Here is a 144,179-nt window from a genome sequence, read left to right as displayed (position 1 = left end):
ACAAGGTGCGTTTGATTCGTTTTATCTGGAAAATGTTGCTGCTTTCGTTCCCTGGAAATCTTACGAAGGCCCAAAGAGCCTTAAATTTGACGAAAATTGACACGATCCAGCCAAATAAGCTTTGATTTGGTTATTTGCAAGTCAAAAGTCCTACAAGTTAAAACTGAGCTAAATGTGTTTGAAAAGTAAAAGTTTTTTAGGTTATAAGTTACAGTAAAGTATATTTAGCCAAATCCTGTTTTAGGCTACTTTATACTTCTACTCAACAACATTTCATTGACAAATATTCTACTCTTCACTCCACTACATGTATCTGAAAACTGTAGTTACTCTGCAGATTAAAGATTTTAAGTATAAAACATGTGATCATTTTATGAAATATGTAGCATCGTTATAGATTAAACTACCCAACAGTTGTAAAAGTAGGTAAAAATAACTCCCAACTTACCAACTAACACTACTGTAAAAATGCTGTTTAAATATTAATGCATCAAATAATGTAATATATAATGATATAACATTGACATTTTCCATTCTTCATGAGTACTTTTGATACTGATAGTGTTATAATAATACTTTTACTTAAGTACATTTTTGAATGTAGGGCTTTTACTTGGTAATAAAGTATTTTTTACATGATGGTATTAGCACTTTTAGTTAAGTGAAAGGTCTCAGTACTTCTTCCCCCGCTGCTCTCAACATCATTTAAATATTTCAACATATATTAAGACCTGCTTCACATTAAAATATATTAATTGAAATGCTGCTAAAGGAGTGAATATGTGTAACATAGACGTATAAAAAACCCTTTTCAACCTCTTGACCAAATCAGTGCTTACTGGGCACATGACACCCACATGGAAACCTGCCAAAATATTTCTTGTGCAGTTGCATGTGAGCTTATACTAAACTAGAAAAGACCGATTAATTCACATCTCACATGTCCTAAATGTAAGCTTTATAGGAAAATGTTAATCCTGCTTTTTTTTTTTTTTTTTTACCATGACAGCCCTGCACTTTCCAGTTTATCTACTGGATTTGATAACCAAAACGTCTGTGCTGCATAATGTAAGTCAAAACCTGAGACAGACGACGAAGGGTTCACCTGACAACTATGATATTTCAAACTCAATTTTCGTCACTTGCGCAGGTAGTTTCAGTAACAGCACTCTAACACCCTGAAGTAATTTCTTGCAGCTTATGTATTTATATAACGAAGGAGAAATACTCGAGCAGGAGAGGTTAGCAAAACTTGCAGCTCAGGCCCTGATGAGTTAGACGTCCGGATCACTGAGGATGCTTTTCTTGAAGGAGAGGAGAGCTCTGTTGTGGAATGTCAAGTAGTTTGGCCGGGGCGGGTGACTGAAGCGGGAAGTGATTTGACTAATGTTTTCCCTTTCATAGCACTCCTCTCCCTCCGTCCTCCCCAACCGCCAAAAACCTCCCCAAGAAAACTTTACGGTGATGTCATTCATATGCAAAACAGGCGTGCTTTCAGTGGCTGAATGTGTGTGCATGCGTCTGTGAGCGAGTGTGTGTGCATGTGTTGCTTGACTGGCTGATTCCATTACTTGAAGGACCATTACACTTGCCTGTCAACAGCCAAAAGACCTGAGAAAAATTAGCAGATTAAATCACTCGGATCCTATCCTCCTCCTCCTCCTCTTCCTCCTCTCCCCCTGCAAGCATCCGAGGCTGTTGTTCACGCCGCGGAGGTGTTTTGACAAAATCAAAAATGTAATGCATCTCCTTTGAAAGTCACATCAGTATTTGATCAGTGACAGGTCCTAATTTTGGCGACAAATCTCTCAAAAAAAATGACAAAAAAATAAAAATAATGATAATGGTGCAAGACACAATCAGGGCAGAGCTCCTGGGAAAGTGAGTCGCTACGAGGCAAAATCCTATAAACAGGGGCAACCGTGGAGACTGAAGCTAAATGTGGTTTTACAGTCTTGTAAAATCAAATAACACTGCGACATTTGGGGTTCCAGTACACGTTTATTGATGCAGTTGGGTGAGAGTTCAAATGTCGGGGAGGGTGAAACACATTCATGATCGGTTTGTGCTTTTTCAGTGGATTCCTAAGAAAAAAAAACATCAATTCTGCGACTGTTTTTAATCATCAAAGTCACTCCACGAACATAAATCCTCGTCATAATCTTGCAACGGACTCCAGAGGTTGCACCTAGTTTTACTTATCATGGGATGACAGGAATCCAGCAGAGCTTCTCCGCTCAAAAACAAAGGAATAAATCCAAGATCCCAGAATGTGGGAATGAAGCCCCCTCGGGTCAGATTAACATTCTGGGAAAAACAAAATTCCCCACTGGGGCGTTTGCCACAGACCAGATGGGTGTACCCCAGAAATCAGCCACACAGGGGGAAGTGGCTGAAGAAGAAGAAGAGGAGGCTTGGCCCCTGGGGGAAGATGGAGGAGAGAGAGAGTGTTGGAAGAGGAGGAGGTTTGTGAGAGAGAGAGAGGGGGCGCGAAGAGTTAATGCCGACAGCTCAACAAAGGCCGCCACCGCCGCCGAGGGCAGAGAGGAGCACGGGAAAAGAGCTAAGGTCAAGGGGACCTCTGGGGGGTTCAAGTTCAAGGCGACTGTCAGTGTCTGCGTTTTAACTGCCGCGCCACACCCTCCAAGTACTTATACTTCCATTTGCAACAACAACAACCGCCGCACCCCCCCCCCCCCCCCCACATCTCCGTTTACTCCCCAACATTAAATCTGAGGCTTACACACAAAACTGGCCGTTGTCTCACTGTTTGGTATCAAGGCCACATAGAGGCAAAAAGGTAAAAGCAACACAGAGGAGGGTTGGGATTCGTCTGGGCGGCTCCTCATGGTAATGTGTGAGATTTTGAACTTGTGACGGCCTCCGCAAGAGAGAGAGAGAGAGAGAGAGAGAGAGCCTGTTGTGTGGGGGGGTTTATGTGTGTGTTCGGTGGCTGTGGGTGGTATTGTGGTTGAAGGACAGGAAATGTTCAGTGACTTGCATGAAATGTGTTTTTATTCAGTGGTTTCAGACTCTTCAGAGATCTGGGTCTGTCTGGAGTTTCGAAGGTTTGTGGCGTTTCAGACATCAAATCGAGACAGGCTGAGAAAAGAGATGTGAAAAAAAAAAAGTCCTTTTCTGACTCAGAAGAGAGTTTTTTTCTGATAAAATACTGCTCAGTGTGCGTTTGAACCCTGTATCATACAGTTTTTCCCCTAAGTAGCAAGTCTGACAGCATCTCATATGTATAGACGACGAAGCCAAAGTGAAACCAGAAGTAAGAAAACCTTTAAATTCCTGTTGACATCTGTAGAATCCAGCCATGAGACATAACATTTCTCACCAGTATGTCGTCTTGTTCACTCCATATGTTCAGACAAGGACATTAAATTTAAAAAAAAAAAGACCCAATATCAGTATTTATTCAATATTTCTGTTTTTTTTGTTGCAGCATTTGACAAACAGCATTTCCCACAAGCCCACAGAACATCATCATAGTTCATTTAAATTTCTCTCGTCACATCTTAATGAGCTTCTTTTGACTCAAACATGTGAATGATGAAAGATTCAGTCATGATTGATTACAGTGTCACCACCAGACTCATATTGGGCTTTTATTAGTTATCGGTTGGTCATTAGTCATCTAAATCTGATATGATGGAGGTTGCTCCTTTTTCCTCCGACAGAAAAAAAAACACTTCTCTTTATTTTCTTTGTGTATTTTCTTTTCATTTAAGTGTCCTGCAGTGTTTTTATAAGTTAATTTTAAGTTGACAAGACGATCTCCACTCAAGGTCCGCTTGTTCTGGAGTTCAAACTTTCAACAGTTCTGGAAATTTTCTGGCATAAAAATGTTTTTGTGAATTAATTTGTCATTTAAAGGGCATTACGTATTTTAGTTTCTCTACACTTTGAGTGCTTATATTTCATTTTAAAGGCTCTATAGTTATATCTAGCCATCTTGAATACAGTCAGAATGTGTGAGCTCTGAAAAGAGGATTCTTCTGGATGTGCAGAACGACGGCCTAATGAGATTTTTAAAGTCAATTATATCGATTATTTCTGCTTCTCTCTCATGTTAAAAAGGTCACATCAGGACGCCAAAACAATTCGGCGTAGAAAGAAGAGTTTGAATCTGCTGCTGCAACCTTGAAAAAACGTTGTGTGTCATCACGTACTGTACGAATCACGGCGGCCAGCAGGAAGTAATGTCGTAGTGCAACTTTGCAAATGGAAATTTTCAGAGAGCTCGATGACAAGATAGTGAGTTGTGAGGTTATGATTTAATGTTTAATGTTGACACCCATGGAAGTTATTTACCTTTAAAATAACTTTCTACCCTTATCTTATCCTTATCATGGCACAGAAATGGAGAAACCACAGTAAAATATAAAATCTTTGAAAATTTTTGAAAAAAGAACAAGCTGATGTCTGTTGTTAGTCACCTGGCAGCAGTAACATGCTTGAACACGGTGAATACTGTGCACTCGACTTCCCAGTATGACCTGGCAGATGACCCTTCTTCCATCTCCTTCCAATACACACCAACAAACAGAAAATACCAGAAAGCAAGTAGAAAAACATCAGGTGTGCTGTACGATGGCGACATACAGTACCGCTGTAATGGGAAATTGCTGATCATTCAATAAACACACAAAGAGAGCATCGTTAGGTTATGAAATAATGTAATCAAATAATACAATCAGAAGTATAATGCATCATAGTTCTGGAGACAAAGATACCGCCTAGCTATCTTTTCCTTGTCTGAAAAGTTGGGTTAGAGTTAAATACTTAAATACTACTTTAGAATTTAAGACATCTGTTTACTAACCTTACAGGTCAGCAACCAACCTTCAACTAACCTAGGAACAGTCTTTCTTCATGACCATATATGACAGAACATAAGCATGCACCAAGTAGCATCACAAAATAACATTACTACTATATTAAATTAAGGGACAAACCACACTATCCTCTAAAAGCTTATCAGATTTACACATAAACATCTACATAACTATAGTTTATCTTATCACTGGCTCAGATAAAAGTATAACAGAATAAACTTAACTGGTAAACACTCAACTGCCTCATCTTACACAGCAAAGACCTACGTTTAGAAAAGACACAGCACACACAAACTAACACTAAACTGAACTTAAACACCGTCTGAAACATGTATGATATATTCTTTCAAACCGCCACTGTGGAAGTTTTAACAGCAGCAGACCTTTTCGTTTGGCTAAATTTGATGACTTTTTCTGATGTTTAGGTTAAATATAGATGTTGTTTAACTGACTATATTTCAGCTGGTCTTTATAACATGTTGAAATATAGTCACTGAAATGCAGATAAAATAACAGATATACATACTTTAGATATCTTTTCAAGCCTATTTAGCTCAGTTTTAATCTTGATGTCTTGATATTTTTTGACCTGCAAAGCATCAAATCAGTGCTGACTGTGTGCAGATGATTTTTTATAACTCTATAAAATTTTTGGGGCTGAATTTATATGAAAAGTTGCTGCAAGAGATTAAACTCCACTGAAAGTTGCAGTTAACATCTATATTAGAGTCTGATCCATTCAACCCAGGTGTTTGGGAGCAGGGTCAGATGACCTGTGTTAACCTGTTCACACTGATATCAGACGTGGGGTTTTTCCATGCTTGTTGCTTCAGTCTGGGGAGGGGGTGTGACATTACATCACTGCTAACTAATCTTGACCATAGAGCAAAAGTTCAAATCCATTTAATGAACTGGAACACCATAAGTTGTCCCTCGTGATTTAGAGCCCATTGAAAAAGAGCATATGTTTGTTTTCTTTTCTGTGACCAGGCAGAGGTCAGAGGTCGGGCAGACCACCACCGTCACCCCATAAAAACACAACACATCACCGCTGACCCCCTCGTCACCTCTCCGACCTCTCCACAATGGAAGGTCAATGGAGTAGAAATCTGTGTCCCTGCGTCTTTTTGTTGCCCTCAAACGAACTAGACAAACCACAACATGTCCACAAGCCGACCTATGACCCCTCAGCCTGCCGGCCACACACCCAGAGGTCTGTGGGATGTCGCGGTGAAGAGATAAATATCTGAACTGTCGACTTTCGATGCCTCGCTGGCGACCAGGGGAAGGTGGTGAAAGTTTTTTTTTAAAGATAATTTCCCCATTTCAAAAGCGTAACACTTGTGCTGCCAAACGTGCTGTAAATCAGTGGTTTCAGCTCACAAAGGGACACTAAGAAGCTTTCTGCTGATGGTTATTAAAAATCTTGTACCTACAAAATGTCAAAATGTGGAAAACCAGCCATTTTTTTTTACCCTTATTACTCTGATTTTCTTATTGTTAACAAATCTCATAAAAATAGGGCTGAAACTAACAATTATTTCCCTTATGATTAATCTGTCCATTATTGTTTGGTCCATTAAATGTCAGAAAATGGTGAAAAATGTCAATCACTATTCCCCAAAGCTTCAGCTGACAGTCCAAAACCCCAAAATATTCAGTTTACTGTCATAGAGGATTAAAGAAACCAGAAAATATTCACATTTGAGAAGCTGGAACCAGAGAATTTTGAAATTTTCTTTTAAAAAAAATGACTTGAAATGATTAAAAATACTCACAAGAACACCAGCTGTGTATTCATGTGTATTAATCAGCAGCTGAAAATAGTAACGTTTGTGAAAAACTACGGTTCCCATTTTTATATTTGTGAGCTGTTTTTATTTTAATGTCTACAGACAGGAGAGGGAGGTCAGAAAGTATTAAGAGACGCCGTTGATTTTGTTCTTTTAATGGGATTTTTTTTTGACAATAACAAAAAAATATCCTTGAACATTATCCAACAGCGACTAACAGCCTGTAGAGGAGCAAAAATGATCCTTCAGTTGATGTTTAAACATTAAAATAACTTGAACCAGAGCTTCAAAAAAGGTTTTCACATAATCTTACTTATACTTAGAGAGGTGGTAATGTTAAATCTTTTAATTGTTCTTTAAACTTAACACAAGAAAAATGGAAGTAACTAAGAGTGAATGAATTCAAGGTTTAAACAGTCTGTTCTTTGATTATTTTTTTTGCTGACTGTTCAGGAGTTTCACCTTTCCACCTGTCTGCAGGTGATTATTAGATTATGTTATCTTGCAATTAACAAAAACGCAGGTTGACGCTGCATTTTCTCACTAAACAACTGACTATGAGAGGAAGTAAACTCACTGTAAACACTTGAACACAACATCTGTTCATTGTTTTTTTTTTTACAGGATAACAAGTTTTGCATCTAAATGTCTTTCATATTATTTGTAGCTGGGTTAACAGACTGCATTTCTATAGTGCTTTGATACCAAAGTGCTTTACATTGTGCCTCTCATTCACCCACACACAGACGCTGATGGAGGCAGAGCTGCCGTGTGAGGAGCTCAGGAGCAATTTGAGGTTCAGTGTTCTGCTCGAGGTTAAGACTGAAACTGAAGAAAACAAAAAGGCTGAAACAAATCAGTTGTTTTCGTACATTTATGTGGAGCAATCCAGGCATAGTGACTTCTTTATACATGGTAGGTTACTGGAGTTTTGATATCATATCTTTTCTTGCCTCCTTAAACTGAAACATCCTTCAGGCCTTTTGACAAGAATGCTGTCAAAATTTGGACTTTTGCTGCTTCTACAGTACATGAATTCAACCAAACTGGACCAAATATCTTTGATAAAAATCTACTGAGGCTGTGACTGTTATGGAGTCTTCAAATCTGCATTGAAATCATCTGGTGTGGCCTCCACTTTAAAATGTGACGACTCCGACAATAAAGCTTTTTGTACATACAGTTTTAACATGTACACACACTCTATAGGTTTTTATGTAAACTCATGAGTCGAGTGAAAATGTTTTTCCAGCCATAAAGCGACATCTAATTATTCAATTTAAACAGCGAACTGTAAGTGGAAAGCAGACGACGGTTAATGGACACAGCATCTTTTGTTATTTACTCTTTCTGGCTGTTAATGTCGCTGTCGTCCCCCCCACCCCCCCGCCTCCCCTGTCTCATTATGGGTCAACACCGGAAAATGCACAAAAACACACTGCATAACTGCATCACTTTTGCACACACACACACACACACACACAACACACAGACACACACACACACACAAGGTGGCAGTTGCTTGTCAGACTGGTGCCATGCTCCACCTCTCCTCACAGCTTTCATGCTAGCTCCTGGTTGCCTTGGCAACTGGCTCTGTGTGTGTGTGTGAGTGTTGGCACTGTGTCGAGTACAACGTGAAGAGAGAGAGAGAGAGAGAGGGAGAGCAGCAAATGCAGATACACACGCAAAAACATGTGCAGGAAACACACACACACACACACAAATTAATTTATGGAGATGTGAGAAGTGCAGGATTAGCATTATGCCTGGTGTTACTACACATCCACTTTAGTGGCCTGACGGCGAAACAGACCACAAAACCACATCGTCCAAACCAAGACATGTTGGATCTCTCTCTCTCTCTCTCTCTCTCTCCCTCCCTCTCTCTCCCTCTCTCTCTCGTTTTGGAGAATGCATTAAAGAAACAAAATAAAAAAACAATAAAAGCTACTACAAATAACTGAATGACAGGAAATCTGTGATAAATCAGCTGTAATTTAAAAGGTGGTAATAAAGTGTAATTGACTGCTGCTGTCTGATAAGTGCCTCCTGTAATTTATGGAGACTGATTCTGTTGTGTAATGTGTGCATATTGTTACGTGAAAATTAGATGCATGGATTACATTCTACCTATATTGCTGGTGTGTGTGTGTGTGTGTGTAGACTATTGTAACTGCAACCACAAAAGGTGATAAATGACTTGTGCATTAACAGCTGCAGATATTTACTGTATATGGTGGGAAAAAAACAAAACAAAATCATGTTTTAACTGTAAAAAAAAAATGTTGTTAAGGATCTGTTTTAGCTTTAGTACGTCCTTAAATTAACAGTGTGACATCACAGCTATATATGGTCTTAACCAACAGCCTCCACTCTTCTCCCGGTTTCAGAATTCCCAGCAGATGTTCAGCCACAAGAGGATCAGTGAGGTCCGACACTGATGTTGGGTGATCAGGTGTTGATGGCGCTGAGGTCAGGACCAGTCAAGTTCTTCCACACCAAACTGGGAAAACCTTTAATCTTCATGGATCTAACTTAGGGGAATTGCGTGTTGAAATAGATAAACTGTTGCCATAAAGTTGGAAGTATACTATTGTCTAAAATATAATTGTAGACATATGTTGCAGCAATAATTTGCTTTCCTTTGAACTGAACAGGCCTGTATTTAATTACTGTGTATTTTGGAAATATTACAACATTTAAATAGTTAAAAAATATCATTTTAAATCCATAACTCCGTTCAGTTGTCTTGTTTGCTTTTGTATAGTAAATTAATCACAACCAGATGTTTCCAACAGTTAAATTCAAGTTTGAAGAGCCAGATAATTATGAATATACTTCACAAAGAATAAGACAGATATCTGACATGTATGAGATACTGAATCCGGCACCAACGGCAACGTTTTACAAAAGACGAGCCGGTTTGTGACCCGTCAGGTTCTGAGCCACTTGAGATTCAGTTATAATAAAAAAAAAAGAAAGTATTTTGAGTATGCACTTATGTCCTTTTCATTTTGACTGTGCAGCACTCGCAATTCAGGTTTTGAAAAAGATTTTACTTACCATCGTTGAAGTTTGTGACCAAATCAATTGATGAGGTCAGAAATGTTAACAGCTGTCCACATATTTGAGAGTATCAGAGTACCAGGTAACACAGGATATAGTGGAACACCGGTACTGAGTCACAACTTGAAGCAACAGTTTTAATCAGGAAATTCTGCTCCTGCACATCTACAGGAGATGGCATTTTTTTATTCTTATTATGCTGATTATTATTGAAATTAAAAAGACACCATGTACATGCAGCTGGTGTTCCAGTAATCTAAGATGTCAGCTGTAAATGTCAAGATTGCGGGCCAGCGTTTCTTCCAACAACATTCAAAAATCATACAGAGAGAAACCTGCTTCTACACCCAAAATGAAAAAAAAAACAGATCACAATGCAATGCAGCCACAATTTGTGTCTTTTCTGCTTTGGCATCAGTAACATAGTTTGTCTATCGCCTTTTGTGGCTTTGTTTTGTACCCAAACTGACTTCTTTTCTCTCTCTCTTTTTTTTTTTTTTCTTACGAGAAACACACCATGCTATCACTATCACTGTCACTTTCTCCACAGACACCAGCAGCTATGCAGCCTGCAGCCACACTGCTGCTGTTTTTCTGTCTGACCAGCTAATTGCAGTTAATTGCATTCACCTGCTGGCCCTGGTGTGAATCAGCGCCTAATTAGAGGGTTAGAATGAAAACCAGCAGGGCTCTGCAAACTAATGACCAGGATGGAGAACCACTGACCTGCATGTTTTGAGCATTTTCACACTTTATCCAAAGCTGACCTTTGCTGCATGAATACTGTCTTTTTGTGTGTGTGTGTGTGTGAAAGCTGTTGTTCAATCCCGACATTGTGTAGAAAAGAGAACCCAGGTTGACCTTAAAATGGCTTAAAATGGCGGTTCAGGGCTTAAGCTGCATTCATGTAGCGATGGGAAAGATTGTAGTGTTGGTTGTGTGATGGTTTTATGGTCAATATAGCACAATATCCATTACTAGTGGGTTTAATTTCCTTGAACAACATACTTTAGCTGATGTGAGGCATCCATGTGTATTATTAAGCACCAAGTCAGATATATGAGAGTTTTCAGAAAAATACCCAGTTCTGATATTGATGTTATTTATGCGTCAGAAACTGGTAATTACGGTAACTCCCACATAATGTGAATGTAGCATTACTTCCCCTCATGGCACGACTCTTGTGTGGCCGTTTGACATCTACACGTAATGTGAAAGCCAGTTGATGACACGATTGGTGGAATATTTTCCATTAACATCATGTGTCTTTACTTAGGATCCAGTGGAAATCATGATGATGTCGTCTGACAGGTGACATTAAAAATTCATGTAAAATTGAAAGGGACATCTTACAATAAAAAAAAAAGCCTTTGTTGTTCATGTTTACAAAAATAGTGTGTTGAATGTTTGTATTTTATCAGTATTTCTAGAACTTAAATTCATATCGGACAGTTCCACATCTCACAAATTACGTTCCTTCATGTAGTGAGGCAGGTGGAATTATGGTTCTCCAGCCATTCATTTCACTTATTTGCATGTTCTGTCGCATGTTCACACTTGTTTTTGTCTCCATTTCAGACCCACCTCACCCCAGCAGCAGGTCCGGACTATGCGCTCTTGAGATTTAAAGGGTGTGTATGTTGGCTCCTCTGCTAATTTCTGCGAGCTGCGGTTACCCATAAGACCCTTCTCTGTGTAGGTTTGCAGAGAAGTTTACGTGCATCTTCGGAGAAGCGTAATTCCAGCTCAAGGTTGCGGAGGTCAGGGTGGAGGATGGATGAGTGTCACACTTTCATGCAGGAGATTAGACTGTTTAAAAAAAAGAAAAACATAATCATGATCCTTCCCTGATCTGCTTCATAACCATAGTTGCCATATAAAGTAAAAAATAAAGAATTTGAAAAACATTGTCACTGAATGTAATCAGGAGTTTTGCAGAAGCGTCTAATATTAATGTTCTTGTCTGGAATAATGCTTGTGTGTGAAAACATCTACATTATAAGCAATAACTGAGTATGCAGAAGGAGAATTAGACTGTAAAAACTAGTTATTTGAATACTTGCTCGGACAAAAACTCCTGGGATCAAACTAAAATACGTTATAATGATTTTTCTTTAATACTACAGTTGTTCGGTCTCTAAATAACAGCTGAAATGTAGTTAATAGAAGTACTTTTTAAGTAGCCTGGGGCCACAGTGGGGCCCTGTGGGGCCTCCTCAGTGAGGCCCTGTTCCTGGGAGCGACGGTGTCCATTTATGTGATCCCATAAGGTTAGTTGTTGTACACCTTAATCCACATGCACGCCTCCTCCCTCTTTTATTCAGGAGCTCTGATTGGATTACACCACAGCTCAGCCCATATGTGTGTATGTGTGTGTGTGTGTGTGTGTGTTTGTGCATGTGTGTGTGTGTGTGAACAGCAGAGAGAGATTTCAAAGAAGGGCATATGGAAGGGAGGAGGGAGGGTGTAAAGAAGCATGTGTGTATGTGGAAATGAAGGATGTCTACAGCTAGTTTCTCTCCGGCTGTATGGTTCGATAGCTTCAGATGTAGCGATTGATATCACATTCACTTCAGAAAAAATATTGAATATCTATCTTATCCATTTATTTCATTTTTTAGCAAAAGCAAAATGCAGTTTTTTTTCATTCATGAGTATTTTGTTTGATTTTTCTTTTAAAGTTAATTAATCTCCCACTGACAAACACCTGGAGACGGTTAAAAATCTTATTTTACAGCGTCTTTAAACATACAGAGATGATTCATTCTTCATACAAAAGAGTAAACATTTATTACAGCACATTTATTCATTCCTAAAACAATCTATGCCTTATTTGTCCACAGCTGCACTCTAGCTCCTCCTTCTGTGTGTGTGTGTGTGTCTGTTTGTATTTCCATTGCACACTGAAGAAGGCGTTGCTGAAACGTCCGCATTTTTTCCCCATGTGCTCAAGCTTGACGGAGAAAACTAAACTGAATTGTTCTGAGTGTGCAAACCCTTTTTCTTTTTTGCTTTAAACTTTGGTGAATCACTGACTTTGGTTGCACCTCCGTCCCCCTTTCTGTTTCTGGTTGAGCGTGATGTTCTTTACTTCCACTTATATTTCATTCCCAGAGACACCTGGATTCCAGTTAAAATTCCTTTCAGTTTTATGGTTTTTCAGTGTGTTCAAAGTGGCAAAATTAAGCAAATAAAAACCCTAACCCTTCATTTCCTGAACACTATCTGGAAAAAGTGGTATACCTTGAAAAAAGTTTTTGTATATTCTGTATATTAAATTGGGACACAGCTTTTGTTTTTGCTCCAAACACATTTTTATCATCCATCCAATCCAAGTCTGAACCGCAGAAAATTTATTCTTTTGAAAATGAGTCAGCGGAGGACTAATTAAGTGACAAACAGACAACAGAATGAATGAAGAACTTGATTATTAAAGGTATACTATGCAGGATTTGTCATTTGGTGTTTGTAAACACAGCATTCAAAGTTGGTCCCTCCTCCCTGGCTCGACACCAGAGCAACAGAGAGAGAGAGAGACACAGAGCAGTTGTGGTCGAGCGAGCTAGAGAGTGAATGAAGAGAGCGAGCATATGAGAACGAAGCTGTGAATCAGATAAATAAAACGTTATTTTCTTAGTCTTTCAAGGTGATTATATTCTAAAGCACAAATAAACACACCCACAACCCCCGCAAACCTCTGCACAATCCTATGGGAAGGTGCAGCATCGTCGGATTTTGCGTGATTTTGCAGAGCTTCATCTTGTCCGCTGTGGCCTCTCTGCTCTGCGTCTGTGTAGCTCAGCCCCGCCCTCGGTCAACAGACACACAGACCTGCAGCTCTTTATACATCCATGACACAGAGACAGAGAGCAGAGCAGAGCAGAGGAGAGAGACGGAGACAGCGATGTAACCTGGTCGCTACGCTACGAGTCCCGACCTCACACCCTGCATGCTGTTATTGGCTGGGGGCTACACAGCCACTGCCCAAAGGTTGACGCCCAGAAGCATCCCTAACACAGCAAAAATAATAAGAAAATACAGGCAGAGGGCAGAGTCAAGCTGCCACACACTTCTAGTGGGACATAAGTGATGATTGACAGGAATTATTTTTGTATGAGTCGAAATATTGTTTTTTTTTTTTTTAAGGAAAACCCTTCATAGTGTACCTTTAAAGGCATGAATTTTTGGAATGATATGCAAAATTTCCCACATAAAAAACATAATCATAAAAATATGAAGCAACAATATCTGTTGTAGCTCCACTTTTAAATCATTCTCTCTGTATTAGCTTTTATACCATGGCAAAGGGGAATCGTCACTGGTTAGGGGTTATGCATTACTTTAATCGCTAACCAAACATCTCCTCTTAGCAGTGTAAATCATGTGGAGTGTGGATGTTGGATTTAAATCCACATATTTAGAAAGCAAGCTGAAATTTGAATAATGGCATTTTAAAACCCCTTTTGAAGGTGGCAGTAAAACCTTTTTTAAATAGTGCCGCTAAATATCAAATGGCTCCATCCTAATGCTACAGTGTCAGCACACATCCTCCAAAATCACCCAAACCTGCTTTATTTGCCTGTTGGCATGGAATAACAAGCGTCAGTTTCTAGATCAACTCACAGGAACTTCTCAAACTGACAGTAAGGAGGTGGAAGGCAAGAAATGAACAAGATGCAACAAACTCTGTGTCCAGTGATCACATACAATAGAATAAGTCCAAATAAACAATACAGTGGGTGAACATAGTCTGAAAAGTTGTTTTTATACAAGTTGAACTCATCTACATTTGTAATTGCAGCTCATTACGGTTAAATGACAGTTTTGCAACATCTATTGCATACTTGTCTGTCCTGGAAGATGGATCTTTTTAGTCTTTTTTCCCATCTTAAAGGGTTTTTTTAGGGAGTAATCTGTAAATTGGGATTTTAGGCTGTATACAATTCACTTTTTTCAGAGTTGTGCTGTTTTTCCAGTTTGGGAGAGTTGATAAAGTATTTTCTTATTTTCTCTCTCTGGTATGGCTCATACAGCTGAATCGTTGCATGTGGTTGCCTAGCAATAAGATAACACCGAAGAAAAAGAACAACTGTGGAGCCCATACTGCAGCTTGTCTCTATAAAAACATAAGTGAATAGGTTGTCAAATGCATTGTTCTTTACAAAGCAATAAAGTACAAAGGGCTCTACTGTCTATGATTTCATTTGAATCAAATGTTAAGTTTTTGCTGCGTATACACGACCCAGATGATGCTGAGAGGCAGCATGTTAAAAGCACAATAACACTTAAATCTTATTTTCTGTCAACTTTAATTTATTTTTCTAAATAAAATAAATACAATTCCCTCTAATTTCAACAAATTAAGAGAAAAAAAAAGTTTTCTTATCTGTTGCTTCTATCAGCAGGACATCATGTGTCAGTGCCTTCCAAAACAAACCACTGTAGAAAGTACAAAACTGTTCTCTGAGCTGACTGGTTTGAGTTTAGGCACAAACAAGTTAGGGAATGATCGCGGTCATGATTAAAAGAAATCAACCTTGACTGTCAAAAGGAAACAGGACGACAACTTCAGTCTCCTGTGTCAAAGTCAGACATTGTGTTGATCCATTTGACCACCAACCACCTCTCTTCTTCTGACTGACAAGAGTCATTCATCACTTGAATGTAAACAGAATTACATTTTGGGGCATTTATGGAAACTAGTGCAGTGCCTGTTCAAAAATGTGCTTGTTCAGAACGGGCTGATTGCTTTGCCTCCAGCTGCTACTTTAATGTAGAAAAAAATTAATACAGTTGCCGTTCGGTGTGAATGAGTATAAACACCAATAACATGAGAGAAACTAAAATTCTATTATACACAGATATTATAAATAATAAATACTCCAATAGTAAATAAATGTTCTTTTCTCATTTCAAGTAGCCTTATATAAGGGCTGCATTTGTGCATCCTAAAATAAAGTAGGTCGATCATACTGGGCTCTTAGATTGTTCCTATTTTCTGTGCCTTCAGTTCAGAGTTCAGTGGGCATGTTTGTTCCAAAGATTTGGGCTTTGTCTGTAGTGGTGCACCACTGTCTCGGAGTATATGAGACAAACAGGTTTTGAACTGCCTGTGGAAAGTATTTCCATCTTTTTCTCTGATTTGTGTCATGTCTTTGGTCTCTCCCTGACATGCTGGAGTCAGTCAGTAGGGCCATGAAGCTCCGCCCTGCCCCTGCACAGAGCGGAGCGGCTCACTGATTTCTGGTTTACTCAAAGTTTATTAATGTTAATCCAAATTGCACCAAAGTTAATACTGCACTCCCTTGGGTCCTCAGCCATACACCTACCAAGAATGGAGTCAATCAGATGAATGATTCAAGAGATACGTGAAGGACATACATACAGACAGAGATTCTTATGTCTAATGTTTCTGTTACAGTCTAACAACAGATTTGGGCTTTGTCTGTAGTGGTGCCTCACAACAGTCAACACCACAGTCTTGGAGCATATGAGACAAACAGGTTTTGAACTGCCTGTGGAAAGTATTTCCATCTTTTTCACTGATTTGTGACATGCCTCGTCTTTGATCTCTCCCTGACATGCTGGAGTCAGTCAGTAGGGCCCTGAAGCTCTGCCCTGCCCCTGCACAGAGTGGAGCGGCTCACTGATTGCTGGTTTATTCAAAGTTTATTAATATTAATCCAAATTGCACCAAAGTTAATACTGCACTCCCTTGGGTCCCCAGCCATACACCTACCAAGAGTGGAGTCAATCAGATAAATGGTTCAAGAGACACGTGAAGGACATACATACAGACATACAGACAGAGATTCCTATGTCTAATGTTTCTGTTACAGTCTAACAACAGATTTGGGCTTTGTCTGTAGTGGTGCCTCACAACAGTCAACGCCACTGTCTCGGAGCATATGAGACAAACAGGTTTTGAACTGCCTGTGGAAAGTATTTCCATCTTTTTCTCTGATTCGCATCACGCCTTGTCTCTGGTCTCTCCCTGACATGCTGGAGTCAGTCAGTAGGGCCATGAAGCTCCGCCCTGCCCCTGCACAGAGCGTGGCGGCTCACTGATTGCTGGTTTATTCAAAGTATACTAATATTAATCCAAATTGCACCAAAGTTGATACTGCACTCCCTTGGGTCTCCAGCCATACACCTACCAAGAGTGGAGTCAATCAGATAAATGATTCAAGAGATACGTGAAGGACATACATACAGACAGAGATTCTTATGTCTAATGTTTCTGTTACAGTATAACAACATCCACAGCGAAATGTATCACACTATGAGATGAGATACTCTTCTCACTGCAACGTATATCCAACACAGGCTTTGTATTATGGTGGTGTGTTTAAGCTGTCAGTCTTCTGCTTATTATTTTGCTGCTATGCCTCCTGATGCTGTTCATAAAGCATTTCAATGCTCTCCCTCCACCTCAGCTTCCACCTGTAGGCTCAGAGTCTATGCTTCTCTCAGGTGGAGGTTATTATTGTCACTCCTCGCTCCCTCCTGTGCCTAGCTTGGTGTTTTGTTGTGGGGAGTGACAAGGTCAGAGTTCATGTGGCAAATATCATCACTGTCCATATTCTACATTCACATAATAGTCTAATTATGATTAGAACATTGACAGAAAGTTTTGATAATTGTTTAATATTTAGTCATTCATCGAGCAAACATGTTAAACATTTGCTGGTTCCAGCTTTTCAAATTTTTCTTTTCAGTTTTTTATGAGTCTTAATTAAAAATCTTTTTTTTCCTATTAAGATTTTATTTACAATTAATTTTATTCACAAACAGACAAATAAACAAATAAATACACAATAAGGAAGTTGCTCTCTCTCTCCATATTTAACAGGTCAAGCTAGGCCTCCAACCAATGACTTATTGCAAAGCAGGATGGTTTGCACACTTTCCAGTTCATTACAATTGTTATTTTTGCTGAGAGACATCTCAGTAAGAAAATAGAAAAAACAGACTGTTTTTGTCTGTTGGTTGAATACAACAACAACCAATTTGAAGACATCACCTTGGACTCTTGAAGCTTGTTATGGGCAAGTTTCACGATTTGTAACATTTCAGAAATGTGAGATTAAACAATTATTAGATTTATCACTAAAATCAAGAAATTAATCAAACATAAAATTTGATTTTGAAAGGAACAAACATGAAAAAAGACCATCAAAAGTGAAAATGATCTGCACAATATTCTGGACAATCAGTGGTTTGTGGATGTTCCAACGAGCCCTGAAGTTTGATTTCCTGTCATGTATGTATATGTGTACATGTATGTACTGTATGTAACAGACGTAACTGAGGAGTTTAGGCCTGCACTGCTGCTGTGTGCACTATGAACTGTTCTAGATAAAAATGTGCACCCAAAATACACAAACATAACCAGAGCCTGAGGTCAAACCACAAGGTCACTCCTTTCATTATTTTCTGCCCTTACTCTCCTGATTCCCTTCAAATCAGCACACACACACACACACATAGGAAGGTCTTAAGTGACATTTCACTCTGGGAGTCATGGCAACCATTTTACTCTAAACCCCACCATTACCACCTGAACATATCAGGGCTGCGACACACAAAGGGAAGAGGACTTCCGAGTATGTGTTATGTGCATTGTTCCTCCATGGGACCTCACTGAAAACACAAGGACAGGTCAAGGCTGGCACAAATACTCTCTGACCTCCAAGAGCTAATGGCTGAGCAGAGCCTGGCTGCTGTGAATCAGACCCTCTAGATTAGACCTCTGGGGGCAGGAAGAAGAAGGAGGGAAGGGAAGTCGCATGCAGCTCGTCACTTGACCTCTACATGTGTGACTGACTGTGCCCCTGGGAAAGGCAAGACGGAGCATCTTGATGGCCTCCTACAGCCAGCTCCGGTCTTGTACAGGACAATGAGCAATCAGGAGTAAGTGTTGGTGATTAGGGAGACACTCAGAGCAGACCTGAACCTACTGAACCTCCACGACAACATCAGCCTCCAGCAGGCTTCTCAGACCATGTTCAGACTAAGCTGGCTGAATCTGAAAATGCTTCCTTTTCTCTCAGTTTTGGCCTTCTGTCCACACAAAGCTGGCATCACCACCCAAGAATAGAGCTTTTTAAAAGTGCTCTCCAGAGTTGATAAATCTGAAAAATGCTGGCCTTGCATATTAGCGTGGATGGGGAAAACTGACCTCTTTCAAAACAATCTCCCAAACTTGCTTTGACACGACTGAGTGCTGCAGAAAACTGGCAAGTCAACATTTCCTTGGGCATCCTTGTGGCCTCATGGTATAAGACATGTAATCATCGTGCGTCCCTGCTGCGACTCCGGCTGGTGACATATGTTTCATATCATCCCCCTTGCTCTTTCTTCCTGTCACTGCTGTCAGCCTTCTGTCTTTTTCTTTACTTTGTCAGAAAGGTCTGTAGTTTTTAAATAGTAATTTGATCAATGTCTCAGAAAGAATGACTGTTCACTTTTTTTTACAGGCACTGCAGCAAATGAGCTGTGATCAAATCTCTACATTATACAGTGCTTGTTCAGTCTTCCCACAACAGAAATAGAAAAACATTTAAATGAGAACTACATTGTGAGTTCAGCATTATCAAAACACATTAAGGTGACAATGGTGGACAGGAAGCAACAGAATTACAAAGGTTTAACTGGCTAGGATTCAGCTGAATTGTGTCTGTCCTATTTCTAGTCAAATGATGGCTGTTATACATAATTTTGTTTTCTGCCAAGCAAAAGAGGGAAAAAAAAGACATTTAGTCAATTCAAGGTAAGACATGTTTCATCTGTATCTCTAGAAATTAGTTCATATTGGACAATTCTGCAGGTCATGATTTATGTCCAGTGTCAATGTTCATTTGCAATGCATTGTAGCAAAGAAGGTTGGCATTGGACGTAAACTGCAGAATCAACCACTATCTGCTGTACCTGACTTTGCAAGGACTTTTCAGAGGCGACCTGCTACTTTGGCTGCATAATGTTTTATACACATAAACAACATTCTCAGCTTCACCCGGCTGAGTGTTGACATTGTGACGTCCTCTTCTCTCAATGAAGATGCTTCAACTAGTAAAATGAATTCTGATTGATTTTATGATCACACAGTGTGATCATAAAAAGCGTCATTCCTGACATAGTGTGTACAATAAAAGTCAGTGGATCAATACAGCTTTTTTTTAAGGCCAGTGCTGATAATTTTGGAGTGAAGTAGCTGATAATTAAATTAATTCTTCTTGACGTTGTATTCTAACCAGGGTGGGAAAGCTTCTGAAACATCATTTAGACCATCATGGGATGATAAAACTTTCCATTGAAATCTAGACTAATGAAATTCTTTCTGGGTTAGCAGCTCTTTAAGGCTGCATGACCCCCCAAACACGCACATGGATTCAATGGCTGGGATCTGGAAAACTGGGATATATTACTGCATTTAAATGAAGAAATAATTCTCAAAGCTGGACAATTGAAATACAGAAAAAACCTGCAAGGAAGATGCATCAAATCAGTGATGGATGTCTGGAATTTGTCAGTATTTTACCAAGGTAATATACTACATTTATCGTGTGTATAAGACCAAAATAGCACAAAAACTGGCTGTCAGTACATTTTCAAAGCAAAATAGGAAATTATTAGCAAAACAAACATGCTGCTTAAATTTGTCCTTACAACTTCTGCAAAATCAAAACCCCATGATTGATAAAATTTCTGTTTTTTTCCTGCTATAAAGCATCAGTTAAAAAGAGACACATATCTGCAGTGCTACAAAAATCTGAAAACAGCGGGATTGTAATCAAAACTGCTTCAGTGTTGAAAGCAGACGCGGCGATTACCATATGGTAACAGCAGCAAGCACAAAGACTTTCCCAGGCTTTGATAGTAAAACAGAAGACACCATTGATGGTGCTGTGAATGCGATGCACCCGTAATATGCTGCATATGTTTCTCATCCCGTTGCAACTCTATGGGATTAAGCCTCCAAAACCAGACACACACACACACTGACGCACACATGCAAAGTCTACGGACTCGCGATCTCAGGGTCTCCCTAATCATGCTCCTTCCATGGGTCCCCCTCTCTTCATTAAAACTCAGACAAGAAAAGGGGGTGCAGACAGGAGCAGGGCGGCAAAGAAAGGCTGCTGAGACAGAGTCCTCCAGCCTGTCTGGTTAAGAGTGTGGGAGCGTGTGTGACGGTGTGTGTTTTTGGAGAGAGGGGGGTGTATGGGAATTGACTTTGGTATTAAACGACTTGATTGAGAGACACCCACCCGACCTCCTCCCCCGGTGAGAGGACGGCAGTGGCTGTCGAGCAGCGAGAGACCCGCCACTACCACTGCAGCAATTTGCTGTCTGGGAAGCACAAAGGGGAGGTCAGAGGTCAAATAAGTGCACTGAGATGGAGGTGCTTTCTCATGTTAATGCCGTCACAAACAACTCTGCATCATTCCAGAGCTGTTAGAGAAGCACGCCAGTGCACCGGATGGAGATATTTATGGATATGATGCTTGGTATAATGAATGACACCTTCAAGGACTCCATGAAAAGTAACACTGGTTAAGTGAATAGCAAACAACGGTGAATCACAGCTACACATGTAACATGAATCCACCAATCCAGCAGTTTTGGTGGAGATATTTAAAATATGACACTTTGAAAAATTAGACAAATCTGTTTCTGTGAATCAGAAAAAAACTGTTTCAATCCCACAGTTAGATCTGTCAGTGTATTCTGATGTTGGCGTGTTTCAATTGAATTTGATTCCTTCATTAAGGTGAGATTTACCAAACCCTGCCTGTATAGTCAACAGGAGTAATAACTAGCAAGCAGCATAAATTAAATGCACAATTCACATAAAAACGTAAAGAGAATCATAGTTTGTTGGAATTGTTCAACTGGCCCTTTGTCGACCAGGGGAACTTTTTAGTAACTGAGGAGCTTTCTTTCCCTGAAGCAGGACTTTCTAATGGCCCAGGAACTATCAGGGTGGAGTCTTCAGCCTCCATAATACTACAGATTCTGTATAGCATTTGTCAGACTGTAAGAAAGCACTAGCTGTCGCTAGTATGTATCTTAAAACTTCAGTCTACTAATAGAGTAGACTGTTAACTGTTTCAGTGCTGTTCAAGTGGCAACTACCACAGCTTGAGGCTGAAGCCAATGTGGAAGTACCACCGGCTTCCAACTGACTCCCATTCAAAAGCCTCGACATTTCTCTAGAAATACTAAAAATATTTTCATTATGTCATTATGGTCTCAATTGCTAAATTCAAGCCTTCTAATAAGTTTGGTGGTGGTCATTTCAGAAATTATTGCTCTGTTAATAAGACTGGAAGACTTATAGTAGCTTTGATGTCTGCTGTGTGGGTGTTGATTGCCAGCTGATTGACAGCTGGTTCATCTGTTGCTCTCCCCGGCTCCAGGACACAATTGTCGCAATATGTCACTAAGTTTAATGTTACTTGATTACAATACCTGCCCTGTTAGTACAATTTAGCTAAAGCAGCTAACACTAGCCAAAGTGCACACCGTTGAGTGTTTCCAGTAAACTGGCACTTGCTTTGGTCCAAGTTGGAGGGGTGTGTGCAAGGATCCAACAACGCATTTTGTTGTTTAATTTGGAGGACTAAAATGTATAGATGTCACCAAGTTTTTGAGTTTACTTCTTGGAACTATTTAGTCAAAAATGAACCTAAAGTGAACCAAACACAAAGCTACAATAAAGTCAATTTTGAACAACAGGAGGTGATGGATTGTACCCTTTCACTCACTTACATCCACCCTTTTGTCGCTGACTGGCTGCCTCGCAGGAGGAGGCTGTGGGATCAGGCTTGTCTAAGAAGCAACGAGTCTGCAGCACCTCCTTCCACCTTCTACTGAGAGAGGCCCCTGCACATGCAGACATGAAGCATTATGTTTGCAGGCTGCCTGTCTTGTTGTCTGGGTGGAGAGGCTGTTCAGACGGAGGGGAGGAGGCAGCTCAGGCCTCAGTACTGGAATGTTCATTAAGAACGTCTGAGATGTCGACGGAGGCTGGAAGGAGATACTCCAAATACCTAAATACTCACTGTGACTCCTGTGTACAGGAACAGGCATGACTCAGATCTCTGAAAACAAGAGCTACATGAAAATAAAGCCAAAATATGCAGCCCCAAAACAATCACATGACATTGTTCGTTCTTCATGAAAATTTCAACAGGTTCTGCTGCCAGTCTGTGCACACAGCAGCAAACTAATGTGGTGGTAACGAACAGTCCAAAAGTCTAGAAGCTAAGATAGCCAACTGGACAACATGATTTCTTGTTGTTCGTTGCCGTCCACATCTTGAAATTTGACTTTGGAGTTCATGAATTTTCTTTATCTTGCAATTGTGTTTGAGTAAGAACTGTTGTTTCGCCCCACCATCCAAACACAACAATAAAAATAACACCAATAACAAGTGCTCAGGTGAATTATATTGCGCCATAGTCACAGACTGTATATAAAGATGGACGGAGCGAGGTGTTACATCACCTGTTGGTTTGCATTGGAGCCGGTTTGAAACCAAGAGTTGCAGCTTATTGTCAGCACCATCTTTTCTGTTTGGAGCCAGGACCTTCCAAATAAGTAGAGCAGGGTGTTGCCTTTCATGCTCTGGAAACACGCCCCGCTACCTCAGACTGAAATTAATGCTAGCTTGCTGGGAACATTGAGTGTTGAACACTCAGGCTAATGTTAGCTACTTTAGCTAAATTGTGCTAACAGGGCAGGTATCATAATCAAGTCACATTAAACTTAGTGAATCCTGGAGCCGAGGAGAGCAGCAGGTGAGCCGACTGTCAATCAACACGCACATGGCAGACATCAAAGCTACTTTAAGTCTTCAAATCTTATTAACAGAGCAAAAATTTCCAAAATGACCGCTAGCGCACTTATTAGAGAGTCTGAATTTTTGAAGATTGAGACAAATAGTGACTCGTTGAAAACAATGATTGACTTAGTATTTCTTGAGAGAAGTTGAGGCTTTTTGAATGGGAGTCATCTAACGGCTGTCGGAGGCACTTGAAGTACTTCAGCCTCAAGCTGTGGTAGTTACTGCTTGGTCATAGTCAGGGCCACCTCCATAACTGTTATTGCCCCCTACTGGCTTGGAGTGCAAATAGCCAAAACTGGCATAAACCTTGTATGAAATAAACAAATTAGATTTCGTTTTGTCGTACTGCCGGCTCCAGCGGTGCGTCTTTTTCCCTCTCTGTCTCACTCTTTTCTGTTTGTATCGGTGTCATTTAACTGATGTGAATAAAAGACAAATACAGGATTAAACAAAATCTGCTAATAACTTCTCTTCATGTACTTATACCTCCGGGTAATACTCTGTGACATTTCCACCTGCTTCTCTTCATCACGACTGACAAAACACATTAGAGCTTCAGCCACAGGATTTTTATTTGCTCTTCTACACACTCTATATGAAGAAAATCGCTCCCACAAGTCCTCTCTCCAGCACAGGGACTGATTTTATTTAACTTTCCTGTTCAGATGTTTGATTGATCTCCTTGGTTTGGACTCTTTGATTGATGGATGGTATGTGGTGGTAAAGAAAAAATAAAAAAAATGGGTTCTTGCAAATTGCATCAGAGCAACATTGAGAATATTACTCAAATTGCATGATAAGGGCATCTTTTAGCTTAGTGGTTCAATACCAGACTGATATCTCAACTGTTAAATGTCACCGCTTAACATTACAAAACTGTGGTCTTATCCTGAATTAGCAGCAAAATATCACCCAACTACTATAAAATATGCATATATAGAGTATATTTTAGTTTACTTCTATCACCCGACAACCTTACTGTAGGCTCCCTACCTGCTGCTAGGCATTTGAGCAAAATCCCTGCAAATGAACAGATTAGTCAGAAAATGTTTCTCCTGTCAAATATTAGTTTAAAATTGAGTTGCCACTTCATGTATGCCATAGGCTACTCCCCTCACTGTTACATTTATCTAACACACCCTTATAATCTTGGCAGTGTACTTAAGTCATTGGTGCCCTGCTCACACTTTGCTGCATGCCTGCAGCCACATTGCTCACACAAGCTATGCCTGCCATTCATACAACATTTCAAAAGCCCAGCATCCATCTGTAGGCTCTGGCCCTGTTCATTAACATGCATCTTGGGTGATCTGATCACAAGTGGACAGTTTTTAACACTTATGGTGTGGCGGAATACAAATATGTTGTTCGACAAAGTACAAATAGTGGGGTTTTTTTTTTACGAATATTCGTTTCATACAAATATTTTAAAAATTATTTGTTTTCGGGAAGAAAAAAAAAACATGTCAAATACCAACACGCAGGTCAGTTACATCACTATCTCAGTCTCTCTCCTCTGCTCTGCTGTTATGTCTATCAGCAGATCTCAACGAGGGGAGTCACATCCACCTGTTGCATGCGCACATCTTAGCAGGTCGTGACTCTACTTAACTCCCAGCCAATCCAAAATGGGCAAAGAGGCGGGTCAAATGGCTGAAACAAGCCACCTAGTGGCAGGTGGACCTGTCACTCAAGGCAGCCATGTCCTTCATGATGCATAACTTTATGGCTTAATAAATTTTAAGTGGGTGAGTTATAAAAAATTCGACCCCCCTACACTTGTCATGAAAGGGGAAATTAGCTACAGAGACCAAAACCGCTTTTTGTACCAGGCTGTAAACATGTTTATTTCTGCTGTAAACATGGGGGTCTATGGGGATTGACTTGCTTATGGAGCCAGCCTCAAGTGGCCTTTCAAGGAACTGCAGTTTTTGGCACCTCCGAACTGGCTTCATTTTTCAGCCCCGGAGGTTGCCACGTGGTTTACATCAGCGGTAACTTAACACAACTCTGATACAGCTGCCCCTCAGGGCGCTTCTGGAAAGCTGGCCAATCAGAACATGGGCCCATTGGGAGGGGGGCCTTAAAGAGACAGGAGCTGAAACTGCCTGTTAGAGTCAGAGGCTGAAGTGAGTGAACTGTGAATCATGCAAATCTACTCTAGTGGAGTCCCAGAATAAAAACATAGCCCTGGAAATGAGCATAATAAGTCCCCTTTAACTGTTCCACAGACACACACTCAAAGAAGTCAAAGAAGTAAGAATAGAGCCACCAAAATCTCGTGTATGAGTGAGATTGTATTTCTGCTGCTAATTGGGGGGGGGGGGGGGGGGGCTGTGATGATGCCTGCTCACCTAGTCTGGATTTGCAGTTTTGAGATAAGATGTAAAGAAACTCTAGTCAAGTAAAATTTTTATTTTTAATTTAATGAAGTAAATTGCACTTCACTGTGTACATTCATACTTTAGAAGACTTTTTAAATCTTATTTTTCATTTTACTGGTATATTTATTTGAACATTGAAACATAAAGTGCATCACTCCCTGTTCACCAGGATTCACCAGGAAGATTTTTTGTCAGCAATCAGCTTGTTTTAAGTACACATAAAACTACAATAATAACATATTGTATAAATCTGTGTTTTCTTCTGCTCTGTATGTCTTCATGTATTTGTCTTAAAATCCCCACAGTTAGTAATCTGAAGTGCAGACATCATCCATGTGCATGCTGCTGCTCTCATCCTCCTCAGTCAATTAAGCTGCAGGGTGAGAGAAAATAGTGCATTAGTCTGTGTGCAGTCAGACATAAACAGTAGTCAGTTAGTTACAATCAGTTTCCTCATTTTATTTTAGGGCCTGAATTTATCTCATGGTAGGACAAAATGCAGAAAAAAATATTTTCACTCAACAAAGGTTTTTCAAATGTTGACTATGTGTCCACGTGTTTAGTTATACAGAAAAAACATACTTCATAGAAAATAATAAAATGATTATTACTATTATTATTATTACAACAGGACCATGAGAGCATATAAGAGACATTTTCCAGGTCTAACACAACTCCACTGCCACAGATTCAAATTCGTATTATTGCTGTTTTAGCGGGTAGGATTCATATGTGGTGAGTCATTGAGTCTAATTGCAATTTAAACCGTGAATTAATCTAATAATAACCAGAAACACATATCCGTTGTGCTGGAGGACTGTTCAACAGCACAAACCGCTGAAGCTGGGAGTCAAACCTGCTTTCTGGTTAAAGGACAAACAGGACAAACGGCCTCAGACTCGAGTCAAATGAGTAAAAACGCGGAGAGTCGTGGTGCGTTCAAGTTCTCCACTCCGAGAAGTCATTAGTTTGATTGTAATTGAAAAACAGGTCAAATGAACAGCAGAGTGAAGAGTGTTATATTTCATATTCCTCATCAGGTGTCGCTGAGTTTCTGCTTCCTGTGTCTTGAGTGCTGACTCGGATCTACAGGTAGCCTGGAAGATATTAGGAGCAAATACAGCACATTATTGATTAGCTATTAATTCGACAGCAATTCGTTGATTTCACAGAGAGCTCTTCTCAAAGAAGAAACTCCTCACATTGCCAGTTAATCCAGCTTCTCAGAAACAGATTTTTACTTCAGCTCACTGGCAGTGTAACAACCTCAACTTCAGTTGATAAATTAATTCGTAATTTAAATGATCAACTCGTCAGTTTTATATTTTCAGAATTAGATTTTAAGTCAACCACAGGACTGAACATTATTAGTTTGAATCATTAGAAAATCAAAACATTTCAGGTCAAGAATTGTAGTTTTGGAAAAAGGTTTTACCTTTAAAAATATTTTTGTTTTAGTTTTTTTCACGTATAATTATAGTCTTCAACGTTTCCATAAAGGATTCATGATTTCTCTCTCACTTAAACACTGAAGCAGCCAGAGATGATATGCTGTTAAATAAATAAATAAATAAATAAATAAATACCAGAATTCTTACAGCTCTTACAGATTTGGAAAAAAAGTTTTTTTTCCATTCATTTTTCCCAAAAATGGTTTCAAGGAAACACTGAATTGGTTTTAAAAAAACGAAACTATTATTTACTTGGTTTGCAACGGACCTTGTTAGTGATGTTTCTATACTTTATACCTTATTTTATATGATATAATAAATCAAACGTAGTACTAAATGGTGTTTTAGTTTGGTCAGTGTTATAGTGGATTGATCTAAATCATATCATCATCATGAAAACATGAACCCAACCTATAAATTACAATAGAAACAGTTTTTTCCTTTATGTTATCAGAGAGAAATGTCTATAATATTTGCAGACTACAGAATAAGCGTCCAAAATCTCCCAGTGTGTTACATAGATGTGATCTAAATCATCCTGTATATCATATGTGATGTTAGAGGTCGAAATGATGCTAGAAGTAGATTAAAATAGTAACAAATTGAGAAGCGGCCTTTTTCTGCTGCGGTGTCCGTGCAGGAGCTCTCCTCTCCGGGCCTGTTCTTTCCCCGGGCCCCTTTCTCCCTCTCTCTCTCTCTGTCTCCCTCTCTCTCTCTCTCCCTCTCTCTCGTCTTGTCTGCTGAAGGGTGTCTAATCAGGGAAGACAAGCGGCTGACGGAATGACGATGCTTAATTGGCATGGAGTCGTGGGAACGCGTAAACAAACAGCTGCCATTTTCATTTTGCTTGTTTCCCCCTCGTCCCTCTTCCTCATGAATAAAAGCCGCCGCGGAGAAGAAGTGGAACAGCAACCTGGCAGCTGCAGGGAGGGCGAAGGAACGAAGAAGAGAAGAGGAGGAGGAGGAGGAGGAGGAGGAGGAGGAGAAGGAGGCCCGGACTGGAGATTAGCCTCACTTTAATCCGCCCTCTACCTCCTCCAGTGATGGGAGGAAAAACACAGACATACCTTCTGAACAACAGAAAAAAATCTCCTCTTCACATAAAGGAGAACACATTTCCAAGATAAGCTGTGCATGTGATTATCCCTCTTTTATACAAGCATGGATCTGCCCTGCAAGATCCTCCAGAGTCCTGTGCTCTTCAGTGTGTAGTGAATCAATGGAAATCTTATTGTTTTTGTCTCATATGGTACAATATTCTTATAATATTCCTACAATACAAGGCCTGGGGGGGGCGCAAATCTGACCCTTCTTCCTTGTCAGTTAAGAATTTCTATTTGGCTTCAAACTGCTTTAATACAAAGAAAATTACTGCAATAAATATGTAAAGAGTAGATCAAATAGATGTATGAAAGAAGTACAGAGCCAATAAAACTCATACTGAAAAGTTAAAATATGGATGTGTAATCATTTTTCTTATTTCTAATCTTTCCTCAAAAAGAATATTCTTTAAAATCTCCTGGTCATCACTAAATATATTTTTATTATTATATTATTTTATTTACTTATTTTTTTATTGGAGTGATTGATTGATTTCAGTTCTGTACTACATGGAGTGTACAATACATACAACAAGTAATATTACAAATCATAATGAACAGATCCGCAAATTCAAAATTTAAAAAATAATTTCAAAAGACACAGTTTATAACAGAAATATTCTGTTATGAGGGAAAGTAAAAAGTAAGTAAATATTTATTTATATAAAACTCAATCATCAAAAGTTACAAAATGCTTCACAATAAGGTGGGAAAGTAAAACACACAAAAGGAGCAAAACGGATTTGACAAAAAAAAAGCAAAAACATCAGTAAAGAAAATCAAGGGAATATAAGTGAGCGCTGAGATTTATTTTTTTAAGTCTAATAGTGACAAAGAAAGACAGTAAATGCATCATCCCCCCCTTATTTTAAGCCGAGCTTTGGGATCATCCAGTAACTGATGTGAGAGACTTTAACTTTCTATTATATGGACAAAGCAACTCAGATAACACTGTGTAAAGCCTGATAGTTAAAAACTGAAATGTGTGTATTGGATTCTTAACTCCACACTGGCAGCCAACGGAGTTATTCTCTCCCTGAGCTTTACCTTGACGCTGAAATAAAACTCTCTTCATTAAACTGAACGTATCACCTCCAAACACACACAAAACAAGTCAGGGTTCTTTTATGAATCAGGAAGTTGCTGCACAATATCTTTAACAACACCTGAATGATAATAAAAAAAAAAACACATAAAGGAATTGACTCTATTGCCAGTCATAAAGATCGTACAGTGGCCTTATGAAGTTCTTGTATATTTATTTTCTCTCACTGCATCAACATTCAGTGACTTTCTCAGAATATTCCTGTATAGCTCTGCTCGAAATGCTGCGTTTCCACTGACATGATCATAATTTATGGTATTTTGAACCTCATATTTGGATCCACTAATGATTATTTTACTTCTCAAGTTTGTCCACATTGTCTTTTGATTTGAACTGAATAGCTGCCTTTATTCTATATGTTTCTTCTTGTCAACAAATCAGGTAAAAAGATCAAAATCAACACAGTGTTAGTCCGTTTCTCAATACTCTGACTTCCCTACCCAGTCTGGTGCTCTCAGATCCAAGGATTTAAATCTTTGAAAATGCCTCTAAAATACAGTTTATTTATTTAGACTCAGTAATTTTCCAAAAATCAGCTGGACACTGTAGTTTCTAATGACTGTTAGTCAAACGGGTAGAAATACATGCAGTGCATTTGTTGGGGACTATTTTCAGCGGCGGATGAATCCACATTTGATGCTCTAGTGAGTATTACTGGCAGCAGGACGGTGTGTGTGTGTGGGGGGGTTGAGTGAAAGTAAACTACAGTGTGTGTGTGCGTTCATGGTAATGAATGAAACATGTCGACCAGTGCAGCGGTCGACGTGTTTTAACAATGGAGCTCTAACGGCACAGATGAATAAGATATATAAAGATACAAGATTCGACAGCTTTTTTGACACATGCACAGCAACACAGCGGATGGAAACTCTGAAGGCAGAAAAATTTGGCTTCTTTTAGTTCCGATTAAAGTACTGAGGAAAATATTAACAACAGTGGAAAAAGGAGGAAGATGAGAGAGAGGAGTAAGTCAAAAGAGTGTTGAGAATGATGAAAATCATGCAGGCTTTGGGTCATTACACAAGTAATGCTTTTGGATTTTTGGTCTTTTTATGGGATTTGTTGACAACAAGAAAATATAAAATATCACCATCACATTTTTCTTTATTTTAGCTGTAGTCTTCCTCACTTAGGAGTCTTCCTCATTTATTGGTCCAGTGGACTTTAACTATGAGGATGAACAGACTGACATGTTCACATTTACAAATGAATGGTTGTTATCCTGCAGAACTGGCCTTTTAGTATCAAGGTGAATGCGATGGACCTATAGAAGAGCCTGACCTTCTTTACGTGTCTCTTTTATACTGCTGAAGGTTTGAATCAGCCTTGTCAGTTAAAGGAGAAACATGCATTATTCATCAAAATCTGTTAACATGTTCTGCTTACTTCAATCTATAAACCAGCTATTGCAACACATCCTCATAGCAAAACAACACGTCTATTTCCAATGATTCCCTAAACGACATATATGAGTGTTTTCAGCGCCCTCTAGAGGATGGATGGGGACCAGAAGAGCAACCCATGGGACTGTTTTATAATAAAATGATGTTTTATGGTGTTACAACACTGTGGTTAAGGTCTGGTTAGGTTTAGGCACAAAAACAACTTGGTTAGGGAAAGATCACGGTTCAGACATGCGGTGACTCGCAGTGAAAAACACCAGTGAAATACACTCCTTCCTGCAGGGAAAAGCACACCCAAGCTGCGGTTGGAAGCAGGAGTTCAACAGTGGTCTCCTGCAGCGAAGGCCACTTTTTGCCTTTTTTCCATCTTGCTAACTATCTAGTAGGGATGTGCAGAGTATTTGTATTTGTATCTGTATTTGTTGAGGCAGCTAAATTATTTGTATTTGTATTCGAATAAAAGTGGAAAGAGGCTTAAAAATCCTGTTTTAGTTTTTATTACGCTTTTAATTTTAGAAAATTAAAGTGTTACAATAAGTGTTCATGAAGCGTGTGTCAGTAGCTCAGCTTTATCTCTGGGGAACATCCCCAAATCTGGGAGTGATGTCCAAATTAGGAAATATGCGTCATGTAGCAGGTGGATGTGACTCCCCTCACTGAGACCCACTGATAGACGCCACAGCGGAGCAGAGGAGAGACACTGAGATAGTGATGTAGCCGACTTGCACTTTGGTATTGAATCTGGTTTATTTTTCTTCCTGAAAACAAATAATTTTTGAAATATTTGTATGAAACAAATATTCGTAAAAAAAAACAAACCCCCCGCCCCCACTATTTGTGCTTTGCCGAATAATGTATTTGTATTCCACTACCCACCTCCTCCTGATAAGGAAGTCACCTTAGTCACTTCCCATGATCATAATTACAACGGCCACTAGATGGTGTAAAGTTAACTGTAGTTGTTTTTGCTGGACTGAATTTTATACATATACACATTAATTTAATGACATTTTATTGAAAAGTTGAAAAAGAAAGTGTATATCTTGGTGAATAATAATATTTTTTAAATACTTTTAATGTTTTCTTTAGGCAACACTGGCAACTGTACAGTTTTGACGCTTTAATTTGATTCTGCAATATGTTATTCAACAGTTCGGATGAATCTCAGTCTTCTTCTTGATTACGTTCTTAGCATTTCATTTTTCAGCATTTTAATCCCCGCATATCTTATGTTAGACATCCATATAGTGCTGAGCAGACATTAAGATTAAGCCCTGATTAAAAAAAATTTGAATTAATTAATTCTTTTGAAGTTACACATCCCACTGATTGGCTCTTGTAGCAAAGCAAAACATAATTCTGAAAGCAGTTGATCGTCTTCATCAGGTGAGATCTGCTTCGATGGGGTTTCTATAGCACTGGACAAACAGGGAAGCAGAGCAAAAATTCACACGTTCACATAACTGTATTTACAGAGCAAATCAGTAAGGAAGAGAGATATTCTGAGGTTTTGTTTGGTAGCTACATTTCAAACAGCTTTGACACTGCCAACTAATTAGCCCCCTAGAAGAGCCAAAAAGGAGCTGAGAGGATGGTAAATTTCACTGTATTTTCTAGCTGAGTGGCAACCTACAGTCTAAAAACTCTTGATACTATTGTTCAGCCTTGTCCAGGCTTACTTACACGTAAAATTTGTATTTGTGCTTATGTATGTGCTATGCATGCACCAATTGCCTCCTTGACCTTCTGCAGAAATTATGTTTGTATAAAAAAAAGTCAGCAAACATACAGTAGGTGCTAGAAAAATTACGTCTGAGATCATTTTGCATGTTCTACTTTTACAATTGTACAATTATACCTACAAATTATATTTATATTTTAAAATACAAAATGTGTAATAACACGTATACTGTACATGTCACACTTTACTATTAAATATATATTTAAGCAGGCTGTATATACTGTACATAACCACTGACTGTATCTATAAAAAATAACTTACTACACACCTTTGCACTACTTTTATCCCTTATAAAATTCACAAAAACGTTTGTACCTGTATATAGCAGCCCGTCCTCAAATGAAAAAATGACAGTATAGGTCGAAAATTCAGCCGTCAAAAATGACCTATAGTTACATTTGAATGACAGACGCCATCTAGTGGCCGTAGTGATTATGACACTGAGAAGTGAGACAGTTCAGATGACGTCAACATAAGGTGACAAATCCATAATCGGAGGTGGCGGGTTGGGTGGATGATAGATAGTTAGATGGCAAAAAGAGGACTAAGCTGCAGGAGACCGCTGTTTACTTTCTGTTTCCAACCGCGAGTTGGGACAGTTTTTTAAAAACTGTAACTACGACTGATGCCATGATGACAAAGGTCAGCTAACTTTAAGGAAGTAGTACCTTTAACTCGCACCATGTTTCAAGTGATCATTTTAACCCAAACCATGATCTTTTCCAAACCCTAACCAAGTATTTTTGTACCTAAACCTAACCAGACCTTGAACCACAGCGTTGTCACACCATAAAACATCACATTATTGTTTAACAGTGATTTGTAACAGTTTTGGAAAGCATAGATAGAGGCAGCATATTAGAAAACGCTCCTATAGGTCGATGTGGAGTGCATGATACAATCGACCTACTGTATGTGATCGTTTAATTAAGAGGATGTGTTGGTATATAGACATTGTATGTTGTCGTCCAATTTGTTGTTTCTATATGTGTATATATCTATTTTTTCATTTACTTACTTGTGCATACATGTGATATGTTTATATTTGTGTATCTTTGTTCAGTCAAATTCCTTGTATGTGTAAACGTATTTGGCTGATAAATCTGATTCTGATTCTAAATTTATTTACTTGTTCTTCTCCAAAACAATCTCACCACAAGTTCCACTCAGTAGCTGTTGTGGAGCTTTCAGTCGATCTTCCTCAGCAGATGAAGTTGCCAAGTTTTCGCAGCGTTGTAGATGTAAAATTTCCCATGTAATTTGAGCACTTCCATTGAGATGTTTCTACCATTTTATTTGGCTGTTTTAAAGTTATAATGTGTGCGTTGAGTTGGCTAGATATGTGAATTACCATCATGTGACACTACACCTGTCTGTGATGGTGCAAAAATGATGATTGATAAACATCTGAAATCACAATTAAAGGACGGGTTCACAATTTTTTAAGCCTGTCTTAAAACAACAGTCAGGAGCCCAAATGAACATTGAAACAGGCTTTGCTCACTGTAATCAGGACAAAATCTACAGCCTTTGTTTTGAGAAAAATGAAAAAAAGGTAATTTAAAGTTTAGCTGAAGCTTACAAACCATCTGAGTTGATATCTTCCACAGTTACAGTCTTTATAGTAAAAATTCCCTCTTTGTGTCTTGACAGTGTTTTCCAGTTTAGCTGCAGAGAAAGGATCAGAACAAAAAGAGGGACTTTGGCAATAAAGAATTAATCATTGAAAGATATCTACTTGGTTTGAATCATTCCAACAGCTGAAGCTTCATATTAGCTTCAGATAAACTTTTAAATACATATTGCACAGAAGGAGGACTGTGGATTTCATCCCCAATCATTTGCATTGTAAGTGCATTATGAAGGGATCTTTCAAAGGTCAGTATGAACAGAAGGAATAATTATGGCTAAGAGAAACATATCACTAGATACTTGTTTTAGAACGGACTTGAAAAATTGTGAGCCTCTCCTTTAAGTAATCACTGGATTAAAGTATTGAGGGTGTAACTGAGGAGTGAACACAGCTCCACTTCTAGAAAAGTTATAATTGAAGTAATTATAACCTTCAGTCGATCCTGTAGCGATGTGATTGGACAGTGGGTAGAAATGCTGCTCAGTGTGTTTTGCGGTTCACTGATTGTCCTTGAAGAAGCTCATTGGTGGACATGAGAAATGTGTTTGAAATGGAGCCCAATCAACAAGCGGACCCCTCCTCTCTGAAGACAATGATAGGTGGGATGAACGGGGAGGGGCAGTGAGTGGCGCTCTGCTCAGCTGGAAGGATTTAAGGATTTGAGGTACCTTTGATATATTTCTTTGAATGGAGGAGTGTATTTTTTTTTTGTTTCCCAGAGTAGTATAATTGAGTAAGGCAGTAGAGAGAGGACTTGTACTCCTCTGCAGAGCCACAAATTACATCATTTACAGAGTCGCGTTGCTGCTCATAAGAAGAAATGGTGGTGGTGTTGAGGGGGAGTGGGAGAAGAAAGCAATACGTCCACAATTGGGCCAATGAAGCATAGCACGCGCATTCACTTTGCATTTGCCACTTCCGTCAAGATTCTTTGATTTCTTTGAGGCACTGCGGCACTCCTCACATGCTAATAATAGACTTGTCCATCAACTGTCCCCACCCTTGGAGTTAATTGGCGCTGTGCAAAGGGAGCCAGCGTCGCTCTGAAGTCGGCCCGTCATTAGATCAGTGGATGCTGACCGTCCCCGGCTCCCTAACACCCCTCTGTTCTGCACACACTCCCCATCTCTTTTTCACCTCCCCACCTGCTCTCACAGCACGCCTCCTTTCCCTACAGAGCGGACCCTCCCTTTCAGCGTCCCGTGGCGTCTTCTTCAGAATGTCTCGAGAAGGCCGACCTGCCTCCTTTCACATGTACGCCTCAGATGCCGCTGTGATCTCACTCTGACTAGATATCTCTCTAACTCGCCCACAAGAAGAGCCCGGGTGACCGTCCTCGTGCTGCAACTGTGTTTTGTTTTTACCGCCACACAAACATCTAATCACTGCTTGTAACTTTCAAGCTTGTAGTGGTTAGATCTCTGTGTATTCTCCCTTCAAAAGTCTTATCAAATCATTTTTGTCTCTTGTTGTGTCCTTTAAAGCCTTAATTCTCTCTTTAAAGTAATAAAAACATCTGTCTGTGTGGTGAGATAATTTCACTTCACCACACAAATCAACTTGTTTCAACAATTTGCTGGAATCAAGTATAGTTTCTTTTGATTCTGGCGGAGCGATCTGCCTTATCCTACAGACGTGCTTCTCTGGAAAATTCTTGTCGATTTGGATCGGAAGCAAATTTAAATGATTTTACTGCAGTGGGAGAAAAAAAAGGTTTCAAAAAAGATTTTTTTGCAGTTCTGATTGTCTTCTCTATTTTTCCATTTTGCATTTTGCTGCATTAGAAAAGAGGTTATTTGTGCACAGCTCAGCAACACTTATAGTGTCTCAAAGCGCTTTGTAGGCCCACAGCAGCATTAGTTCTCAAACGAGCCCAAAAACACAAAAAAATCAGAAGAGGAAATTCAAATTTAAGGCTCCCTTCTTGGATTAGCCAGGGTTGCAACAGGAGCCGTTGCACATTGACACTGAATGCCAAGAAGCTTGTCATGAGTGTGTGTACATGCAAGCTTTTGATGCATGCAAACACATGTACTGTATATGCATGCAAGTAAGTGTATTCCCAGTTTTTTGGGGTTTGTATTCTAGTTTTCGTGTATATTTATGGGTAAACAAAATACTTTTGCATCTCCACAAAGGTTTGACTGATCTATCATTACCAATATTGGATGTGTTTTCCACAGCAGAGTGAGAAATGAAGCACTTTCAGGCTGTAAATCCTGACAAAAAAAAAAAGAATTTAATGTAATGTAGAATTTTGGTGCCCCATGTAGTGTATCTCATACATCTTTTTAATTATCAACAAATCCCATGAAAATACCAAAACCATCAATGAGTTGATCTACTATGAAGTATTTTGTGTTTCCAAAGGCTGATATATTTTATTGCTCTGTGTCATAGAGCTCCATTGTTGTCCCAAATCTATTAAAAACATGTCAATAAGCCACATCGCTCCACTGGGTGACATGTTTCTTCATTTACATGAACACACACACACTCTGTAGTTTATTCTGACTCAATCCCACACACACCGTCCTGCTGCCAAAAATACTCACATGCGCACCAAATGTGGATTAGACCATTGCTGAAAATAGTCCCAAACAATTTCATTAATGTTTGCCAAACACAAAACAGTGCCCAGCTGAATATTATTTAGCTTTTTAGTAGACATATAAATATTTGTGACCCATTTTTAAAGATCTACGTCTTTAGTGAAGCACGGTAGGGAATTCAGAAAGTGTTGAGAGATGGACTTATGTATTATTGGTTTTTGGCCTTTGGGCTCATCCTATGTATGTGTGATTGTGCTTGTATTTGGATAGGAGTTGTATTACATAATGTATATACAGTATATATATACTGTAGAGTGTGAAAATGTGTGTATTCCTGTTTGATTCTCAGATTTACCATTAGACAATGACTCTGATATTTTCAGTAAGTCAACTCTAAGGACACCTACACTAGCTGGTGATGAACTAATTGTTGGTAACAGGTTATAAAGACAAATTTTGTGCTGAACAATTGAAAAAATAGAATCAAAAGAGCCTTTAAATCATTTTTTCTACTCACAGAACAACATCTCAACAATTATCAGTCAAAAATATAAAAAAGCTTAATCGAAAAATACTGTTGTCAGCCTTCAAAAGCCTGCAGCAACTGAACCCTGGCGTGCTCACACACTTGCATGCATGCATCAGTTTGTGTGTGTGTGAGAGAATAAATGTGTCCTTTTAGGAGTGTATGTGTAAGTCTGTATATGGTTGGGTTCAGAACACAAAACGCCGCCTCATGCCCTCTTTGTCCCCCCTCGTCTGCCCTGGCAGCTCTCCCATGATGCCCCTGCCGCCGGCTTCCTGCCTCTAATGGCCGTCTCTGTGTGCCATCTCGGGAAGCCTGACATCCCCTCCTGAGGCAGAGGGCCCAGCGTTAATGGAAGCCATTGATGGGCAAAGAAAGGCTCCTTTGTGGCGCCGGGGGCAGGCGTGGGCACCCGTTTGCTCACGCACAGCTTCCCCTCCGCACACACTGGGCCGGCCGCTCAGAACTGAGTGCCAACAGCGGAGATCGAAAGACAGGAGCAGCAAAGTGCCCCCTTACCGGGGAAATGGCAGAGAGGGATGGGTAGAGCCGAGGAAAGGAGGGAGGGGGAGGGTTGGTGAGAATGAGAAAGGGAGGGTGGAAACGACAGAGGGGTGAGTTGGCAAAGAGAGGGAAAGCAAAGAGGAAGGGATAGGCCACAGCGAAAAGAAAGGCCAAGAAAGAGCAGGAGAGATTAACCGAATAAGACAAATTCAATTGGCACATAGGAGGAACGAATAAAAAAAGGACCTGAAGGAAATGGGGTACAAACCTTGCAACCAAACACAGAGCGCTGGAGAAAAGAAACCCTGGAGAAAAGGGAAACTGAGCAGGAAAAACAAAGAAACGGAGGTTGGGATCGCCCACGTCAATGAAGCTGGGTGGCCCTGGAGGATAAAAAAACGGTGGCAGGGTGCTGGAGGTCTCCCTCTGCCACTGTACAGCCTGTCAGCCTCTCGCTGGCTCGCTCCCCTTTTAGTGATTTATAACACCTGAATTGTTCTCCTTTAACAGAGTTGTGAATGGGGAAAAAAGAGGGGAGCTGCTGGCATGCCAAACAGTCCCATCGTTATTGATAACCAAACAGATGTGTCCAGTTTGGAATGAACATCTGACGCTAAATCTGGGCTAACGGTTTTTGTTGTCAGGGAAATACTGTACGCTGGCAGCCGGGCGCTCAATAGAGACGTGGGTTTTTTGTGTGAGATATTGTTTTCATTCATCCTAAATAAAAAGCCTGTTTCCTGGCGCCATGCTTTCCAGGTGACGTCTCTTCTTCTGGTCATTGTTGGCTGTGAAAAGGCTTCATCAGAAATCCAAAACATACTTTTCCGATTACATTCATTTAATTACACCTCAGGTTTGAATGCACATTCTGAGGCTTATGAGAAAAAACAAAAGGAGCTGTTGTGCAGGTCTGAGCTTGCTTGACTCAACGTCGCCACCTACTGGTTTGACATCCACGCCATCAGCCACCTCTTGTCTCCCTGCTGCGTAGCACACAGCCTCCTGCATTGTTCAGGTCGCTAATTCATCCCAACAGCTCCTGCTGCTAATTTCCAACAACTGGCAGCATGCCATGGCCGGAAGTTGCATCGTGCACCGCCTGTATCCATGCGCCACCGTGGGAGAGCAGCAAGAAAGTAGTGCCATATTTGTACCAGTATGTCATCTGTTTAACACGCCTGATTGGCTTTCACACCATAGCCTCCTAATTAATATGCAGCGGCCCCTCGCCCCGCCTCTCCCTGCCATGCCCTAAGACAAAAGCGTATTGTGCGAGCACCTCCTGTTTTAATTACGCTCAAAAGGGAGCCGTGTGAGGGTTTTCTGTGTGTGTGTGTTTGTGTGTGTGTGTGTGTGTATGTGTGCTGCATTTATGAATGCATGAGCAATGACTGTGTGTGGGTGTATGCGGCATATGTGTGTATTTGTGAGAGCACTGTACACAAACGTACAGTATTTGCACCGAGGGAATCATAAAACAAGCACATTCATCGTCATGTCATCCTGCACGTATGCTCCTGTGAGTGTGTGTGTGTGTGTGTGTATGTGTGAGTGTGTGTGTGTGTGTGTTTGTGTGTGTGTGTCCTAAAACAAGAAGAATTGTGATGCCATTGCTAGGGGAGGAGCTGACGCTGTCCTATCCCACAGGAGAGGGGAAAAAAAGTGTTGTTGCTTGTTGCCTTTATGCAAATTGGCATCCGATAAAGGTTTTTTTGGGAAAGCCACAAAGAGGGTTTGTGATCCGAGCGCTGGGGAGAATGGGAGAGGTTAGGAGGGGTTATGGGGAAAAGACAGCGACTAAATTCCCATCGGTGTACCCAGAGCCATCATGTTACATTCCGCTTTTCTCCTTTTTCCCCCTTTCCTCTCCCTTCTTTTCATCCCTCTCTTCCTCACATCCATGCCCCGGTTATTAATTTGGTTGAGATTAGTCGCTCGTTAATTAACGCATGCCCCCCATCTTTTTCCTCTCGCCGTCTCTTTCTCTTTCGATTGTATCGGATTCTGGGTTTTTTTTTTTCTCTCTCTTCTGTCTTTTATCAGTAGCCTTCTTTTCTGTCTTTTTCGCTGATGAGAATGAGGTAATGTGCAGTGTGAGGGGAGTAAGACAAGAGGATTGGGTGGGTCCCCCCTCGATTCCCTCAGGGACCGTTTCAAATGCAGATAGCGAGAGTTTAATGACTGAATATGACGGTCTGAACAGTTAAATGAATTCATAATTTTATACCATATGCGCAGTCGAGATCTGGATTCAGCACTTGTGCTCTTTAGATCTCCTCTAAACAACCTCAAACTGATTCCAGGGCAGTTTAGTCCTTATAGATTCAAATTGTTTCACATGATCTCATTAATTTTCTTTTGCAGGACTGAAGACGATTACTGCCTTTACAGAAGTCTGTTATTTCGCAGCTGTATGGTTTAGTGAAATGGAGTCAAGGGAGGACTCATCTGATATGAAGACATACGATGCAGTAAGGTTGAATAACTCGAGTCTAAGGACTTTGCTATAAGTGGATTCGACTTGAAAAGTTTTATATTACAGCCCAGATAGTCTGACATAATTCAGGCTCTCCATATGCTTCTCTGCAAAGCTGCTGTCTTCTTTAAGTGTAAAAAATGGTAAAATGAGCATGAAGTCTAACATCCCTACTCAATTGGCTCACATTAGCTACTCAGTAAGCTTCCATTCAGGTTTACGCACACAAAAGATCTTAGGTCTAAGGTTAAGGTTGAATTAAAGGTTTGAAAAAGGAAGTTTCTCCTGGCACAAATGTTACTGAGTTACATGAGTAGGAATCAAATCCCATGTGCCTGGAAATGAAGGTAAATCCATACCCCTAGCCCCAACCCCTAACCCTTAACCCTAACCCTAACCCTAAAAATCAAACCACTTCCTGTTTCTAATCATGTCTTCTCCAGCTACATTCATCCTTTCATGGGAAACTTACAGTGTTGCTTTTGCTTTTCATGCATGCATTATTTGGATTGGCTGTGACATCACTGAGCAAGGAACCAAAACATCACCATCCTACCGGCTGATAAAGGAAGATGCATGGAGGTCCTAAACACAGCGGACTACTACGCCAGGGTCATCACACTACTCAGTGACGCTTATACATATGAAGCACTAGGCGAGATCCCACCAGTGGATGCAAGAAAAAGGTCATAGAAAATTTACCACAGCTACAGAAGGAGAAAACCATCAATCTTGAACAATATCATAAATTACACCTTGGAGAACCCATCCCATGCATTTATGGGCTCCCCAAGATTCACAAAGAAGGAGTCCCCCTCAGGCCCATTATCAACGTCAACTCAGTTACTTACAACATTGCCAAACACAAATCTACCATCTTAGCCGCATTGGCTGATAATACATCTCATCATATTCAAAACTCCATGGACTTTGTGAACAAGGTTCGAGGATTGAATCTGGACTCAGATGAAACCATAGTGTCCTATGATGTGTCCTCATTGTTTACATGCATCTCAACTATGGAGGCAGTGGAAACCGTAAGGAAATGACTGCTGTATGACAACACCCTTAACAATAGAACCAACCTCAGCCCAGACCAGATTTTCAAACCACTGGACCTCTGTCTGAACATCAGCTATTTCCAGTACAACAGGGAGTTTTACGGACAAAAGCATGGCCGTGCCAGGGGCTCACCAGTATCTCCCTTTGTGGCCAACCACTACATGGAAGAAGTAGAAAGCAGAGGGCTGAACTCCTTCAGAGGAGCAGCACCAAGCCTCTGGTTTAGATATGTGGAGGACTCATGGGTCATAATTAAAACCCAGTAAGTGCAAGCCTTCAGAGAACACATTAAATCAGTGGACAGTAACATCAAGTTCACATGAGAGGATGTCAGGAATAACAGCTTGGCCTTTTTGGACTGTGCTGTTCATACTGAAGAGGACAGGAGCCTCCACATTGTAGTATACAGGAAACTCACACACAGACCAATACTTACTCTTTGACTCTCACTACCCACTAAGCTAGGAGTTATCAAAACACCATTGAGCTGATGATGTACCAGCAAGTAGCCAGGCCCAAGAGAAGGAGCACAAACACCTGAAGGATGCACTTAAAGCTTGTGCATACCTTAACTGGACCTTTGTGAAAACAGACACAAGACCCAGGAAGAACACCAACACTGTGGGTGAAGAAAAGAAGAATAAACGCAGCAACAGAAACTGGTCCACCCGAAAGACCGCACACCCAAACACAAGAAAAGCAATCTAGTGTATGCAGTCCAATGCAGTAAAGAATGCACAGACTTGTATATCAGGGAAATTAAACAAACCATTACACAAACACATGGCTCAACACAGGAGGGTCAACTTCGCAGGTCAAGACACAGCAGTTTACCTACACCTGAAAGATAAGGAACGCTCTTTTGAGGACAACAACTTACATATTTTGGATAGGGAGGACAGGTGATTTGAAACAAGGGTAAAGGAGGCTATCTACGTCAAAGTAGAGAAACCATCTCTTAACAGGGGAGGAGGTCTACGACACCACTTATCCCCCACCCACAACGCTGTCCTTTCATCCCTTCCCAGGAGACTTTACAACCATTCACATTTGGCCTGATGTGACAACTCTGACTGTCATTTACACTTGGCCTCAGGTGACTCCAACGACCCTAACGATTTTTGTTATAATGGTATCAATGATGGAAAAGAAAAGAAATTTCTTTTGCAGATTTTGTACTTATTTAGATAAATGAATGACTATTGTTTTGTTTGGACTCTGGTAATGGAAAGCAGACAGCTACCAGATGACTTGAGAAGCTGATCAGGGATGTATTATGGTCCTTAACCATTGAAGGACTTACAGATGAGCTGACATCATTTAAACTCTTTTCTATGACACACTGGAATCCAGAACAGACACTTTAGAATTGGTGTGATGCATTCAGTTTTTTCTTTGTATGGATCTTTGGAGTGGCACGTCATCTCTTTTCCATACATGTGTGTGAGGGAGACAATCATCTTGTCATCTCTTTCTCTGAGCTGTCCCTGCATTCTCACAGCTAGCCTAGCGTGACTTCCTAGCTGCTCCCCTTCGTTCGCAGCGCTGCCTCGGCCCCCGGCGAGGCCCTGCTGAGCCACATGCTCCCTCAATGGGCTCACTCAATTAACAGGCCATGAAGCCCCCGACCTCTCCCGACCTCCACCGACCCCCTCGAGTCACGCACCTCCACAATGCCTGGAGCTCAGAGGCATGCGTGCGGTGGAAGTGGCTGATTTGGGGGAGCAGGCGGGTGGGTTGGGAGTGGGGGCGGGAGGGGGGGGATTCGGTATGGAGGTGAGAGCGTGAGGGGACGGGTGGTGGTGGTAGGGGGGGTCAGTCAGTAGTCTTTTGTTCTGGTGGTGTCCAGCTTGCCCCCCTTCACCCCTGGTGTCTTTCATAAGGAGTGTGTAATAACTGCCTTTGTTGGTTTTTCCTCTTGTAATGGGTCCAGTGGGAGGCCTTGTTAGTGCGCGGGGTGCTAAGCCAGGGGACCTCGCAGGAACTCTGGGATTAGAGGCTGCCCAATTCTGCCCTAAATGTGATCCTTCCCTGTCACAATGGTCATTCAGCCACCGGATGAATAGGATTTCTTTAGATCATCCTAATTGCAAATGCTTTTTTGTTCTATCTAAGGGTCTTAAATTTTGGGTTTGCTTAGTCATCTAAGGTAGAATTAAAGGCCCAGTATGCGGTTTGAGGGAAGTTAAAGAGAAGTGTGAATTACAGAGTGGCACATCAATGATATAATGACCTCAAGGAATTAAAGTAATGGAGACCCTTAAAATGAGGAAAGCTGCTTATTAAAGTAGAAAGTGGCAGGACAGGATTTAATGTATTTTTAGATTTGTGATGAGACACTGAATGTGTTCCTACTTTTAATTTTTAAGGCTTTAATTTAGGCAAAACACGTTTCTTAGTGTTCAAAGTATCTACAACTTTCAATACATTTTTGTGCCTAATTTGGTAACAAATTAGGGACTGTACAAAAATTATTGTGTTGAAGGCGATGGCTGACCCTTATGGTTCAATTTTTAAAAAATCAGGGCCTTTCCCAGCTTTATTAAAATCTTCAATAGACCCTCCCCTTAACTTAGAAAGAGACTTTAACACCTTCCCACCTAATATCTAAAATAAATATAACAGTGTTGATTTGACAGAACTCATTCGATCTTAAAAACTTAAAGTGCATAAAGATTTTTGAGCTTAATATGTAAATTGAATTGTAATTTTAACACTATCCACCAAATTTCTCGTGAAAAATATGGCAAATGAAGAGCTGAACAGTTATCACCACTGTCAGTGACTAAATGAACCGGGCACAGTTAGCAGCTCTTTGCAGCTCAAAAAAAGGCTGAAATGAAATAAGTCCAGGTCTGAATTTCTTTCCCAGTACACCCTTGCCTCATAATACATAACCCTCCCCCTTGTGTAACATGTCCTTCCTTCCAAATAATTTCCATACAGTCCCTAAAGATAATTTGGTAAAAGCATCACAACAATGTATATGCAGTACACAAATTATGTAAAAAATTCAAAACCTCCTAAAACGTATAATTTTAAACACATCTCTGTATATAATTTGGGGCAATGTCTGCTTAAAAAGGTCAAAAGATGTGTTTAGGAGAGAGTATCTTTTACCATGTGTTTCTATAACTGTAATCATAAGGGGAGGTCCAGGCGTGGCAGGTCGCACTCTGCTTTCACACGCGGGATTTGTCGACCACAGGCCAGCTATGAAAGAGGCGAACATTTGAGGGCCCCGAAATGAACACTGCCACTACTTTTGTTGATTTGGCATTCACAAGGCTAGCCATTTTTCAGGGAGGAAATTCAAGTGAAGCACTCCCAAGTACTCGTAGAGCACTGAAGGCAATTTCCCCTCAGTCAAGTGGCTGAAACCCTCTCCAGCTGAACAACTTCCTGCATTTACTCAGCACCCCCCACCGACACCCCTGCTCCATCATCACCCTGCTTAGCTGGCATCAGTCACAACCTCTCAGCGGGTCACTGCTCCTTCCAGAATGGTGACGAGGGGGCTACGACCACGGCTTTGTTCCGGGATATAATCTGGAACTAAACTAAAAACATAGCACTGAAAATCACAGCCGGAGCCCCAAAATGTAGCTTTAAGTTTTGTGTTTTCTTTACGTAACATCTCATGGACTGTTTTCTGTTCATAGCTGGCACCTATGCAACTCGAACAACACAGCAGCGTTCCCAGATTTCCATATTTTTCAGTGATGATCATCAACATGTTGACAAGTGTTGATTGGAGAGTTGATGGGATGACTGTTCAAAACTATAATAAGTGCTAAATTAACTCTGATGAGTGTGCACTTCCAGATGCACCGCAGACGTTTTGATATTTATATTCTGAGTGCAATTTACACAATTTTGCTGTGAAGGATCTCAGCAAAAACATAAGCACATGGAATAATTATGCAATCAAAAGATTATCCCTGCATCTTATGCAAAGAAGATGCAGAGATATGAAGTTATGAAGTACATTTACTGGAAAGTATATACAGTTATGAGACTTAATACTTTTATTCAATTATAAAAAGGGGGAAATTTTACTTAATTTCTGCTTCAAATAAAAAAAAAAATCATATCATATCCTTCAAAAAGTTAAAGCCATATTTTTTAGCAAGAATATTATGAATTTTATGAATGTCACCACACCTACTTTTTGACATTTTGGTTCTGATTCTGGGGCATTTTGTGGTCAAAGATAAGGTTTTCTTTAGGGTTAAGGGTAATAATAAAAGACGTTGACACACTCAATGATAAAATGATGCATTTTTGTACAAATGACTATGAATCAGTATCTGATGTCCTGTCAGTGTGTCAGATCCACACAGTGGTTTTACCCTCTGCCCTATTACGGCCTCCACAGGGCTGAGAGTGGGCTGAGCACTCCCACAGGGGACCAGGAGGTCCTGAGGGAGCCTATTAACCCATTATGTTCACCTCCAGAGCAGTGTTAAGGACAACAATCACATACGAGCTGGAGGCTGAGCCACAGGAGGCTACAGCTGCTTTGAACAATCCTGTGTAGCCTGAGGCGCTGATCAGCACCATTCCCATGCCATGCCTTGCTCAAGGGCCACATGTGGAGAAGTAAGGTGATGGCTCAAGAGTGTAATATGACTTCTTGGACTTAAGTGTGTCATTCCATCAAAGGAAAGTCAGAAATAATGTATAATTTATGTATAATCAGGCAGGGTCATAGCAGGATTTTACAAATACTAGGGTCTTTTTCAGGGTTTTTAAGAGTTTGCTTGCTGGTTTGAACAAAAAAATGAAACAGTCGGCTTGCTATAAGACTACTATTTAACTATTATCATTTCCAGACACATGCTTAACAAGTGAAAGGGTTTTATTCTTTTAAAATGTTACAAAAATGTGTGCATTTAAGTGAGGAGAGCAGGCCCCATGAACCAAAGCAGATGTTGAAATACTGCATATAAGACATTTTTTTATTATTATTAATCACATTTGGCATCTGTGACCATTTCCTTTCAGCCACACCAAAAAAAAAAATGAAAAAAGAAAACGTGCTTATGACATGGTTATATGAATTATATAAACCCATGTACACCACATCATACGTAATTCTGCAGAAATCAGCAAAAATTGATTTTCCAAACCTGATTTCCACGACAGGATGAAAAAACATCCATACTCCCCAAAATACAGAGGATATGACTTCATTGTCATAGCTTTGATGGTGTAATCAATTGATATGATGTTAATAATTCCTATTTATTTTAAGATTGTATTTAGAAGTTGTGCGGGTGCAACTCACACACATGAGTGGGGTTATATAAACTTATTTTAATAGCTCTACCCCAAATCATAATTTAGGTCAAACTCAGACAACAATTTGTTCTGCAGCCTTTAATTACTTGTAATTATGCAGTTATTATAATTATACAAGCACACTACAGAATATATCTTAAGCAACAGAAATTAAAACAATTAACATGAAGATTTCACCCAATATAATGATAGCTGTTGTACAAGCAATAAATACAGTAGACCACAAAAAGATTTCTATTTATATATATCAAGGCCCTCAACATTTTGCAAACAAGCCCATCTCTGGAAGACATATTAGACAATAGAATAATTACCATAATCATGATTATTTTTCTCTGCATTTTAATTAGCCCTATGAAGCTCAATTAAGCTCTTCAGTACGGGCGCCTATTCAGTAAACAGCTGTCCACCTGTCTTCTCGTTCCTGGGAAAAGACTGCGGCGCCTGTTCACGCCGAGGTACCATCATCAAATCGGGTGGGGGGGTCAGACGAGGCCCCTGCAGCCTGCAAGGGGCCCTCGATATGAGAGGCGCTTAATGCCTTACAGAGGCAGCTAAACAGGAAGGACATCATTAAGGTATGCTGAAAGCTTGCTTACAAACTAACTTGAATATATGAATATAAAAATGATTAAAATAAATAGTTCATGATGTGAAATTGTAATTGTAAGATAATGAATATGTGGTGTAGAAAAAGACGGTTGTTGGCAAATAATGTCATTTACTGTAGGTGTCGAAGTTACACTGATACACTCTCATTCAAAAATAGTAATAGTATAATAGTCCTCAAATATAAGACAACTCCCCACTTTTTCAAATGTAATTTCCAGATTAAAATATTGTTTTATACTTGGGCCAATATGGTTATGTGTTTTCTGGTTTTGGTACTACAGTTCCCATCATGCTTTGGGTGATTCAAACACAGTAGTAATGTCATGTTGCCATGGAGTCGGCGAAAGAACGGTGACTCCAAATTTGTTTACATTTTACATCAGATGTCATGCTGCATTAGCTGCTAGCATTTCCTGTTTGCACTGTAACCCTGGAAACAGACAATAATCAAATTAAGTTCTTTTAATACTGAAGAAAAAGTGTGAATTTGATGATTGTGAGACAACATTTGAGGTTTTTACATGATTTTATGATAAGTAGATTTACAGAGGATTGTTGGATAAGTTGTGGCGATTCCAGCAGAATATCTGTGTCATTGGTCAAACATTCGATAAAGTATAAGTTAGTGAGGGAATAACTTAGTAGTAGTTACTCAAACCAGTTTTTACAATACTTTTGAGTATTTGCATGTTTCTATTATTTGCTGTGTCAAGCTCAGAATCAATCCTGTGAAGTCTGACTATCTGACAACATAAGACAAAGTGACCATATAGTAGTATAGGTGTATTTTAAAAGAATGGTTTGTTGATGATGAGTCGTCCTCTTCTTACTCCCTCCACCCCACCTCAGTGGCATTAATCAGCCCTCATACTCAGGCCTCGAGGAGACCATATCTAACAAGGACACCCGCTTTCTTCGGCTGTTTGATCCCCGAAAGTGAAACTGTGTTAATTACGCAGTGAGAGACAAACCCCATCTGGATTGGAGGCATTAACCCTTTCCGCTGTGATTGCAATACAGTCATTAAGCTTTTAAGAAAAAAAAAGGACTAATGATGACCAGCCTTCATCATAACAAGTAGAGACTTGATTGCACTGCCACTTGCCTCTCGCCCACCTTTTTAAAAATGACTAAATCATTATAATATAATTTTTCATTGATTATTTCACTTTTCATTCAGCCCTCATTATAACACATTATTATACAGTTTAATATTAAATACTAAATGAGACACAACACACTTAAACAATTTATTTTTTTGCCAAAAAATAATCCAATATTGTGATTAAAAATACTTTCAATTCACAGGAATGTTTTTTCAAACAGTGACTGCAGCTATTATCTGCAACCAAATACACTTAAGCCAATCTCAAAATATTTTGATGGTTGTCTAAAAGATCCGACTTACAAATAATGTAAAGGTACATAATTGAACCAACAGTGACATTTCTATCTAACTAATCATATACAGTTTAATAAGAAAAAATGAAATAACAGAAAATCCCAAACCTAGGAGGTAATACATACATAAAAACATCATTATGCCTCTGCATTGTTTTGCATGAAAAATCCTTTATAATCCTTTAAAATTTAAAAAAAAAAAAGTTGTAACCTATTTTCCAATTTCTGTTTCCCAACAGTGACTCAGTTAGTATTGAATGCAGGTTTCTGGCTCCAGGAGAGTCTGTTTGTCTTTGGTTTGAACTGGCTGCTGAAATTAAATTCTGTAACCATGTCTTGGCCTGGTTTAGGGGACAATTAGACACCATCTTTCATCAAATAGACACATCATTTCCCACTGCACCCTTTTCACAGGCCCGTAGCACAGAGTAACGTAGCTCTAGATCTACCTCTAGTGGTCAATGCTGTCAATAACCTATGAAAAGGGTTTTTTTTTAAATTAAAAAAATGTGAAATTTGACTTGTAAAAACTGACATTTGACAGCTGATTGTCAACACAAGGGAAGATATGAGTACATTTTTTTTTTTACAACCTACAGGGTGAAGTCTCAAGTGCTAGGATGTTAAAACCTCAGAGTGTGTGTGTGTGCTGTGCGTGATTGTGCCTCTATTTGTCTGTGTGTGTGTTTAACTGTTGAGCTTCTCAGACTCCTCCGTCCTCACTGTGGTCAACTGGTCCTCGTGACACTCCTCCTCTCCGGGCACCTGAGAGACAGACGGAGAGTAGCGAATGAGATAATTGAGTTTCTAGACTTTCATGACCTCATCTGGTCTCAGACATTCCTCCATTTAACCAGACTAAACACAGTCTAAATTGTCGCTTTTCAAGGTGCTCACTAATACCTCTTCCCTGGTTTTATATCATTAATTTTCTCATGGTGAAATGTCTCTAAATGCCAACATCCTCCACGTCTCACTGAAGCGCTGCATGTACTGTACATTCATCCTTTTTTCCCCATTTTCACATGTTTATTAAAAAGATACGACTGATAAAGATTAAATTGAAGTTAAGGGTGGAAAACAGCAGCACTCAGTTCATTGTTGACATCAAATAATGTATTGTTAGATGTCATTCTTGCAAGCAGAGGACACACAATCAATCAAATATTAATAGAAAAACAAATAATAAAAAAAAAAGAACAAAACAAAGCCATTTTAAGGGGTTGTGAAAATATTTGCTCAGTACACTTAGACATACATTTGACCTTCATTTATCTTTAATTTCCTAAAATGAGGCATTTATGAATACACAACTTAAAGATTGGACTGATTCCACCTCTGTTCATTTTCTTTCTAACAAAAATGAGAAAGTGTCTCATTAGTATTAGTAAAATTATCTAATAAAATAATAAAAAGAGGCATTAATATAGTACATGTAATTCTACAATGTGCATCTATATATTTACACACATATGTACCTGTGTGTCCAGACATTTGACTGGTACTATATATATATTTAAAAAAAAAAACTGACACGTTTTATATTGCATTGTGAGATTGAATGGGCGATTTAAATGACGTCATCCCCAAAGTTATAAAGGTCTGACGTCATCCAGGAGGGTTTCTGTTCCTATAATCCACCTGGTTGATCACATCATGAGATGGTAAATTGCTCCACCTGGTGGTCAGACGGCGCTACTGTCTCATCTGACAGCGTTCAGCAACATCAAGGTCACTGACATCCAACTGTTGGTGCGACGCTGCCATCTTGTGGCTGTTAGACTAAATGCTCTTCCTAGAAAGTCCAGGTGATAAATACTTCATCTTTTTACTCTTCAGTTTGACAGGTTTAGCAGAAGTCCATGTAAAGCACAAGTTTGTTTTTTCTTTTTATAATAAAGCCCTAGTAAGTTTCCTGGAAAGAATTATGTAATTTGGTACTAATTATAGGAAGCATAGGGATTGATTTATTATCAAATACCTTATACTTCATATGCCCGTAGACAGATTTAACAGTTTTGCATGTTCATCTGACCTGACTTTTATATGAAATAGTTAATTGAAAGTGCACTAACTGAGCACTGACTTCATTTTCCGGGCAACTTCTTGCAAATTAGTAGGAAATAAATCAGAATTACATCAACATAAGGTGAACTGACCTCCCAGTAGATGCTGTCCTCAAAGCAGATGGTGTCAGGAGGAGCACCGAAGACGGGCAGCTTCAGAATGAACCCTAACAAAAGAAAAGAGGTGTTGTTATTTGTAATGTGCACATTAAAAGAGAGCAGGACCAGTAAAAATACAGTATCAGCAAGTATCTTTATTTCTTGTTTCTTGATTTGTTTATTATTATTTAGTCTTTTTAAACCTGGTTACTGATCTGCTGCATGTATGCACAGATTTACAGTAACCCAGTTCCCTGATTACCCACATAAGCTGGTTTCTCTGAGTAACCTGGTTACTTATCTACATGTAAACACACTGATGTGTCCCCTTTTAGCAGCTGCTAACATACTTAACATGAAAATGTCTTTAGTTCTTTCTCACTACCTTCTACCTTCTCCTACAGCCTGACAAAAACAGCGGAAATCTTGTTTTTCTCTCAGTTATATTAGAGGAATTTATAACATTAGCACAGAGAAATATAGTACTGCATAAGGCATTTTAGACTACATAAAAGAAAGAGTTGATTTTACTGTATGTAGCTTGTCTGTGTGTCTGTGGGATGGGCGTTTCTGCATTTTTAAGTAAAGCAAATTGAGTTTACTAGTAATTAAATGAGCTATATATATATATATATATAAAACCACCTTGCCCATTTAGAAAACCTAACCCACATACCACAGGTATATGGTTCGTTTTATGAGCTCTGTTTTTATGATTTACATTAATGAGTTAGCTGATGAGAGCATTTTCTGCTCAAAAACAGAAATCCTACCAGCAGAGACAGTTAATTATTGAGCCAGTCATTGGTGTTTATTATTAACCCAGTCAACACTTGCCTGGTCGTTATGTATAAAGGGCATTAAAAATTTTTACTTTTTTACATTTTAATCAAATACTGATTTGGTGAGTTACAGGTAAAAAGAAATGTCTAGGCATCTAAGTTAGTTTTGGGTAAAAATTAGTTTGCAAATTACATTTTTAAGTTGTTTTAACAGCATTTCATGGACTGTATTTCAACATGGTTTCATGACCTCCTTTGCATTGAAATGCATTAACTTAGATGCCTTTGAAACAGTCAGATGTGTCAAATCTTCTAGAAAAACCTACAACCAACTTTTGCTGTTTTAACATTTTTTAACTTGGAAATCACCAATATCAGTGCTTAGATAGGTAACCCTACTGTGCGTTCAGTTTAAGAGTGTTGTGAGTTATCGGAATAACTGAGGAAGACGTGAGACCTACCGACAATAAGTCCTCCCAGCAGGGCCATGCCCAGGGTCACAGCCAGGGAAATGGCCTGTCGAACACCCTGGAAAGATGCTTCTACCTCTCCGCTTGCCACGTCAGGGAACACGTCTTCCATACTGAAACACAGCGAACACAGACAACAGAGAGTCACTCTTTACTGAACAACTCAAATAAAAATGAAGCACAGGCATGACAAGATTCACCTGGATGCCACATACAGTACACAAAACAACAGACTTTATATTTCACTAAAACCACAGATTTACTGTCTGTAGCAGGTGCTTGCATGCTGTTTTTGCGTTAAATAAGGAATGTCAGAAAAGCCTGAGGAAAGCTGAGATCTGTCAGTGGAGTCAAAAGTGATGTTATCGCCTCTGAACACACTCCTGCAGTCAAACCCTCACTGAGACGATCTCATTCAAAGTGGCATAAGGGAAAAATGTGGAAATTCAGGACAAACCACTGCCATTGTTTTTGCTCTCTCGCCTGAAAACAGTCGAGTTACGGCTTGTTGAAGTTAACTTGCACACTGCATACAGACTAGCTGTTATCACTGCTATCACTACTAATCCTTACTAGCATATACAGTACTTACAGTGTGTAGTTTACAAAGCAGAATCCTTAGGCGACTCTGAGTCAACTAAGGAATTATTTATTGAACACGTATGCTCCAATTTAAACAGTGCTTTGCTTTTGCAATTATATACATACACAAATTCAAACTTTGCTGTCACAATCTTATGATCTTAACTACTGAGAAGCACTACTAAGAAGATAAGTGCAATGTTTTATTTGGAGCATGTTATAAAAATTAGAATTATACTGTGATTAGATGTCTTAAAACCTTACTATGTGCGTGTTCTTGTTTTTGCATGTCATGATGAATGTTCCTGTTTTGCTCTGCAAAATTGTAGAAACAGCAAACGCAGCAGCTAAGATTAACAACGGGAGGCCAGTGCATAGGTTAGAGGGAGTCAGGAGGGAATAAAGGTCAGAGACAGGTCAGAAGGGAGTCATCTTGATTTAAGGACCTTCAGCTGGCTACCAATTAGAGAACTGAGAAAATGTCACGCCGTTATCTGTGGAATATGTCTGTAGACATTAGGAGAAAGCTGAGACGCCCATTTGTAAGGTATATAAACCAACTGTGAATGCTCTATGACGAGCCTGTAACCCTGTTTGTGTATTGCACTGTGAAACGCTCCTTCTTGTACAAGAAAATAAATTCAACTTAAACTTCGATACTTCGGATCCAGTTTCCATTATTTAAAATTCATTAGGAAGAAATTCTTTTAACAGAGCAAAGATTTTTTTCTCAGCCAGTCTTACTAAGGCTGTCTGTGGTGTACTGTTGCAGACATCAGGTGTTTTTTGGCAATGACAGCATAAATGAAATGTTTACCCTTTCCCATAAACGTCCTTGGTTGCGACGGCAGCAGTGACCGCTCCCACGATAGCACCCAGGACGCCAGGCATGCCGTGCAGGTTGTGAACCCCGCAGGTGTCTTGGATCTTCAGCTTTTCCTCCAGAATGGGCTGAAAGGAAGAAAAGAAGGAGCGAAATGCAACATTAAAAGGGCTATAATTCATTTTTACTTTATTTTATACCATTTGGTGAACACTTTTATCAACAGCACTTTACAGTTTCATGAACACCAATATTTTTAATAACAGTGACTCTCAGTGGAAATCCCACATCAGCCCCCCTTATCTGTATTCTCTTTGATATTTAAATGTGATATCAGGGCACTGAGTGGTAGATTGTGTCAGGTTTGATTACGGTGGTAATAAAATGTATGACTATGTCTGCACTCTAAAATATCCCAAATCCATTAATACAAACAGGCTTTCCAGGTGCACTGCTGACATTTTCTTTTGATTTTTTCCCTGTTACCATTACAATGTTATTAGATTTGACCATTTCAGAGCTATTTGACCGCAGTCAACATGGAAACCCTGTCAACACTAATAGACATCTACACTCTAGATATTTTTTTACAGCTTAGCTGAAAATTCATGGTTTAGTCAGGAGTCTTTTTTGTCTTTTCCCCCTCTAATGTGTACAGCATCTTCAATCACTCAACCATAAACCATCTAAAATGGTGAATCATCCTTACTGAGAGGAACTTGTAGCCCAGAACAGAGATGATGCCAGCCAAGAAACCAACAATCATGGAGCCAAAAGGTGTCAGCATCATTTCACCAGCTGTTCCCGCTGCGACGCCACCGGCCAGGGCAGCATTTTGGATGTGGACCTAAGGAGGAGAAAAGGGTATCAAGACTTAACGTACTACATTTTTACTTAATTTTATTTATGCATTTTGCAGAATCAGAGGGCATGTTAAACAATAAGATGCACCAAAAATATAAATGAAAAGTTAACTGAATAAATAGTGTATTTTTCTTGCAATAGCTACATATAGCTGCATTAAATCATGCATGCTGCACATGTTGCACATGAATGTTGCACTTCTGATCTCATCCAAAATCACAGATGGGCTCAGTCACAAGTATGACAGACCACAACCACTTGTGTTGTAAAGTAGCTTTGCACAATAGTACATACAATAGTGAACAGCTACACTGCACAATATAGGGACAGAGCATGCAGTGACCACTAGAGGGCAGTGCAAGCAGAACTTTAAGCCTGGATGGAGTCACACCTTAAAGTGGCTATAATTAATGACATGACTACTTGCATGTGAAAGGGGTTACTTGTAGAGAATTAGCACCCAAATCTGCAGTTTTCCACAACTTTATAAATAAACAACTGTTATCTAAGTTAGCCATATCAACTTAAAAAGTGGTGATTTGTTAGCTTGTTTCTTCTGCCCCCAAGTGGACAAAACATTAGTTATTGCAGGTTTGAACCTCAGTGCACTGAGCCAAAGACCCACATCACGAAGCTTTGAGCTCTTGCTAAAAGCTGCTGAAATGTCAGCTAAGTTTTAGCAGCTATTTAGCCTAGCTGACCATCAGTGGAATAATATTTGTGCACCATTTCTGAGTGTGCAATGCTGTATGAGTACATATTTTTTCATATTTTGAACACATAAATTCTACTCTAAGACAGACTTAGAGTACATTTTTTAAAAACTCATCCCATGCTTTGAAGTTTAATATTGTATGTTTCTGATGGGGTTTTTTGTCTTCAATTTGATTGCTAATTTATTGCGCAGAGAGCCAATTCTTGTGTGGTCAAACTACACAATTTAGTCGGGATGATCATTTCTCTAAAAAGTATAATTTATATCTGCACATGAAATTCTCCATCATGCACTTAAAAAAGAGATGCACATATATTTCCATGACCTTTCAATCCAAATAGCCAACAAGTTTGTGGAAGGATAATCAGGAAAGATAAACAGAATTGCTATAACATTTAAAACTTTTTTCTTCTGGTGTCTCAAAAAAACTGGAAAATGGAAGCATAAATGGATCTGACCAGCTGTAGAGGAGAGCAACAGAAAAATGTACATAACAGGTAATTAGATGAGACTTTCTGTGAGCATGAGTAACTTTCCAAACAATAACTCTGTTTATAACATGTTGCACTCTCTTTCACACCGTGTGGAGTTGATTAACTTGTCTTTACTATCAACATGCTAAATGGTATGTCCACTCCTTTGTCAGGTTACTGCGTTGCATCTCTGTTTGGTTTGATTACAATCAGCGCAGGAATGCCTCATCTTGATTTTAGTTTGATTTACTGTTGACAGCTGAGCTTGACAGGGCTGATACAATGTTTAACTCACATGAGCCTCCATGTGACATGGCCGCAACTTAAATATTTTGTGGGGTGTGTATCTTCAGGTGAAACATTGGCATCACATTTTATCTTAGTGACTATATCATGAGTTTCAATCTCTGAAAAGCTCAGATTCAGCAGGAAGTCAGCAGAGTGAATCATTTCTAGCCTGTTCCCCTGGGTTTCTGTCTTTACTCAAGCCATTCTGTGTCAATGAGTATTTATCACACAGTCTGCTGTCAGGGTGCAATGATTTGACCTCTTCACCTTTCTGAATACTTAGTGTGTTTATGTTGATGGTGAACTAGGAGCTCAGTTATCTTCTATTTTCTAGATAAATCTATAAAACTGAATGCTTACTGGATATTGTAAATGAATTAACTTTAGTTGAAAGTTTTCGCTCTGATAGTTTTGCAGATAGTTTAGTTTAGTACACATTTTGACTTAATCACATTCTTAAAGTTAGAGATTTAATTCTTGATTTGATTTTGAAAAGTGCAATTTAACTCAGCAATGATTATCCAAAATGACCCTGTGTCCTCACCATATCCAGTTTGCCGTCATGGGCTGTGAGCGCAGACATGCCGTAGGTGGCCAGAGTACAAGCTGCCAGGGAGTAGTAGGTGTTCATGGCGGTGCGGTGCTGGTCGTCTCCGTGAGCCGTGATGGCAGAGTTGAAACTGGGCCAGAACATCCACAGGTAGATGGTACCTAAGTGGAGACACAACAGTTTAATACTACAATTGTGATTCAAACTGCATTGGGAAATTCCACATATATAAGGCCCAAACAGCAGTGAGGTGCAACTGTAAACTGCATCATTTTTACCAACCAGTCTGTGAGGTTTCATACCGGGAAGAAAACCAAAGAAGTGAAAAAAGACCAAGACCAAAATTTTATCCTCTCTTTAAAGTCACAGCCATCACCAGCACTAATTTTTTTTAATGTGCATTCACCAGGCAGCTCATGTCAACAGAGCATGTAGCAATCACTAGAATGCAATGCAAGTAAGAATTTTTAGCCTGGGTGTAGTTACTCTTTGAAAAAATAATGTACTCTGGACAGTAAAAGGTCTTTTGTTTGACAGGAAAAGCTCCTGCATTGGGAGATGTTTACCGATCATGGCGAACAGGTCAGAGTGGTAGACTGAGCAGTTCCTGTGTTTGCTCTTGTCCAGGTTAGGCCGGTACAGGACCCGGGTCACCATCAGGCCGAAGTAGGCTCCAAATGTGTGGATGGTCATGGAGCCACCAGCATCCTTAGCCTAAAACAGGTAGTTCACAACGTGTTTTAAGACTTTATGTCTAGTAGTAGAGTTGATGAATACAGATGTAAGTAAATATACGGAGCATGAAGAATTTTAGACCACAATCAGATGCACACATTTGATGAAGTGCTTATCAACTTTGGCACTGATTGGTCTTTGCTTTGCTGTTTTGCACTGCATGTGTTGCTGCTGTTTTCAAAATCGATACATCGAATCTTCTTACAGTCAGTAACTCACCCCCAGAGCAGACAGCAGAATGAACTCATTAACAGCAAACAGTGTGACCTCGAATATCGCCATGACCAGCAGCTGGACTGGGCTGGTTTTACCCAAAACAGCTCCGAATGAGATCAGTACAGAACCGGTGCAGAAATCAGCGTTGATCATACTGAAACAGACAGAGTTTGAGAAGAGACGTTATTGCATTTACTTGTGAAGGGCATGGACAAAATAACAAAAACACTTTATGATACAATGCAGAGTCGATAAAGATGTTCTGTCAGAGGTGCTGCTTCGACTTGATGGTTAGTTTTGAAGTTGTACTTTGTACTTCAGTGTCTTGGTATCTTGTTTTTAGTGTATATCATTTTTGTGACATTTCATCTTGCCACACAACTTCGTTTTGGTTTTGGGACATATTCAGCAGCTATTCAGGCAGCAAATACTGTGAATCACAATGACACCAACACAGGTGAAAATATAAATATATATAAATAAATACAGTTTATTATCTAATGGCAGTTCGTGCAAGATTGAGTTGATCTGAAAATTTAAAGGTATGGTAAACAACTTAAAGGCAATCAAAGATGCCACATTTTCATTGGTTGAATTGTGGATACATAAGCCATTATCACGGCAAAATTACATTTAGGTAATCACAAAACTCAAAAATTGATCACCAAATTGAGTATACACCTCTGATTGTCTCTCAAACTTGCTGTATACTGTAAGTCAACTGTTTCTACATTTACTTCAACCTTTTTTAAATTTCTGTTTTCAAAATGTAAGCACGTTGACCTGCATTTCTTGTAAGAAAACACTATAAGTACAAGCTTGGTTGACTGATTGATGTAGTAACACTCTGGACTTCACCTAATTGCCATTCGGTTTGTGTTCATAAGGCATATGATAACAGTCAAATTGTCATGTATGTTGACTTTCCAACACACTTCAGGATGTGTGCAGGCATGATTTGAAGTGTAACAAAAAGAACTGATGGATAGGAACATGTAGGAGTGGTTTAAATATTTTGCATATTCACTATATTTTTTATGTGTGTGTCTGTATGTGTGGCAATTCATACACGCATGTTTAGCACATACCTTTCCACCCCAATGTGGATCTTGCCTCCATGCATGCCGTGGAAGAAGCCCTGCATGAGTGTGGCCCACTGCAGGGCAAAGGCAGCAATCAGGAAGTTGAAGCCCACACTGCTGAAGCCATAACGCTGCAGGAAGGTCATAAGGAAGCCGAAACCAATGAAGATCATCACATGCACATCCTGGAAACCTGCACGAGGTAGAAAACACCGGCTAAGATTATGGGGATCCTAAACCTGGAGGGCCAGTGTTTAGTGTTAATTGTGGCCTTCTTTTAACGTTGTGGAGAGCCTATATCGACAAAGATTGCTGGGGGGGTTCAAAGGACATTGACAAAAACATAAAAGATTAACTAGACTGACATACTAATGACACAAAAACAGTATATTTAAGAAGTTTCTGGGCAAGGTATAATACTGAAACCACACTAGTTTTTAGACTTTTGTTCAAATCAAAATCACACAGTGAACATACAGTGTGGAGTTCCACAAGGTTCAATTCTGGGTCCACTACCTTAAATTTATACTTTTACCACAGCTTTATTGTGTTGCCATTAGGGAACATCTGTAAGCACAGTAATAATTTTCACTTCTATGCAGATGACACTCAACTCTCTATAAATGTTGCATTTTATTATCTATGAGCCCCATTTACTGCCCTGAAAACGGTATCTCTAACATCAATCTGTGGGTGACCCACAATTAAAAATGTAGACTATCTCAGTGTGTTACACCTCAAGTCATTGACTCTGAGGCTATTACTATTGTAATTATCAATTAATCTGTAGATAATCGATAATCAACTTTTTGATTAATTTAAAAATTGTTTATTCTATGACATTGCAGAGCCCATAGTGACATCTTCAGATTGCTAATTTTGGTCCAAAACTCAGAGATATTTAATGTACAATGATATAAAACAGATAAAAGCAGTAAAAAGCAATACATCCTCAAATTTCAGAAGATTTTTGTTTGTAACTTTGTATTCTGAGCCCTGTTTGTTTAGTGCTGTTCGCTCAGTGTGCATATGTTTTAATTCTGCCAGGGGACTGCACATGAAAATTTGCTCTAAGGTAACTGGTACAATATATCAAACGGTAAGATTTATGTTAATTATAGTACGTGATTCCCTTACAAATAAAATAAATAATGAAAATGATGATTAATCAATTATGAAAATTGTTGGCAATTCATTTTTTGGCAGTCAGTGAATCAATTAACTGACTAATCATTTCAGCTGTAATTGACTTTGATGTAATGTTCCAGTTCATTATAAGAATTGTATTGTAAAATTCTATCAAAGCATATTTATAATTGTAAACTGTTATTATTAAAAGTACTAGTACTCTTACTTTTTGAATGTCCTTCTCCCTCTGTTTTGATTTTAAACTTACACTTTTAATATATTTGTATATTTATTATATAAGAGTGATTATATGTGAAAAGCAATGCTCCCCAACATGGTCATTGCACTTTGTCAGTAAAAATCCTAGTAGAAGGTGCCAACAGCACTTCATTGAGGATTCCAGTCATTTAGATCAATCTCATATCTGCTCTTCAAAAGCCTCTATCAACAAAAACACCCAGTCACTGCAGATAACTGTGTCACTTGAGGGCTTTGTCATTGAAAACAGGCATTCTCTGTGAATGAGCACAGTTACATAAGCTTTGGTTAATGGGGACTTCAGGTTCAGTTGTTACTCAGGCCTCTATAGTATGACTGTGAAACTTTAAAGTTATCACACAACTCTATATTTCATATTTATAGAGTATATAATTATGCAAAATGGTTACCAATTCTTTTAGATTTGAACTCTCTCAACTTGCACCCTGTTTCCTCCCACCCTTATTGACTTGCTTCACACAGTTAGTGAGCACTGCTTTCTAACTCTCCCTATTTTTCCCAAAGCGCCACACACAATATTGCACTGTGCCGTGGCTGCTGTCGCCATGGTGACTGTTAATTGGCATGGCCATACGGAGGTGTTGCCAGTGTCCCCGTTAGCCTTTTGGCCCAGATACACGCAGTGACATCCAGGAGGACACAATACAAATCAAAGTAATGAAAGGCTCTGCTGGGAAGTAATAGTGTCTTACTGTCATCGGATTTCTGTTGAAGCTATAATAACATTTTTGTCTTTGGTTTTCTTCAAATGTAACCATTTTAAGGCCCGGAAATTCCACAAAAGTGTCTTAGCCTTTTCTCTTTAAAGAGTTAGTTCACCTAAATCAAAAAAACAGAGGTGAAGACTTTAAAACGTTAGAAAATAAATCTGAAAATATATAGCTGGATAACACTTGGAGTAAGCGGTAATTTTTTTTATGATTTGAGGTAAACACCGTCTAACACAGGATTTGAAACTGCACCTGAAATTAACTTGGTTGACCAATATATTTATTGTATTTTATACAATATTCAGTAATTAATCATTATAATTATGAAATATATATCTTGCTAATTTCAGATATGACATAAAATAAAATAATTATCTCTAAAATGTCCATTTCACCCCATATGCTGTTCCACTCACCTGATTTGCCACTTAGTGAGTCATACAGAAAATTAACAATAATCTATATACAAATAGTCACAGTGTCTACTACAATACACTGCAAGACCAGTCTTTACTGAATTGTAAGCCGCTGTTTCTTCCTTTTTAAAGCCATTTTTAACAATTCTAAAACTAAGAAATCCAAGAGTCATATTTTGAAGTTTAAGACACTTCAACAGGAAAGTTTTTCTGCTGTAAGGATCAAACCTCTGACCTCTCAGACAACCACAGCCTGCTTTGTTCACCTTCAGGTGATCTGTTGCACAAGAAGGAGATCTGTAGGTATATTTTCAGTAGACATACCATTCTTATCTCACAGGAACGTATACAACAGACAATACATTGCCCTATAAGACCACCAACACGCAATGGATTTACAAGCTGCACATGATCCTGCTTTAGACAAAAAGGAAGAAAAAAGGTCAGGTGTATGCATGCCCTGTGGAGTGTGAATGTTTCTGTTTATTGTAGTTTTTTTCAGGTGTGCAATAAGGACGTTGGAGGTGGGTTGTGTATGCACACACAGCACTGAAGGTGATCTTCTGTTTCAGCTCCTGTGACAGTGAAGGTGTCAAGTTAAAGATTATCTGAAACCATTAAATCAAATGGACCTTTACTCTCTGCTCTTATTTTGCTAACCTTAGACAGTCACCTTCTGTGGTTTGTAATACAGCAGTGCTGCACAGACTGCTGGGTGTTTGTTCAAACACTGAAAACACCCTACAGTATGATTTTCATCTTGTGGCTGGGCAATTAATGCAACCCATTATCACAGCAGTTTGTGAAATAGTCACGAAATTTAAACTATTGATTTGTGTACATGCATTGCCTGTAGTAACGCCCTAGATTGTCAGCAGTACTGCATATCTAAAGGTGACTCATTTTGGTCACTATTTTCACTAAAAAAGAAAAAAAAAACAAAAAAAAACAAAAAGCTTCATTTTATATATTGGGCCTTCAAAGTGCTCTCTGAAACTAAGCTTGGGATGGCTTGTGTCCATGAAATGAGAAAATTAAAAATTTGTCGTAGAGCTAAACCAAATACAATGTTGGAAAAGTCTCGGCATGGAGAGTAACATATGTCAGTATAAAATACTACCTGGCTCCTGCTTTGAAATACTGACCTTTGAACCTTAACATCAGTCCATGTGTGAAGGCTTATAATTCAGCAACAAAAGGGGCCACAGACATGGGACCAACTGTTCTCTGAGCTGTTAAACTATAATGTGAGTGTAGTCAACAACTGGGGGTTGCATTTTCACCGTCACCATCTTGGATTTTTGGAGCCAGAAGTGACCATATTTGGACGAAGGGGTGGAACTGACGCTAACACTAGCAGCTAGCTTGGTTAGCATGATGCATTTACAGTCTATAGTTAATTGTGATAATGCTAATGCTATTTTTTGCTAGCAAAAAAGTCTTCAAACCATTAAAACAAAATGTACTTACCAGAAAAAAACTGAACTTCCGACACCTTAGAGGGTCTTTTAGTACAACCAAACGCTGAACAAGACTTTTTTAGGCGACCAAAATGTTACAATTAACTTTCATGAACTGAGAACATGCTGAAATAGCGATGGCTACCGCTATGCCTACACTCTGTGAATCTGAGGTTATGCCATGGTTACGTTACCTAACCAATGTTGTTGCCGTGGTAGCACCTGTCACTCAAAGCAGCCACACCCTTTATTTTGTATAACTTTAAGCCTTAATAAAATTTAAACGAGTGAATTATATAAAAATTCACCCCCCGTACAGTTGTCATGAATGGGGAAGTTAGCTATAGGGATCAAAACCATTTTTTGCCAGCCTCAAGTGGCCACCTGCAGTTTTTGGCACCTCCACGTTGGCTTCATTTCTCAGCCCTGGAGGTTGCCTATTGTTAATGCTTCGTGTCTGTCAGGGGTAAAGGTGGAAGTAGTGTGATATTGTTACTGTATATCAATACATCTCAGGGAACGGGCTGGGGAGAAAACTGTTAGACACCAGTGACTGAAAGTAACATCCTGTCTCCCACCAACCGTCAACGTTGGTTTTTATTAACCATGACACTCTTTGTCTAACCTTGACAAAGTTGCCTTAGCTGCCTAAGCAAACCAAACACAGTCATTTGTAATGGTTTTGTGGAGCACTGACAAACCATAAAGTCATTTTGGGAAGGCAAAGGACTTTGTCATTTAGACTGGATGATGTGTTTGGTTAAATGTAATGAATGAACTCTTCACATCTACAGTAAATGATTAAATATGACTTCCAAAAAGAACTCATGAGCCTTTTCTGATCTGCCACCTATAGTATAGGTAAAATAAAAAAAATTATAACATTTCCTGTGTCCCTGTGTTAATTGTGCTGTTACCTTTTGATACAGTTTATTCCAAATATGTCAAATTCTAATGACCCATCCTGTAATACCCGTTTACAAAACTTAATCCAGTCAAAAGTTGAGTTGGAGCCATCAGCTAACCTTGCTCATTATATAAAACTGCAGCTGTTAGTTTGTGATTTGTAGTAGATAGCAGAACAATATCATCATCAGGAGGTGTGTGTTCGCTGGTTTGCTGGTCCCTCACTTTTGAAAAAGCCAATCAAATCAGATCAGATTTGAACAACTCCCTCTCGTAACTGTAGCTACTTCGCCCAAATACTCTGTTTCATTCGGAAATATGTCACATTTACAAAGTTAAAGATGCTCTAACTGTCATTTGACTGCAACTTTAAAATCTTTAATGGAAATTACTTGCTCGTCATGCTTAGCATGAAGAAATATTTTAAGAAAAGTTGTACCACTTCCTTCTTTGGCATTTAACAGAAACAAACACTTTAAACTGTTGGATTTAATGACCAAAAGGAGAAAAAAGTGATAAGTTTGATAATCCAAAGACGGTGTGGTGTGAAAAGTAAAACCTGTGCTAAAATACTGAAAAATATTAACTGACAAAAGCCATCACATTTCAGGTAACCAACAGGTATGTGACAAATCAGGTCATGTTTGAGGCTTTGATGGGAACCTGAATTTCATGTTTCAGGGCTCCTCCTACCTTCTAAATCATTTATAGCTATCATATCAAAAGCTGAATGCACAACACCAGCTCCTGTCCTGAAACCTTGTGGGTCAATATGTCTCTCTGGTGTCAGGAATCCGACTGTCTTTTTTGGCTTTTATTAAAATAGTTATACACGTAAATCATTGCTAGTTACAAAAACAGCAAACATGTAGGCACCTTTTATTTATTCACTTGTTTTTCAGTTATTTATTTCTAAATTTAATGCATTTAATAAGTTCCTTAGTCTGAGTTTGGATGCTGTTTTAGAGGCTTTTTCAACCTGAGAAGAGAATGTATGAGTGAAAATGGTCAAATACTGAAAATGGTCAAATTCAAACAAAAGTTGGCACAAAATATTTGCTATTAGCAGCTTCAGTCTAACAATGCTGGTATGTGTGTTTGTCTGCAAAGCCCAGCAGGTTAGTTCAGTGTCAGTGTCAAGGTAAAGAGTTCAGTGACTGATAGGAAGATGGTTGGGATAACAGCGTGGTTAGCTGCCTGCAGGAGGACAGTTGGAGATTTAAAATGGTGTAAAGTAAGATGAGAGCATTTATCTCTTTACATTCCCATCATTCTTTGCTTTGCCTCAGGACACCACATCATACACCTGAGAGACAGAGCGAGAGACATGAAGAGAGCGAGACAGACACCCAGGTAACCTCTGACAGTGTCAGACTTGTTAAGACACGCCCACCAGCCGTCTGCCATGTTAATGAAGGTGCATTTGTTAAGGTGGAACTGTGAGGAAATGAGTGGCTCAATAAATAAACAAAATAGTGAATAAAGAAATTGCAAAGTTTAAAAAAGACAAGGAAATATAAGAGTACAGTAGTTCCAACTGTCATATTCACTGTAAATATATACACAGTGTTATAGAAATTACATTTGATTAAGTATTAAATGGTTTTGGCAAATACGTTTTTTGGAGTCAGTGAAAATGTTCCAGTCTAGAAAGTGTTACATTCTTGTATCGCACAGTAGTCGCATAGATGTTATCAGGGTGGATAGTGGGTATATAAGGCATAGGACTTTGTATAAGTTTGCTTTGTGCATTGTTGCCTTTAAGTTTAGGCTACAATAACACGTCACTTATGGTTCAGAAAAGATCTCTGTTTTGGTTAAATATTGAAAAAGTAAACACACCCTGTCTCATGTCAAATTTCTGAGTAATTAACCAAGTGTTCTTTCTCTTGCCTTAACCAAGTACCACAAGTTGCCTAAACAAAACCATTAAAAATGTTATTCATGCAAGCAAATATGGTCTGAAAAGAAATTTAAGACATTGTAAGTGAACATATCATTCAATACATCAATTTCAAATCAATAAATGATTTATTCTATTTTACTCTATTGAATAAAACAATGTTGTAGTTCGGAGTCAGTGTGCAGGCGTCACTCTTACTTTCATTGATGATGATTTCCAATATCCTTGTACCTACAGTACCTGTGATGTGCTTTTTCTAATGATAAAAATGAAATCCCAGATGCATCCTGTTTCTCTCCAAACATATTTGCTGCAAATTATAAGATTATAAACATATATTTTTATATGAGACTGCCTTTTTAAGTAATAATATATTACCCTAAACATTTCATTTGAAAAAACAGCATATTTACACTGCATTTTGGATGGAACATGTAACCTTATACTGAGAGGCTCAAAAACAACTCAGAGTTTTGTGTGTAGTAAGTGTCAATGGATAGAAAATTAGTTTTATGAAACCAGTAATGAGCATCTCACAAACTATAAACAGTGGCCTGTATTTCCCCTCTGGCCTGTGAAGGAAAAAAGGCTTTTTTGTCTACACCATCAATCCATCTAAATCAGGGAATTAACGATCTGTCTCTATGGGACAGCAGCGGACTGGAAGACATCTCTGTGAAATGTTCACTCAGAGAGAACAGTACTTGTCCAATTAGGGAAACCAGAGTGCTGCTCATCCTTTTACACACAAAACAACATTTTACCAACTAGCTAACAGTGTGACCAGTTTGACAAAAACCTAAATGTTTTTAATATGTTAATATGTTGGATTAGCATGCAATGGAGGCATACTTACAGGTCTGTAAAAATCACTGGGGGAGCATGTAAAGTAGGGTAACATTTCAGTGTTAGTGAGTTATGTTAAGCATCATTAGACAGAAAGATTTCGGAAATTATGGTCATATTTTTATTCACTGATTTCTTCAGTGCTAAAAAGGGTCCACGCCCCAAAAACAAACATCAAAAATGACAAAATTACTCCAATATTTCTGTTAATCTTCAGGTTACCAACTCCCTCCTTTTAATGTACCTCATAAACTACAGTCGGAATTTCTTCAGGTTTGCTCATAACTTACTCCCACATGAGATTTTCAACATTATCTTCTCAATCTTGGGCTAATACTTGATAAGTAGCGTCTTTATGGCTGTTTATGAGGCACTACAAACACAGCGGACAACGGCTCAAACAAAGCGTGTTGTTGACTTAAGAGTGTTCAAACAAATAAATCATCGTCGGTGCACTGTGACTGTGTGTAAAAAATGGGGTTCAAAGTTCAGCTGTTCATTTTTACTTTGGAAGTCACTTGAGAAATCTGACAGGAGAGAGATGTCTCATTACTTTTTGCACTTCAGAATGAAAGCATTTTAACTCAGGGAAATTCTGACTTTTCAAGTTGTATTTATATATTTGTTGGCGTGATTATGTTCTGATATTCCCTGCATGTCCTGAAGAGGAAGGTAGAGTTGCATCAAGGGGATTGTAGTTCACATCTTTTATCCAATAAAAATGAAATTGATCTTCGTATAGTGACAAAATGTAAGATCTGTAGTCATGTGATCAATGAAATACCTCAATTACGTCTGTTACTAGATGATGCAATGTGATCAAAACATCACATATTCAGCAACACATGTTTGTACAATGTTAATATACAAAATCTGCAGCTGTTATTACTTATTACACCCATTCCCATCATGTTGCATTTAATACAAACTGTTACCACTGGTTCTTGAGAAACCTTGTTAAATGCATTCATCTAAAGGCAAAGATTACTGTTTGGGGTCAAAGAATAAGAGCATCTTGACCCCTGACCCTCACTGTAACCTCTGACCCTCCCTGAATTTCCAGACACCCACAGGACACTCACTTGGGTAGCGGTAGTAGAAGTCGTTGTCATACTCAGAGTGGGTATGGTTATGCCACTCCCTCGCATCCGTCTCATGGTCGTACTGCACCAGCACACCGAAGAGGATGATGAGGATGATCTGCAGGATGAAGCAGATGATTGGCAGCTTCAGCCGCATGTTGGTAGCTGCGTCTGTCATGTTTTCTTCCCGGTGAGACGAGGAGAAGTGTAATGAGGCCTTTTCTTGGAGTTAGGGATGAAAAAGATTAAAGATCCAGCACCAGAAAGTTAGAGTCAGTCTGTCTCTCTCACACACACAGGGGTGTCCTCAGTGCAGAGACGGGAGGCTGGTGTGTGTGTGTGTGTGTGTGTGAGGGTGAAAAGGAGAAGCTCTCAGAGAGACACATGAGCTGGTCTTACATGTGTGTTTTTGCTCTGCTGGGTCACACCTACCAGACCTGCCCCCTGCATGAATAAGGCAGGGTCACTTTTAGCCCCGCCCACCTGCAACTGTACTTTTTAAGGTGGTCTGAAGTTCTTGTTCTCACCTTATGCACCTTATTCCCAGCCCCATGATACCATGTGTGAGTTATGGGTATGACTTCCAGTTATTCCTTAATTAACTTGTATCTACCCTTTCTTAGAGATTGTTAGGAAATAAATGACGTGGGAACACAGCCTGTCACACGAGGAAAAGTTTGATATTTTTGGAAAATACGTTTATTCACTTTCTTACCAAGAGTTACATGGGAAGATACCTCTCATGTTTGTCCACTAAGTAGAATAATATTAAGGTCCATATATATGAGGTGCTGTTACAGTAGTTACCATAGAAAGATTCGTATTTAGCGTACAGACATGAGAGTGGTATAAAGTGAATGAACGTATTCCCTCCCTAAATAGTGGAAGGCAGAGGTATGATCACATTAAAGGGGACATATTATACTTTTTTGTGATTTTCTGTTATTTATGTAAGGTTATGATGTTGGATGCTAAACATGGTCAAAGTTCCAAAGCTTGAGTTTAACATATGTAGAAATGCGCCCTGCAAGTTAAAGACCAGGGTTTCAATCTGCTCTCAGATGCGGAAGTAAAATTCTCTCACAAAAACAACTCCAGAGGTCACTGTAGTATATATATATGCGTATTTCAATGAAAATTCAGTTCCTACATCATTTTCCTACACATTGATTCACTGGGGTCTCCAACCTGCAATCTGCTCTTTAACACTTTGTTTGCAACTTTTTTTCTACCTTCAGCTTGTTGCACATGCCCATAAACTGCCGTCTGTTCTGTAGCCTTTGTTGCTAAGGTTGTTGCTAAGGTTTTTCCTTGCGTTGTCCACTCACATACTTCGGATCGGATTTCGGCTCAAGCATGTGCAGATGTACTTGAGAAGTTGACATTGCGGGTAAATGAGAATGAGAAAAAGAAGTGAAATCCTACTACTATAGTTTGTTGACGTAGCATCCCGAGACCCCAGAGGTTGGCTGAGACGCAGCTTCTGGAAGCTTACCAATCAGAACAGAGTGGGTTCATCAGGAGGCGGGCCTTAAAGAGACAGGAGCTAAAACGGCCTGTTTCAGACAGAGGCTGAACTGAGGGGCTGTATAAAGGGTCAGTATGAGTTAAATAAGGAGTTTTTTGTACTGTAAATCATGCAAAGATATTCCAGTAGAGCCCCAGAATAAAGATATAGACCAGGAAATGTGCAGAATATGTCCCCTTTAAGGATCATCCTGTTTAAGGTGTGACAGGCTGTGTTCCCCAAAAAGAAAAGAAAACGCCTATAGCATATCGCTATAATTCATGCAAGGTATTATGTATGTATACCTGTATACAGGGTATATCAGTTATGATTAATAATCCATTACGTTTTGATAGAAACAAATGTGTCTTTTGGTCATTTCTGTTATGGATATCACAACTAACACTACACAACTAGTGTTGGACAATATGATTTTAGCTAGCAATGTCAAATTCATGCCAAGAAGATTGCCAAGGAAATTTCCTGTGTGTAATTGCCTTATTAATCACTATTTGGCTGCAGTCAGTGTGTCACAAGTCCACAAATTAAACGACTAAACTTGTCATTTGATGTTCACCCCAGAAGTGTTTTCTAATCTGGCGCCCCTATCGGCAGTAATCGGCAGAACATCATTTGTCTGTGCTTTTTTGTGATGTAATAAGACTGTGGTTAAGGTCTCATTAGGTTTAGGCAGTTTGTTAAGGTTAGAGAAATATGTGGTGTGGGTTTAAGTTAATATTTCCTTTAAGTTAGACAACAATAATATCCATGGGATTAAGGTTAGGTACATCGACTGTTGGTTTAATGCCTCCATCCACGCCTCCTCCTCTGAATGAGGAAGTTTGTCAACTTATCTATATGTCATCTGAACTGCAGCACTGCTCAGGGTCAGAGTTACTACCACTGCTAGATGGCATCTGTCACTCAAACGTAAATATATGTCGTTTTTGGCCGACTGACGTTATAACCTATTGTCTTGTTTTTCTTGGGAGGACAGTCTCCTTGGGAACTATCATGTGATGCACAAGAAGTCATTTTATATTTCTAATAGCAACAACTGCAGCTTGTTTTGTAGTTTTCACGGCGAAACAGACAAGAACAGGGTGCCTGCAACTAAAACTCAAATGTCATCATCAAGAAATATGACACCCAATACAGTAATATGGCTCTTTTGTGTTTTTAAGATTTAGTAGAAGACAATTGAGTTTTATGGCATAAAAGCCTTCACAGGCAATGCTTGTTACTAGCAGTCATTAGTAGGATCAGTTCACTGTTCGTTTAGATCTTTTCAGAGACTTTGCTCATAATGAAAAGATAAGCGGTATCCTTTACGCATTATTTGCTGGCAACAGTGAACTATTTACTCAACTTGCTGTGGATACCACAACAGCATAAACCATTTACTGTCATTCACAGTGACAGTAGAGCAAGGCTGCAGACATAGAGGTGCCTTTAAGGAGAGAACCAGGCTGATTAGGAGTAGACAGTCCGTACAGGCTGTGGGTGGAGTTATAGGCTGAGGGATACAGTGCGTATTGTTTGCCTCCTCCTCTTCCTCCGACTGTAAAGTTGATAAGAGATGTCACTCACACCTCTATCAGCGGCCTCCATCACCGGAGACTGCCTTTTCTTCAGAAAGGTGAAGGAACTTACAGGAATGTTGTTGTGATTCTGGGGAATTTAAACTATTACCACTAGAGACCACAGGCGACGAAAGAGAAGCCACGAACTCTGCAGCGACAGAAAATGCCACTGTGTCTGCTCAGCATCCTGTCAGCCCGGCTCCCTGACAGACAAACTCCGAGCCTATACTTTATTTTTTAAACAAAGGATGAAGTTACATATGTATTCTACATTTTTCTTGTTGTCAAGAAATCCCATGAAAAGACCAAAACCAGTAATGGATACATACACGCACACCATCCTGCTGTCAGAAATACTCACAAGAGCCACAAATGTGGATTCATCCACCACTGAAAATAGTCCCCAACAAATGCCCTATTTCCTCCTGTTTGAGAACTGTTTGCTAAAAACTACATAACTCAGCTGTTTTAGGAAATTACTGAGCCTTTCTTAGAGATGAAACTGTATATTGGTGAGCCATTTTTAATGATTAATAGCTTCAGTAGGAACCAACGGTTGGGGCTGAGAGCCACAGACAGAATAGGTAGAATAAGTATTGAGAAATGGAGGTCTTTGTGCCTAAACCTAACCAGACCTTAACCACAGCGTTGTCACACCATTGTAGGAGAATAAAAGCCAGGTCACTGTGACCTGGAATGAGAGCGAGGTCACTATGACCTGGACCAAAGCTGGACATGTCAGCCCACCAACCAAACAGAAGACATCTGGAATACTGGGAAAGGGGCGAAGCACCACACACACACACACACACACATGGTGCAGAGACGCCCACTCACATTTGGTCAAAGTCCAAGATTGGTGATTGGGTTGCTATATTGATTAATCGACTCTCAAGAGAAACTCATATTCACTTCATCATTATGGCGGCTGGGTTCTCGGCCATCGAAAGGCATTATTCTTTTTTTTGTTTGTTTGGTAGGGTTTTTTGTCTACTTTTTTAGGAATTGTATTAGTACTGTGTGTTTTAATCAACCCCCTAAGGATTGAGGATATCACAGTGTCTCTGTGTATATGATGTTTTAACTTGTTTTTCTACCAAAATGTAATAAAATTTTGGTCACACAATTGGAACCATTAAGGGCTGTGTAGGATAAAATCTAACTGGAAAGAGATCAAGACGATATTTGTACCCAGTGTGTCACAGTCCACAAGTTTTCAGAATGTAATAAAATCTATCAATGCAAGAAAAAATACTAAAATGGAAATGTGGTATTATTCATTAATTTTGTTTCATGTTTATTATTTTTATTATGTTTTTCTTGTTTAAGTGAAATGATGAATTTATCAGATTAATTGACTCTGCACTTAGCAAGGACCAGAAGCTACGAGAAGTCATACTGTCGGTTGGTTTTTAAAAAATTCAATACATTTTTCTGCATAAATGTCAGCACTGTAGCATGTTTTAAATAAAGGTTTTCCATAAAGAGTCTGTCAATGAGGAATAGTGATCTGTTCCAATCATAGTAGGAACTGAAGAATTTAATTCATTTATTTTTCTCTTAAGGACAAGGGTCGAATCATGCAAGAGTAGTCTTGTTTTCAGAAGAAATTCATTATCGTTTGTCACTTTTTTTGGATTGATAACTGTAGAGGAACTTTAAACCTTAACTTCAAGCTATAAGGACCAACATGCAGACAAGTCCTATCTTGTCTTTTCTCCCGAAACACTCTTGTTCCTCATCACTTCATCTCAGCAGTTAGAGTTACAGGTTTCACATAAATCAACAAGCCTTTGAGCCAAACTCAAGTTCACACAATGAGTCACTTGAAACTGGTCAGGTAAAAGTCTGCAGGTGTAGTTTCAAACAACCGTTGCTGCTCAGTGTGACACAGGAAATGTACCTGTGCAGTCTTGCAGGAGAGGCTGATGGACAACAGTATAAGACCGTGACACCTGACCTTTTAGTTAATTGTGTATCAGTGCGTTGATTGATAGAAGTCTCGTTAGAAAACACAGTAGAGGCTTAAACGACGATGGCACCATCATGGAGCTGAAATGGGAAACTGGCAGTAGTGTCAACAAATGAAATCTGAAGCAAACAGAAATAATTAAAACAGAAATGAACAACTGGATAAAGTTTGTCTCCACATTAAGGCTGCTGTGACCTTGAAAACAGTTCATTTATTTATATTTTAAGATATATAAATTTAAATTTATTAAAAACAACTTTGCAAATGAATTAATTAATCCAATATTAAATAGATGCCATTATTAAAACTGACTATAAAAAGAGATAATAAATAAGAATGTATGTATACATTCAATAAAACCATCAATAAATAAATTGGAATTTTAAAATAATGATATAAAATGATCAACAAATACTGTAGGTAGAGTAAAAGTAAACTCAACTCTCTTCACCTGCCTTTGCTTAGTTTTTACTCCTCTTATTTGCAGGCTTTTCCATACATGTCTTAGTCAGACATGCCACATACAATTATTTTCCAAATACGTTTGGTTGCTCAGAAAGGCTGTGCTTTCTCTACAGAAAAAGTCCAAAAATGATTTATTTGGATTTTTTTGCTTGTATGTCTACAATATTTCAACACATACCATAAATATCTGTTTCTGAATGAACACAGGACAGTGTTCGTGTTCTGGAGATATAAGAACCATGTCGAGACAATCTGAGCCTTAGTTGGGTCAGAAATGTGCATTTAGACTGTAAAACTAAAAGAAATTAATGGTCTCTTCTATCTCTTATTTCAATATGGGATGAATATGGTTTGTGGTTTGGGGGATGTAAAGGTTAAATATAATGTTGTCATTGCGAATACTTTTTCTTTAGCCTATATTTCTTTACATTACGTTTATCCTTGATGGACATTGAAGATACCACTGTCAGTGGAAAGAGTAGGCCTGCTGATTCCAGTAGTATTTATATGACCTCTGTGTTTTTGATTTGATCTCTAACTTTGTCAAGAGGTGAAGCCATTTTTTTAAGCAAATTGTGATTTGAGCAAGTTCTGTCGAAAATTACACAAAGTTTGTGTCAAAAAAAGGGCTAAATGTGCCTAAATAATGGAATCTGCAAATTAGTTTGACATTAAATTTTCGAAAAAATCAAAATATTTTGCATTTTGATCAATTGGTTGTTTCCCAATTTCATTTTCCTTCTGCTAACACTCTTATTTACTTGAAAATTATTAATCTACCATGATATGTAATAAGAGCTTGCATTTTCTAACCCTTGGACTTTCTAATGGTGCACACCCATGTTCACACACCACTGAAATTTTCAACTTTCATGTCTTCCATTGAAAATGTTTTTTCAGTGACCTTAATGAATCCCTCTTTTTTCAGGGAGCAGCAGTTACTATAACCAATAGAAATGAAGGAAACTATAAAAATAAGGCCCAAGTTCCACCCAACCATTTTCTTTACTGCTTATCCTCTAGAGGGTCGTGGGGGAGCTGGAGCCAATCTCAGCTGACACTGAGTGAGAGGCAGGATACTGGTCGCCAGTCAATCACAGGGCTAACCTATAGTATAGAGACAGACAACCATTCACACTCACATTCATACCTGCAGGCAATTTAGATCACTGTATCACTGTGCTGCCCAGAGACCCAGTTTTTAAATATCAGATGTTTATTTGCTTTATAACAATTAGGTTCCATAGTTCATCCATACATATTCCTCTATACAGTCCTGAAAGTTTATTTAGTATATTTCCTAATCCCATGACTAGAATGTGTGATGGACTAGTCTGATTACAGGGATTATAGTTTTTTCTTGTTGAATGCCAGAGAGATGCCAAGAGTCGATGTCATTCCAGAGCTCAGCTGAATAAACTCGTGGCAGACATTTGAAGTCTTGTGTGAGTCTCGTGCTGGTAAAAAAAAACAAAGCGCCCCTGTCATTGACATTCATGTCAGATTGCAGATAATGATTAACTGTTCGTTCCCCAAATACTTTCAATTCCACCGTATATGTTGAAATACTTTTGTCTCTGTACCACGTGTAATTGTTTAGTATCAGTGACACCGAGCTACAAGTTTGCAGATTGATGTATGTAAAAATATGTGATAATTTATCTGATTTAATAGCAAAATAATTGTTATTACAAGTTCAAATTTCCAATAAATCTTCCAGGAATATTTTTCAATAACCCTGCAGTTTTTATTTTGAGAAGACTTGGAACTTATTGTGCACTAATTAGGAATTCCAGCCCATAATTTGTGCACAAAAATTAACAGAACACCTTAAAGAGCAAATTGCAGGTTGGCGACGCTAGTGAATTAATATCGGGAAATGATTTTCAAAAAAATCTAACTATATACACTACAGTGACTTCTGGATTCATTTTTAAGGCTATTTTCATATAATGCTCAAGAAGAGATATCGAACGTGACGTCACAAAAGGAAGAGCTAGGTCAAGGTTAACAATAAGAAATATGGACCGCAATAATAGTTTTAACATTGATGAAGCTGAAATATATAGGAATCATTGGAAAACAGTGAAAAGGGCTTCCCAAAAAGGTTTCCTTTTTTCTGAGTTGAAAATATACATTTATATCAATATGATGGTCCATCCATCCATTTTCCGCCACTTATCCAATGGCATCAGACTGAGAAAGGAAACCCAGATGTCCTTCACCTCGGCAACGCGCTCCAGCTCCTCCTCAGGATCCCAAGGTGTTCCCAGGCCAGAGGAGATATGTAGTCCCTCCAGCAAGTTCTGGGTCTACCACCAGTTGGATGTGCCAATATGTCATATGCGTCAATAAAACGGTCCACAACCTTATAATTTTGAGCCATATAAAATTGAGAGATTGAGTTGTGGTGTGAGGAGAACCAGTAGAGAACTGGGCAGGTGTCTTGGTGAGTGACCAGTGTTACCTAACGACATCTAACGCTGTGTTGTTTCACTTCACAATGTTGGAACATTTGCTATCACGTACCTGTCAGTGCCAAAACTAGTGATGTATTTCTGGCAAGATACCACATTTTCAATAGAAATAACACAATGTTGCACACAACAGGCAAAGTTAAGCCTAAGCTGAAGTATATCCACATATCTTCGTCCAAAATCAAAACAAAACTGCATAAAATTTAAGCGGTTTATTTAGATTAGATTGTCCATGGTCTAACAACTTTCATTGTTTATGTTACATTGGATTAAGCCACACTAACTGAGAGCAGCCAAAGCTTGCCAATACTACTGACACAACATCCACTGTCACAGTTGTATAAAAAGCATGTTGGGGGGACATGGAGAAATGTAATGATTGTGATAATCCAATGTATTTATTGGCGTCACAGGACCAAAACACCTGCCGCTAACCCAACAGGTGTTCCTCAGAGTGACAACAACAACCTGTAACAGTTTTTATTCAACACTAATTAAAGAGTGTGAATGACTGCATTGTGCAAGATGTGTGGTTTTATTTTTAAAGAAATCCACTCTTCACCCCGCCTAGCCGTGAAGGACAACTTTTCCAGCTCCTAGCCAATTTAAATCTCACAAATCAATCCTAAACAATAAGTAGTTTTAGCAATGGTGGAAAGTCACTAAGTAGCTACAAATTTGAGGTACTTGTACTTTACTTGACTATTTCCTTTTTTGTGCTACTTTAAAGATCTTCTCAACGACATTTCAATCAGGAGAGACTCAGTTTTTGTAAGTGAATATTATTTATTGAACATGCATGATAGATGAAAGTGAGAAGTCTTTGGTGATTAGACCCCATCGTGATGTCATCATATATAAAAGGGGAGGGGAAGGCGAGAGTAGAACAGGATATCCCCCCGATGGAGTCTAGACCCTGGTGGTGGTGATGAACAAAGTGGTGCTGAGATCTCGGTGGTGTAAGGACCTCTGGTGAACTCAGACCTGATGCTGAAGTGATGAAGTGGAGGAGAATGGGGAGATCTTGAATGATGAGAAGAGGAGCTAGCTTCTGGATCACAGACATGGAGGTGGATGAACGATTGCACTGAAATGATAGCGGACAGTGACAGAGAAGAGAACAGATTTAAAGTTTTACAGCTAAGACCTGATTGGCAGATAGAGATCATGGCAGAATCTGATTTGATAACTAGAAGTCCCTAATCAGCAGGGGAGAGAGAGGAATGGGAATGAATGAATGGTGACAGATAATCTTACTCTCTGAATTTACGCTAAGCTCCATTTATCTGACTGCTGTACTTTGCAGATTACAATTTTCTATACAAAAATATGATCAGCTTAATAAACTCTGTCTTCCAGAAATAACATTTATTTACCTTTTTGTCTTGTAAAATATGTTTTCACAGAAATGTTACATCTACCTGCACATTGTTCAGCAGCAACATTTCTTTGCATGGATGTTGTACATTTTTGGTGATGTACGAAGTCTAGGAATTTTGACATCTGAGACTGGCATTTATATCCTGAGTCCTGTGTATGATTAGCTTTATGCACTTTGGTTAAGAATAGGAAAGGATCTTGGCTTTGTTCAAATGTTAATAAAGTAAATAATGTACATCTGGTGCTTCAAGTAACTTTAGCCTTTTTCAATATTAAACCAAGATCATAATTTTAACCGAGTGCTGTGAGTTGCCTGTCCTTGATTGTCGACATACAGTTACGTTTGAGTGACAGTGGCTGTAGTAATTATGACCCGGAGCAGTGGCACAGTTGATGACGTATATACTGTATATGTTGACAAATTTCCTCATTCATTCATTTTCCATTTTTAACTGCAAGTGTCACATTTCCAACCATAAGTAGGGACAGATTTTAAAACACTGAGATCGTCCCCTAACCTAAACCCCGTAGTTATTATTGTAGACATGATGACGAAGGCGACCAAACGTTAACTTTAACCTACACCACATGTTTCTCTAACCTTAACATAGTGACTCAAACCATGACCTTTCCCTAATAGTCCAGTCAATCTGTGGTTTCACCCATGGTAAATAAATATGTTGGATAGGTGTACAAAGACCCTCCAATATTAACACCATTTTACCTAGACCACATCACTTTAAAATGTTGAAAAATTACTTTTGACCTTGAAAAAAAGTATGTTCCACTAAATCTGCAAAGGTGTATTTTTAACATATGATGTAGGAGGGTATTAGGACCAATAAAAACTATGAAACATTACTATTGCAATTTCTCCTGGGTTGGGCCGTTTTTTGAGTTAGATTGAGTGGACTATAAAGCTAACCAAGTGGTTTTTTGTGCCTAAACCTAACCAGACCTCAACCACAGCGTTGTCACATCATTATCTTTTAACAGTGATGTGCAACGGTTTTGGAAAGCACAGACAAATGATGTCATCCTGCCGATTAATGCCGATAAGGGCGCCAGATTAGGAAATGCTCCTATGATCAAATTTCATCATTTAATGTCTAGGATTTGTTGAGATTAAACCGCCCAACACTACAGTATACAAGGCAGTTAAAACATTAAAGTACTTCTTATGTACGCCTTAACTTCATTTTACATAAAATATCTGGGGGGGAAATTATGCTGCATTAATACTTTTAATGTACATTGCACCTATAATATCTACATATTTTCAGTGAAGTAAGGTTTTGTATGCAGTGCGTGCCACAGATTTTTTTTTTGTCATGGAAGTGGATGCTTCTTGTCACTCCATCAGTACAGCAGGCTGTCTCCTGGGCCCCACTGATAACACAATCTCCCAATCAGACCGGGCTCACAGAGATGGGAGGGCATCAATAGTAACACCATGGAGGCTATAAGAGGCCTGGCACCAGATGAAACGAGATAAACACAAGACCAAACTTGCCTCTTATATAACACTGGGATAACATACATTAGGAAGCCTTACAGGTACTTCACACTTTGCTAATGCATAGTAGGACTATTATACTGTGGGTGCATTTTGGAGGGGGGGGCTGCACGGTCAATTCATAGGGAGTACGTGAGCAATGCAAAAACATCTGTCAAGCAAGTCATGTGGATTCATTACATTTTCCAAAGAGACAGTAAAGAAATATCTGCAAATGCACCAATTTCACATATTTCAATGTCAAACCTGGTTCAGGAATTTGTCATTTTTTTAGCTGCTAGCACAGTAGTTTGTTTTATGCTCTTTCAATATGTTACCATAAGTGAAGCGCTCTGGTAAGAAACTGAATCATATCACCTGTCTGGCAGAAATACAGTACACAGTATGTGGCAAATCACATTAGAAAATCAGATTTATGGGATAAACGGCTCATTAAGGTGGGGATTTGTGCTGAGATATCAGTGTATCTGCATGTGTACAGTATTTGTCCCCAGAAGGATGGATTAAAGGAATCCTTGTTGTTCAAGAGAAGTTGCAGGTTCTGTATACATTCACTCACACTGTCTTACTGTCTTTGTTCTTGTGTTGTTTTGAGGTTCTGTGATGTGGTATTTGGTAGAAAAAGAGCTGCAGGGTAAACAGAGAGAGACAGGTATAGGAATGTTGACTTATCTCTCTCCAGTCTCTCAGATCTATATCTACCTGTGTGACTATCACTGTGTGACTATGTGTTACAGAACTAACTCAACTGGTAAGTGATTGGTTGAAGAGCCTCAGGGTCATCTGTAAATCGCTCCACGTTTACGACATCAGGTCAAATGCTGTTTTTGTCTAGACGTGTTTATGTGCAGCTGTTCTGTTCAAACTTAAATGATTTCATATAACAAAAAATAAAACAATAATTTTGGACTTAAAGATAAAGGTAAACAACGTTAAAGTGCTATGGGCTATGAGCAGTTTTCTTAGAATGAAGCACTGATCAAATATCATATCATAACACCTGGCAGGGCAGGGTGTCTGAGCAGCCAATCAGGGAAGAGCTTGCATACCTGCTGGGAGACTAGAGAGAGTCACATGTCACAAATCTCTCGCAATCATCAATGTACCATGAAAATGTGACATCAAATTTCTTTTCAAACAATGGAGACAGTCACATGACACGTCACACTGATTGGACGGTCTAACCTGACAACCATCAGCAGAATATCACTAACAGATGGAGAGTCACATGACACGTGTTTAACATAAGCACAACACAAGATGTGTCTTAGTGAAAAATTAAAAACGTTTAAAAACTGATTGGAGGGAGACAAACCATGGACAACTATCAGCACAACATTAAAATAAAAACAAAGCTTCACTCAGAAATCAGTGTAGATTTATATCAGACATACAGTCAGTGGGTTTTTAAAGCAGTAGTAAAGGGATTAAAGTTTTCAAAATGAGGTTTAAAGAAAACATATTTGTAATTTTGCAACATCAGCATACAGCAGCATAACTTCTAGGTTAACCCTGTCTACTCCAAATTATGTTTACTAAATGGTATTGCTTAATAAATTTTGGAGGAAAAGCTAATTACTGCCTAGATTATGTTAACTGGCAATGATCTTCCAGATTTTCCATTGTATGTGTGCAATTTTGTAATAAATATCTGTTTTTTACACAATAAGCAAACAGATAATAAGTAACAACAAAGTTCAACAAAGCATTTTAGCCACAACTTTACTGTTTTGGTTCATTTGTACTGCTTTCATCCATATCCTTTCATTTTTTTCAGCAGAGAAAAGTTCAAGTTCAAGTTTATTTAATTGTCATCCCAACCAGAATGAAATGTCATTCCACACAGGACCGGGTAATATAAAAATAAATAAAATAAAACACAGGACAGAAAAAACAAAGTAAATCCGTGGCCAGAAACACAACTTCAAATTAATATAGGGAACAGTTAACAACTTTATAAAGTGATAACATGTCACAGCTTGTTCAGCTGCCCCCAAGTGGACAAAAAAATCAATTACTAATTCTTAAAAATGTTATGTGCAATGTTTTTTTCTTTCCTAGGTCAGTATAACTTACCCAGCATTCATAGTGTGGAAGGCTGCAAACATTACAGAGAGGGAAAAGTTTAGTGAGATCCTGTCCTCAAATCCAGGCAACGGCAGCAGATCTGGTGAATGCCTCTCTTAGTTGCCTATAGCTACATACTAACTTAAGTGATAAGCGGTAGTGACAATAGTAATATTGTCACCAGTTGTGGCATTAGTGGAATGCCCTACCTGATGATACGAAGAACTGTAGTTCAATCAATACATTCAAGGCCAGATTAAAAAATCTACTAAAGACCAATCAGCTTTGTGACCATTGAGTCTAAACTCCATCTATGGTCTTCTCATTAGCACAGGTAGTCTTGCTTTTAATTTGACAAGTTTACATTATTAATTTCTAATTGACATTGTGGGTGTATGTGATGTGCGGTGTGTAGCTTTGTATGTTGTATGGTGTGTTCTGTGTGGGTTTTTTTTGTTGTTGTTGTTTTTTTTTTGTTTTTTTTTGCTTTGTATTGTTTGTTGTGCTGTTGTATGTTTTTTGTTGGGGACTACAGATGCAAATTAGCTTCAAGCTAACTCTGGTGCAGTGCATCTTTAATGTTTCAAACTGCATACTGTCCCAGTCAATAAATATATCAATTAGTAACAAAGGAGAGAACATCAAATAAGTTCTCCTGAAATTTTGCTTTTATTTAAGTTCTTCTAGAAACACAAAGAACTGCGCTGTATTCTGGATAGCAATTTTAATCACACAATATAATCTTATGCATCTACTGTATCTGCTCCTATGATGTTTTAAAAAGAAACTGCACTAAGGAAAGGAATGCAAAATAGCCTCTTTTTGTAGTTAGAAGTTCATTATTTGCTGCATAACAAAGGTTCAAAAAGTCCAATGCAGGACCATATAGACCCCCTAGCCTAACATGTTCAAGGTATGCAAAGATAACAAAAAGGCCCGCATTTACCTGCATGAATGGCAGGGGGATACAGGTAACCCTCGGTCAGTCAGGGGAGCCCCTCTGAGCTGTCAGGAACATTCAGCTCTTTAAAATACGAGGAGGGCAAATCTGTCACTGCACTCGAAAACTGTCATTCTTAGCACAGGCTTCAGGAGAAGGGGCATCTGTCAGAATGTTAAAAATGTTTCAGGGGATAGCGTGTCTTTACAGGAGGAAGGGGGAACCTTTCAGAGCACTAGAAATGTTGTCAGAAAGTGCATATTTTTCCGTGAGGCCGCCTCCATGACCCCAACGCTTGTCACACCTTTCATCAACAGAGTCACGCACCGATGCACCACGCAAACTGATACGCCATCGGGGCTGCAGGCGGTTCGACCTGCTCTTGTATCAGCCTCGCTCATCTATTGTACATGGATGGGAGGGACATTCAGTCATTCAGTGCTGCAATTTATGACAAATGTCTGTTGGCAGCAAGATTTTTGCTGCAGCATTATAGTTTCTTTTCTAACTGAGAGCATCAGTTGTTTCAACAAAACAACAGAAATGTCAAATGTTCAAGAGACAAAGCCCTCTAGTGGTCATAGGAATTATGACTCACAAAGGTTGGAGGTCATGGTGGATGAACGGGACAACAAAACGTCAGACTTTAACACTGGAGATCACTGTTTGTAGATCAATTAATCGACTAATCGTAGCTCTTATCACTCTTAAAATCTAAGTGATTCCAAACTCTACACGACTTACTGTTTCAGGAGCATTAACTTTAAGAGCACCAAGAACGAGCCACTCAATCAAATGGAAACGAAGTGTCAAAGCAGAGTGCTGTGAAGCCAAGAGTGTTTACCTGCAGGCTGGAATAAGTTACTGTGCCTTCGACAGCTGCAGAGAGCAGGAGGTACAGTAGAGGTAATCAGTCAAACAGGGAGACTGAGTGACAAGAAGACACTCAGAAATGACCGTGGATTTCTTAAAAGAAAAACATCATCATTCAAATCTTTCAAATCTTTGCTATCTTTCACATTAGTACTCCTCAAACATGTAACAAAAGAATTCAATATACATTTTGCATTATATAAGTTGTGTTAAAGCTTACATATGACCATACCATAAGTCTTTGGCTGTACAAGTCTCTTTTTCTTCCTGTCAGAAAGGTAAATTCAAGATTGTATAAATGCCTTGTTGCCCCAGAGTATGGTGGCCCTGAGGTGCAAAACACAAAGACAAAACTGAAAACAAGACATTTAACAAAACGGAAATGTTGTTTTAGATTGGACAGAATCCAAGTAGAGCTCTTCAGAGTTCAAGGTTTGATCAGCGATAATAAACAACAACCATGGATGCACTGACACTGGCACTTTCTGGGCCTTTCATTTACGCCTTTGTCAGCACATCTGAGGATGTTCACTTCTGGATACAAACCTTGATTTTCTAAGAAATCTGAATTAGGGCTGTGATGGTATAGATTTTTTCTTACCATGGTGAAAAAACAATGTATAATAATATCACACAGCATATGCACAAGTACATGAAACTACTGTATATGACAGTTTTTTTTTAAATGCCGTGATGACAGTAATGAGCTCAACCCCATGGTAGGCATCACATGACCGCAATACTGCGGTTACATTGTCACATATTGTCACAGCCCTACTCTGAATTGGCTCGGGTTCTGTCCAATCTGAAATAGGAATCGTTGTTCCTACTTTTTCAATTGTTTGAAATGTTGTGAAATTTTGTGTTTTGCACTTCAGGGCCACCAGAGCCCAAGGTCCGCAAAAGCCCCAGTGTTCACTGCATGTCCATTGGTTTTGGCAATTTGATTAGTTGCATTTCATTTTTAATTATACTTTTGTAGCCATAGCTTGTTGTTGAACCCTGTGGTAAAATCTAGTTGTAAGAGTTTATATAGATTTCTTTGTCTTTTAACATCTTATGTGTATGTAGAAGTGTTTTCACTCTAACATATTGTGCCTTGGATTTTGTTTTTGTGTCTGTAACCCATAAATAAATCATATCAAGATAGAGTTTGCAAGAGTTTATAAAAATAATAATAGTTTTATTATTTTTGTATATATTGTGATGCATATTCCTAAATAAAGTTGTGATAAATCAAATTACTACAAACTGACACAAATTAAGTATTATTCCAGCACTGGAGTACTGCTTGCACTGGACTTAATGGGTTCTTGTAAACCACGGGGCGCATACCCAATGTCGGGTTAATCCGACCATGAGTTGATGGCATCATGATAAAAGATACTCTGTTTTAGTTTTTATTTTTTTTGGTTTTTTTACCTCCTGTCTGACCTCACTTCTAAAGCCATTTAAGGATACATGTATGTAGAATATATAACAGAAAGAACATTTATGACAGTGACTTGCTGTTCACTGGCAGCTCCCAGCACATTTATAAAGGTTTCATATTGTACAGCAGAGGGCAATGTTTGTGCTGCTCATCCACCAAAACTGGTGGTGCTGATGATACAGAGAGAGGTCATGAGAATGAAGCAAAGGAAAAGGAAGGAAAGGATGGAGAGGTGTTGATAAATGACTGTAAGTTTTAAGAAATGTAACCACTGCCATTCAGAGGTACCATATTTTACATTTTTGACAAGACTAAAAGCCTGATTTCAATTTTTTTTTTTTTAATTTCACCGCCTGTTACAATCTTCCAATTACATTTAGATTTTGATATTTTCTTGTGTGCAAGTTGCCTGCATGTGTTGTCAATTAAATTAAATTAAATTTCTTGTGTTTTACTTGTACCATTTTCTACATGTTATATTAATGTGAAATCTTGTTACTTGCACATCTGTGAACTCATCAACGTCAGGACAACTTTACATTAACGCAAATTCTCTACTATTATTTTGACAACTGCACATACATATTAGGGATGTGCAGAGATCCCAGTATTTGTATTTGTATCTGTCTTTGTTGAGGCAGCAAAATTATTTGTATCTGTATTTGTGTTCGAATAAAAGTGGAGAGACGCTTAAAAATCCTGCTTTTGTTTTTATTTCACTTTTAATTTTAGAAAATTAGTATGATTACTGAGCTAAAACTTTACTCATCGCCTCATTGCAGCCAGACCTCTCTATTTGTACACTCATAACACAGAGACAGCACACCACGTAACATGTAGGGAGGAACTTCAAAGGCGATTATTACTTTGCACTTTTCATTTATTGCCTATTTTTTACAACCTAACTTTGTGACTTTCTGGAAAGGAGAAGGGGAACAACAGGTTATGGAGAGTCTTTAAGAGCACTTTGCTAGTGTCAGTAGCTCAGCTTTACCTCTGGGGAACACCCCCAACAAATCATTGTTTAAATATTTGTATGTAACAAATATTCATATAAAACTCACTATTTGTGCTTTGCCGAATAATGTATTTGTATTCGGGCACACCCCTAGTACATATACTCTTTATACTAATGTGTATATTCCATTATGTTCATTTTAAACTGTGTAATAGCTTGTTTTCACTGTAGAATATATTGAATAAATCATACCTATTAAGTTTCTATTTTATATTATTTATGGTTACTTTACTTTTGTGGTATTCATATTTCCTATTTGTATATTTTGATCATTATGCACCACAACACCAAAGCAAATTCCTTATATATATATTTCTACCTAATTAATTTTTTCTATCTATAAATTGTGTGTTGTCAAAGAAGTGTGGAACTTTTCTTCATTTACTCGTGTTAATCTATTTGCCTGTGTTTTCTTCAGTTGCAGTGTGCTGAGCCCTCATGGCCACCGTACTTTCCTGTCATCATTTCCAATCAAATCATTCATTATTTAACTCTAACTTATCTCAGCCAGGATTCTGCAACTTTTAACCATTTTGTTGACCAAAGATGTTTCTCAAAAAAATTCTACAGGTGCTAATATATCATATTTTTTTTACTTTGTGTTTTTCAAAACACATATCAAACGTGCTACGTGTATACACCTTAGAGCTGGTACTATAAGAGATAGATAGATAGATAGATAGATAGATAGATAGATAGATAGATAGATAGATAGATAGACAGACACATAAATAGAGTGTTGCAGGGACAGTTGGCTGTTGTCACCTAGAGGTGTTTGGGTGAATACTAATTGGAGGGCAAGAAAGGGTCCCATTGATGACGGAACACAATGGAGAAGCAACACAAGCAAAAACAGAAGAATCCCATTATTTCATCTTTTTTCCACATTGGACGTTGTTTATGTGACCGCCGCCTGCTGTCACTGCGTGGAGACCATGGCTCTCACAATGCAGCCCTTGTGCCCGGGGGCCAGAGGAAACTAGAGACGACACAGCTTCCTCTCCCACTGCCCCCAGAGCCCTGTAGGCAATATCAAAGATGGCTGAATGCACACTATAGTCCTCTTTGGCAACAGCCTTCTGAGAAAGGTTAGAATACACAGGAAGGCTGTTGTCCGCAGGGTTCAGAGATGCCTCATCACTGTCTGCGCTGTATGCCACAATATGCTGTTTAACAGTAGGATCTAATATAATAGCAGGCAATAAAATTTGACTTTTTATTATTGAAATATTGTCAGAAATGTGTTAAAAAAAACACGTTACTGCCACATATATTCAGCCCTCGCAAGTTATTTTCCCAAACAATATCTTTTGTTACAGGAAATTTAAAGTGAATTAATTTGTATTAAACTGGTACAAAATACTATAAGGTTTTAGGACTAGATAGACAAAAGCAAAGTTGCGGGACACGCCCCAGTCTGTGATGTCACACCAGGTGTGTTGCTTTTGACAGCAGCGGAAGTTCATGAAGACAGTTTGAGGTAATCTGGTTAGTTGAGAATCCCCAGAGACGTCTTGCAGCGAGTAAGCTAATTAGCTACCGAGCAGGCAAGGTAAACCACTAGCAAGCAAGCTCACTCGATAAAGTGCAAGATAGTACGTTTTATTAATACCCTATTCTATTTTAACTGTGTCTGTCTAGCCTAAACCGCATCTTTATTGATAGAAAGCAGGTCACAGTCAACAAGCATATTTTCATGATGGATGACTGAAAGAAAACTAGGTGTTTGCTCACTAGCTAGCTAGCTTGCTCACTATCAGGTAACCAACTCTCTCGCTGTCTTATGGCATTTTCAAACCTGTACTTTTTGGTCCAGTTTTTCCCCTCAGTGCAATTCGTTTGGGCAGATCTGAACTCATTAATCATCCTCAGGTGCGGACTTAAACAACTGCACCAAGACCCTTTAGAGGATGTGATCTCGATCTGGTCCCAAATTAACTCTGGAGTGGTTGGTTTATGGTGAGAACGTGATCTGACCTCAATCCAACCCAACTACAACTACTACACATCGACATGTTTGAGCTTTGCATGCTGGAATGCAGATGAATGAAATCAGCAGTTGCTAGCAGATAGCTGGAGAATGAGTTGAGGGCCAACCTGAACAAACAACGTGGAACGTTGCGTTTGGCAGGAGAACCTCCTTCAGGACCTTCCTTCTGTGTTTATATTATTGCTCTCGCCTCGGTCACATCTGACCAATGAGAAGAGAGAGTGTTATCGTGTGGATTGCCAACTCATCCACTGATTCAGACCGGAGCAAACAAACTGTAGGTTTGAAAATGACCTTGACTTTGACCTCGGCACAGCCAACCCAACCCAAAGTTTTCGAGTTTGGTCTCAAGTTGGGCCATTTAGTTGTGTAAAGCTTCAGGTTCAGGTCAGTTTCAGATTAGTTTGTTTCAAATGTAATTTTAAATGAAAAATTCTCTGACGTCTGCATCCATGTCATGTTTTGCAAAAAGATACTCAATGTGCAGTGGGAAGAGTGAAAGAGTCTAGCCAATATGTTGCGTTAGCCTGACGAGCTTCTTGTCAGTGATGATTTAAATAAAGTAAAAGTATAAATTAGGTTTGGGTCTCAAATTTAGGGTATAAATTGGATTTAGTCGGGTCAGGTCTTAAAATGCAGGAACAAGTGTTGGTTTTAGGCCTGTGCAGAACTGTGACATCACTGATTTGGGCTAAAAGTCGTTCAAGCCATCAGGTGCAGTTCAACTGCTATTTTTTACTAGTTTTCCAAATCAAGGTCGGTTTGGTAGTCATAGGGAGGACTCCTCAACACAATTGCCCATTGCAAAACTTCCAAAATCTGCAAAACCGATAAAAATATTATTGAAATTTCTGAGTATGTATGATGCTCCAATAGCTTTGATCTATTTTTATTTTAGTAGTACTTTTTAAGAGAGTTAAGAGAGATCTTGGACAGAGTCTTTCAAGCACATTGGCAAGCTGTATAATATGTGTGGGAACTGAAAATGAGTAAATACTTAACCACTTTTAGCTCTTGTTTGAAGTCGTCTGACTTTTAATAAGCAAAAAGAGGGAAGAATTTAAAGGGAGAAAGAGACAGTGACTGTGAATGTCAGACCTTCATTTGCTCATTAACATCTGGAGCAGAGAGGACAACAACCCTGTTTACAAACTGTTTACCACAGACTGGACCATATGACCACAGTGAGGAGAGAGAAGGGGGGGTTGAGAGTGACAGAGAAAGAGATGAACTGGGTTTGACAGCTGAACATTCAGGGCTTAGAGAGAGGACCTCACAGGGATAAACAGTAGCTTCTTCTGCCCAAAGTTATGAATTATCCAGGATTCTTTATAATCTGACGCTTTCAAGACATCGTCGTCATGTGGGACAACGTGGGAGGTTGATCAGACATCTGCATCTTCTCAACTTCACAGGTTTGGATTATTGCTTTTCTTCTGTTAACTTGGTTAATTTCAGATTGAAGGTAAAATAGACTTTATAAAAAGTAGGTGGGTTTTGTTATGTAGGAAAATACAATATTTGATCGTCTTCTTTTTCAGTTTTATTGATGGAAAAATGTGAGGTGGAGTTGTGATAAAGTGTAATTGGTTTTGTGCATGAAAGACTGAATCTTAGTCTGCTGTTTTCTTATGAATTGTAGGAGCTGGAAGAGTAACTCCCTTCATAATGAACTGTGCTGTGATTCTTCTATTAACAACAAGCTGCTTCACCTGGTCTTCAGCTATATATATCCCCGACAAAGCAGGTATATTTTTAACAATGAATGTGATTAACAAGGTTTTGGTAATCTTTCTTTTTCTGACGTCAGAGTTTGTGTCTGACAATTGTTGTTATTTTCTAAAACTGACAATCAGACATGTATGCCCACTTTACTCAGTGTGTGAAAGAGGTGTGAAAATAGGCAACTTATTCCTGTTTTTCATTCTAGACACAACTCCTTCTGTCATTTTTTGAGTATAACCTGAACAATACACTTTCATGTGACCATGAAGGCCTTCATTTGTATGATTTATAGAGTCGAGACCAGTGTTGGGCAATAAAACATGACTTTGTGACGCGTTACAGTAATGTGTGTAGTAATTTTCACCTTTTCAGTAACAGGAGTGTAAAGGATTACAGTTTTCAGTTCAGTAATGCTCAGTGACTTGGACAGTTTGGGGTTGGATTTGTCTGTCGTTAATGGTAGTTTGATGGAGGGTTGATATCAGTTTGGTCTCAGACTGGTCCGCTGCAGTGTTGCCAACTTTCTTGCTAGATTTGGCGTCTATTAAGATCCCTTTAATGTCTTTTTTTCCAAACTTTTTGAGCAGATCTTAATATTTCTCAGTGAATAAGTCCTAATTGTGGCTGTGTTCAGTGAGTTGGACAGAGCAGCAGCACCTTCAGTCAACACGTCATCACTGATCTGAATTGTTTGACCAGGGAACTCCTTCTCGTTTGTTTATCGTTATTCTAACGATTTAACTTGTCTTGACTATTTAAGTTTGATTTTTTTGACAGTTTGTTGACATATAGGCATTGAGACAGTGAATATGCCACAGAAAGGTGGCAACAGGGACAGAATCCTTCTTCAGAGGAAGGTGTATTGGATTCACTCCCTTGACACCCTCATTCCCAGTGGGTTGAATGAGGAGATTTAATTTGCTTGTTTCTTATGAACTGAAAGTAATTTGTTTTTTCCATCTATTTATTATTTTGCATAAGTTATTTTATGTCATTAACCTACTTAATATGTTTGTGGCTCCCCCTGCTGGGATAGACCTATTGTGCCAGTTGTGGACACCTATGATTAACTCCACCTGTGTCTATTGATTGTGTAATTGCCAGTACGCATGCTGAAGAAGGGCGTCCATGTGGCAATTAAAAAAGTCCATTTGGAGTGCTGTCCTAATCTTTCTTTTTCATTTATACACAATAGTGAGTTTATTCCACTGTGGGTTTTTTCCAGTTCTTCTTTACTGTCAGATTTAAAATACAACGGCATGATATCACAGATGTTGCGTCTTCTTACTTGGCTTGCTTACGTTAGCCATTAGTAAGATTACATTCAGGAATCAGCTGGTTCGGTTCAGAGTTGGAGGCTGTGAGAACAACGCAGCTTCACTGAGAGGACGGGACTTGCAGTCACTAGCTAATGTTAAGCTAGCTGTTGATGGTCAGTAAAGACCTCCAGACTGTCAGCTGGCTGCTTGCTGCTTGTTGCTTTTAACTTGTTTTAAAGTCATCTTTGATGGATCTGACAGCTGAGTAACAAAAGTAAAGTAACAAGTAATGAATTATCTCTGCAGTCAAGTAATTAGTAAAGTAATGTAACTTTTTTTAATGAGTACTGTGATTAAATTAATTTAGTAACTTGCCCAACACTGATCAAGACTACAAACATTAATAGGTAATTGTGCTTGAATCACACAAGGCAGCGAAGTGTTGCTACAGTGCTTTCTTTGCCTCGACTGTAACAAGCATGGTGGAAATGTGCCAAACCTGCATGGGCATGGTTTCCACTCCATTTCAATTTGGCACACAAAATGTTGCTCACACTGACTTGAAACAATTTCTTTTTGAAAAGTAAATAAAATACCATCAACAGCATCGTGAGACAGTACAGACTAATATTTCAGATGGCTTGTGGCAGCATCCAAATGATCACTACAATCACTTAGAAACTGTTAAAAGGTTGAGTTTACCACAGCGTCTCCACTACCCACTGCTGTTTGATTATCAGCTGATAAATATTCAACATCATACCTGTTGCGTCTTACGCCACCTGCACTCCATTTAATCTGGTTTCTCCACCGCTATGTAACCGGATGATCAGACATCATCCAATCCAAAGAGCCCATCCAAAGACAAGGTCCTGATGTGACATCACTGACTGGGTGTGTTTGAAGGTTTTAAAGGGCAGTTCATAAGCAGCTTCTTTGTGTGGGGGTGAATTTATCCTTTAATATATCTTTCTTCCTTGAATCACTTTTAATTTTGATTCTGTATATTTTTATTTTATTATGGATATATATCTTCTTTCTTCTAATGACTAACAATGACTTTGCGTTGCCTTGTATTATAATGTCAGCATGTTTAGAAAACATTCTGAACTCTGAATAATGACATACAGGACGTAACAATGATGTTAGATGGTTCTGACACCTACTGGATGCTGTTTCACCCACAGCACCCAAGAAGCTGAAGTATCTCCTCGAGCCACCTGTTTACGCCGAAGTCGTTGGCCGAAGGGGTGAAAACGTCACCTTGCCGTGTATCCTGAGAACCAAACCCAACCATTACAAAATCAAATGGACAAAACTGGAGCCGGAACATGTCGGGCCAGAGAACATTATCATGATATCAAACGCACATGACTTCAAGCTATACGGCCATCTTGGACCACGAGCTTCTCTCCGGAACGCCCACACCATAGATGCCTCCCTGCAGCTCAGCCACCTTAAGCTGGAAGATGACGGTGCATATCGCTGCGAGCTTGTGAATGGCATCGAGGATGAGCATGTGGTCATTACTTTGAGGATTGAAGGTAACAAATGATAAGGAGCTCAGTGTTTACTGAAAATGAATTGAAGAAATGCATTACTACCTCATTAGGACACTATTTTATTACATATCCCTGGTGTAACAGCTAATGAGATTAATTAAATCTACAATATGCTACTGGTATGAATTATGTAAAATATGTGTTTGAAATGTTTAGAGCAGCAACAATTAGTTGATTAATCAATTAGTCAATGGACAGAAAATGAATTGGCAGCTAATTTGACAATTGAATAATTGTTTCAGTCAATTATCAAGCAAAAATGTCAACAATTTGCTGGTTACAGCTTCTAAAATGTGAGGTTTAGAGACTTTTCTGTATCATACATGATGGTAAACAGAATTTCTTTGGATTGGATCTTGGCTTTTTCACCGTGGATCAGACAAAACAAGACATTTAAAGACATCACCACGGGCTCTGTGAAATTATACAGGTATTTTTCGCAATTTTTTGACATTTTATAGACCAAAACAAATCGATTAATTGATTGCAGCCCTACACCCACATAAGGTTGAGTGTTTTATCTGAGCTGAGGATTAGTGGTTGGGAATCACGGTCTTTGATGAAAGACAGGATTTACAGGATACAGTGTTAGTGTAAAAACATAAACCTTGATGAGATGGCTTCTATTTGTAGGTGTGGTGTTCCCCTATCAGAGTAAAAACGGACGCTACCAACTCACTTTCCATGAGGCTAAGGAGGCTTGTGCTGAGCAAGATGGCACATTAGCCACATACAACCAGCTATACAGAGGTACTGTAAAAAAGTGTTTATTTCCAACCAACAATATGTTGTCTACAGCTACATCAGCCTGTTTTCTCCTGCAGCCTGGACGGAGGGTTTGGACTGGTGTAACGCAGGTTGGCTCCACGATGGAACCGTTCATTACCCGATTATTCATCCTCGACCCACCTGTGGAGGAGAGCTGCTCCCGGGCATTCGCAGTTATGGACCGAAAGATAAGAATCACGATCGGTTTGATGCTTTCTGCTTCACCTCGTTGACATCTGGTAAGTTTTGAGTTGCTTGGCTTGCATCCCGATAGATCAGATTCTTATCAGACAGGTTTTCTCTAGTTTCCCAGTTTGAAAAGCAAAAGCAAAAATCAATAATGATAATGAATAAAAATACAAATGACAATTAAATTGCCCTGAAAACTTTTTGCTCAGCCCTTTTAGGTATTACTTAACAGTGGGATTAAGATTCACTCCAGTGCAGAGACGTTTGTAGCATAGAAAGTGCTCCCTGCCTGCAACAGGTGAACATAATTATCCAACAAGTCCTCCATACTAATACCACATTCATGTTATGTTGGATGGATGGGAAGGATTGCAATGTTAAGGTCTTGCAAGCATTCACATCATCTGACAACTCAGGATTTGGTTGGAACGGAGTTGGTTGTATGAAGGTTTAAAATACTGTGAATTGTCAAAATTACAATATAACCATTAAATTTGGGTTTAATAACATTGATTTTGACTGACATAAGGTTTTGTTTTGTTTTGGGTTTTGGATTTTTAGCTGTAAAACCAAAACAAAGAGCTGAAAGAAAACTAAAGCGCTCAGTAGAACTGAGGGGAACTGCAGAGCTGTGTGATAATTCTCTGTGGGTCTACAAACAATTCCTTTTACACACAATCATTTGATCCATTGTTAACATAAAAATAAAAATATTGATAAGTGCGGCTTAAATGACGACTCTGCTCTTTTTTGGTGTACCAGTAGCCTTTATTATGTACAATGGCAGGACATTGGAACTGGAGTACATGAATGGAAAGCAGATGTTAGTAATTACATTATTTTGGACTAATGCAGGAGCTTTCTAGCCTTTGAGTGAGCAATAGTGACATCTTCTAACAGCTGAGTAGTAGGCAAGAGGTGTGTTCAGGTATTGATTAACTGCTGTGAGCTCCCACCCATGACTTTGTCCTCCTCTGATTGGTTAGAAGTGTGAGGCTCACTTATCAACTTGAAAAGGGAACGTCTCTGTACTGTTGTCAGGCTGTTCATTGAGCCTGAGTCACAGAAGCCTTTGACACCTTTCCACATTAAGATATGCTTTTGGAGCATATTCATCTAAAAAAATATAAGAAAAAACTAACATACCATAGCTTTAATAACTGCTGTGTTTAACAAGTCGACATGTTCAGTGTGGAAAAGGTCAGGGCCGGGATTGAGCCACCTCAAAGCAGAGTATTCCTCACATCTTAGAAAGTTCAGTGATCATTTTGAAAAAAAAAAAACTCTCTCAAAGTGATAAGAATCTGTGCTGACAGTTATGCTATGGTTTGTTTTGTAAATTCTGTTTGTTTCACCCTTAATGCCCACATAAGACTCATAATTTCTGGACCATAAAATGTACTCAGATTCCAGGAAAGTTGTCACACGGTGTGGATTCCCTGTTAATGCCAGTGGAGCAGCGCTGTTTAGTGTCGTGTGAAGAGAAGGATGTCATTTTATTTCACAATCATTTTGTAGTCTCGACTCTGTGGGCTGACAGCTGGTTGTCGGAGGACGCAGGACAATAAAACCTTGAAAAAGCTCAACAGTGGGAAAATACTTGGCTTTCTCTGTCATTGGAAACATTAACTGCTGCCAGAAAAATGTGACAAATGAGTTTAAAACTTGTTAAACAAGGGATTTGTACCAGTAATCCCACTTTGAATGTAATTACAGTTTGTGTTTAAATGATGACAAGTCCCTGGATTTATCTCTGGATGTGTTTCTATAAATCTCTCCTCTCACAGGCTCTGTGTACTACATATCAGGAGCTTTCTCCTTCGAGCAGGCAGAACACGCGTGTAGACGTCAGGCAGCCAAGCTCGCGTTGGTCGGCCAGCTTTACTCCGCCTGGCGCTTCCAAAACTATGACCAGTGTGACGGCGGATGGCTGAAAGACGGCAGCGTACGGTTTCCCATCAGTAACCCCAGGGAGCGCTGTGGAGGCATCCCTGAAGCAGGAGTGCGCTCATTTGGATTCCCCAACAAGTCGATGCATCTTTACGGAGCCTATTGCTTTAGGTAGCCTCAAAATAACAGCATAAATACACTTTTCATATCAGAATCTCAACAGAGCTGTAAGTCTGCTTTGACACAAATAAACAAGGAAATCTGAGAGGCCCAAAATGTACTGTAGTATCAGTATCAACAGCAATGATCTACGAAAGGGACAAATTACAGTCCCAAGCAAGAAACCTCACACCTGACAACCCTGTCTCCTAGAAATTATCTTTATATACGACTAAATTGTTTCCCCAATTGCGCTGTGTTGGCAAACGTAATGGCTGCCTAGATTATGTTAACAGCCAATGTTTATTCAAATGAATTAAGCTACGTTTATATATTGCTCTGAAGTCATAGGGAGGAGATCAGGGTGAATGGTGGACGTCGATACAGAGACTGAGGTTTGCATGTGTTTAGATTTAGGCAACAAAAAACTTTGTTTAAGGTTAGTGAAGGATCGTGGTTTTGGTTAAATGTTAAAGGATAAAGCTGGTGATCTTCCATATTTTTCACATTGTCAACAAATTAGTATTAGTATGTCAACAAAGTATTGTGTGTGTATCCAAAGCCTGATATATCTTATTCCTCTGTGTTGTAGACATCGGTTGTTGTCCAAAAACTATTAAAAACACACCAATAACCAATGAGCCAGAGTTTGGTCACGATAGTTTCTTTAGAAACGGCTAATACACAGAACTACTCTCCGGAAACTGAAAACGTGATCGCTGTTGTTAGTCTTTTGGAGCTGTTTCTAAACTAATGTGACCGTAATCTTCAGGGCGAGGATGCACCCAGTGTGGCTCATTGATGTGGTTTTAATAGTTTTTGGACAACAATGGAGGTCTACAGCACAGAGAAATAAGATATATCAGGCTTTGGATACACACACAATACTTCTAAGTAGATCAGTTAATTGTTGGTTTGGCTCTGCACATGACAATAAAAATATGTACAAATTGCCACCCTTATCCCTTATTAACAAACACAATATGTGTTGTGCTTCAAGACACCGAAGACTTTCCTCTGTATTAATCCAAGACAATGACCATGATCTTTCACCAACCTTAACCAAGATCTGTCAGTGTCTGAACAAAACCATAGAAAGTTTAATAATCTGTAGTTACTGCAAGCTGATGTTGTTATGCAAGATTGGATATTTTGATGGAAAAAAATTAAATTTTATGCATATGTTCAGTTTCAACAGTTTAGCAACTTGAAATATACCTTAATTAACATTTTCTCAACATGTTGGCAGAAAACAATTGGGGAAGAATTACTTTTTCTTCATCTTTGCTTTTGCAATTTTCGTAAAGGTAATTTTTAGGAGACAATGTTGCACCTCAAGCTACAGACAATTACTGACAGTAGAATTAAAAGGTTTATATATTCAAAATTGAATCGGTCACATTATCTAGTCATTCTATGAGTGCTCATCTGTGTCAGTGTGGTGTTATGTATTGAAAACAATAATCCTTTGAGTGCAATTTCTAAAACAACAGGCCCCGTTTCCACATGTGTAGATTGATGGATGCAGAAGATTTTAAAGCTCAGAACTAATTTTGAAGGCAGATAGTAGCTTGAATACTGTAGCTCTAAACTGTGTTTGCATGTTTTTTTCTTCCAAAATGTACCCACATTCCCCAGTAAGAGAGGAGAGTGTATGATTGGACTGGATGACCACAGATTTTTTGACATTTTCAAAAGCCTTTTTGATTGGGCTTATTTCTTCCATATGAGATAAAAACCATATTTATCTATGGTAAATTGTGATGTAGAGGTTTTACATTTAATAAAAGCTGGTAAATGTAGTTTTTGGCTGGTAAATCACCATTTTCACTCCACCAGTCATTCCTTCAAAATGATTGATCAGAAATTGTATATTAAATATAAAAAGTATATTTTAGAAGCCAATAACCTCTGTTAAGTTAATGGAAGAATTGGCAGAATGAAAGTAAATGGCATAAAACATGTAACACAAACACAATCAACTTGAACTAACTTGAACTTTGACCTGCACTGTATAACTCGTCAATGAAAGTATGTATGTCGTGTAGTGTGTTGAGTCTGAAATGTAAATAACACTGTTGGTTATTTTAAGGATGAACTGGTTTATCTGTAAATTAATTACATGTAATTTAATTTATTCAATAAAGATATGTCCACATTGCAGCATATTGATTTGCCAATAAAATATTTGTGTATTGTTTAACCCTCCTGTTGTCCTCGGGTCAGATTTGACCCATTTTCAAATGTTTTTATATCAGAAATATAGATTTCTTTCATCTAATTGCCTGAAAATCACATAGATGGTTCCATACCACACATTTTGCAGGTAAAAGTAATGATCACTACTTTCATTGAATTTTGGGTGTTTTACTAAAACTTATAGCATCTGTGGATTGACCCGGAAGGACAAAAGTTGCATGGTCAACAGGAAGACAACAGGAGGGTTAAAAGTATACTATGAAGTATTTTCCTAAAAAACAATGACTCATACAAAAGTAATCCCTCTTAATCATCACTTATGACCCACTAGAAGTATGTGGAGGTGTATTTATCTGCAGAGACCCTGCCTTCTGCCTGTATTTTCTTATTATTTTGCTGTGTTTGGGACTTTGGGCAGTGGGTGTGTAGCCCCCAGCCAATAACAGCGCACAGGTGTGAGGTCGGGACTCTATAAAAACATAGCAACCAGGTTACATCATTGAGAAGTTGCATGGTCGACAGGAAGACAACAGGAGGGTTAAAGCCCCTGTGTGCAGGATTTAAAGTTTCTTACTTTAGCAACCCCTAGTGGTAGTATCAAAAAAGACAGTTTGGTAGATAGTTGATGACAATCAATAGGGAAATCCATTTAATTCTTAAATAATTTGCAAAGATTTGGAATTGGGATTCGATAAGAGCCTGAAACATTGCAAAATCTGGTACAGTATATCTGATGTGAAGACATTTCACTGTTAATTAGAAGTCATGATCATGGTGTATATAACAAATAGATTCTTACAAACATACTATTTTTAATGTTTTTTTTGTTTTTCATACAGTTAAATCAACAGACGTGACAACAGTAAAAATTGAGACTACATTACAAAATTACATTTTGCTTGTCCTTTTTTCATTGGATCAATTTTTACTACATTATCTCTACTTGTACATTTGTATACATTAGATCAACAAACAACATCGCTGCATTGTTACTGCCATAGTGTCTGTTACAGTACAGTTTTTCCTCACTGATTCTCAAAGAACAGCTGTCAGTTTATTCTGGGATTAGGAGACTGTATGTTAAATACACTTCAGTACAAATACAGTACAGTTCAGCAATATTGATACTATTTCAAAATAAAGTGAAAACTTCCAGATTTTAAAAACAACAGGTTTTAGTGAAAGTCAGACCAGCTGATGCTGACAACTAATTTCACTCTGCTAAAACAAAAGTCTGCTATGAATATGTTAAAATACAGCGTTTATGTCACCAGCAGTCAAATTAATGAATTCAACATTGTCTTTTAATAAGCAGAGTTTAATTCCTACATCCTATGTTTAGTTGCAAAATAGCTGCTGATTGTGAAAGTAAAGCACACCACAGATACTGTTACTTTTTAAAGTTTTTTTTTCCTCACAAGTAAAGACAGAAATATGTTTGTTTTTAAATATGTCTTGATCTCCTTATCACCCCTCATATAGTCAAGCAGTTTGGGACAAAATCCTTCACATCACCTTCTCAGACTTGGTTTACACAATAGCCTACATTTAATTTGGTTTATTTAGGGTAAAGCAGACTGATAAAATGTACATTTACATGATTCACTCACACTTTAAGCATCATCAGAATTGCCTTAGAGAAATGTTCTGATGTTGATGTTGATAAATGGGTCTCTGCCTGTTTATTTCCTTGGGTTTTTTTTATGACTCATTCATATAAAAGATATCCTTCTGCATTAAAGTTGTCCTTCTGTATGAAAGTCAAAAGACAAAAAAGGATCTCACAAACTGCCCGAAGATTAAAAAAAAAAACTAGAACATTTTATTAACAGACAAAAAGGAAGAATCAAAGTGTTGTCTGTTGATAAAAATGCACTGTTTGTGTTTCAGGCACTGTGCGGGATCCTCTCTTATCTTTGCACATGACTGCTTCATAAGAAAGTTATTTTGGGTGTCGTTTCTTCCCTCTAGATCCACCAGCAACATTTTTGCGTCTTTTCGACTGGCCAAATACAAATAAATTCACCTCAAGCTTTTTTTATGCATGCATCACTTCCTGCAATACTGAAAAACACAAATTAGGATCACAGCATCTTTCCAGACTTCCCATAACTGTAGGAATTGAGATTACTTTAATATATGAAAGATTAGTTTTATACAGTTTAACGTGACACAGAAACTGGAGCTGGATAGTGGTAAAAGAACAGGAGGGGGGAAAGTGTTAAACAAAAAAAGGGGCAGGATGGCTTTAGATGTTCCATTTAATGTCCCAGAACAGTGGAGCTGCTTTCTCTGTCGTCGTGACCTCCATGACCTCCTCATGCTGGCTCGGAGGTGAGGTAATGGAGTCTTCTTCCACTGAATGGGCTAAAGATGGGAGTAGAATAGAAAAGTTCACAGCCTTTACTATCAAGCAGTCTGGGTTGCATTTAATACACTAGTGAAGGATACATTTACCTTAAAATCTAACCGGATTCATTCAAAGAGGATTTCTGCTTTTGAGTGTAGATATATATTTGAATTTAACCAAAAGAAAAACACATTTTTTCCACCTAAACATAACCCAAAAACTTTTTTACCTAACTTTAGCAAACTCTCCAACTGTATAAACAAATGCAGTTGCATGAATCCACTTGGTATTGTCACATAATTCAGTTTGTGCTGGAGAAACATTTAAAGTGATTTTTGGGCTTTCTAGTTTTATATTCCAGATTTGACTATTGACTACTACACTACTTCTGCAACTGTGCACTTCATGTTGTTTTATGTTAGATTTTCTTTTTAGAAGCTTACAAAAACTAATTTCTACATTAAAAAAGATTCATAACTGGACAAATATTATGGATAATATGGTTTTATTTAATATAACTGTGTAACCATTTGCTATTAATGGTCAGTTCCTTGACATCCTTTGATCCGTGAGATGGCGCGACGGTACTTTATCTGGTTTTGTTTATTTGTGCAGTCTTCAACACTCCTCCAGTCATCCATCACTGTCAAATTTACTGTAAGCAGGATGTATATACTGCACACAGACATATATACATGCATATACCGCACACAACCACTTACTTTATGTATATAAAGTAACTTATTACATTACTCATTCAGTGTTTTGCAGCACTCCCTGCATTCTTACACACCTTTACACCACTTGTATCCTTGTTTACGGTCTACAGAAACTGTATATAGGCACTGTATGTTGTTGTCCATTTGTTGTTTCTATATGCTTGTATCTATTTTTCACCTACTTTCTTATACATAATAGTGATATGTTTATGTTTGCATATCTTTGTTCAGCTGTGTTGTCTTTGTTTTGGCTGTGTGTCCATGTGTATCTTGCTGAGCATTGTTGTGTGTAAGTACACTGAGAGCCACTAGAAACAGGAGTCACATTCCTTGTATGTGTAAACATACAATAAAATCTGATTCTGATTCTGATCCTGACATGTCTAACTGAACTATGGCTGACATTAGTTAGCCATAGTTCAGTTAAAACACTTACTAGACATGCAGATAATCAGAGGCTCCTCCCATTGGCCGCCAGGCAGGCACCTGATAACAGGGTTCAGTTTCTGCACGAAACCCTCTTCACAGTAGTATCGCACCTTGGTGTTGGTCTCGTAACGCAACCGCTTCTTACCAAAAACCTTAGCGTTGGGCATCTCGGGAGGCTGGCCACAGGATGCTAGCAAGGCAGAGGAGAACAAGACTGAACGACTGTAGCCATGCTGCCTGGTAGTATACCAAAAAAACTGTTAGATGGATGAAAAATGGAGGGAGAGTTTTTTTTTAATCTTAGATGTGAAGTTTGTCCTGAGGGTGGCGCCAGATGAGAGGTTGTTAGTTGAACTGCAAGGTTAAATCTCTGTATGGTGGCCTTTATTGGACGTCTAAAATTCAGGTTGTCAGTCTCAGCTCTTTATTGTTAAACTTAGTTTAACTTTCACCAGTCAGCCTCAGCTGTACTTAGTCTCAGCTGTAGTCCAGTAAGTAGGGTTAAGGTCTGTGTGAGTACAGTACTGTGCAAAAGAGGCGAATTTAGATGTTTAGATTTTTATCCATAATGCAACACCATCAGGGAGGCGTCTGATTGGTCCTAAATGTGTTCTGCAGCATGAGAACGAGCCCAAACATCCAGCCAGAGTTATAAAGAACTATATTCAGCAACAAGAAAAAGAAAGAGTCCTGCAACAGATGGTTTGTGCCTTTTAGTGCCTACTTTTACACAGTACTGTATAGTACATTGTCACCAAGCTTAAAAAGAATACTTTTATTAGATCCTTAAATGGTTACATTTTGAACGTACATGTCAGTGAGTGTTTTGGTTCAATAAAGTTACATGAGATCACTGAGTTTACAGGTGATGTACAACTTTCACTGAAGTGCTGGTCAAAGGGCTGTTAGTGACCAACTACAGGATCAAATGACATGAACTCACAGACGCCTTTCTTGCAGGTGTAGGACAGATGGTAGTTGCATGGCACGTCGCTCCAGTGGCCGCCGTCATGCCACACCATCACCGCGCAGTCCTCACCGGACAGGAAGTAGCTGTCAGGCTGGCCTCGGTACCAGTTCTCATAGAGCTGACAAAGACAGCAGAGCAGATAAAAACAGAGTCAAATGAAGGAAGAAGCTCAATTAAATACAGATTTTTGACTGATGAGAACGAGAAACATTAGACAATCATAGGAAACAGTTCAAAAATGCTTATTCTCTTCTGGGATTGACAACTTAGCGCTGAACTTTCTGACTTGTAAGTCTCAAACGGTTGATATTCTCAATGACAACTCACCAGAGGGTTCCCGTCCGACCAGCGGAAGTCTCCCTCAATGGTTCTGTCATTTAGCCCAATCCACTGATATTCTTTGTATTTTTCTAAAATAAATATTAGAAGATATGAGGAGAGAAAATAAGAGAGGGGTCACTGTATTATACCTATATATACAGTATATATTGTATATGAAGTAAGTTAAGTAAAATTAATTTATATAGCTCCTTTCTAGATCAGATATCACAAAGAGACACAATATAAAAGTAATAAATAAAAAAAGAGATTAAAATAAATAAGTAAATCTAAGTATCTTGGGCTGTTTTTAAAGGTGTCCACAAATCTTAAGTCCAACAGGAGACAGTTCCAAAGTTCCACTTCAAAGGCCCAGTCTCATTTAGTACTGAACCTACAGCGAGGAACAACCAACAAACTCTGATCAGAAGACCTCAGAGACCTGCTATTGATGTAAAGCTGCAGCTGATCTGTAATGTAAGCAGGTGCCTGACCGGGCAGAGCTCTGCTGAAAGTAATCACAAGAATCTTAAATTGGATTCTGAATTTGATGGGAAGCCAGTTTAGAGAGAGTTTGAAGACCTAGTTTAAAGCTTTGCAGCAGCATTCAGGTCCACTGAGGGAGGGAATTTAAATCATTGAAACGGAATGAATTAAAGCAGACTTGAGTTTAGCAATAACTCTCAGCTGGGAAAAAAATCTGGCCCAGAGTCAAAAGTAGCAGCTACATTTCAAACTCATTTGTGGAGGACCAATTTTTAACATGACGACCTAAAGTCCAGAATGAAATATGGCCAGCTCCAAGTGAAAACTAAAAGCTCCATTTCAACCATAATTGTTCCAGGAGCTATGGAAACAGAGAAAGTAATCTCAGTCTCACTACTGCCCTACTCTGTTTTAGATGACTTATGACACTGTGCTGAAAAAAAGTTATTAAAAACTTTGTAATAACTCCAATGGTTTGGATTTTATAAGCCCTGAAAGTTGCAGTGCCACATGACCCTTACAATGTAAAACAATGGGGAGGCAATCTATGGGCATGAACTTTGTGTCAAACGGAGGCTTCTGACGTCTAAACTATAAGTCTGACCACTTGGATTCGCCACAGAATTTCCTACTAAAATATGATTTTTAATTTTAGATTTGGCCAAAGTCATGGGATTTATGAGGAGATTTCACAAAAAGCATACTCTAAAATCCTCCTCTCCAACTGCTCCTGGTCACTCCCTCAGTGCTGTGAAACATCCCGCAATACACACTCATTATAAAATAACAGGAGGAGCAAGAAAAGACTTTAAAACTCACACTCTAATATCTCAAAAACAGTAAAAGATTAAAAAAAAAACATGTAAATTCAAGATTTGTAGGTCAAAGTCTCGTGACTCATTTAAAGTTCAAATGAAGTTTTTATCTAAAGATATGTGGAAGCAGTAAATGTTCAAAAAGGTGTGGGTTCACTCACACTCTCCATTCAAATATATGAGTATTTTTCTGTGTCCAGCTGCAGTTACTTATTGTCTCTACACACCTGACAGTAAACATGTCAATCAAACTTTCAAAATAAAAGCACACCACACTTGTAAGAAATATCCCTCATTTTTAAAAAGCAAAATGATCTGATCCCGACAGGCCAGAGTGTGAGGTCCTGACCAACGCTGCTTGCAGCTCTAATTTTTATTATTATTATTATTATTTCTGCTTCAGAATGTAAGTAAACTTTTACCTCTTTCATTCTCTCACTTGTGCTCTCAGCTCATTCACGCTCTCTCGCTTTTTTAAAAAAGCGAGAGAGCGTGAATGAGCGAGTTTTTTAAAAAAAAGTTGGAAAGCCGACAGTGAAGCCTAACTTATGTTTAACATTAACAAATTCCCACTGAGAGTACTTTGTTGTTTTATGAATGAAGCAGTAAACAAATTGAAGCAGCGGCTGCATCTGTGTTTGACCAATCAGCAACGGTCAGCCCTGCAAATCCCGCCCCAAAAGATCCTGTAACTTTGGAAAGTAAAACCTTCCCCCAGATAAGGTACTTTTTTAGCCCCTGGGACTATCCTACAGGAACTAAATACAGTCCCTAGTTCCTCCAGTCGAAATACAGGTTTAGTCCCTGAGTTCCCCAAAAGGTTCTTAGTCCCCTAGGAAAGTTCCTGCGGTGGAAACGTGTTATAAGATCAGATATTTTAGATGAAGTTAAGAGTCTGAGTTGATTGAAATTACAAGGAGTGCAGTCCTTTCAAAGGCCACAATATGCAATATACTGCTTAACGTATACTACACTAAATATTCTGGTATTTTGTTCTATTTTCTGTTGTCAATTTAATTCACTTGATGCCAAAAAATATAAACTTTTGTAATGAAATGAATCGATAAAGACTCCCGTTATAAAACCCTGCTTTTGTGATTTTCTTTTACTCTTGCTTACCAAACAGTATCAGTCAATACAATCCATGGCAACTGCCGCAGTTAAAAAGCAACCACCAAAGGAATGTCAGATAACTATCTCATCGCCTTGTTGCCAGACGAAATACCAACACCAACTTCAAAAACCGTGACATTTTCTAGGAAAAACAGATTCAATAAGAGGGGAGACATGAAAGATCATTGTTGTGTCTCGTCCCCACAATTTTGAGAGGCCTCGTTGTTAAAACAAACTCATCACTTTGGATTTTTCAAGAGTCTGAATCGGTGGAATGTCAGAGTGAAAGATCGCCAGTTTGATATCTGCTGCAAGAAATATGTCCGTCTCTGTTGAAGTGTCCTTTAGGAAGACACAATCCTAAACTGCTCCACTACTGTTTCATTATTGTGTGGTAATGCAGAGACTTCTTTGAAGCCTCGAAACCTTGATGCTCCGACACCTGAGATTTAAGAGTTGATGATGAGCAGCAGCGTTTTTTGATGTAAGACACAACCAAAATCACACTGTCCTTTTCTTAACATAATCTGTCATGATTATATTCATGGTACGTTGCAATAATTTAACATTTGATGTTGAGATGTTGCAGTAACATGGTTTTGCTTTAAAAAGGAAAAAAATGAAAATGAAAATACAAAATGAGATTCATTGTTTACTACAAATACTTTAAAGTTCTGCAAGCTTGTGTTCTGGAGCTTTTGATCACATCACATGATCTACATCAGCAGATGGAGTCCGCCCAGTTGTCATGTCTGGTGATTTTCTATATTTTTTCTTATTGTTAACAAATCAATTAACAATGAACTGATCTTCTAACAAGTATTGTGTGTGTATCCAAAGCCTGATATATCTTATTCCTCTGTGCCGTAGACCTCCGTTGTTGTCCAAAAACTATTAAAAACATGTTAGTGAATCACATTGTTAATTTCTAGAAGAACTTTAGTAACTTTAGTAACATTACTTTAGTAAAGTAATGAGGTTGTGATATGTTTGGAGCCGTTTCTAAACAAATTAAAGTGACAAAACTCTTCATGATGAAGGAACATGTCACCCAGTGCAGCGGTGTGACTTACTGATGTGTTTTTAACATTTTTTGGACAACAACAGAGGAATGAGATATATCAGGCTTTGGATACACACACAATACTTGTTAGTAGATCAGTTCATTGTTGGTTTGGCTCTGCATTTGTTGACAATAAGAAAAACAGAGAGAATCGCCAGCCTTATACTTGAACATCTACATTTCCATGACAACTGGGCGAGCCCCATCAGCTGAGGAAGATCATGTGATATGATCTAAAGCTCCAGAATAGCTACTTAATGGACGTTGAGGTAAGACTGTTTTGTCAGATCCCATTTCCAAGGTCAAGAATGAGCTTTGAAACTCAACTTTATAAGCTGATTTGCAACAGCATACTGAAATTAATGGGAAATAATCCATGCCCGAAGAAAAAAGTGTGATATGTTTTGGAAAATGGTCACCAGTAACATAAGGTATATGTCATATATGTGTATATATTTGCTTTTAATAGGCTAAAAATGCAAGAACCACTGGTGTGCAACTGCTAATGTAACCAAAGAGATTGATTTGAATAATCCTCACATATCTGTTTCTTAAATACTCTAATCTGAACAGATTTATTTACATACAGTTCCGTTGTCTCTACTCACTACCTAAACGATCATTTTTGCTTTTCAAGTACATTTCTGCCTCTGAAAGTCCAATCAGCAGCTGTTCTTCAGTCAGGTTTTACCATTGATGTAGTCCTGCTCCTCGGGGGTCATGAGAGAAATTAGATGTCCACCACACATCCGACAGTGCTGCTCTGCTGCCTCCCAACTCTGCCGTTTAGCAAAGTGACGGTAGCAGAAGCCCTGAAACTTCTCCCAGCCTGGCTCGCAGGTCTCCAGGTCTGAGAGAGAACAGGTGAAATAAAAACACTGAATTATGGATCTTTAGGAAGGTTAGGTTTGTAAGATTGAGTGTAAATGTTCATAGAGAAGTTACACTAAGAAAATACTTTGTGATCACTGTATCAAAGAGTTGATACTGAACCTGTCTGGCATAAGTCTCCTCCATATCCGGGCAGGCAAAGGCACCGTGCTGATTCACCATCGACACAAGTGCCTCCATTCAAACAAGGGTTCTCCAGGCAGGAGTCTGCAGCAACGTGAGGATGGTCATACTTAATGGCAGCGCTCCAGGCAAAAGGTATTATTTGCAAATGTGTTTTGAGAATTGAGTAACCTTATCTCAATCTGTGTACCCAGATTTGTGAATTTGTACAAAAATATCTTTAGAAGTATAAGACTGAATGACAACAAGAATCTCCAAATGAGTCTTTGACAGCATGAGTCTGTGAGCCTCAACTCAGGGTGAAGAAAACCTGAAATTACTGACAAAAAAATGATGTGTTCACCTCTTACCAGACACCCCATTTTTGTCCAAAGCCCAAATATAATGGACCCAAAATAAGAAGGTTACTGTAACCCTATTGATTACAGTCATAACCCTGGTGTCAGGGTAGTAAATCTTCATATTTTACAACCAAAAAGTCAGAATGAGTATAAGTGATCCTGACAATAAGTGTCACTTAACAGGTTAAGATAAATACTGACATGTTTCACTCATTCATAAAAGGCTATTTATAGTCAGATTTTTATATATTCAGTACTGTGCAAAAGTTTTAGGCACTTTAGATGTTTAGATTCTTATTCATAATGCAACACCATCAGGGAGGTGTCTGATGGGTCCCAAATTTATTCTGCAGCATGACAACGACCCCAAATATCCAGCCAATCATAAAGAACTATCTTCAGCTACAAGAAGAACAAGGAGTCCTGCAACAGATGGTCTCTGATCTCAACGTCATAGGGTCAGTCTGGGATTAACATGAAGAGACAGAAGCAGCTGAGATGCCTAAATCCACAGAAGAACTGTGGCCACTTGCAGGATGCAGGAACAACCGACCTGCTGAGTACCCGAAACACTGTGTGCAGGTGAACCGAGGAGAACTGCTGCTGTTTTAAAGGCAAAGCTGCTCACAGCAAATATTGATTTCATGAAGTTAGCTGATAAATACAAAGTATTCATGGCATTATTTTTGAAAGCATCCTCACATTAATTTTAGTGCCTAAACTTTTGCACAGTATTGTATATTTTCAGATTCTTTTGCATGTGTATAAATCTAATACACTGAAATACAGTCGGAGTTTGGTTTTATTTTATTTTTTGAAACTGACAGCATCCTTATTCCTCAGGAGTCCTGCACTCCAGCACCTGAAGAATTGGCAAATCTCTCACTGTCAGAAGAGTTGATTAACATCTCATTTCCAAATGAAATGGCCCTACAAAAAGTTACCAGCAGAGGGAGCTGTTACATAAGGTACCCACTCCTTTGTTCATGTACCCAGTCTAAATATTACTAATGATTCTATTTGTGTCTTTTATAAGCAGAAGAATAAAGTTTGGGTTTTAGAAATAAATAATATTATTGTAATTTGAAAGTATCCTTTTACTTACTGCATCACTATACAGTAAATCTGGAAGTTTAAATAGCTTATAATGATCAGCATCACATCGAAGAGGCTCAGTTCCAAAGAGTATTTTTTAATTTCCTGTTTGTCAAATGAAATAAACATTTTGAATTTTTCCTCTTAAAATACCCACAATTATTTAAATTACTTTTCTAATGGAAATGACTATGACTTTTATTTTATTTTAGGCTTGATGAGAATAGAATGAGCATCAGAAATTTGTCTTTAAAAAGAGAAAAAAAATCACATATGATATGACCTGTTGACGCTCTGTGTTTGTTCCTCTATTTTCTTCCATTTTTAAGTGACTGATCATTGACAATATAACTATAGTGTACTGTACATATGAAAAAGTACAGAGAAGACTTCTTTCTTTGGCCTTATGGAGTTGTTTATATTTCTTAAATAATCTGAATTGATTATAAATTGATAATAAAATCCTTCACAACAACAACAACACCACAGTAAATAGATTCCTGTCGTGAACCTGCTGCTTGTTATTCTCCGAATATTCATTCAAACTGGAAAGCTAATCTCTCTGTTGTGTTGAGCCAGCTTGAGGTGCCAAATTGCAGCATACAGTACAAATCCCTCTCCTGATTGGGCATTTTCAGAGGCAAAACCTTCCCTCCCCCTTCCCAAAACAATTACAAAGCACACTAACACCAGCTGCTGTTTGTGTTATCATGCAACGTGCAACACTTTGTAGGTACCTGAAATGCTTCCTTGTCTTGCAGCAGACACTTTGGCAGCAGGCAGGGAGGCAACCATGGCCTCCTCCTCCTCCTCTTCTTTTTTAAAATACTCCGGGTGCATGGTGGGAGCAGCAATTGTCAGATCATGGCTGCCTGTGGCGAGCGCAGGACTGGGGGTTTCCTCTTCATCCGGATGCCATGTGCATCTTTTAATTGAGGGCTCGTCTGTGCTGGTCTCCCCCTCACCTCCCTCTGATCCATGTTCTGTTGAGACAGTTTATTTTACACTCACCAAGCACTTTATTGGGAACACCTGTGCAATCCAATGCAATCCAATACAGCAGGTCTGCCATAAATTCCACTTTTACGAAGCTTATACATTTTCATTTATTGTTGACAAGTGTAGAGAAGGTCAGACGGAGTTGCTTTATGTCTTTGTGGATCTAGAGAAAGCATATGAGAGGGTGCCGAGAGGAGGTGTGTTAATGTATGAGGAAGACGGGAGTGGCAGAGAAGTATGTAATAGTGGTGAAGGGTATGTATGAGGGCAGTGTGACAGCGGTGAAGTCTGCGGTTGGAGTGATGGATGGGTTCAAGGTGGAGGTGGGATTACATCAAGGACCGGCTCTGAGTCCTTTCTTGTTTGCAATTGTGATGGACAGGTTGACAGACGAGATCAAGCGGGAGTCTCCGTGGACTATGATGTTCGCGGATGACATTGTGATCTGTATTGAGAGTAGGGAGCGGGTCGAGGAGAGCCTGGAGAGGTGGAGGTATACACTGGAGAGAAGAGGATTGAAAGTCAGTAGAAGCAAGACGGAATACATGTGCGTGAATGAGAGGGAGGACTGCAGAGTGGTGAGGATGCAAGGAGTAGAGGTGGAGAAAGTTTAAATACGTGGGGTCAACTGGAGAATATCAGAGGTACAGCTCAGGTTGGACGGTTTGGAGACAAAGTTTGAGAGTTTGAGATGGTTTGGACATGTGCAGAGGAGAGATGCTGGTTATATTGGGAGGATGCTGAAGTTGGAGCTGCCAGGCAAGAGGAAAAGAGGAGGGCCAAAGAAGAGGTTTATGGATATGGTGAGAGAAAACATGCAGGTGGTTGGCACGACAGAGGAAGATGCAGAGGACAGGAAGAGATTAAAATGGATGATCCGCTGTGGTGACCCCTAACGGGAGCAGCTAAAGAAGATAAAGAAGAAGAAGTTGACATTGTCAGAAAGGTGATAATTCTTCTTTATGTTTATTATTGAGGACATAGTGGGTGGTGTACTGAGTGCATTGAATTGAAAGGTGTTCCTAATATTGTGTCCACCTCGATAAATTCATGAGGGGGAAAAAATATAGGGAACATTTTTAAGACTTTTTTGCAGTGATGTTCTGAGCTTCCATCCTTCACAAAGAGGTAACAAGGAGTAAAGTGTTTGATATCCAAAACAGGTTTTTGGTGAAGTATTCCTTTAAACTTACCGTTAGTGCTGCTGGTGGTAATCTCCGCCACACCCTCTTGCTCCTTTGAGACATAACCACATTCCTCAGCGACAGGAGACTCGGCACTGTACTCCCGATCGGCGCGAGACTCCTGCGGTGTGGAGGAAGGCTCTGGTTCCCAGCCGGGTGTGAGGGTCAGATGAGGGATGAGTGTGATTTTTGCATCTGATGGAGGAGGTGCATCTGTTCCAGGCTCACCGTCACTTCCCTCAGAAGTGTGGTTTGTAGAAAGAGTTGGGTTTGTCAAAAACAGTCCTGGCTTCACTTCTGGGCTTTCTCCTGATTCACCTGATCCCTCACCTGAGTCTGAATTTTCCTCTCTGACCTCTCGTTCTCGTCCCTCTCGATCACTGTCTGTGATATTTTGGTCTGTGCTGAGAAATACATCTGGTCTTTCTCCTAATCCCTCCTGTTCAAGTTTGTCCTGGGTGTCCTCCAGAGGTTCAGCTTCAGATGAAGCATTGCTTTCTGGGATGAAGGTAATAATCTCTGTGGAGCTGGCTTCAACCTCAACAGAAGGGGGAGACAGGGTTACAGATGCCGGGGATGTCAACAAAGTGACTGAGTCGTTGTTTAGGACAGGAGTGTATATGCTGGAGCCTGAGTCGTCTGTGACTATGATGGCCTCTGCTGTTGGGATTTCCATAGAATCGCTGTGTCCACTCTGGTCGGTGGGATCATCTGGTTCTGCCTCCTCTGAAGTGCTATTAGATTCCTCATCACCATGGCAGACGGGAATGATGGACTTTGTCGTTACGTCTGAGTGCTCTTCAGTAGGATGATGACCTGAGAAAGGGACCAAGAAACGGGATCATCTAAAACTACTGTATATGCTAAAAATATCTATAATTTCTATCATTTTCTAAAGCAATTTACTGCTACTGAAATGAAGCAAGAAAGAAAAACAAAGTTAGTTGTGCAATTGTGTGTAATAGAGGATTGGTATGCCATAATTTGTAGACATTTTACACTTCATATTTTACTTACCATTATGTTTTTAATCAAGTTATGTGGCTCTAGGCATGTCAGTGTTGGTTGGTCAGTCTGTCAGTATCTTGGATGGGTTGGATGTTTTGCCATTTTTGGTAAAAACACTGATTGTCTCCACACAATCCATAATGACTTATATATCCTGATCTATCATCCAGCACCGCCTGCTGATCTGATGTTTCACTACCAACATGACAGAGTACGCCCAAAAATCTTTATGCCCTTCCAGCCCATGGATGTATTATAGGAACTGGATACTGGACCCAAAGATGGCACCTATTCACTCGAATGAAAATTGCTCACCTGGCAAATAAGCATTAGTGTGTTTCTTAAAGTTACATGTTAAACATAGGTGTGCTCACATGCTAATTCAACAGTTATTAGCTAAAAAGGCTAGAATGCTTAACTGTGCACACTAAGGGTTAGCATGTAAGCATGTTAATTGTGATCATATATGCTTATGTAACATGCTAAATGACTGCATGTCAGCATCCAATAGTGGTTGACATGCTATTTAATATGCGAACTGTAAGTAAAATTCCTTACAACTTGCAAGTTTTCACATCACAGGACATCAGAGTTAGTGATGCGAAGGTTAAAAAACACTGTGCAGTGACGATGTGGCAGTTGCAATATATCCATCAAGATTTGGGTTTAATTACCCTGAATGACAGACTTTGGTTGACAAGGCATTCATATTTCCATATTTCCATCCATCCATGTATTGGAGCTGTCATAAATATTAGTTTCCCAGTCATAATAACAACTAGTGATGTAGAAATAGCTTAGGTGACCAATCAATATCAATTAAAGAGGATCAGCTGCAGTCTTCAAGCCAAATAACTGGCTCACCATAACGGTAAAATTTACCACACTTACTTGAATCAGGTGTAGGGACCAGTCCAGAGGTGGAAGAGGTTTCCATAGCAACCAAGCTGAGAGTCACTGTGTTTTGTGTTTCCTCATCTGGAGTTGCACTCTCCTCTCCGGACTCCTCTTCTACTGGATGGCTCTCAGGTGTACTGTTGTCAAAAGATGGCAACACGGTGGTGGACAGAACATCTGGTTCTTCAGTGTGGGGTGAAGTAGTCATCACTGACATCTCCTCAGTATTTGCAGTGCTGGCCTCCTCTGGCTGTCCTGTAACATTGTAAGAGGTGCTTAAGTGGACCGACTCGGTTTCAGAGGTGTGTTCCAAATCAACAACTGGAGTGTGGTCCTCTTGAGAAGTGGGGAGATCAGTCTCCTGATGCACCTCTGAAGAGCTGTTGATAAGCTCATTTACATCAGCTCCAGATGTTGCATTAACAACAATCGTGTCAAGGCTTTCAGTGTTTTGGTTATTCTCAGAAACATGATGCTCTGAGGGCTCTGCGGTCTCTGAAGTTGTCCCATTAGTTGTGGGTACATCATCAGTCTCTGGAGAAGATGTTGGTTGTGTGTGAGACTCGTTATGATCTGCATCCAGGTTTTCTTCAGGTGCTGGCTGATAGGACTCAGGGTAGCTGGCCTTCTGTACAGGCTCCCAGGTGTCTTTGGTGGACAGGGTCTCTTGATACTGAGACGGCTGAGTGACAGACTCATGAAAGTCTGCTGTGACCAGCAGCCTCTTGTCATAAACCAGTGTTGGGAATTGATCCTTCACAAAGCCCTGCTTTACAGGGTTGGCTGTCCAGGCTTCCAAGAGTTCTTCGCCCCCCTTTGCTGTCACAGCACTCAGGCTGACCTCCTCCTGCGTAGGATTAGATAAGAAAACAATGTCCTGGCCAATATCCTCTGGCTCAGTGGCAAGAAAATCCTGGGGAGATTCAGTGTGAGGGCTGTTGTCACCTGGAGTAAAAAGGAGAATTGGAAAATGTTACACATAATAATTCGGATTTGACAAGACCTATTCTTTGTGTTACAAGAAAGCTCATTTGAATGTAAGAAATGTGATTGTTATTGTCATTGTGTGCGTCAAGTGGGCATCTACAACAGCATAAAGACTAATTATATATGGTTATTTTAAAATAACTGAAAATACCATAGTTTAAAGCAGTAGTTCCCAACATTTTTGGCTTGAAACCCCTTAAAAAGAAGCTACATCTGCTTGCGACCACAGGTTACATACGTATTCCCATGAGTAGTGAACAGTTCAACCAAGGTGGAGATTTTCCTCTACAACCTTCTAAGATTGTTAAGTTTGAATAATTTTAACGGTAGGAACAACTATCCAGTATTTCATTGGCCTAGTTTCAGACCTCTGAATTGCCCCCAACATCTCTGATTCGTTCAGTGATTTGAAAAGATGATATGGTTATCATGTTCCAAGATGGTAACCCACGCATTCCTATGAGAGTCTGTGATGCTCAGAAATCTGTATTCACCGATGGTGAAAAGAAAAACTTAGATTCTTTACGTAAGTAAAAGTAAACGTAAAAATGTAAACGTAAAAAAAACGTAAAGGTCCTGCATTTGAAACCCTACTTAAGTAAATGTACAGAAGTATTACCAGGTAAACTTACTTAAAGTATTAAAAGTAAAAGTGTTTGTATTGCAGAAAATTGGGCTGTGACGATATTAAATATGTTTAATTAAGTACGTTATTAATACTGATGAATTAGTGCATAAGCAGTATTTTATTGTTCCTATTTGATTTTCGGGATTTTATGAGAGTCACAAGATAAATCTGAGGGACTGTGAGATGATAATATGTGTAGGAAAGTTCTGATATATAAATTTGGATTCAAACCTTTTCTCTCATCTTTGTGTTTTTGTGAAATATTGGAGTTTTACCCCTTTGGGTTTAATTCATTTGAAACTAAGTTTATGGGCAAAAGTTCCTGGCTTTAAATGTTTTACACTCTAATGGAGAGCAAAGTTATTTGTGTCTCCCCTTTTTTTCTTTCGCTGATCGGAAAAATGATCCAATATCCGTGACTCAGGCCAGCGTCACCCTGTCACCCCCACTGTGAGACTGTGAGAGATGAAAATAGCAGCTCTGGAACAACAACCACCTTGTTTCTTTGTGGAATTAAAGTAGGTAATTAAAGGGTTTCTCCTGTGGAATTCAAAACAAAACAAAGCTGTCCTCCCTACACAGAAAATAAACTAAGACTCATATCAGATATAAGATTGTTCTCTTACTTCTGAAGCAGTAGACATCATGCCGAGTGTGAGCTTCAGGGAAACCCGTCTGGTTGCTGTATTGATAGACAGTTCTGACCCCAGGTTCCCCACCTCCACAGCGCACTCTAGGGGTGACGATGGGGTACCGCACGCTCCCGTCCGCCAGCCAGCCTGGGCTGCAGTGGTGCAGTCCATCATTCCAGGCTGCATATAGCTGAGCGGTGGTGGCCAGCTCCGCCCCGTGACTCAGACAGTAGGCCTTGGCCTCCCAGAAGGTGAAACTCTGGGGGGCCGAGCCATGAAACACCTCACCTGTAAATATGGAGACAGGTGTCATGTTTTGATTATCTTTTTCCTTTTACTTCTCTTTGATTTACAAGGACCAGTCAAAAGTTTGGACACACCTTCCCATTGACTTGAATGAGAAAGTGTGTCCAAACATTTGACTCGTACTGTGTGTTTGCAGCCGGATCAGGTAAATCATAACATAAACATATCATAAATGATATAAATATTTTTTTTTACAACCTGGGTTGTTATTTTGGTAGTCTGGGCTATTATTCTTCTTTGTTATGATGTGTATGTTATACATGGTCAAAGTTCCAAAACTTGTATATAAAAATTCTCCATGCAAGTCAAAAGTCAGGGCTTCAGCATACGCTGAGTGCTTTGTTTGCAATGTTACCTCTACCTCCTCTTCACAATGACTCACAAATGCCCACAAATGGCCGTGTGTTCTGTAATCTTTGTTGCTAAGGTTGTTCACATTGTCCACTTTCATATTTCATTATTTTCCTGAAGCTGACCAATCAGAACAGAGTGGGCTCATAGGCCTTAAAGAGACGGCCTGTTTCAGACAGAGGCTGAACTGAGGGGCTGCATAAAGGACCAGTATAAGATAAATAAGGAGTTTTTAACTGGAAATCATGCAAAGATTTTCCAGTAGAGCCCCAGAATATAATTAAAGACCTGGAATTGTGCATGATATGTCTCCTTTAACTACCTGCGGACCGGGCCGGCTTTAGTTCTTTGTACAATTATATACACACACACATACATCCAGATACATTTTGTCTAGAGACACTAGGAGCAGGAGTGTTGCTTCAAATGTTTTTATGCTTTTAAACAGATAAGAGTAGGGCAGGTTAGTTGAGGTTTTATTTTTCGTTTCTGTTGTTTGAAGACAAATTTCTTAAAATTCTAGGTTAGGAGTCCTCTTTTGGTTGTAATTATTTATTTCATTTAAGTTGCACCTGCAGGCCCTTTTTTCCTTTGTAGTTTGCCTCTTTCTTTTCTTTCTTTCTTTTTTTCCCCCTGAGAGCTGGGTCATTACAGTTGTGAAAAAAAATATATAAATAAACAAAAAAAAACAATCCTTTTGGTTGTGTTATGCCGACCTTACACCAAACGACTTTTCAAACGATTTCACTGTTGCAGACAAATTTCCAATGTCAGAATAGTTGTGGCGTGCTCCCGTCATTTCAATCATTTGGTGTAAGATGGTCAAAAAACTCAGTCCGAACTGTCTTAAGGCAGTCTTTTTCTTGTCTTGACATTCCAATGAAATCAAACATGTTTAATATTATCATAAGTCTTTATTCTTGGCTCATGCAAATAATGAATTTCAATGGCGAAAACATTGTCAACAACCAATAGGTGCACTCTCTCCAGCACCAAACAGGAAGCAGCAAACCAGGTAGTTACTATAGCGGCTGAAAAAACTCCTCAAATACCGTCACACATACACATGACAGACAGTTTTTGCAGAAACGTAAGGAGAGCGCAGGGAGCTTCAGTTCAAATAACTAATATGTATATTTTTCAATGTTTTGTCACCACTACAGAAACACCAGGTAACTGCTAAAGTATGATGAGGTCATCTGACGTTGACTGCTGTTAGTTATTGGTATGATTAATAGTTTAATAATGTGTGTTTGTATTGATTACTGACGGTGGCTGATCAGGCTAATTATCAGCTAATTGTACACAGTTTCTAACAGCAGTTTGCAGTAAATGGTTGCCCTTTGTGTGCATGTTTTTAAACTATTTTCCTAATTAAACATGATATGCTTGATAGTGTTATTAATGACTCCTGATTAAACAAAGCTCAGCATTCTCGTTGTCCTTTAGCTTCCCTTTTTATAAGTCACATTAACATTTATTCACCCAGAAAAAAACTAATATTTCTCTGTATAATAAGACCTCCTCTTTCTGTCAGCTGCTGTGTGTCTGCAGTTTATTTACTGGTTTTTCACACATTATTTCAAGCCAGTTGGAGGAGTTAAAGCTGTGACTTTCTGCCTTTGTCTAGGCTGCTGCTGTTTCTACTGTATTTCATGCAGCTTGCAGGGTTTAAAAACAGAAATACTCCAACATCCAGCAGCTGAAAGTCCAGATAGTTAATGGTTAAAGGTGGTTTCTGTAGGCAGCTGTATAAACTGTGTAGATGTTTTAAAGCTGTAAAAATACAAGTACAAGGATGACACCTATTGAAATGTGACTGTCTTAGCTGATACAATCTAAGAAATGTTAACCCAAGAAAAGATTAATTTGTAAAAAGAAAAAGTTGTCCAATGAAAGTTAGTTAATAACAGGGACAATCAGCATGTAGTGTCCGTTGTTTCTCTTTTGTTAGTGTTCAGTTATAACTGAATTAATTAATTAATTTACATTTACTTTTGGCTGGTTTTTCAGAACAAACCACTACACACACAAGGGCAGCTGTGGCCAAATGCTGCTTCTGTTTCTCCTCCATTGTTTTCTCCAACAGTTTTTCTTCTTGTAAATTTCCACCAGAAGCAAGATTGGAAATAATCTTAAAATTAATCTAAACGTATTACAAAAAGTAATGAAATTTGTTTTTCATGAAATTTTATTTCTTTGTTGTAACAATGCTTCTTGGCAATAAATCTTATACCGTTGGAAAGCCTGTTTATTTCCCTTTTAAATGGTGAGCAGCAGAGCTGAGCATGTGGGTTGCGCCCATGAAAAATTTGCCAAATCTTCTCTGCCAATGCCTAACAGCTTAAATAAATCTTTTCTTGGGTTAACATTTCAAGATTTATTGCCAAAAAGCATTGTTACAACAAAGAAATAATCTACCAAACTCAAATTTCCTTATTTTTTGTGTTAAGTTTAGTTGTAGTCTTGCAAATAGTGACCCTGCAAGATCCTCAGTCTCTGCAAAAATCTTACAGTCTGTGACTAAAAACTTTAGATGTGCGAGGGTTTCAAACTTTAGTCTTTTCAAAGTCTTTTCAAAGTCTTCTATCTAGTGTATGGTAGACTTTACCCTCAATATTCTCCACGTAGCAGTAGACGTCATACAGTTCATCAGGCTCTAGCAGTCCATAGTTCCTCACTCCTGGCAGTCCATCCATGTCCCCGAAACAGCCCTCTCTTGGCATCTGAATGGGATATCTGTGGAAGGAAATATCACAGAGCACTGAAGCACTGAGAACCTCTTCCTCTGTGAGGGCAGCACTCCTAATATCACACTTGTACGAGCACGTCTTTGGAGTGTTGGAGTGGGGAGAAATGTTGGGTTTGAGAGCCTCTCAGCTACTTGATGATCACTGTTTTCTGATGTGCAGATGTAGAGAGCATATCAAATGTTAGCTGGCTGAGAGGTCCGATATCAGACCTCTGTACTGACTGACCTCCATACTCAACCACATGGACAGCAACATGTCAGTCTAGCAGGGCTATTTGAAGCACAGTTTATGTTGTTGTTTTTCATCGGACCGCATTAAGGATTTGGTTTGTTGCCAAATGGAAACTGCAAATCGGAATATCTCAAAACTCACTTCACCATAACACACACGGAGAATTTTCAAGCTAAGAGGCCACTTGATCCAGCGTTGAGTGATACGTCCTGCATTAGATCCCTTTCTCTCCAGTCCTCACCTCACCGAGTGGTCTGAGAGCCAGCCTGCATCACATTGCTCGTATCCGCTGTGGTAGGCGGCCAGGAGCTGCTCCGGAGAGGCAATACGAGCCCCGATCTCCTCGCAGGCATTTCTGGCCTCCTCAAAGGCAAAGGCGTACCGGCTGGATGCATCACGATAATGGAACACCACCCCTGTAAAACCCATAACAAGAGCTTCATAAATTCTGTGGGCCTGTAGTGTTTTATGTGATAATTCTGCAGAGTGACATTAGAGGCAGGGTGACCTATGCAAGAAAAGTAGTAAAATAGTGTTTCCATTAAAATGTTGCACAAGTTTGAAGGAAGTTTCTGAAAATTTGGCAAAATAAGAAATATTTCAAAAGGAGAAGATTACATTATTAATGAAGTACCAATAACTCTGATACATCAGGGCATTTTACTGCTGCTCTCTACCTAATATGACATTTGTGTTTTCTTTTTTTATTGAATGAATCTGTCTCTCATGGAGCTCGTGAGGAGCCACGGAGAAAAAAAAACTCACTAATTAGTGCTCTCGATTTAATATTTTGTGCCCTTGAGGTAACTGTTCGTGTGCTCGGATTACTTAATTAGTGCTCTCAATTTATCTATTTTGCTTGTTCCCCTCTTGTAGAGGACGCCAAACACATTCAGTCAGCCAAAATAAAACTTAAAGCCATGCATAAAACTTTTTTTAAAATTTCTCCCATTTCCGCTCAGCTTTTTTTTTTCTTTTTTTCTTTTTTTTTATGCGCAAATTGCAAATGTGCAAACATATCTACTGTGAAGTCCAGGACTGTGTTGCACCAACTGTTCTTAAATCCATCATTAAGTTTGTGTGTAAAGTCCCTCCTGAGTTCTTAGTAACTACTAACTAGTTTCAAACTAGTGATTTACTAAACCACGATGCACAATTAAACTTAATAAAAGTCTTAGCTAGTAATGTGTAAAATGGTTTCTAGGAAACATCTGTAGCACTGTCCATTAAAAAGTACCAACTATGTAAACAGGAAGTCGCTGTAGCATCACGATCTGTAGCATAACGTCATGGATTCATAAAGAGAGCTGGATAAACTGTGTAATTTCAACATCACGTGATGCATGCTGGCCCAAAAAGACTTTTTCCCACAGACTTACATTCTAAAAGAGACGTCTGTAAATCAGCAGGTACATTTTTTTGAGCGTCACAACTCCTGCAAAATGACTCATTTCACTATCAGAATTTGATCCATTCAGTCCAAGTTTGACTTTCCACCATCAAACTGATTAAAAGATAACATACAGTTCATGCGTTTTGTGGCATAATGTTGAGCCACTAACAAAAATTCTAAATTAATCCTGATGACAATAATTTGTCGTACTGATATGAGTGAAACTAGTGGATGAGAAGCCACAAATAGAGCTAATACGACCCTTAATACCATCCCAGAGTTAGAGTTAGAGTGTTATCCTGCACCTTCTGCTGTCTATATTTAATGCAAAATACCGAAAGCAGCATTCAGTATCTGATATATTAGCTCACAAATGACTGTTGTCAGAGAATCCATAATGTATTACTCGGTGGGTGCTCTGAATGAGACAACCATAAATCATAGATGTTGAGCGTATGTGTGTGTGTGTGTGTGTGTGTGTGTGTGTGTGTGTGTGTGTGTGTGTGTGTGTGTGTGTGTGTGTGTTGAGTGTGCTTCATAAAGATACAGGAATATGAGAGACACATTTTTTTCATTTACCCATAAGAAAGTTTGTTTGACCTTGATATTTTTCATGGCCTTTTTTTGTCAGTCAACATGGTGCATGTGTTGACTCTCACATGTCTGTTCTGTCATTGATGTTGAACTATTTTGTTTGCTTTTAGAAAAAATTGACAATCCAGGTAAAAAGTTGTTGCTGTCTATGTGTTGCTTTCAGCCCATTTGTATTAAATGGGCACAAGAGTTGCAGCAGCACACACTGCTGTCGACAACATGAAACATTTTAAAATGTTTCATTTTATGAGTTAATGCCTGATGAAACTCTATGAACCAAACACTGAATGTTCACTAAACATAATGTGGTTGAATGCAACATGTTGTTTTGCATGATTTAGTTTTCCTATGCACCTGTCTACCAGATGTGCATTAGACTTGGTTTGACATTTAATATCATAATGATAGTTTTCTTAAAATTAATTAAATGATTAAGTAATAATATTATATTATAGATACATGGATATTATTATAACATAACACATTATCGCAATATGCTTCCAGTGCAGCTCAATTTGTCTCAAACATGTTTTCTATGAACTGAAATATGCAGATTTGGATTCTGTACAAATTATCACACCTCACTGGCAGATGTGCGAGTTGTTATTGGATTTGACTTTAAAATACAGAAAAATTTGTTCACTCTGATTTATAATTTTTAGAACTCAAAACCTGAGAAAAACATCCAATGAAGATGTTTTTACTTGTATTAGCCAGTTTTTTTAGATATAAATAAAGAATAAAATTGCTGCAACACATTGCTACATAATTCAGCAGCTAATGAATTCAAATACAGCAGCTCTGCAATAAAAAACACATTTTTTAAAGCAAATAATATTCAGTTTTTATGGACACCGTGTCAGAGAGGTGTTTATTTAACTTTATGGTCATTTTTGAGGCGAAAATTTGATGGGTTGTTGTAACGGTCTCTATAATAGAATAAGGTGTTCCTGTTATTTCATCCACACTGTGAATATACAGGGGGTGGACAGAATAACAGGAACACTTAATGCTATAATTTAAGTGAACAACACAGGTTTTTTAATAACAATCAACAGCATGGTCAAGTGTTATTATTTTGTCCGCAAACATGTATTTTTAAATAAAATGAATTATTACAAAAGTGAAAAGTTAACATTTTGTGCTGCTTTATTTAATTTTGATTTTATAATATAAGTGTAAAAATGTGTCTGTCTCTCACCTTTGACCTTGACTAGACTCACGTCGTCGGCGTCCTCCAGGCCCTGCTGCACCTCGCAGCGGTAGAAGCCGGTGTCGTTCTGCCTCAGACTCTCCAGCCGCAGGGTGAGGTCGGCGGGGGAATAGGCGTAATTGAGCAGCGAGGCTCGGTCCTTGTAAGCCTCGCTGACTCTCACCCTGTCGCCGCGGGCAACCAGGATCTCTGTCTCTTTGCCCTGAGTCAGTACGCTCCATTTGATCCGGGGGAGAGACAGCACGGCGTGACGGCCGTTGGTTGAGGGGGACGGCGGCGGGTGAGCCAGAGACACCAGGCAGGGTAATGTCAGATTGCCACCAAGTACAACCTGCACAGGCAGCGCGGTGGGGATGGTCACGTGGAGAAGCTTTGAATCATCTGAGGAGAGAAAGGCTTTAATGTAATTGGTGACATTGTGATAAATATGTTTTAGGGATGTGCAAAGATCCCAGTATTTGTATTTGTATCTGTATTTGTTGAGGCAGCAAAATTATTTGTTTCTGTATTTGTATTCGAATAATAGTGGAAAGGGGCTTAAAAATCCTGTTTTTGTTTTTATGACACTTAATTTTAGAAAATTAAAGTTTTACAATAAGTGTTCATGAATAAACTACCTTACAAAGGAGGTCCTCACATCGGGTCTTGAACTGGAGTCTCTCAGATCATAGACGACTGCGCTGACTACTAAGATAAAACTTTACTCATTGCCTTATGCAGACAGACCTCTACCTATTTATACACCCATAACACAGAGACAGCACAGCGTGTAACGTGTAGGGAGGAACTTCAAAGGCAATTATTGCTTTGCATTTTTCATTTATTGCCTATTTTTTTACAGCCTGACTTTATGGAAAGGAGAAGGGGAACAACAGGTTATGGAGAGTCCCTCGGGAGCACTTTGCTTGTGTCAGTAGCTCAGTTTTATCTCTGGGGAACACCCCCAACAAATAATTTTTTAAATATTTGTATGAAACAAATATTCATATAAAACCCACTATTTGTGCTTTGCCGAATAATGTATTTGTATTCCGGCACACCCCTAATACGTTTATATATCTTCTTGTCCAGAGTTAAATGAAAGATTGATACCACTCTCATGTCTGTGTGTTAAGTACGGTGCTAGAGACAGTTAGCCTAGCTTAGCATAAAGACTAGAAGCAGAGGGAAACAGCTAGCCTGGCTCAAAGTTAAAAAAATACACCTATTAAATAACATGTTGTATTGTGTGTGTTTAATGTGTACATAAACTTTATTAGATATTTCCCAAAATGTCAAACTACTGATAAATGTCTGCTTCAACTTTTATACATACTAGATGCCCAAGACCTCCATCCATCCATCCATCCATCCATCACTAAACTATTTTTTAATGAATTGCTGACACAATTACTGACTTATACTGACATCTACCTATACATACTATACTATATATTATACTATTAGCCAAAACAAAACAAGATTAAGAGCCACACTCAGGCTCTGTGAGGTGAGACACATGGAGCTTTGAGCTAAATGCGATGTAATGTTTACTATGTTCACCATCTTATTAAAGTGTGTTAGCATCCTACCATTTTGCTAATTGGTACTAAACATGGAGTACAGTCATTTCATGGCAATATATCCAATATTTGTTGGGATATTTCAGCCTGGACCAAAGAGTTAGACCAATAAATCAGCTTAAATGTCAATCAGCTTAAAACTAAGACACTCAAAATAAACTAGTATTTTCTCCCATTCTAGCTTAGGAAATATAAATTCCATAAGCTTTTCCTTTGCTTTTTTCAACTTTCATTGCACAACCCTGCAATCAGTTCTGAGAGCCACAGCTTGACATTTAGTACCAGAGTTGGACCAAAGGACTTTAGATTTTAATTGGACAGACGTGATTGAATACTCACCAGCGTAACAACAGGCAGATTTTTTTTTTTCTTCTGTTGCCTCATAGATCAAAATGACAATATTTTATCTGTAGGTGGTTTGTAGTGTAGGGTGGTTTATCAGAGATGTCGTACTAGTCTCTGTCATGTTGTTGTAGTTCTTGCTGGTCACCTGCAGAGGTCATTGTTTTAGGATTGTAGCTCATTATATTCTGAAAACTTCCAACTTCCTACATTTATTTAACAGCTTTAGTTACTTTTCAGATGAAGATTTGACACAATGGATAATATAACAAGCTTTTAAAATACAACACATTGTTAAAGATGAAACCAGTGGTTTCCAAACTTTTTTGGCTTTTGACGTCTTACAAAAAGCAGTGTGTAGTCGGGGTCACATTTCACATGTCTATGAGTTGTTAACAGCTCCACCAAATAGTGATTTTTCCCTCTAAACTTCTCACATGCTTTCATTTCAATAAATGTTCAAATGATCCAATATTTCAGCTAAAATCAAAGTCCAAAAACTGAAAACAGATTTGTGTATCAGAACTTTGTTTTTTCTTCTTTCCTCTCCCATTAATCATCTCACCACCCCTCAGATTTATCTGCTGACCCTTTGGAGGGGCCCGACCCCTAGGTTGGGAACCACTGGACTAAACTAGCTAACTGTATATAAAGTAGTTGAAACTAGCTCCACCTCAAGCAGCTACAACAGTAACATGCTGCCCTAACACTGATGCTTCACTATTAATAATCTAATGATGTCATATATAATAATATATCAGTCAGAGGGACCAAACCACTACTTTTACTGCAATACTTTAACTACATCAAGCTCATAATACTTATGTACTTTTACTGCAATACTTTAACTACATCAAGCTCATAATACTTATGTACCTTTACTGCAATACTTTAACTACATCAAGCTCATAATAGTTATGTACTTTTACTGCAATACTTTAACTACATCAAGCTCATAACACTTATGTACTTCCACTGCTCAGGTACCCTTGAAAATGGCCTCCATTGTGCACGTCAGCAAAAACAATGGACGTCAAGAAGTGATTAAAGAGCACCCCGCTGCCCTCAAAAGTCAGAGGTCACATATGATTTAATGGAGTCGCGGGTGTCAGTGGTGGATGGGAGCGGTGAAAGTGACGGGGGGATGGAGAGGGAAGGGTGCGTACCTGACTCGTGGTGGGGGGTAGAGGACGACGGGAGGACGAGGAGACAGATGGCACACAGCAGCACAGGAAGAAGTACATCCAGTCTGTGGGTAAAAGACAGGAAGGGAGGAGGAGGGACAACATGTTTGAACTTGAGATGACAAGAATATCTGGGCTGCAGTGTTGGAGCAACAGCTTGTTTTCAAAGCATAAGCTTACATTTACCTTAAAACCTCATCAGCTGTCTCATGTACCAAAAAGTCATACTCTGTTACCTACCTGAAATATTATTCATATCAGATGAAATTACCGCTGTAAAATGTAGGTCATTTCAGTATTAGACAGTGGTGGAAGAAGTACTCAGATCGTTTACTTAAAAACGTAGAAGTAGAAATACTGTAGTGTAAAAATACTCAATTAAAGTAAAAGTCCTCAATTCAAAATGTTACTTAAGTAAAAGTACAGAAGTATTATCAGCAAAATCTACTTAAAGTGTCAAAAGCGAAGTACTCATTATGCAGACTGGCTTCTTTTAGGTTGTTTTATTATAGTAAATTATGTTATATTGTTTGTTTTTATTACTAACAAATACATGTAAGAACATTTTAACACTGTGGTTTATCAATGTGGAGCCAATTTTAGATACTTTGTGTAGATTCATAGTAATAGTACTGCATTATATTATATAAGTGTATCATTTGTTTTTATTATGATAGAAATACATTTTATTTATATTGCACCTTTCACACACTAATGCAGTTCAAAGAGCACAACAAAAAAAAGAAAAGAAGCAAATAATTAAAACAACAGTTAGAATATTAAAATCTATTATTTTTTGTAAAATGAAATAATCTGAAAGTAACTAGTAACTATAAGTGGCAAATAAATGTAGTGGAGTAGAAAGTACAAAGTAGCATTAAATGGAAATACTCAAGTAAGGTACAAGTACCTCAAATTTGTACTTAAGTAAAGTACTGTACAGTGCTAGTTACTAGTTACTTTTAAGATTTTTCAGAATTTATATACTGTTAATTAAGTTTAAGTTTAATTGTTAAGTCAGTCTTTGTAAGGCGAGTCTTTAGAGTGGACTTTACTCCGGTTGCTCCAAGCCTAGTTGGGCTTAACTACAACCAGTGATGCGCGTCCATGTGAATGCCTGAATGTGTTGCCTAGCGGTGTGGGTTGCTAGGATACATTGTTAACAATCTCCCACTGTCTTGCTAATTTGTAGCTAATCATTTCTAATTTGCGGCAACATTATGGAGGATCAAAGAAAAAAAAAAGGCAATTTCATGGATAATGAGATAAGAAAATTAATGGAGCTGTACAGCCAGCACAAGAAAACACTGACTGTAGAGCAATCCAACATAATAACATATAAGAAGCAGACGACAACTGGAGAGAAACAGAGGGGGTCATAAATGATTGTTCAGACTCAAGCAGCCTTCATTCAGAAAACAATGTACCGAATACGGATGTGCAAAGATCTCAGTATTTGTATTTGTATCTGTATTTGTTGATGCAGCAAAATTATTTGTATCTGTATTTGTATTCGAATAAAAGTGGAAAGAGGCTTAAAAATCCTGTTTTTGTTTTTATGACATTTTAATTTTAGAAAATTAAAGTGTTATAATAAGTGTTCATGAATAAACTACCTTATGAAGGAGGTCCCCACATCGGGTCTTGAACTGGAGTCTCCCAGATCATAGACGACTGCGCAGATTACTGAGATAAAACTTTACTCATCGCCTCATGCAGACAGACCTCTACCTATTTATACACCCATAACACAGAGACAGCACACCGTGTAACGTGTAGGGAGGAACTTCAAAGGCAATTATTGCTTTGCACTTTTCATTTATTGCCTATTTTTTACAACCGAACTTTGTGGAAAGGAGAAGTGGAACAACAGGTTATGGAGAGTCCCTCGGGAGCACTTTGCTTGTGTCAGTAGCTCAGTTTTATCTCTGGGGAACACCCCCAACAAATAATTTTTAAAATATTCGTATGTGTAAACAAATATTCGTATAAAACCCACTATTTGTGCTTTGCCGAATAATGTATTTGTATTTGGGCACACCCCTACTCCTGAGTAAGGCAAAGATTTTGACTTTACGCCTGCTCCTGACTAGATGTAAGATTTACAAAAAGAAAGCTGACCGACATAACTATTATGTCGGACTTAGAACAACAAGTTACAACTGACTTAGCTTAAGACTTCCATAAGTGGGATTTGAGGGATTGAGGATGCAAAACGGGCTCTTGTATTTGGGATTTTATTTGTCTTGTGTTGCTCTAGTCCTAATGTGATGTTGCACAGTTGAAGCCTAAATGAAGGACTTCATGAAGACAGCTTGAATAGTTTGTTCTGTCACACCCTTGATGATCGGTCAATAATTTTGACAGCGGTATATTTACTACTGTAAAAGTACTTCAAGTGATTTCTGTTCATTTCCTCTGAGTTTACAGACCACTGACGTGGTATTCAGGACTTTTATTCACAATTTTTGAAAAGGGAACAAGGCAAAAACTATTGTTGTTGTCAGATGCCTAGCAACAGTGTTGCCATGACTTACAAGCACTTGAATACATATTGTGTGCTTGACTTCCAATGTCAAAAACACAACCCCACCACTTATGTCTGAGGGCAGCGTTACAAGTGCTGCTTCAATCAGTGGAGATTTTTGACATATTTTTCGATTTTGCAAAAGGAGTTCTTCCTGTCACGATTCTTTGTCTCCCTAACCTGCTGCCTCTCTCTCTATATGTGTGTGTGTGTGTGTGTGTGTGTGTGTGTGTGTGTGTGGACACAGGTGTGCCAGAGTAAGAGCAGAGCCTTCTTCAAATACTCAGCCCTGCCACTTCCACTCTGCCAGATCGTAGCCTCTGCTTCAGTCAGTGTAACTACGCTTCAAGCTGCTTCACCTGCATTTATACAGTTTTCTTGTTGTTGTCTGTTCCCTGTCTTCTGCATTTCCATCCATCAGCCCTGCTTTCCCTGCCCTGGATTCCCGCTCTTCCCAGCTTCCAGCCCAAACCTTCCCGCTGAAATACACCAGGCACAGACGCGACACGTCCATAGGTGGAGCAGAGCAGGGTTTTCTACCTGCTACATCAACTCTGTCAGCGTCACTGCATGCATATTGAGTGTTGCCAAGTGATGATAATGCAGTTTGTTATGCAGGGTTTGGAAGCATAGGCTATATTAACCGGTACTGAGTTAATTAACTAGATTGTTTTAACTACAGGATCGTGGATACACATTAATTTGATTCATTTTAATGTGCAATATCAAAAAATAAAAAAAAACACAAGGTTGCGCTGCTGCATCTCATTGCCTCTGGTACAATGAGGTATTTATTTGAGTCTTTTTTTAACAGATTGAGTGCATTTTTTATTCAGTTCTTTGTAGTTTTTACATGGAGGTCCACAAAAAAAAAAAAAAAGATTATAGGACAGCCACGCAAAAATAGAGATGAGCTTCACGATGCCCGTGTAGGTGCGCGCAGCTGCTGTGACCACGTCCGTGACTGGTGTATTTTTGCCATTAGCCCCATGTTCCCAGTTACCAGCCCAAGTTTCCCCAGGCCTGCATTCCCTTTCCCCAGCTTTTACAATAAATATTTTCTATCGTATACCTGTCTCCTCGCAGTTGAGTGTTGGTTCACCTGCTCCATCACACGCAACACTTCTGTCAATTCTCTTTGACGAATAAATAATAGAAACAGAACTCTGAAGTTTCTGGACTGTTGCTCCATTTTTTCTGGTGGTCCAAACTTGCCAGATTAGCTGGCAAACACAAAATACCGTACAAAAACTACTCCAGAGAGAGACGCTGATTGTTATGACTCCCTCTCTGACCAAAGAAGTGAATTCAGATGCTCATGAAGGGGACAAAAAAAGAAAACTATTGACTTCATGCTCAGAGCCATTCATCAAACTCAGAGCAGAAAGGTGGCAAGTGGCCAACTTTCGTCACACATTTAAACAGTGTTCAGTGTTTTCATTTCTAATTTCAAACATTTACTAGTCATTTATCTCTCATTTAGAGCCATCGGTGTTCACAGATGCCTCGTGCAGCTTTTTGGTAATATGAATGTTTCTCTTGGTTTGATCAAAGCCTTCTAATCATAGTTTTAGCAGTTTAGTCAGCATGTTTGTTAGTCAGAGCTGTGAGGAGGAGAGAACAGAAAACAATTTACCCCCAAGCAGAAAAAAAAATGGGATTGCAGGGGAAATAGGATTACAATAAAACAAAGAAAAACAGGATATCAAAAGGAAAAGTGAATAAAAGGAGTGGTAATTATGGTAAGTTAAGTTGGAGGTTGGGCTTCAGTCCCGAGCCTCCGGGGAGTTTTCAAGGAATCAGAATTCAGATCACACACTGCAGCTCCTGAAGTCTGACTCAGAGCAGCTCCAGAGCTCCAAGGACACACTCGGTCTGTCTGAGTCTCTCTGTCTGGTTCACACTTCACAGGACATTACACTGACTTACATTCTGTTTCTGGAGACTTACCCTAACCCTAACCTTACCTTAAAGGACGGGTTCACAGTTTTTCAAGCCTGTCTTAAAACAACAGTCAGGAGCCCAAATGAACAGTGAAACCTGTTTTTCTTGCTGTAATCATTCCTCCTGTTCATACTGACCATTAGAAGATCCCTTCATAATACACTTACAATGGAAGTGATGGAGGACAAAATCCACAGTCCTCCTGCAAAAATGTATTTAAAAGTTTATCTGAAGTTTATATGAAGCTTCAGTATCCAAATGAGTCAAATCAAGTAGATATCTTTCAACGTTACAGTCTTTTTAGTGCCAAAGTCCCTCTTTTTGTTACTATACTTCCACCTGCAGCTCAACAGGGAAACACAAAGAGGGAATTTGATGCTAAAAAAGACTGTAAATGTGTCAGATATCCACTTGATATGACTAACTCAGACTGCTGAAGCCTCATATAAGCTTCACATCAACTTTTAAATGACTGTGTGCACACACTGTGGATTTTGGCCTCCATCACTTCCATTGAAAGCACATTTGAAGGATCTTTTAATATCCAGTATGAACAGGAGGAATGATTACAGCAAGGAAAACCTCTTTCACTGTTCATATGAACACCTGACTGCTGTTTTAAGACACTTGAAAAACTGTGAACCCATCCTTTAACCTTTAACCAAGTCTTCACCCTAAAATTAATGATTTGCATTATGGGGACTTACTTTAAGTCCCCATAATGTGACTGTGTAAACAGATTTATGTCCCCACAACATGAGGAACACCTGGTATACACACACACATACACACTTTCGGCATTATTTTTGGGATTAGTGTTGTCTTGTATGTTTCTTTGTATTTAGTTACTGTAGTGGGTCAAATCTGAGCTTCTACAGCGGAAAGCCATGGACGAGCTTCAGCTCACCGTCAGCAGAGAACGCACCTGTATTTTAAGCTCGGTGATCCTTGGGAGTTGTAGAATAGAAAATATTTTATTGTCTACTTTTTGGCAGAAATCTGTCTTTGGCTTGCATATGCAAAAAGAGTTAAAAAGAGTACATTAAAACACATCGTATCACCTCCAGATAGGACACATTAAAACACATTTACATACAAACTCAATAGAAGCTACATTAAAAAGGAGCGGCAGGTACTCAGTGGTGAGGACTGAATCAGGGTTAAATGAATAAAGTGTGCTGAGGTAGCAGGCTGGCTTCAGAAAGTGGCTGTCCTTACTGTAGTCCTTCAGTTTTTATGTCCGCAGTCTTTGACATTTTATCAAAGAAGCTGATATTTTCCGGCACAGAGAGTTTTATGTCCATTTAAGCCTTGAAATGCTCCAGCTGTCACCTAACACTGGCCAAGTTTCCATCCAAATGTAGAGCAAATTGTCACAGAATTCAGCAAAAACAAAATGCGAAGTGATGTGCATTTCCATCCGCTATGTGAACATTGCTACTGAAAACACTACCGCATGTATACAGGTTACTATGGCACTTGTAAACTCCTGTCTGAGTCATCCTTGCATTATCTTACAGTTTTTCCTCAGTTGCTTTGGTACATTTCATCGAATCAAGACAGTTTCTACAAATAGCATCTCAAAATAGATTACCTGAAAAAGCCCGTAACTTGCTCAAATAGTTCAGGTCTTGAAAGTAAATATTTACGAACATGTCAGTGCCATCAGAATGACAAGTCTTTGTGTCATTACTCACAAACAAGACAGTCAAAATTCTTCGCCATGTTGTCAATATAGCAGTTTACTCTGTAAGTATTTCCTGACGTGAACTATGGTTAAGGTTGTGATGACAATGATTGAAACTCTGCAACCCCTGTGAGGTAGTCAGGTAGCAAAACACAAGATTGAGTACAATTTCAAAAAATATGTCACACCGTGTGTATATAATTTTTTAATATGAAACATTACAGTAAGTGTACAGTATTATAGTACATTGCATATTGTTGGATAACCAGCCTGGTCGCCAGAATAAAACGTTGGCGCTGTACATTTCTGCAAACCACAGAAACGTTGAATATCTACGTTTCAACACGTGAAATACGTAGCATATTAACATTTCATCAAAAGGTATTATATCAACATTTTCAAAATACGTATCATCTCAACATCTCTAAAGGGACGTAGTTCACATGTGATCTATATCTATATCTTTCCCTAACCCTAACCAAGTGGTCTTTGTGCCTGAACCTAACCAGACCTTAACCACAGCGTTGTCACACCATAAAACATCATTATTCAACGGGTAGAAATGTTAATATGCTACATTTGTAGAAATGTTGATATGATACGTATTTCACGTGTTGAAACGTAGATATTCAATGTTTCTGTGGTTTGCAGAAACGGTCGATGCCAACGTTTTCTTCTGGCGACCGGGTTGCAGATAACAGACCTATTCTGTCTACGAAACGTTTGAATGACTGAGGCCACGGTTGTTCTCCCAGCATTCATCTGCACCCTTTGACCAGCCTCGGCCACTGTAAGGCCATGGTCTACTACTGTGTCCCTTATTTCATCAGGAACGTGCACATGTCCGTGGCCTCTTCTACCTCTTCCTCTGTTTTACCTCCCTACTCTTCTCCACGCAGCCTCCTCTGTTGACCCTGTTCATTTCCTTGTTGTTCTTCCATTGTCAGAAATTGTAACACCGTGTTGCGCTCTTGTCTATATAAGCTTGCCAATCAAAGGTTCATGAGATCCAACTCTGAGCTATTTTACATAGAGAACTGGTTGATCTAACACTTCACACATTCCCCTTCATTAGTGAAAGCCAAGATTCACCTGAGAGCAATTTGTCAATTCAAGACACATTTACAAAAAAATCCTAATAGAAATGTATAGCTTGACAGATTATGACAACTGGTTCAACCATTATGCATGTGATGACTTATGCAATGAACTAACTATTCAACAGAGAACCAGTAAAATACACTTTGATCAACATGACAAGAACAATTGATAATGTAGGAAACAGCAGACGATTGTACATAATGATTTGCATGAATGTGCCAAAGCATTTGCAATTTGTTCGAAAGAAGGAGAAACTGCTTTTATGATGTTGCAAGTGACAAGATAATATGGAGGCTGAACAAGAAGTTTTGAGAATTTCAGTTCTGATCTGAGAAATGTACCAAAGTAATACAGAGCATCACATTCCCCCCGCCTGATCCCAAAAGAGCAGACTGTTTATTTCAAGTTCTGCATATCACAGTGTCACTTAATGAATCTGCGTTTCAGTGGAAGAAGCAGAAAATGAATAAATGATCAGAGGCTCCAGCTGGAGGACTAGAAAATAAACAACAGTAGAGCTGCGACATGAATGAAAAAACCATTTTCTGTCTTGGACTGTTTATAAGTTCATCTACAAACCACAACACACAACAGAAAAACCAGCAGGTCAACACTCCAACACTTCATTCCCCCCTTAAAAAACCAAGTGAGATCTGTCAGCACCTCCTCACCTGCAGGCCTGAAATAACAAGCAGTTCACCTGAAGGGAGTAAATTAAACTGAATGAGTCTAAATGGCCGATCCAGACTCTTTAATCTTTTATACAAGCTCTTTTACAAGGAGCCTGTGGAGAGCGGAGAGGAAGACGGACCGCCTGTCTCATCTGGGACATCACAGTTATGTTAGCGGTACTTCCCTGTGACTGAAAGGAGAATTAAACTTGCAGTGATGTAGGAAATTAAAGTTTGTTCTGCGGGTCTCAGCGGAGAGACATTTCTAATCAAAACAGGATTAATAAATAATCACTCAATGTTTTTTTTTTTTTTTTTCCCCCTTTAATGCCTAAATTTGGCTCTGTCGTTCCACAGTGAAAGCTTTGAAGATCGAAATGCCTCTCAGGATGAAGCTGCCGTTAAGATTATTTCACCGAACACAGCTGCAGACTTGTAGATATTCATATCTATAATATTTAAATGTGAAAAGGCAAATACAATATGTTATGAATGAGTGATGCTGAGGATGTTAGCTGTCATTTACTGCCATCGAGAATCATTAGAACATTACATAAAGATTATTTAATATAACAAACAACTAATGCGGTTTTATATTAAAAGAAAGTAAGTAAAACAGAAGTTAACGCCTCATTCAGGCCATTGTTTCTTATTTCTCATTGTTCATTTGTGTTTTTATGTATATCGAGGAGACTGTTGCTCAAATGAAGACATGAAACAAACAGAAATATCATATTTCTACATGGTTTTCCATCGTTTGAGCTTTGGCTGTCGCTCTTTTAATGACGTCATCTCGTTGCGTCCTCTTCTTCTGTAAAGGTTTAATGGCACCGAATAGAGAATTAGTGCCACCAGCTGTTTATCTTCCAACATTCACACAACAGGAAAGGATGGAAACAAGCATCAATTCATATTTTCTGGAAATTCTGTTCAAATTTGCTCTACATTTGGGTGGAAACTTAGCTGTGTTTGGTGACAGACAGTCGGAGCACCTCAAGGTTTTGATGGACATGAGACTCGATCTCTGACTGTGTTTGGTTCTTTGATAAAAAAGTCAAAAGGTACAAGACTACAGAAAACCACTACACTCACTGAGCTTAAAATTCAGGTGTGTGCTCTGCTGACGGTGAGCTGAAGCTAAGCTAAGGTAAGGTCAATTTCATACTAAGAATTAATTTTGGATCAATTCAGTGATGATGTTGACATGTTTTCTTCCTAATTACGCTCTGACTTTGCTTCTCCATGTACCAGCAACAGCTGAGTCTCATGGTTATCGCAGTCTTTAGAGTCATCCACCTCATCAAACTGACAGAAAAACCTGATTTCTTGGGAGTGAAAGTTGAAATAATGTCACAACAAAACTGTTTTATGTCTGTAATCCGTTTCATGCACAGTGCTGCACAAACAAGCCTCCAATTCAAAGCAATCACATATAAATGCGATATAATCGAGATAAAATTGGCCTGATAATCATTCATTCATGTGAGCCCATCTATCCTGCCATTTTCAGTCAACACAGAAGCAACAGTTGTTTGGAGCAGTTAACCTCACGTTTCTCACATCAATCAAAGAAATATGTCAATTTATTTCAAGTTATTTCTGTAATTTGACTTACAAAAACCTTTACAGCTGAGTCCATGTCATCTACACTGTCACTGTTTATTTTTCATGGATGTAGTTAAGTATGTAGAAAGATGATGTAGCCTTTCTTAATCACTCCTGGTGGCCTTTGTATTGCAACGAGTAGGGGTCGTGAGTCATGTGGCACCTCCTCTCTCCTCCCTCATTTCTTGGCATCTCTTCTTACGGTTACTACAGAATAAAAAGGAAAAAAAAAATCACAAAAAAGAGAAACTGATTGTCTGACTGGTGGACTGTTACTCCAACTGGCTGAAAGCCTGTTTGAATTGCTGAATGAATCAAACATGTTGGCAGCAATTCAGATGTCTGGAACCACTAGAAAAGTGTTCAAAGTAAAAGTGAAAAAGAAAAATGCACCTGCCTAGATTGAGATTCCTTTAAAACTGGCAAAGTGTAATCTTGGCCAATATTCCCTGCATAATATTCTGAAAACGTAGAATAAATGATGCCTGTCATACTGGTTTTAGTTTCTCTTTCATGGAGAAAATGGAAACACATTTTGCATAAATCCTCCTGACAATCTTCATCATCAATGTCTGATTATTCATTTCAAACTTATCAACGATCTGTCTGACTCACTAATTCCCTTTCTCCAACACACACTCTCACTATGACCACGTTTCTGTACATCAAGGAGGACACACAGAGAGCGAGAGAGAGACAGAGAGAGTGGAGGTTTTTTCCTCTGGGGAGGCAGAGGAGGCTGAGGACACCTCCCAGGCAACATCACAAGTGCAAACACAGGCATCACAAGTGGCTGAATAGGCAATGACTTCACCTTGAAGGAAAGGCGACGGGGGCCAAGAGAGAGGACGTTTGACCGCTCGGTTTGCCAGGAAAGGTCATTTGAGGCTGGAGGGGAGGAGGAGGAGGAGGAGGAGGAGGAGGAGGGTGAACTACATTCTTAAAGGACTGCACCAGCTTTGTGAGAGTTTGGCCCATTTGTCACTTCATCCAGAGTGTGAAGAGAGAGAGCTGGTACTCTGGTAGATCGCTCAGTTCAGGAAACACATGCTAACAGTTTAGCATATAGCACAATAAAACAAAATAATCCAAAAACAGCTCACATGAAGGATTTATAATCTGCTACTTCTGTCGCAAATTTAGTCATTAAAACTATTTGGTCGACTTGAGCGTGAAAGTTCATTCTTGACTTTGGAGATAGTTTCACATAGTAAATCTAACTAGAGGTCAATGCTTCTTCTGTAGCTCTCGACAGCATCCCGTAAGCTAGGTTTCCATCAAATGTAGCGGAAATTTGAACCAAATTTCTATCAAGTAACAAAGTTTTTTCAATCCAGAAAATCTTGTGGGCAGGTGCATCAGATCCTAAACTGTGAAAAATTTTTTTAAAAAATTAAAAATCCAGCAGACTGTTGATCACTTGTAGTCACTTTATTTAAGTTAACAACGTTTCTCGTTGGCTGCTGGTCATGCTAATTAGTCTCAATTAAGAGCAATTGAGTGTCTGCAGTGTTAGCGTCTCCCTTTGCTGAGTCTTTGCTAAATTCACCAGGTATTTTTTTCATCATTTATTTTTTGTTGTTTACATTTAATCACAAATTAAACTAGTAGTTTTACAGCAGTTAATTTGTCCGTATGTTAACATTTGTTGTATTTACAGTAATTATTGTTTCATACAAAAAACAGCACTGAATCGTTCTTCCTTGGTGGATTTGTAACTGATAATTGTAGCCTATTTTGTTAATCCAGTGTGGATAGCTGTTACCATTATAGTTTAACGCAGTGGCACGAGGCCATTTACACAGGTACAACGGAGCAATTTAATAATATAAATATATAATAAAAGTATTTTTGCTTTCTTAGCTATAATAAGGTGATTACAGATCAGATAAGTTTTTTTTTTATTCAGTTAAAACAGATTTGAAAGCTAAACCTAAATAGATTCTGCTCATCAGATTGATAAACTGATTAAATACAGGACTTAAAATCAATAATCAAAGGAAAACTTAGTTACACTTTAAGTCCTTCACACACACATAACCAGACCACCAAACCCCCCCTCTCCCAACCCCCCTTGCCTCCCTTTGCTCCTGCCTTCCGGATTGGAGAATGGGGTTCAAAGCCACTTGCTGAGCCATCGTTGGATCAACCTGACATCACATCCTCTCCCTGCGCTGTACCCCTCCGCTTTCTCACGGCAAGAACCACCGCCGTTACCCTGTTTTTGTCTCTAGGCAGCTCCTCCATCACGTCGGCCCACCAGTCCCACATCGCGCCACCTCGGATGACTTGGTCTGCCCATCTCCAGGGGCAACCCGAACCTCCCTGACAGACACAGTCTGACAGGAAGCAAGGAGCCGCCAGGGACGGGATGGAAGCGAGCGAGAGAATAGAGTGGCAGAAAGGAATAAAGAGGCTCCGTACAGCATGACTGAGAGCTGAGAGAGACGTTAAGTTCTCAGGAATGATTTGGAACGATTCACCAGTCAGCCTCGAGCAGCAGCCATGTCTTATTAGCTGTTAGCTGCTGAGTCTGTGTGCAAGAGGGTGAAACTTTTAAAGAAGTGACAAAAGCCATAAGCAACAAAATTCTGGCTGTTAGCTACAGCAGCATTTAGATGTGTGTGTGTGTGTGTGTGTGTGTGTGTGTTGTAGTCTGCGTGCCGCAATCTGATTAACCAGAATTGCTGTGAGTTTTAAGGGCTTATACCTCAGACGGGGTGACAAAAAAAAAACACAACAGTGAACTCAGCACTGGTCTGCGCTCATTAGGTGGAAAAAACTAACAGCTGCTATTGTGGAGAAGCTTCATTTTCTGAAGTTATAGACAAACCGTGCAGCAACCACAGCGCCAGCAGCATAACCTCCATGACCTGCTGCCTCCACAGAGAGCCATTCACTGACAAAACCACAACAAATTGGTGGAGTTTACAGCTAAAACCACTGCACCCACTGCCTGTTCAAATAGATGCTTACAACACAACACTTTGCAGGGAAAGCATGCAAGAGAAAATTTGGCAACAAGAAATAGGGACAGGTGTCTGATTTAAAATTCAGAAATAGGATGAAAAGAGAAAAACTGATGGTGTAAAATATCTGAGGTGAAATCCTCATGTGTTAATAACCTCTATAAAAACTTAATTTCCAAAACACTTCAGAGTTCAGTGGCCTTTAAAATATAAATTGTCCACTATGATAACAATTTGTCATTTTGTCACAAAAATCTTGAGCGATTATTTTTAACTACTACTTTGAGCTACATTTTAAAATATATTATAATAATTTGGTTTTATGACTTGATTCTTTCAAATGATGGATGTCTTGTCTTCTCCTTATAAAATTGTAGCTCCCAGGACTCAAATTTAATGATCCAAATACCTTTGAAATATGTTTTTTGGGTTTTTGAAACCTGGGGAGTGTTAACAATTTTTCAAGAATAACACATGGTGGATATTTTATAAGCTGTTTGCAGCTTTTTTTAGACTAGATATGTTTGAAATTTGACTATTTTTAAGCCAACAAAATAAAGGCTTCATTGCATCGCATTTTGCAAGTATTTTATTCCAGACAGTGTGGAGAAACAACAGTTAGACCTTCATGTTGGGAAGATGAAGAAGTAGCGCTGCCCCGTGCAACCAGCAGCAATGGCAGAGATTTTGCGCCATGCTAGCTGCCGGCTGTTGTAATTTTCAATTATTATGTCACTTTATTAAGTTTTAAACCTGCAGTGCGGAACTTTTATATATAATTAAACATCCGTTACATTCAAGCCAGACGAGTTCACACAATGCTGATTAAGTCAATCACCGCCAGATATCTCTCTCTGTATTTCATAGTATATCAGAGTTTTTAATCTGGTGTCTGTGGAGACGTTCTCGCACTGACCGGATGACTTCTGTTGGCCAAGCAGCTAACTTCCGGTTAGCTCTCTCCTAACTTGAATGGGGATAAAATAATTTAATCGTGCGACTCTTCTTGACTTTCCAAATGTTATCGGACAGAACGGATCAAATTCTGATAGTGAAATGAGTCATTTTGCAGGGGTTGTATGATGCTCAAAACAATTTATCAACCGTTTAACAGCCGCAACAGTAGCGACTGAGTAAGCTACGGCAGAGCTTATGACATAAGCATTAACAGTGTTTTTGTAATTACCCTCACTGCCAGAAGGGGGAGACACAAGTCCCGCACTACGACTTTAACATTTTTTCAGGCGAGAAAGTAACCATTTAGATTCCCAATACATGGTCAGTTTGCCCGTTTGGAAATTTGCTCCGACGTTTTCAGAGATGTGAGGAGTCGCTGGCCGGATGAGACCAGCTGGTCGTCTCAGCCGACAGCAGCCCGACTCCTGAGACGATCGGCCGGCCAATGTGTCGTCATCCCGGGGAGAACATGATCTGATGAACTGATCTGTGAAGCTCTTTAGTAATTTATCGCTGACTCTAATGTCTCCGTAGTATTTTGATATCTTGACGACGCCATAGCACAGATTCACTGTAAACATTCGGCTTCTTCATCCTCTTGTGTTAGACTGAGGGCAGACAGGACGCTACAGTGACTCACTGTCGCCTCTTCAGTTACAAAGTGGTATTACGAGACAAGACGGGCTGGGGTTATTCTTACATATAGCACCTTTAACATAGATATCCAACATCATAAACATAATATGTGTCCTTTATAAGATGAATACTGAGCATAACTAAATAAATTCGGTTTCATTGTTGTATATATTCTGAAGCCTTCAGTATATTGACTGGTGCCTCTTGGATCTTCTAGACTTTTAAAATCCTGACTAAAGACTCTGCATCACACATGTTTATGCTCTGCACTCTGAAACCAAACAATGGCTGCGAGGTTAAAAGGCTAACTTTCAGTTTTAGTCTGAGGGACCTAATGACGGGGCTGCAGTTGTTTGGTGTATCTGTGAAGGATCTGACTGCTCTGCTGCTCAATCAGGACGCAACAGATCTGGTTCCTGAACCCCTGCACACTTACACACACACACTCACAGTGACCTTCCTTTTTTTTATTTTTGACAGACCAGTGCAGACTCTCCATTCAAATCACCATCATAATCACCATTTTAATGTGTCGTGTGTCGTCACAAATAAACCGAATACAAAGATGTAACTCAGCAAACTTTTCCACTATGATTCAAAAATCACAATCAAACCTTAAAAAGAGGAAATCAGAACCCTGAGTTTGGCATTACATCAGCATTTTTTCATATTTATAAATGCACCCATAACTTTTCATTTCAAAATGTATATTTTTCAATTGTTAAAAACCTACCCTTCATTTTAGTTTAATCCAAACAAGCAAAATAACCACATGAGACTTCTCCACAGGTGAAACATAGAATATACACCTGTAATATTACTTTCAGAGCAATATATCACTGTTACTCACATGTTAATGTCTCTTAGGGCTGCAACTAACAATTATTTTCATTTGATGTCTTCAAATGTCTTGTTTTGTCTGATCAACAGTCCAGAATATAAAGATATTCAGATTATTATCATGTATGACACAGAAAAAAATCTAATTCTAAGCAATTTTTTGGCATTTTTTCTTAAACAAAGACGATTATCCAAATACTTTCCAATTAATTCTCTATGGACTAATTGTTGCAGCTCTAGTATTTCTATAATATTCTAATAATAATGTCCAATATAAACCAATTGCTCCTAATTGTATTTTTAACTGTCGACATGTAAGTGCTACGATAAAACAACTTGGTTTTACTACAATATTTCACTTTACAGTGATGGTTTTGTTTGTTTTGTTTGTTTTTACAGGTTTGGTGTGACAGCTGAGTGAAGTAAAGTTTGTAAAGTTCATTATATTTTCGCTGTTGGTGTCATCTTTTTTCCAAATCCCATCTGCCATCACAAACACTGGAGGATCGTTTAGCATACAGTGATGCTGCAGAAGGTGACAGATACTGTATGCTGCGGTCAGATTTATATAGGCTTATCTTTCACGCACCCTAATCACGTAAGAAGTATGAACATAATTAAATATGCGCCATTTTAACTCATTAAATACATTTCAACCTGAAACGAGGAAAGGCTGATGCATGCACAAACATAACTTACTGAATGTTAACGAGCTGAACAGCCTGAGAAGCGTTATTTATGAGTCGGATTTTGCTCTAATTGTGTACAACAGGCAGTAAAGGACTCACTTCATTTTCCTCAGGATCAACTCTCGTTTCTGCAGAAGTTCTCTTTGTCCCTGCGAAGCCTCCCGGACAGGTGCAGCTCGATCTTTATTGTCTGTTTTTTCCGACCGGATTTTCCCTCCAGCAGCCTCTCGGTGCTGAAGCTGTCAGCTGTGAAACGACCGATCAGCTTCTCGACCAGCAGGAGAGACACAAGAGGAGTCCTGACTGCCGAGGCGAGAGGAGGTGAAGAGAGGGGAGACTGAGGTGAGAGGCAGTGTTAAAAGACCAACACCCCCCCCCCCCTCCTCCTCCTCCTCCTCCCCCTCCTTCCCCTCCCCTTCTCCTTCTCCTCCTCCATCCTTCATCGTCCTCCTCCACCTCCTGCCTGGAAAGTCATAATCCCTGCTTTTATTCCTGAATCCACGATACAGCAATAAAGATATATTATCAGTTATTATGTTTAAGTCTGTGAATGAATGAAAACAGCAGCATGAAGTAGAAAGACAATAACACTTTCCGATAAACCACCCTTTTATAAGACTTGTATTCATTAATTAATGGCTTTATTAATGGATTATAGGTAATTTACTAATGTTTTTAGATAATTTATAAGCCATTCATAGCCATGTATTTGTCTTTTTAGCACTTTAGTTCAACAGAAAAACCCTCAGACCACTTACCCTCTGACCTAAATCCGTTTATAAACAACTTATCAGCATTTACTGCAGATTTAATGGATTACCACAAGAACCCTTTATTATTAATGATTTATTAACATTTATAATAGCAGGTGACCAGTGGTGGAAAGTAACTAAGTACATTTACTGAAGTACTTGTACTTTCTTACTACTGCTTTATACTTCTACTCCACTACCTTTATTTCACAGCTATAGTTACTAGCTACCTTTGAGATGTACAATCAGGCATATAAGATATATATATATGTAATTAATTTAGATCACATTGTAAAGATTTGTTTGCACTTTAGGACATTTAGGCAATAATTACTGGGAAATCTCCTTTGCTTCAATGTTGTCAGCAGGTTTATCTGTATATAACACTGAGTCAGGCCACTTGGCATAATAAGAACTTTTACTTATGATACTTTAAGTAAAGATTAAGTAAAGATAAGATTTTAAATGCCAGACGTTACTTTTAATGAAGTATTTTTATACTGTGGTGCTGCTACTTTTACTTGAGTAAAGTACTCGTATTAGAAATTAAGAAACTAAAGACCCGTTATTAACAACTTTGTAACTGCAGTCTGATGGCTTCTTAGAAAGTGAGATGAAGGAGAGTAATTAAACGCACATCACGTAGGTTCAAGGCTATTAAAAATCTGCATCAATGAAAAAAAGTAGGAAGCCTGCACGCTTACTCCGAGCCACAAGATTTAATCAGATAGGAAAAAAGTTTTCGGTCCTGCTCGGATCTTTGTCAGGTCAAAATGTTTGATTAGAAAGGGAGAAATATGGGACCCTTTATTAATGACACTGGAGGGTCTTCCTTATGAATTAAAGTGATAAAAAGACAAAGAAAGTTTGATGCTGGGGGAGGATTTTCCACAACCACTAATAAAGCCTTTAACTACCCCTGAACTGCCCTCTTTTAGGCACACAAAAAAATCACAAATAAGCTGCATTAACTGATTTTTATGGCCACTAAGGGGCAGAGGAGCCTCACAACAAGCTGACAGACACACAGACAGTTGCCTTTACACCTCCAGCACATTAGCATCCATTCACAGACTGTTGCTGTCCACCTGAAAAACATTAACATTAAATAAACGCACTGGATTCCCTGATACAAAAACAACCAGCGCTGTGATCGGTGTATGAACTGTAGGTGTGAGGTTAACTTGCAATCTTGCAAAAAGGGCAAATTCCTTATGGCTTGGCAGTGGGTAATAAAAACCGAATTATGCACATGTGGCTGATGCTGTGCTGTGGATAATATGTGCTGTGTGTGATGTGTGTGTTGGAAAAGGGGTAATCTGCAAAGTCTAACTCCCAATAACTTGACCCCGGGGGTAATAAAATCCATAAAATCCATATTGTATTGCCTAATGAGACCGACGGCGCTCTTTCAAGTATTTCAATACCATATTAATACAGCAGGTGAACATTTAATCCTCTTTAATTTCAAATGTCAAATAGTATTTAATCAGTAATGTGGAGGCACATTTAACAAAGGTATAGATACCAGAAAGGATCAGCGAGCCAAAAGACGTTTCACATTTTTATTTGTTACTCATCATCAAATGTGACGAAGGTCTTGTTTTCAACACGTTAGACGCAAAAACACCTGTAGAAGAAAATCCAAAGCCTCTTTTGGGTTTAAAGCTCTAGCTTTCATTTATGGAGCTAATAACAAGGCATAAAATTAGATTATTCACATTATTGCCCATGCACAAGGAGATTACAGAAGGGATAATCTAGACCGGGCAATGGATTAAAACACATGTTGCTTTACATAATTTTTTTTTTTTTAGCTTAATCTTATCTTAAACCCAAAGGTTGAAGACGTCCAGATTTACAGTAAAAGTAATAAGTGATGACTAAAGGTGTCAGTATGCTTCTGTCTGATCATCTAACAGCGTCTGAAACATTATCTCTGAAGGCAGAATTTGGAGGGTTTGTGTTCGACAATCTGACAACTACGTCCACTTTACGCAGGATTTATCCAGGTGTGTAGAGGTGTGAAAGAAAGCAGAGTTTGCATAGTGAGTACTTGTACTTTTGGTACTTTAATTATATATGTTGATGTTAATTCTTTTGTACTTTTGAACGCATTACCTTTAATTGTAATGAGTATTCCTACACTGTGGTTTTGCTACTTTTACTTCAGTAAAACATCTGAATACTCTTCCACTGCCATTTTTATCATTTGTATGAAGTATTGCATCCACAGTACAAAAACTCTACAGGCTTTTCACCTCACCTCCTGTATGTGCTCCTTCAACACAGATATAAAAACTTTTGCCTTTACATGTTGTACGACCTGGTTCGTTTGAAGCATATTGAGTCCTTAACAAGATTACAGTCAGATAAATAATATTCAGTACCAGCGTGAAGCCGACCAATTCTGTAAAATCTAAACATAAACTGGAAACAGACAATTGTTACAGATGCAAATGAGAATGATAAAAAAGGCGTCTGTGGGTTGGAAAACCAAAATAATGAGCTGAAAGATGCTAAAAACCACCTGCTTTTACAGGCTACACGTAACAAACGTGAAATAGTGATGCAACTGTTTATTTAATACTTTATACTTTTAAACTGAGGATAGTACCCGCCTCCTGATAGGCTTTGGCTCAACCAATAATGCTTGAGGCTTAGGGCCACAATATGTTGTTAAGATTTGGGAGGTTTATGTATCAGCTCCTTTGTGAGCCTGTGTGACCCACAGTTACCCATAATACCCCTCTGTGTGTGGACGCAGACTTTTTCATCTATAGTTGGAGAACCATAATTCTTAGCTGTAGTGGTAATTCTCAGTTGGTCTATCACTACAATATGACACATTACACACTTGATCACACGTGTTGTGACGCCAAGAAAATGTGATTTAGTACCCACTAATGTCTACAGTGCAGTGGAAGAAGGACTCAAACTCTCTAGTTAAAGGGGACATATTATGCTTTTTGTGATTTTATGTTATTTATGTACTGTTATGATGTCAAATATCTCTGTTAAACATGGTCAAAGTTCCAAAACGTGAGGTGAACATTTATAGATGTCTGCTCAGAAACGCGTCGTTTGTGACGGGTTTGTTTTCTGACGAGCTGACGTCAGTTCATTGTCTCATATTTCAGATCAGATTCCAGTTTGAACATGTACGTAGTCTTTGGTACGTGTTTATGTAGCTGACCAATCAGAACAGAGTGGGCCCATCAGGAGGGGGGCCTTAAAGGTATTATATGTAATTACTATTTTTTTTTTATTATTAATAATTATTAATTATTATTATTATCCCAAATGTTTCCAACAATTTTCAAACCCAGAGAAATCTGTAATTTAATCAAAGTAATGGACCGTTTCATTTGGTCGCACGTCAACGGCGTCATACCTCCTCTACCAAAGAGTAAACACGCACAAGATGCATACGGCGGCGCTGTGTTTGTCTGCTACAATGGCGTCTACCAAAGAGTAACTTACACACATACAAGATAATACATCAGCGTTGTGGTTGTTCCACACAAACTGTTATAAATTGACTTTTATTCAGTTTTAAGACACATTTTCATGATAAATTTAGGTCGTTTTTAACTATATCTTTTAGCCGGAAGAAGGATTTTAGTCATTGGACGTCTGGATCTTAAGTTATCAGATAAATAAACTGGACAAACGTTAGCAGCAGCTCGGCTAACAGCCCCTCCAGGAAATATTGATTTTTTTAGGTGAAACAGCTTTAATTAGTATTTTTAACGATTTTAATCTGCGTGTACGTTTGTTTTTAGAGAGGAGGGGACCTCTGCGGATAATTCGGCTCCTGGTAAAAACATCCCGGATGATGAACACTGGAGTAATCCTATCCCGGTGAAGCTGGTTATTTAACAACGAAGACAACAACTCCCATGATCCCTTGCTACTTCACACCGTCATCACACTCCGTCCTTTGTTATTGTTTTGATTGAGACCCCTCGCGGAAATTACATATTGTGCGTTTAAAGAGACAGGAGCTAAAACGGCCTGTTTCAGACAGAGGCTGAACTGAGGGGCTGAATAAAGGACCAGTATAAGATAAATAAGAAGCTTTTTGAACTCTGAATGATGCAAATATATTCCAGTACAACCCCAGAATAAAAATATAGACCTGGAAATGTGCATGATATGTCTCCTTTAAAGGGTTGAAATGATTTAGGTGAACTAAAAAAATGTGCTTTTGTAATTGGGCGAGCAGACACTTTAAATGAATGTCAGCATTCAACACCCTGAATACAGCACTCTTTAAACAAAGAAACTCAGTAGATTCAAAGCCTTTATTAACATGGCCTTTCAACGTTAAAAGCTTTCAATTATCTTAAGCCAATTCTACTTTTCGACTGTGGTTCCAGATTTCTACTGTGTTGTTCTCCATTGAGTACCTAAAACACTGTGGCGTTCACAGCTCAAGAATTTCTACCACAAGAGATTACACTGCGTCCTTTGCCAATTTCTTAGACTGTGACCATCAGATGCTTTGGCATCCTCTGTGGTGATGCTGTGGTTTTCAGCAGACGGACAAAGACTGGCAAA

The 144,179-nt window shown here is 38.9% G+C and overlaps 3 protein-coding genes across 4 annotated transcripts; 1 reads left to right on the top strand and 2 right to left on the bottom strand.

The window, feature by feature from the left end:
- Positions 1-48,650: 48,650 nt before the first annotated feature.
- Positions 48,651-67,590, bottom strand: rhbg (Rh family B glycoprotein). Of its 2 annotated transcripts, none has more exons than XM_042425218.1 (10): positions 67,291-67,590; positions 58,567-58,753; positions 57,482-57,632; positions 57,094-57,241; positions 56,522-56,688; positions 54,347-54,484; positions 53,632-53,765; positions 52,224-52,345; positions 50,975-51,048; positions 48,651-49,580 (listed from the first exon to the last, which is right to left on the bottom strand). In XM_042425218.1, the coding sequence occupies exons 1-10, from the start codon at positions 67,466-67,468 to the stop codon at positions 49,503-49,505; spliced, it is 1,377 nt and encodes a 458-aa protein (XP_042281152.1). In that variant the 5' UTR covers positions 67,469-67,590; the 3' UTR covers positions 48,651-49,502. The 2 variants fall into 2 exon arrangements, with proteins under 2 accessions (XP_042281152.1, XP_042281153.1); XM_042425219.1 differs by lacking the exon at positions 67,291-67,590 and adding an exon at positions 62,564-62,597.
- A 20,026-nt stretch (positions 67,591-87,616) lies between these two features.
- Positions 87,617-94,570, top strand: hapln2 (hyaluronan and proteoglycan link protein 2). Its single transcript, XM_042424775.1, has 6 exons — positions 87,617-87,925; positions 88,153-88,257; positions 90,682-91,038; positions 91,690-91,806; positions 91,881-92,063; positions 93,801-94,570. The coding sequence occupies exons 2-6, from the start codon at positions 88,179-88,181 to the stop codon at positions 94,076-94,078; spliced, it is 1,014 nt and encodes a 337-aa protein (XP_042280709.1). The 5' UTR covers positions 87,617-87,925; positions 88,153-88,178; the 3' UTR covers positions 94,079-94,570.
- A 2,588-nt stretch (positions 94,571-97,158) lies between these two features.
- bcan (brevican) lies at positions 97,159-139,201 on the bottom strand. Its single transcript, XM_042422776.1, has 15 exons — positions 138,964-139,201; positions 123,221-123,303; positions 120,139-120,531; positions 117,192-117,366; positions 116,578-116,705; positions 113,304-113,597; positions 111,057-112,007; positions 109,167-109,973; positions 107,712-107,957; positions 105,518-105,622; positions 105,216-105,374; positions 101,057-101,139; positions 100,703-100,847; positions 99,767-99,949; positions 97,159-98,628 (listed from the first exon to the last, which is right to left on the bottom strand). Exons 1-15 carry the CDS (start codon positions 138,966-138,968, stop codon positions 98,510-98,512), a joined length of 3,876 nt encoding a protein of 1,291 aa, XP_042278710.1. The 5' UTR covers positions 138,969-139,201; the 3' UTR covers positions 97,159-98,509.
- Positions 139,202-144,179: the final 4,978 nt, after the last annotated feature.

This window comes from Thunnus maccoyii, chromosome 10 (assembly GCF_910596095.1).
Source record: "Thunnus maccoyii chromosome 10, fThuMac1.1, whole genome shotgun sequence".
Classification (NCBI taxonomy): domain Eukaryota; kingdom Metazoa; phylum Chordata; class Actinopteri; order Scombriformes; family Scombridae; genus Thunnus; species Thunnus maccoyii.
Note: the sequence above shows the minus strand (reverse complement) of the source record. Positions and strands in the feature narration are given on the sequence as shown.

Coding starts and splice junctions, on each gene's coding strand:
- hapln2 (XM_042424775.1), top strand. CDS start 88,179: ATGAACTGTGCTGTGATTCTTCTATTAACAACAAGCTGCTTCACCTGG. Junction 88,258..90,681: donor ATATATCCCCGACAAAGCAG/GTATATTTTTAA, acceptor TTTCACCCACAG/CACCCAAGAAGCTGAAGTAT. Junction 92,064..93,800: donor CTTCACCTCGTTGACATCTG/GTAAGTTTTGAG, acceptor CTCCTCTCACAG/GCTCTGTGTACTACATATCA.
- rhbg (XM_042425218.1), bottom strand. CDS start 67,468: ATGACAGACGCAGCTACCAACATGCGGCTGAAGCTGCCAATCATCTGC. Junction 54,485..56,521: donor ATGACGGCAAACTGGATATG/GTGAGGACACAG, acceptor TCTCCTCCTTAG/GTCCACATCCAAAATGCTGC. Junction 53,766..54,346: donor TGGGCTACAAGTTCCTCTCA/GTAAGGATGATT, acceptor TCTTCCTTTCAG/CCCATTCTGGAGGAAAAGCT.
- bcan (XM_042422776.1), bottom strand. Junction 120,532..123,220: donor TACCCCCCACCACGAGTCAG/GTACGCACCCTT, acceptor TTCTCTCCTCAG/ATGATTCAAAGCTTCTCCAC. Junction 109,974..111,056: donor GGTCCCTACACCTGATTCAA/GTAAGTGTGGTA, acceptor TCCCTTTCTCAG/GTCATCATCCTACTGAAGAG.